Genomic DNA, 136,162 nt, shown 5'->3' on the forward strand with positions numbered 1-136,162 from the left:
AAACACTCCAACAAACCAAAAGCCAGTTCCTAACTTGTGTTTTGTTTACATTACAGGATCTGTCTTGTTTGTAAGAGGGGGTGGATGTCAATGCTGCTAACATCAAATGTTGCTTGACAAGAGATGAAGAAGTAGCCATTTCATATCTTAAACTTGTGTATTGCTTTAAGAACTTTAGTTTAAGGTTGGGAGGGGGGACGAGTAGGATTGCACCTTTCAAGGCCATCTCTAACTAGAGAAGACCTTGGTGGGTTTTCTAACGGAAGGGAAACTGATTCTTTAAATTAATTGGAGAATATGATTAATGACAAAATTAGAAAGGTGGAGAAATGTGTTTTAATATATTGTGCAAGGGGCGGAGATTTCAGATTCCAGCTCCCTTCGAGCAAGCATTTGCAGGTGTATTAGGCTAATAAAGGACTTTTAAGGTAAACAATGCCTCAGAGTCACTTGAAAAGCCCATACGTCGGAAACATGACACTATTATTTCCTCAAATGGAATGTCAATTACATATTGGCTTCTCCATGAGAAATAAAACATGAAATATTATTTATTTTGGTTTAGCATTCCACTTTGCAATCATATTCTGTGTAAAAAACAGATTACATAAATTCCCCTCTCATCCCATTTAATGTACCATAGCAGTCTAAAAAATGGAATTTGATACAAATAAGACATCCATTAAGTTTAAAGACTTTCAGCAATATTTATTTTGAGAACAAAATACTTTATTTGTCAATAAAACTATAGTTTACAGTAGAATATACTAAATAAATTATGTAATTTATCCTTTACAAGCAATATATCTAATCACAAATATTTCAAAGACAATATATGTACACAACATAAGGCTTTGTTATAAATAGCTTCTTTATTTCACTAATAAACAGTGAAAATTTCTTTATAGAAGATAGTTTCCATAAAGTTATGTGCAGACATACTAACTCTTGTATGAAATTAACAGATGAACAATCATAATTCTGGGGGAAGGGGAGAAAAGCAGAATTGATTTATAGAATAGTCACCACCGTGAAGATGGCTCTTTAAATAGGAAAGGTGGATTAGATATTTTTGTCCATGTTCACTGAATACATGCAAATGAAAATACCACCTTCAAGTCCTAAAAAGACAATAGGAAAGTAGAAGTAGAAGCTAAAAGGATGGAAGAGGCAAGGCTTCACAGTTGAGCAGGCAACAGCAGGCCATGATTAATTGTGGAATGTTTCCCATTTCATCTGCTGAGTCTAGGGTGAGATGTCTATAGTTCATGAGCCGTTTGATGATTTCTGTAGAGCTCTGATGATTAAGACTTTGTTTACCAGGCTTAACAAAAACTTTCCTCAAAATCTGGAGTGCAGAAAGTGCATTTATTAAAATATGCTCATTTTCTTTCATCTTCCGTTACTGTAAAAAAAAGAAAACATTTTACAAAAGAACAAATCCATTTTCTTACACGTGTAAGGCCTAAAATGTTTTGCTGCCTTTGTGCACTGTTTTTTTTGTCCTAAGATAGTTATAGATCAGCTTTTCTATAGTAACCACACCATGTTTTAATACTGTATATTTATTATACATTAATGACAGCTACCTGCTGCAATCTATTCTTCTTCTTCTAAAAACACAAAATGGTACACATTAGAAACTAATTTTTGAGTAATACTTTGGCAGTTAAAACTGACTCTCCACTGGCACAATAATGATATTTGGGATGTTTTTATGCTCTGTTCCCAATTATATGTATATTTGCCTTCCTTTTTTTTCCTTATTGCTCACTCTTTTTCAGTTGGCGTTCCAATTCTGTTACATGACCAAATCTGCAGTACATAAGGGGACACACACTGGAAAAAAAAGGCTTCCTATAATAAATGATCTTGCCCTATATTCAATCTTTAGAAACAAAAATGTATACTAATAATAAAATAAAAACATGCTGCCTATATGCCTGCTAAATATTTTTGGTAGAAAACAAAAATCACTCAATATCAAAATGATGAGATATCTCTCTTTCTTCATGTGATACTCTTTATTAGAAAAACATGTTTGTGTATTTCAGAAAGTAGTAGTATCTTTGAGTTGAAGGACAGTACTGCCTTACACCTGGGAGGACTGGTTGTGGGACCACAATATAGTATCACCTGTACCATCAAAATTAAAACCACTAGAAAGTCTGGCTTCCAAGGTGGTTCTTCTCCATTTTTAACAATATCAATGTTTCTCTTCTGCTTAGCCTTAGACAAAGCTTACTATATGACTTCACATTAATTTTGTCACATTGGTATGAACTATATTAACATATTCAGCTTTAAATTAAATTTTGCACAGACTTCTAGTATTTGTTAAAAAATTGTGATGCTATTTAAAATGTTATGTAAAAAAATAGCTTACAAACTAACACAAACAACAAAACAACACCTCCACCCAAAACCCCATCAAGCTATTTTTATAGCCTTCCACATTAACAGAAAAGTAAATGTTGGGAAGCATGTTAGAAATCTAATGCTGCTCAAAAAAAAAAGTACCCAGCAACTATAAATTGTACTCAATTACGGTATACTGAAAATGTCGGTAACCGTTCATGGTTCCTGGCATGAGTCATATAGTACATAATGTGCAGCATAATTAGATAATACATGAGATATTGATGATACTACTACATAACAGATTATTTACTAACTACACATGAATAGCAGTATTGTGATACTCAATACACTAGAAAAACCCTTCCCAGCCTGGCATCCTTCAGATATGTGGTAGTACAATTCACAGAAAATGCATCCCTAACACATGGGAGAGGTTAAAAATATTCTATTTATTTAAATAAATTTATATAGCTGCCCATCTTATGCTGAACTCTGGGTGGCTCCCAATCAACAATTAAAACTTCTAAAAACCAACACAATACATAAATCTATAAAAGCCACTTCATAAAGCCCCTAAAAATAGAGAACTGTGCTTAAGTTAATTATACACCCATTAGCAATGGAAGTACTGAATAGATTGGAGAAGCTATCAGTATCCTTCAAGTAATGCACAATACACTGTATTGCAAACTCAGATATTCAAAGTCAGGTATCAATATTTTAAATGTCTTTTAAAAAAATCAGTTCAGTATTATAGATATATCTAAAGAGCCTTTCTATCTTAGAGAGGCTGCTGAGATACATATCAGAAAATGCATCTCAATCTATATTTTTTATCTCAGCATTTCCTGGAGATTGTGAAGCTAAAGTGTATACATAAAGGAAAAAGGAATGAAACCTGGAAAGCCCTGAGTGAGAATGTATATATTAATGGGCAAGGAAAGGAATTAGACAAAGAGAGAATTTTCTTATTATATCCGAAAGGAAATGAAGCTGTTTTACTGTTCAAATCTAAGGCCTTATTAGTTAGATGTGCACTGTGCACAACTCAAAGGGTACTGATAGCTTCGCCAATCTATTCCCTTATTTATATTGCTGATGGCTATATAATTAACATTAATAGAATTCTACATTTTTAGGGGCACCTAGCTTTAATAGATTTATGTATTATGCTGTTGTTACTGAGGTTGTTTAGGGTTGGAGTTCTTACTTTTATATCACCTATTAATTATTTGAAGGCCAAGATAGCTGGAATTGTGTTAGTAGCTTATAAATCTAGCAGATCATGTTGGTAATTAATGCTTGAAAACTGGGAATTATATTTATAACCCATATTTTGCCCCGTTTAAATATAAAACAGGCAACTGTTTCATGTTTAAAAGATATAAAAAGATTTACGGAGAACAACCATGCACTTAAATACAGGTAGTCCTCGACTTACAACAGTTCATTCAGTGCCCATTCAAAGTTACAGCGGCACTGAAAAAGTGACTTACGACCGTTTTTCACATTTACGGCCGTTGTAGCTTCCCCTGATTTACATTCAGATGATTGAAAATTGACTCACATTTATGACGGTTGCAGTGTCCTGCGGTCATGTGATCAGTTTTTGCGACCTTCTGACAAGCAAAGACAATGGGGAATCCAGATTCACTTAACAACCATGTTATTTACGTAAAAATGCAATGATTCACTTAACGACTGGGGCAAGAAAAGTCGTAAAATGAGGCAAGCTCACTTAACAAATGTTTCACTTAACAACATAAATTTTGGGCTAAATTGTGGTCGTAACCTGAGGACTACCTGTAGTGCAGTTACATTTACAATTTAAAAATATTTTTTTAAAAAACTGAACTTATGAAACTGACCATTGGGATAAATAGCAGTACATTATTGCTTTGTCGGGAACTCCCCGGGCAAACAGTAAGTTAGACGTTTTGTACCTACCTGTACACGAATGACATGTCAAGTCAAATAAAAGATGCCTATGCTATTTTATCAACAATAGGTGGCAGCATTGTGTTTTGAAAGATAACATGAAACTTGTTTACTGTTTCTTTGAAGACCTAGAAGGTTCTAGTTTTGGCAACAGCATTATAATATTCACTTAACGAAATAGCTGCAATGCTAATTTTAATCTTGAAAAATAACTGATAAAGAGAATGATTGTTATAATTATAACTGAATTATTCTATACTTGCAATGAAATTGTTAGATTTAACACATGCATGAATTGACCTTATCCCACCAAGAACAAGCCAGGAATAAGCTCTATTCGAAAACTACTCATTATTTAGTTTATCAATATTTCCAGTAGTGATGCATATCACAGCCGAAGATGACAGAACTTGATAAAAAGGCCCTGAGTTTCTGTTTGGCCACACATATCTAATGGCATTGAATTTTTGACTTGTTTTCTCCAGCTTTTTTACTTCACGTTCTTTCTCTACTACTGTACGCCTTGAATTTATTGTGAGTTATTTTGTATTCATGCACTCAGATAGTCAAAATAAAAAGATACTAAATCATCTTAGGATAATGTTTTACTTTAAAATGAAAGCAGAGATTTCTAACAGAATCTTGGCTGCTCGGATCAAGCTTTTCATTCAGAGTAACTAGGGTGCCTGTGTATATGAATGCTAACACTGGGACAAAAGAGCAAAAACAAAGACTGCTTATTGGTGATTTCCAGTTTTTGTTGCTTTGCTACAAACTCTCACTCAAGAAGAGGCTGCTGTGTTTAGTCTCCAAAGTAAGAAACTCACACAAACTATTGAGTTTGCTTCTCAGGATGAAACAACGAAGTATCAACATAGGCCTTTCAGTGCATATCAACATAAAAATATACTATTACTTGGACCTTCTCTTTCTCATACAACAAACAAGAAATGCTTTTACTCAGTTTCGCGCGCGCGCGCGCGCACACACACACACAAGCACACACACACACAAAATAAGAGAAGTCCCGAACTAAAGCAGCTGATAGAATGGATTTGCAGCTAAGTAACAAACTGTATTTATTCTGAGTAGGGTAGCTACAATCAGTCAAAACTAGAACATTAAAGAAAACTTCCTGAGCAGAGGTCTGCATTATGCTATCTTTTTATAACTAGCAACAACAACTTTATTGATTAGCCCTTGGGCCATATCAAAGTACAAAGTTCCAGCAACAAACCGTCACCAAAACTTGATAAAAGCAATCCAAAATGGAATTTGATAAAATACAATTTAAAATGGAATTAAAATACAATTTAAGTTGAAATAGTAATAAAATACAAATTTAAGATATAGATAAAATATGATAACATTATATTTCGGAGTCGCCCTTACAATCTACCCCAATCAGTCCCACATATGCAGATCTTAACCGGATCATTTTGTTTAAATACTGTGCTACGTTGAATGTTATTTTCAAGTTCTGGCCGGACATAAGGCAAGTTATTTTGATATGGGGATCCCAATGGGTCATTCGTTTGGTATATAGACCAAGATACCTGTCTCTCACCCTCTTATACAGACAACAGTCAAATAGGATGTGAGCCAGGTCCTCTACCTCTGCCGCTCCGCAAATGCAGAGACGCTCATTGTATGGTATAGGCTATCTTTTTATAGTTCCCCTGCAGGAAACCGTTATGGTTAATAAAAATTAAAAATGGATTCAAGTGTCCTGACATCTGCCATGTTGAATATAGAGGCAGTGCTGACACAGGCAGTTGCCGGAAGCTACTCTGGCATTACAGTATTCCTAACAGGTTTCTCTTCCCTAAAATCTGTATTTCCCCCCCCCCCAAAAAGGTATATTTTATTTCTTAAAATACTGTATAATTATTAATGTCAAGAAAGACTTACTCTTGAGGTCGTAGTTTTCCCAAACATGATCTATTTTAATGAATATGCAAGTGGAAATGAAAGACTCTTGGAAATTAACAGAATAATCTGTAAGAATAACCAATCTGCTAGTTCCATCACACTACAAGAGATGAAAAGATTACCCCACCCCCCACCCCCACCGGTCACTTCCCAGATGGCCCATGGTCATCTTCATTAGTGAGATCCTTGAAATGCAAAGACTCAGAAGTGCTTGGGAGACAAGAATTGGGTAGTGGGATAAACTGAGAGTTCCCACTTGTGGAAAATGGATTCACCCATGGTTCTGCAAAACTCTAATGCTCTACTTGAAAACCATTTCCTGAACTAAAAATAAATCCACTATCAAACAAGGGTGTCAACATTATGTATGGAGGTCCTCAAAATTAGAGCATCCTACATTATCAATGCTGTAAAAATATAAAGAGATAGCTTGGCAAATACTTTACATTTTCTAGATTATGGGATGAAATAGGAATGAAATATTTACACCATACTATGAGCAGATTACAGCACATGACGATTCAGAGTTAAGTTGAAACATAAATTGCTAAGCACATTGATTTGTGCTTTAAATTGTAAGCCGCCCTGAGTCTTCGGAGAAGGGCGGGATATAAATGGGATTAAAATAAAAATAAATAAATAAAATAAATGCTTTAAAAATGTAATCAAAACACTACTAACATGATTGGACAACTTACTAAATATACATCCAGGACAGAGGCATTATCAGTCTCAGTTTCCACCGTGCTCTGTTCTGAAGTCAAGCAGATGGCACTGTCTTCTAAAGTGAATGTTGAACTTGAAGGCAACCCTTTACTGGATGAGAAAAGAAGATACGATGAACACTCATAAAATGAAGAACTGTTTTGGCCTTTCCTGGCCTACTAAAGAGCTTTCTACATATTTGTTCAAGCTCTGGTTAATGCTGGGTTGCCATGCAACTCTACCAAAATATTACTTAATCAAAGACCAAGCCCTTTGGCATCCAGTAACTTGCCAGGCCTCAAAGCTACAATACCCTGGCTGCTACTTGGAGGAGATGAAAAGTTATGAAGGGCATGAAGGAAAGATCATAAGAAGAAACCTCTACTTGCTATGGGATGACCCTAGGCCAGGGGTAGGCAACCTCGGCTCTTTTATGACTCGTGGACTTCAACTCCCAGAATTCCTGAGTCAGCTGACTCAGGAATTCTGGGAGTTGAAGTCCATGAGTCATAAAAGAGCCGAGGTTGCCTACCCCTGCCCTAGGCAGAAGAATGCTAGGAGATTAGCAATATACAATTGTGGCTATGAAGATTTCTATGAGTGCTGCTGACCTGTTCTCAAGCGCTTTCTCTAGAAACACAATCTTCTGAATTGTGATTTTGCTATATGTTCCTAGCATGCATTATATTAAAATAATTAACAGGAACAATAGAAATATTCCTTTGGACAATAAAAAACCTCCACTTAATTATATATCCTCATTATATTCTAATGCTACAAAAACAACTTCCCAACATTACATTAGGGAAAAACTGGTCATGTATACATTGTTGTTGGCAGTGTCATAAATAAATGTAATGTATTTATACACCATGATTTCCAGAAGTCATCAGCCTAAAGGTATTTCTACATTCTTCGTCTGTTTATACACACAACATCCACACACAACCTAGGAGCTGTTAATTTATTATGGTTATTTAGAAACAGGAAAAGCAAAACCTGATACACCCACAGAATGAGCCAGGTTCCAGAGTGAGTGATATGTTGTGGCTTTTCCTGTTTTATTCATCTCATGCTATAAATATATTATTACAGCTGTGACTAAATAATCTGTAACATTAAAGAGTTTATTCATGTGTTTTCGCACAGATTTTAGAACCATTAGTAATTCAAAGAAAGAAAAATAAACAGTAACATTTCCATAAATCCTAAAGGCTGTATAGTAGTTATCCTTCTATCAAAATAGGAAGGGAAGTAACGTAATATATACACACTTATGAATGAACACGAAGGCAGTTCAGGCAGTTCTATATCCACAAGACAAGTTTGACTTCACAGATAAATTATTGTGGCTTAAGCAAGATTCTTATTCATGTACACATCACTAGAGCAGACCAAAGCTTCAACCATGCCTTAAGAAAGTTAGGGTTCATAGGCTCAAATCCAATGATCCAGGGCATGGCTAAAGTTTTTTACTTTCCCAGGGGTAAAAGCTAACAACTGTGGCACAAGTGGGCTTTAGAAACCATTATCCAGATAGGCTTTGCTAGAGATATTGCTTGCCTTCCACCAGCCATGTTTCTGATTTGCCCTTGTTTGTTGAAGATTTAGCTTTTTCAGCTGCTCTCTGCTGGATGTCTTGTCTATAAATGTTGGCCTTTTAAGTTTATTGTGAATTATTGGTTTTAGGTACTTCAGATTATTTATTCATTAGCTTCCTAATACCCTAGACATGTCCTAAAAAGGGTTAGGGGAATGTAATCAGTCCCACCTTAATTATGGCATCATCATAAGCAGTTATATTCATTTCTTCTTATCCCACTTTTACCCCAAAGAAGCCACAGCTCTCTTTTCTCCACATTTTTCCATACAACAATTATTTGAAATAGGTTAGCCTAAAAGCTAAAGACTCATCCTAAGTTACTTAGGATCACTCAAAAAAATCCTCAGAGTGGGCCTTCACAGTTCTAATTCATTCTTAAAAACTACACAGTGCTGGACCTTTTAAAAAACTTTTATTTAACAATTATTATAATTTGTCCCAATCCCCAAAGGCTATGAGTGAATACTAAAACAAACAAAAAAGAAAAACATAATCTTGGCAATAAAACCCAAACCAAAGCTTATGATAGATATCTTCAATCAAAAAACGTAGTCAAAATCCATCGAAGTAAAGCCCCAATGGGGACTGCACATATTTCTTATCTTATCTACATCCACTTATCACAAGAAGGCGGGGAATTCTCAATAGACATTCTCTAGATCAGGGGTAGGCAACCTTGGCTCTTTTATGACTCGTGGACTTCAACTCTCAGAATTCCTGACCCAGCAGCTGGCTCAGGAATTCTGGGAGTTGAAGTCCACGAGTCATAAAAGTGCCAAGGTTGCCTACCCTTGCTCTAGATGATTAAACTGGATGGGCAGATTTGATGCTGTAGCTGGTTATATCCTATATTCTGCTATGTGTAGCTTTAAAGGTGATGATCAATCCAAATAGGAATTTCTATTTCAAGAATCCTAAAGTCATTTGTTACTTCCCACTACGGTGGGAAGGTAACAGCGTTCCGTGCACCTTTGGCGTCGTCATGTTGGTCACATGACCACGGAGATGTCCTCGGACAAGCGCTGGTTCTTTGGCTTTGAAACGGAGATGAGCACCGGCCCCTAGAGTTGGAAACGACTAGCACGCATGTGCAGGGGAATCTTTACCTTTAAAGTCATTTGTAAATTTCCTCCTAAAAAGCTCCATTAAGAAACTCAATATGTTATGAATAAATTAAATAGCCATCTCACCGTTAAGGGAGATATGAAGCTATTTTTAAAATGGCCCTATGGGTTGTATGTATCTTTCTCAATCTCGGGTGCTCTACCATAGGCTTGGGAGTTTGCGGGTTCAGCATCTTAGCTGTTCCTAGCACTTCCCTCTTCCGGGCAAAGAGCTCTGATGTTCCCTTTGGGATCTGTTGGAAGTCATTCTTCCAGCTTAGGAATCAGAGCTCCGAGTGTTCTACAACCACTGGGAACACTTTGGCCTTTACTTTCCACATCTCCTTTAATTTGTCCTTCAGACCCTGGTATTTCTCCAATTTCTCATACTGGTTGTTCCTGATGTTGCTGTCATTTGGCACGGTTACATCTATCACCATCGCTATCTTCTAGTCCTTGTCTAGTACCACAATGTCTGCTTGAGTTGCCAGTACCTGCCTATCTAGATTTGGAAGACTCACAGGATTTTAGCACTGCTATTCGCCATGACCTTCTGTCTATTCCAAGCATACATTGATCAAAATTAATTCTTAAAGTCAAGTGTATTTAGTTTATCACATGGACATAGTCAAAAGATATAAATGATAGATATTCTTAATTTGAATTGCAATTATTATTGGTTCCTTATTTTAAATAGTATGCTTAGTAAGTCTGGAAATACATTTCCAAGAGAAATTGGTTGTACTCCTTTGTAGGAGGAGGGAAGCACAGTGGCTCAGTGGTTAAAATGAGCTTGTTGGATGGAAAGCCAACCCCCCAGACTTGAGATCTGAGCGCCACGCAATGGGGTGAGCTCACGTCCTTGCCACAGCTCCTGCCCACCTAGCAATTCAAAAGCATGCAAATGTGAATAGATAAATAGGTACCACTTTTGTGGGGAGGTAATAGCGCTCCGTGATGTCATGCTGGCCACAAGACAGCGGAAATGTCTTCAGACAGCACTGGCTCAAAGGCCTTGAAATGGAGATGAGCACTGCACCCTATAGTTGGCAAGAACTAGCGGAGTAAAATATGCAGAGACTCCCTTTACTTTTTTTTTTTGGTAGGATTAGATAAGATCATGATGAAAGCCATGTGAGGTGAGAAAGTAAACTAATTTGAACTTAGGAGCCACTATGCTGTTTCTTTTGAGAACAAGTGAGATCAAAATACTGTAGATGAATTATAAGGATGCCAAATGAGATAAAAAAAAACCAATGGATAATATCTAGGCGTTATTATCTATAGCAGACATGTTCACAGAGTTCAATTACAGAATTTAAATTTGCATGGTAAATTAGTGTGAATTCCGTCCCATCATGTAAATATATATTCCATTACACCACACAAATAAATCTTGCACATTATGGCAAGACATAAATTACTATTGGTTCTTACATTTCTTATCAAATCCATCCAATTCAGTTCAGTTTAATTAACAAAATACCCATGTATATTTTCAGGACATGGCTGAGACAAGATACTAATTCTACACTAATGTCAATTGGCTCTTCCAAGGTTATTATTTTTATTTCAGAGAAATGCTTACTTTTCTTCCTGACAATAGCTTGCTAGTAATTGGTTTTCCCAGAAAACTTTGATGTTCTGCTGAAATGAAGGAAGTATAAAATCAGAGGGTTTGGGAAATATTTTTCTGCTGAAAGCACCTCCCTCTTCAAATGACTTTTTGGCACTCGTTTTAAAACCATCCACCTATCTTGATCTCACTCGTTCTCAAGGGCACCATTGTACTGGCACCTAGTTTCAAATTAGTGTCGCTTTCTTGCCTCATGTGGCTTTGATCATCTCCCATGCTGACTCTACAAAGAAACCGGATGCTATAATGATGAAGGAACAAAGAATAAACCATAAGAGTAGAAAGAAGGATGAAGAACACGGCCCTGAAAATAACCGCATGCTTCCTTGCAGAAAATAATTACTTGCTTTCCAATAAACTTAACACAGTTTTGTGGTATAGATGGTGCTCTTCAGTCAAAACCATTTTAGTAACATCTAAAATCTATCTATTCCCCTTAGAATAACTTCTTGTGTGCCTATCTTTTGCAAAAGTTACCTAAATTCAGGTACAATCTCTCTCCACAATCATATTTAGAAATCATGAAGATATATTTTGTTGCAATTATGGACTTTTAGAAGCATCTCAAACACACAGTTGCATATTGCACATAGAAAATACAACACACTATATTTCCCCCTTAAATTGATACCTAATAAAGATAAATGCACAAAACACTTATCTATCCTTCAGTGGTTTTAGTCTAATATGATGTAAATAACCTGGTGGAAGATTAACTGTTGCTAACACTGAGTCTTTAATACCCAATTTTGTAACAATTTTTTGTCCCAAGAATATTGAATCTTTGCTTAATAAAACCCTTCCTATGTAAGCATGATATATTGTCAGCTACAAAAAAGCCATACAAAAGTCCTATTAAGTTATTTATATACTTCAGCATGCAAGGAATATTGAGAAGTTGCTATGGTAAGTAAAACTGCGCTGCAACATCAATAAAAATGCGGGCTATTCATACAAATACTGTCTGCAGAATCCTGCATTATAAAATCATGGGTCTTCATATGGAGAATTCTACACACAAACATATAGTAACAAGGTTTCTTTTAACATTGGAACAGCCTATAGCTATGAATTTACATTTATGTTTCTATTATTCTTCTGCAGAGCATTGCAGTTTTATCAGAAGTAATATATTCTTCTCTACATTGGAACAAAATGGATTGCAATTAGAGGTTCTTTTGTGTTACCAAATGTAGGTTAGGGCAGAAGCATGTCTGCATTATTGATGTTTATTAGGGACACTAGATACTGACTACTCCAAGCAATACTAGCCTGAACTACAAAGGTGAGACTACTTCCCAAGTTCTATGTTGCTCATCATGACACATCACATGATGCGGCGAGCTTGACACCTGTGTTCTACATTGCTAGTTTGGCATTCCTCGTATCAAGAACTGGTCCAGAACAGTTAGCATAAGCATTCTCTTGATGCCCCGTTGACAAATTTGAGAATCTACACAAAACTATCTAGAATGAGCAACTGATTGCAGCAATTATCCTTTTATTCAAAGTATCTGAGCATTCATTATACATTTTTTCAAACTTAATAATTGTATATTTAACATTTCTAAAATTTTCTATTTAAAAAATTATGGTTTTAACTGAAAATGATAAAACATTGGTTAAGTTGCAAGAATTTCTATTGTTTATCAGTTAATAGTGGTATCAAACCTTTTTAAGCACTAAGAATACTGCAGAACCTTCCCACACTGTGAAAATCAATGTGGAGCCAGAGAAAAATAAATGCATCAGCATTTATCAAGTTCTTTGACTTTATAATCCCCTTAGGAGTGTGTAGGGGCAGGAGAAAATAATTCTGCATCCCCACTTTGGCTAGACAGACACACTTTGGGTGGAACTGTACAAGTTTGGGCTTGTTTGACTTTGGATCCAAGACATAGCTTTGCTTTTTCTACTTTTTGAATCTTCATGAATGTCTATGTGACAACTGATGGTAGTATGCACAGAACTGTTCAAGTTAGTCATAAAAGCTGGGAAATAAACTTGAGCCTCTAGAAATGTAGGGTGAAGGACAATTCTTCCCCTAACAAACATCATCAAAGATATTGCCTGTGGGAATAAGCAAATCCGGAATTTTCAGGAGGTAGCTTCTTTTTACCCCTCTCTCCAGATGACAGCAACACAAATCATTGTTATAGATCTGAAATTTTAGAAACTGCTCATTTGCTTTGCTTTTTCAAGATTCAATTGTCTGAGGCTTTGTGGTTTTATATTTGGATTTTGTTCAAATCGGATGCACATTCATACCTGTGCAGGTTTTGCATATTAAAATGGAATTTTTGCACCTTGAAAGTTAGAATTGCATTGAAGAATTCCTAATGTAATACACAGAGTTAACAAAGAGTATCACGGAGAAATGTTAAGAAGATTTGCTTCAGTAATTCCACAGAAAATACATATGCGGGATTTTATACCAAGTGTATTATAGAACTAAACTAATATAAAAAACAACTGTTGCATAATTCCTGGAGAAGGTAATTAAAATCTAACACCAACTTTTGTTCTTTTGTAATGAAAAAAATAACTTTACAAATCTTTAAGCTTGGCAACAAGAGTGCTAAAGTGGCGTTATGACTTATTCATAGATTCATTCCTTTTATATGCAGGAATTTCTGTAAGAACCCACAAAATAGCAAGATTCCAGAGCAACAAGCTTAGAAATAAGCTCAACTGGTATTTGGTTAGAACTTTTCGCTTTTTGGAATGCAAAATAATTATTCTTGTGATTACATGGAGGTTCCGAAGTTGTGATCTTGGCAATAGTATGGAAATACTGTTTTTATTTCCAATGTAGTCTGCAGACTGGGAATATCCTATGGGCTTCCTATTCCCATAATAAACAAGGCCAAGTATTTCAGTTTTCCAGATTAAATCAGCTCCCTTGGTTCTGTCACCTACGGTGATATTGAAGCAAGCCCCCAGTCGAAGGTGAAATGTTGCATCTAGCCCTCCCAAATGTGTGAATATCTTTTCTGAGCATTTTGCTTGGCTGTCATATCTCAGCTTGCTGTCAGCAATGAAACCCCCACAGTAGCTGTTATAGAGACCCTGTTCATGCTACGGGAAGTACAGTAATAATTGCAAGCCAAGATCTCCTGCCTTCTACTAATGAATTTACTTTCTAGTTTTCATAGTCAGAATAGCCATGGAGGTACAAAACAAAGGATTCTCTCTTTATATAGGTAAAAGGTAAAGGAGTCCTCTGCTAGTCTTAGCCAACTTCAGGGGGTGGTGCTCATCTCCGTGTCTAGGCCACTGAGCCAGCCCTGCCCAAAGATGTTTCCGTGGTCATGTGGCCAGCCTGACATCAGGCCACAACACTGTTATCTTCGCACCAAATCCACTCGCATTTGCAAGCTTTTGAACTGCTAGGTTGTCGGGAGCTGGGGCAAGTAACGGGAACTCACCTCACCATGTGGCGCTGACAAGCCCTACTGAGCCATTGCACCACTCTTCTCTCTTTATATGCCACTTCTGATTTCTACTTTTATTTAATTAAAAACGACAGCTTTAACTAACAGAGGCAACAGATGAGAATTATTATAATTATTCCACGTTTCTGCCTACCGTAGATGGCAGAATGTCACCACCATCTTTATACAAAAGAAAAGTATTTCTGATTGTGAAAACAACCAACCAAGATGTCCACTTTGAGAAAGGAAACAGAAGTTTGTATGATGTTTGTTGCCTTGAGTTGACCTCTTTTTCAGAAAAAATGGTAAGATAAGGCAAACAAGTTTCAGTTATGTAGATAAGATAAGATAAGTTTTTATTCCTTACCAAGCCTCTTCAGAACAGTTTAACTATATATAGTTTATTTTATGTTGGTAATATATTATGTAGTAGAAGACAGTTTCACTTTAAAGTCAACAATATAGTTTAATATCTAACATTTATTTGGACCACTTTTCCTTATCCAAAACTAACACTGTTGTTTCTTTTCAAAAGCAGCTTTCCAGAAATTCTCGCTGCATTTAGAAGAACAAGTTTAAATGAAAGCAGCTAAAGATTTGCACTGATGTTAACTCATCTCTCAATAGGGATACATAGCCGCTTACTAGGTTTCAAGTCACTGAAGATGACCCTGACGTGAGACACCAAAACTTTCTAATTACCTTCAGCTAAATTGAAAAGAGGGAAAAATGGATAACTGAGTCTTCAGTTACTTCAAGAAATACCAAAATGTTTAAACATTTCAACCAGTGGACCACACGATAGAACAGGAAAAGCATGAAGCAAAATGTTCTTGATTTCCAAGCAGAATTTACACAATCAAGTCTTTTTTTTTTTAAAAAAATTATTTTCTATTCTGAAAATAACAGCTAAATTTAAGTTTCAGTTTAGGGGATTTCTGAAGCCCTTTGCACAACAGCTAGATGGGGGAGGAAAAAAATGGGAACTCGATACTAACCAATACAGGGTGCAAAATAAAACATAGGCTGCAACGCTATGCACACTTATTTGGGAAAAAAATATCTTGAACTTGTGGGGCTTAGTTTAAATAATGTTCCAAATAGCCCAGAAAGGACCAACATCTGCACTGATTGAGGTGCTAGAGAGTTTAAAAAGCCGGTGTGAGAATAAAATCTAGCAGCTATTACCAAAACTATCAGCAGATACATATTCTACAACATTACCAAAACAGACATGCCTCATCTCATTTGCCCCTAGAATGCACAAAAAAAAACAACAAATCAGTTTTGCAGCAATAGATTGCTTAAAAATTTGTCATCTGAAAGAGTAGTGCTTGCTAGAATGTTTGACTTGTAACCTTAGACCTTTAATAAAAACTATTAATCAGATTCTGAGAGACCAATTCTTTGGATTAACTGTTTCCAGTCTAGTCTAGATTGTTAGGAGAGAAGTATGAGAGCTAGAGGTAGTTCTCGATTTAAGAACACAACTGAGCTCAAAATTTCTGTTGCTAAGTTGCTGAGTTTTGCCTTACTTTACAACCCCACAGTTGTTAAGTGAATCACTGCAGTTGTTATGATAGTAAAATGGTTGTTAAGGGAATTTGGCTTCCCCATTGTCTTTGCTGTTCAGAAGACAGCAAAGGGACACTGCAGCCGTCATAAATACATGCCAATTGCCAAGCAGTCAAATTTTGAACACGTGACCATGGGGATGCTGCAATGGTCATAAATGTGAAAAATAGTCATAGGTCACTTCAAATGGGCACTAAACCAATGGTTGTAAATCAAGGACTACCTGTAATTTGATTGGGATCCTGGCAAGGTGAGAAGAAACTTAACCATCCTTCCATAGTGTAGTAAAAACTGAATATTCAGGTTACCTGTTAGAATAAAACCTAGTTCCATCATGCTGATAAGGGTCATCTACGTAGAGAGAAGAGGAAGAAATTGTGGTTGCTAAAGAAGCGGCTTCAAACAGAGATGCAGTGCTTGGCACTAAATCTGGATGATGTCGGGAGGCTAATACTGTACATGAAAAAAGGGGAAAAAAGTCAAATTAGTGTATGTAAAAATCAAGGGCTTGCTTGCCGTGAAAACACACAAACGAGATACCGAAAGGCTGTGTTTGTGTGACCATCCACAGCTTCATTAAATAGGGGTTTATAAAGTTATGGATGAATATTGTGGCTGGGTGTGCCTTTCTTCTTTTAAATCCCTTATTGCATTCTGCCTTTGAACCAAAGATCTTGATTTTCAGTGCATTAAGATAATGCATATTAAGTTGGGGGGGGTTAGGTAATCTGCTATTATTATCTATTACCTTCAGAAAAGCTTAAAACATTTTTCCCATTTGTTTAAATGAGAAGTGTACAATTATTTCAGGTCAAGGATTGCATTTGAGTTTAATAGCAGGGGGCTCATTTGAGAGCACTGTGCAAGTCTAGCCTAAAAGCTGAATTTAATGTAATTTGATTAAATGCAAATATAATTAAATACAATTAATATTATTTTTCAGAAGTCTTAAAATCAATCTGACAGCTTTTGAAGGGAGTTTGGAGGTCCATATGCAGGGAATTAGGGAGTTTTGTTATTTACTATTCTTCTGGAATACCAGAATGCGCACCCCTGTTCTAAAACTATCACTTTTTCCTTTTGGCAAAGAATGCTAGCTTTGGAATCTAGAGCATCTTATTCTACTGAAAATTACCTTCTTCATCAAGGCTACAGTAACTTTGTCCTTCTGTGAGTAAATCATGCTTTTCATCTTTCCAGTCTTGGCTAACTACTGACACATATTCTTGTGATGTAGCTTTTAGAGCAGCAATAGAATTGCATCGTTTCTTGGAAGGAGATGACTTCAAAACTGGGGTTTTAGAAGGGAGATAATGAAAGTAATGTAAACATAGATTGTTTTTATATCCAACTTTCCATTATTATGCAAATACTTCCTTTCCCTGAATGTCCCAAAAGAGGCTTGAACTGATTACTCAAATAACTGCCTTTATCATAAATATGACACAATCATTTGTCTTCAGAAAAAATCCACAGTATGTGCCAGTATAAATCTGAGAAACAGCAGCTTTTAGTTATAGGTTAATAAAACTTGAACTCAGCTTTTAAATGGCAAGGAGTTACTAAGAGGCTAAGTATAAGTTATAACAATGAATAGCATTTGTTCAATTTTTGTATCTGGGACAAGAGAAACAACTTTATGGCAGTACAGACAAAAAAACTTTTTGCACATAATGTTGTAAGGGAAAAAAACAGATTCAAAGTATAATCCAAAGTAAAATTCAATCTTAGTTCACTTTTTGGGATAGCCAAAATGATTTAAGAACTTCAGTGTGTAATTTAATGTGAGTCACTACAATATTCTTTTCTATCATGAGATTTAAGGATTCATCTGTTCCTATTTCCTGTGTAAATAGGAAATGTTATCTGCATCTAAAGATCTGTACTAGTTGACAAGGTTGACCAGTGCAGCTTCTCTGGATAGAGTGGCCCAATGAATGTTAAGGTATATTTATTTTATTTATTTATTTAGTTATATTTATATACCGCCCTATTCCCTGAGGACTCAGGGCGGTTTACAGGGAATTAAAAATCCAAAATACAAAAATTAAGAACCAAATTAAAAAATATTAAATTAACCCTGTAGTCAGTTAAAAAGAACCCCAAATTAAAAATTCCTCCTCAGTCTGGGCCCGAGAGCTCGAAGAGCCAGGTCTTCAGGCCCCGGCGGAATGATCGAAGGTCGGGGGCAGTTCTCAGCTCCACCGGCAGCTGGTTCCAGAGGGCAGGCGCTCCCACCGAGAAGGCCCTATCCCTGGGTGTCACCCGCCGGCAGTCTCTTACCGGCGGGACCCTGAGCAGACCCTCCCTGTGGGAGCGCACTGGGCGAAGGGCATTTGATGCCGGCAGCAGGTGTTCCCTCAGATATCCCGGACCCAGGCCATGTAGGGCTTTATAGGTGATAACCAGCACCTTGAATTTCACCCGGAGGGCAACCGGAAGCCAATGCAGCTCACGGAGTAGAGGTGTTACATGGGAGTATCGGGAAACCCCCATTACAACTCGCGCGGCCGCATTCTGCACCAGTTGAAGCCTCCGAGTGGTCTTCAAGGGCAGCCCCATGTAGAGAGCGTTACAGTAGTCCAAGACATTGAGGCCAACCTCTACCCCAGGCAACCTTCATCTCCTGCTGAATGAAGAAAGGCTAAGTTCAAAAGCAATGTTCCTCCATTAAAGGGACTGGACAGAGATATGGCATGAACAAGATTATTTTCCGCATCAGTCTGACTAGAATAATATCTGCCCATATCATCACATAATCATCATGGAGTAACACAGGGATCTATTAGAATTTAAGGATAATTCTTATAGCGTCTTGTATGCAGTGCAGTGTGTAAACAACCTCAAAGGCAATCAAAAATGTTTTCCATATTTTATAATATCTCTTACATTGAATATTATAAGCATCTATATCTGTATCTATTATAAGCATCTATTTTTTGCAAGATTTGTAAATTGGTTTACAAGCTATTAATTGCTCTACCCATAAACTTTCAAAATGGTATAATCTGAATGCTACAGAAAATACAACTGCAAAATACTGCAATCAAGATATAAGGGACTGTGTGTAGTCCAACTACTTAAAATTATGTATCTTCAGTGACTTGGAGGAATTCTAGAGTTCCAGTGTGTTCCATCGGGTGAACTGACTTCCCCCAAAACATTTATACATATCATTCAGTTGATGACATCAGCTTGGATGCATGCTTCCTTTCATTCCAGTTTTCATCACCCAGTTTTGATCCACAGGTCTTTCAAAAAGGAAATTTTATTTGTAACCCATAAGCACCTCTGCTGAAGTGGCTGAGTTTTATTTTGATCTGTTCAGTAGCTGGGCAATTATTTGTTGAAACATCTCTGTTTACCTACTGTCCAGAAGACCAACTCTAATTAGCTCCTGGTTTTCTCCAAGTCTTGAAAATTCATGGAAGAATTTTCAGTGGTCCTGAACAGTTTAATAATCCAGAACTGCCCTCCTAAGGCTTACACAATTACAAATTTGAAATTATAAACTTGAGCAACAGAAAGCATCATCATCTGGAACTTAAGTATATAATTTAGGAACCTGTTAATCAGAACAAAGCTCCATCTAATCCAAGTCTGTTTTATCTTGCAACAAGCAAACAGGAGTTTCCAAGCCAACATCAGAGGCTTTTTGCCAACGGCCATAGCAGCAGTTTACTACATCGGCCTGTAGTACTTGTATTTTATTCTGTACTGACAGTCCAACCTCAGAGATTAAGTAATCACGCAAGTGGGGGCCCTCTAGAAAACAAGATAATGTTAAGAGTGGCTTTAGTTAATTCATAATATGATGGTACCTACTCTGATTTTTTTTGAATACTCTGGTACTCATAAACTTTAAAAACCTGTCAGCATAAAAACTTGGTCGGTGGACTGAAACTGTATCCTACAAAGAAACAAAAAAACCTTTGTCAGTATGAAAAGAGGAGAGGATTTATAATCTAAAGAACAACAGAACATGAAGCTAAAATTTAGTGTTTTCTTTTCACTGTTGACTTTTCACTGGCAAATTTTAGCATACTATTAATTTATTAAGTAGCATAATACTTACTGCAGCCATTTTTTAAAAAAAAATTACAAAAGCAATTTGAAGGATATTTTCTTCAATCATAAACAAACAAACAAACATTCAGTAAACCCTAGAAAGTTACTAAAGTGGCTTTTTTCCAGAAGTTGTGGGTGCTCCATTACTGGAGGTTTTTAAGAAGAGACTGGACAGCCATTTGTCTGAAATGGTATAGGGCAGACATGTCAAACACAAGGCCCGGGGGCCAGATCCGGCCCGCGAAGTGGTTTCATGTGGACCGCGAAGCCATCCTGGAAACAGTGAGGGAACGGCCCCCACTGCCTTGGCCCTGGCCCAGAGACCCTCCTCCTGCCAGAGACCCTCAGATCTGTCCCACTCCTGCCCAGGCCCCCATAGGCACCCTTGATGCGAACGATGTAGAGCTGGCCACGCCCACCCAGTAGGCCACACGCACTCTAGCCACGCCCACCCAGTAGGCCACGCCCACACCCACCCGGCCCCCTGAGCGCAACCGCAATGCTGATGCGGCCCTCAGTGAAATTGAGTTTGACACCCCTGGTATAGGGTCTCCTGCTTGAGCAGGGGGTTGGACTAGAAGACCTCAAAGGTCCCTTTCAACTTTATTGTTCTGTTTTCTCCTGTTATTTTCTGACACACCCAAAATAAAAAGACATTCTAGATATAGATGTTTAGAGATGGCAAAGCTCTATGCACAAAATAGATGCAGCTCTTATTGCTAAATAGAGGCAAAAAAAGGAGTTTTCCGCCTGAACAACTGACATAATTCTAAAAACCATTGAAATGACTTACCCCATCATAAACGAGGGCTTTCCAAGAATGCTCCAACTTCTTTATTAACCTGATGACGATATACCAACAAAAAGTTTAATAAACAATTATCCCACTCCTTGCAATAATACCACTTTAACTAAATCCTGGCATAGAAAGCAACGAATATTGTTTTAAATTTACCTGTAAGACTGCAAGATATCAATTATGCCCATAAATAGCAGCAGTTTTTCTCCTCTGTAGCTTTTAGCTGGAATGCCTCCCATTCTGACAGAAACAACAAAATAACAGCAAGTCATTGCAAGGCCTCTTTTCTAAAGTAACCATAGAAATATATTAACAGCTAAAAACGACCTTCTTAATATATGTAGTGAAAAAGCTTGCACCATACGGTAGGGGCTATACGATTGTCAAAAATGGATTTAAGCACGTCTCTTTTCGTCTTCAGTTTTATTACTTTCCTCCATGTCTGACAATTAAGATTATGCCTTCCCCTGGTGTATTCCTTTTTCAAACAGCTGTGCCACAGCTCTAATAATACTAGACATTTAAGGTTGTATTTCTGTGATTTTGTATACATAAAGTACATAGATAAATCAATCGCTTTGTAGCCCCCAACACTTTCATGGAGGGATGGAGTGGTGATGAACTAAGAGCCCATGGTCTAATTATCTGGGATCCTGACACTTTGCCAGCAATTATGTCAGAGGCTAAAGTGATCTGCTCTGTACTATACTTCTTAGCAGTACACGTGCAACATTTGTTTTTTTTTTTAAAAAAGTCCATTTGACTTTTATCTTTTATTGTTCGTCAACTGAAGGATGGTCTGACCCACTTTTAAGTGTAGTACACAGAACAGAAGAAAAATGTAAAATGTGAACGAACCTTTATTGTCAAAGTACAAAGATGTATGCATTGAGATTAGCTGAGCCTCCCTTCGTGCTCCCACCCCCCAACTCACAGTGAGAACAAACCTCCATCTTATTACACCATGTGAACTAATCGCACCCACACACCGGCCTCGCAAGTCAATTCTGCATAAAGTTTATAAAAATTATTTCCCATTCAAAAGTCTAACAGCCCACGGATAAAAGCTGTTTTTCAGCCTGTTGGTGCGGCTGGCTATACTCCTATATCTCCTACCTGATGGTAGGAGAGTAAAGAGGTACCAACCAGGGTGTGAGTCATCCCTGAGAATTTTCCTCACTCTTTTTTTTTAATCCCGAAGACTCAGGGCGGCTTAAAATCTAAGAAGCACAAATCAATGTGCTTAGCAATAGCCTTCATTCTATGTATATGCCTGCTTATTAGGGCTTTCGGGCCCCCCCAAGCAGCATTTTTACAAAGTCAGCTTATTGCCCCCAACAATCTGGGTCCTCATTTTACCTACCTTGGAAGGATGGAAGGCTGAGTCAACCTTGAGCCTGGTGGGATGTGAACTTGCACTAATTGCAGGCAGCTGGTGTTACTTAAGGAGGCATTAGCCCACTGCTCCACCAAGGCTCCTCCAAGGCAACGAACCCTGGCGATGTCATCCAGTGGTGTCAGGGGACAGCCCACAATGTCTTGTGCTGTACTCACCACCCTCTGTAATACTTTCCTATCCGCGGCTGTCAGACCAGCATACCAAACCACAATACCATACGAGAGGACGCTCTCTATAGTAGACCGGTAAAAGAGGGTCATTAGCTGTTGTTCTCCGCAAGACCCTGAGAAAGTGAAGCCTCTGTTGGGCCTTTTTAGCCACCTGGGTTGTATTAACATCCAGTAACTTTTTGTTTTCAAAGGGCTGGTTTTGAGAGACTTACGTATTGGTATTTTCTGTGATGACACAGTCCCCTGATTTTCCTGGACCTTGAATGGATTCCATAGCAGTTGAATAAAGAACTCTTTGTCCTCCCGGGCGCTTGGAATCAGAGGTGTTTTGAGAAAACTCCCCTTCTCTCTCTTTTGCTGAACTGTCCAAGATGTGGATGCCAAGCAACAAACTATAATCCATGATTTTAAAGCTTTCCAGCACCTAGGATCAGATGTTTTAGACTGAAATCTGTTATGTTGCAAAGGGCAGAAGAGTTTACAAGAAAGATAAATGAAACATATTGAATAGAGAGAGAATTAATTACTGTAATTTGATATCCCAAATAAAAATGATCATATCTAAATTTAAGTACTATTCTTTTTCCAGACTCAGAATAAATAGGATTTCTTCCATGTTTAAAAAAAACACCCCAGCTTTCTTGCTTTATATACCCTTAAGCACACAAGTTCTAAAAGTGAAGGTGGCAAAATGTGGGGTGCCTTACACTGCAATTAGAAAGATACACAGCTGACTGAACAAACACACAGTAGCTCTGTGTCAAACTGGAAGCAGGTGACTAGTGGAGTAAGTGGGGCTCCATTCTAAACTGTATGCTATTTAACATAAAATGATGAAATTTATAACCCTTTAAAATAAATAAATTCAATATAAAGCACACAATGCAGTAATAAATACAATTTTACTGTAAAATATATTACTTTAAGGCAGGGCTCTTCAAACTTGGCCCTTTTATGACTTGTGGACTTCAACTCCCAAAATTCTTCAGCCAGGCACGCTGGCTGAGGAATTTTGAGAGTTAAGTCCACAAGTCATAAAAGGGCCAAGTTTGAAGACCCATTTAAGGAGATCACAGATATTTCATGTTTCTGTCATGGAAGTGACAAAAATATATGCAATATTTTTCAGATAGTTATTTGCAATATGTTTTGAGCTCTCAGAATTTGTTTTTTAATCACCCCTAAATTTCAAAAGCAGAATACAGAAGTTCAAAAGTCTGAAAAAAATTGTTTTATAACACAGTATTTGGCTTGGATATTAACTGTAGTTTTTTGGAAAGGAACCATTATCTTATTTCTTTTTCAACATCTTTTGAGAGGTAGGGTTGGTATAATCAATTAAATCTACTATGAAACAAAAATCTGCATATTAAGTTTCCTGCTGATACAAAATTGCTTCAGGGTTTGAGACATAATTGCTTTTTCTCTTCCCTTTAATACTTAGAATATTAATGAAAAGAGAATTTGACCTCATTCTCCCATAGGGTGGGATCAAAAATGATATATAAGTGGAATGAAAGAGGTGACACATCAGAATAAAGGTAGTAGTTTTTGTGGTGTATGCATTTCCTATTATTAGAACCCAATTTAAAGTATAGAAAATGACCAAATATTGGAAGTCCTGGTTTAAAAAAATGTAGGCTGAAAAGGAATCTTTTACTTTTCTTTGTACTCCATATAATAATTACTTGATTGCTATTTACTAATAATTTGGAATAAATTATTATAAATTGGAATTTCATTCCTGTCTATCCTAATCTTTTGCCTATTTTTTCCCCAACTTGAAAACCAATTCTCCAGATAAAATCCGCATAATTTTGTATCTCAAGCACAAGACATAAATAAAATTCCAAAATTCTGAATGAGAGATGAATAAATTTGGAAACTTGATAGGAAGGGGGAGGGGGAAAATAATATGAGAGCTGGATCACACATTCACACATCTTCAGGCTTTATATACAGAGAAAGAGATTATCAATTACACCACAGAATGGTGAGCAACAGCAGAGAGAAAGTAATCTGTTCTTCTATTACTCATTTACAGACTGATATCCTTGTATCTCAAGAACTGTCAGTGGTTAGTGGAACAATAAAATATATAACATAACAATTAAAACACCCATAGTAAATCAATACAAAATTAGAAAATAGAAGTAAAATCACCCATACAATGGCAACATCCCAATTAATTCCCTAAAACCCATCAGACTGATTTAGTGTTAACTAGCTCCCAGAAAGTTATAACAGAGGAGCATAATCTAGCCTCAAAAGGAGGCTATTCCGAAACACTACAGGTAATCCTCAAGTTCCGACCATAATTGGGATGGGAATTTCTGTCACTAAGCAATGTGGTTGTAAAGTCATGTGTCCAACGTCACTCAGCCATCAACAGTCCCTATTGCCACTGCAATTGATGAATGGGTCACTAAGCAGGAAGCGAAGGGAGTCCCAGGTAAGGAGTGGAGGTGTTGCAAGGGAGCGCGGGAAGACCTGGGTGGTCTCTGGTACAGGCCACACGTAAGTTGTGGGGGGCGGGGGTTTCAGTGCACCACAAGCTAAGGAGATGAAGGAAAGAATGTGCAGAACGCATGGATGCAAGCACAGGGAAAGGCCAAGGAAAGAGTACAGTGTGGCCCAGGAGCTTTTTGGCGTACTGCCGCCCTGAAGCTGCGAGAAGCCCCTGAATCACAGTGCAATGTGAAGCCCAGTGCACGGCCAGGCTAGCGCCACAGCACGAAGGGGTTTACTGGAGAGTTGCAGCTCTGGAGTGTTGCAAGAAGCCCCTGAGCTACAGCTTAGTACAGAGTGCAGCCCCAGTCCAACCCAGCTTCTTGCTGTCCTGGGAAGTCACAAACACCCCGGTCCTAGACACAGTCACCCTCACCACCATGCACTCTGAGGCTCCTACCACATTGCACTCTACTGCGCCAGCAAACCTTCACCATCTTCTTGGTCCTGCTGCTGACGAGGTGTGCCTGACCCGGTCCTTTGCAAGAAAGCTGCAGATGATGTGAGGACATATTCTCTAAGGCTTGTGAGGAAATGGCTACACATAACCTGAGGAATAAAGCCTCTTGCAGCAGCAGCAGCTACTTTGCAAAGGGCCAGGCCAGGCACGCTTGGTCAGCAACAGGACAAAGGGGACAGCCAAGGCCAGGAGTGCAAGGGGCCCACAAAGGACATAGCTGAGAGGGAGAAAGGTGAGTGGAGGTAGCTGAAGCACTCCTGTGGTCTTAAGTGAGGCCAGACTACTAAGGCTCAAATTTTGATCACATGACTGTAGGGGCTGTAAAACGTCGTAATTATGGAGTTAAATAGTAAGTCCCTTCATTCTGTGACACTGTAACTTTGAATTGTCATGAACGAATGATTGTAAGTCAAGGACTACCTGTACAGTCATTACTGTTCCTACTAGAAAGCAATCTTATGAAACCATGGGCATCAACCAGAAGCTATTCTCACAAATATTGCATTAGATGAGTCAACTCTGGTTGGAGAAGACAGTCCTGAAGGCACTAGATGCCAAGTCTTAAAAAGCTTGTTAATCAAAGCCAGCAATTTGAAATTCATCAAGCCACCAATGCAGATCCTGCAACAGTAGTGTAATATTATTATGGCAACACAAGTCAATTCAGCAGTGGGCTGCTGTGTTCTAGGCCAATTGCCATTTCTAAGTGGTCTTCAACTTCAGTCCTAATTATTTTAAGAATGACACATCAATTAGAAATAAAAAGTTTGTAAGCTTGTAATTTTTATAGACTAATTTGTAAATCAGTTTTTGCATGGTGCTACATAACACCTTATTTCAAAGCATTCTCCACAGCCCTCTGAATGTCATTATGTAGTCCATTCTAACTGGGAAGATTTCCAACTGTCCAGAGATAATTTTCAAGACGATCATGGGGTTAGCGTTAGGACGAATAGGAAAATATCATTAAGAGAAAATATACAATGATATATGGCCAGGGTCATGTTATAAAAGTATTGGAAACACCAACAGCAGCAAATGTCATCCAAAATTAGAAAGACCTTTCACCAAACAACATGAATCTCTAATGATGATAACTAGTTTTGTCAAGATTCTCAGAGTTTGCAATTATTACCTTGTTAATAAAAGAGAATACTTCCTCTAAATCAGCGCCCCCCCCAAACTTTTGGGCACCAGGGATCGATTCTGTGAAGACAGGCTTTTCTGCAGCTCAGTGGGGGCATGGTTTCACATGCTGCCTGCATCCCACAGATGGGGCTTTGCTTGCGTGGCCCAGTTTCTGGCATGCGGTGGCCTAGTGCCAGTCCATGGACCGGGGATTGGGGACCCGTTTCTAAATTAAGGCAGCATCTCCAGAAATCCATCTATTGCTATTTAAATTCCAACATGGAACCTAAGAGCTCTATGGGATCACTATATAATGAAAAAGTGAATAAACAAGATATATTTTCTTTATATGTTACTAGTAGCACAATGATTTACACCCTACATTTTATTTATTTATTTATTTATTTTATTACATTTATATACCGCCCTTTCCCGGAGGACTCAGGGCGGTTTACAGGGTAATTAAAAACCAAAAATACAAAAGTTAAAAACCAAGTTTAAAAAAGATTTTAGGATACAATCCTGTCAAGTATTGTAAAATAGCATGGACATCTAAATTAACTCAATGCACTTAAATCCATTTATTTTATTATTATTTATTAAACCAATTTATATCTCACAAACAACCATCTTTAGGCAGCACACAAAAAAGCTAAAAGCAATTAATAAATACATTAAAACTATAAAACCCAAGCTAAAACAAAGAATAATAGAAAAAAGGGATGTTAAAAATAGCAGATCATTAGTTCCGCTGGCATAACCAAGTCTTAAAGGACTTCTAAAAGTCCAACAATGAGTGGGAACAACAGGGCAGAAAAGGCCCACTAAATGTAGCTTCCTAGGTGACAGAACTTATAATACCAGATCTGATCTGATCTCTGCTGGTACTGATAGGACAGGTAAATAAAATCGAGACGAGGCAGTCCCTCAAATAACCTGATTTCATGCCACGAAGGGCTTTAAAGATCAACACCAACACCCTGAATTGGATCAGGAAACAAACTGATAACTAGTGCAGCCCCCGAAGCAGAGGTGTAATGCATACGTGTCTTGCTCATGCCACTGTGTTTTGCACCAGCTGAAGTTTACACTCTTCAAAATCACTTACATACTAAAACACAACTCCCCTATTTGAAAACATTAGACTTGCTTGTCCTCCTAACATTTTAGGAATTAAAAGAAGAATGACTCAAAAATATCCAAATAGTGAAAACAGAAAATACATTTTGAATAAGTGTTCCATCATATAATTTATATCCTACTCCAGTTCAACAGGCACTGGGTGGCTCCCTTAAAATATATTTTTTCCAATATGCAACCTTTTAGGAATTTAATCCACATTTTACATCACTTAAAATAGTTTATTTTTAGTGTAAGGGACTTTTTAAACATTTTAAAAATTAAGCATAATTTTATACTGTAATTAACCTTTTGACCTTTATAAGAGAGTATTGATATATGTCTTCTCAGAATACACTCCTATGCATTCCACATAATCACTAATTGCCTGACTTCATGGAATATTCCTTTCCAGAAACTACAGTGACAAACAATGTCCTTTGTTAGGAAGAACATCTGATGAGCTTGCAGCTGATTATTAGATCATCAACTTCACGCTTGATTTCTGAACAAAAGGTGGCTTCATGCTCACTAATAAGACTTGACACAATACTACAGTGTGCTAATAAGCATGGGACTTTGCTAGAAGTGGTGCCTCTTTGCCTCTATAACTGCATTTCAAACACATTATTTTCTCAGACAGTTTTTAACCAATAGAACCATATTAAATTCTTTCAGCTCCAAGAGGCTGCCATCATGTTTTATTTTATCACAAATGCAAAACGTTTGCCATGGGCATTCAAGAGTGCAATCATCTTTGTGAACCATCATCACTTCCATAAATCACATTACTCAAGATTACTTTTAGGCATCTGAAGCATTCATAACTGAATCAAAAATCTAACACCCGTTACACACACATCCATATTTCTCTGAAGTACTAATGTTCATAAGCAAGTTTCTATTTTCAACACAACCACGAATACATGGGTACACACACATCCATAATTAATGTTGTGATGGGCTTCATGTTAATTCCAAGGAAAGTGTTTTCTTTGTAAAGAATGTAATATGTGAAGCTAAATTTGCTTTTTGTTTGGCAAGTCAGAGATACACTGTACCTAAGTATTTTTCAGACTTTTAAGGTTCTGTCTCTTCCATAGGAAAAAAATGTAAAGTGTAAGTAAATTTAATGCCCATTAATGTATTGATTAATCTAAATTTGTAAAAGCAAGAGTATTTAAGCATCTAGATTTTTTATGAAAAAACGCTGCCATTTTCTGTGAAAAGTTCAATAGAAAAATGTACAAAATAATTGTCTTCAGATTTTTTATTCATAGATCTTTATACAAACAATTTATTGTATATATAAAATTATGCCTGTATAACTTCCAAAAACAATTTAACAATATGTCAATAACTTTTTGCATATTCCCACCTCAGAATTAAGAAAAAAAATCTACTTTTAACTGTGGCTGGAGCTACACTGTACACCAATAGATTTGCTTCAATCTTTTTTTGCTAAGAAAAATAATTTCCCCTCAATTTTCTTAAATAACATGCATTTTATGTTTATTTATTCTATTTGTTAAGATCTTAAAGCATTTTATTTGAAATTACTCCCAATTTTTTAAATAGTTAAACCTATTAATAAGTATATACATCCATACATCTGCAAAACTTCAATACTATAGAATCCATAAAAGCTAATTTATAACAAGATTAGTACTTGTGTTTCAAGTACTAATGTAATTTTTGATTTTTCATTCTGTACTCAAAATTTAAAACAGAGAAATAATTTTGCTTATGAAAAAAAGAGGAATGCAGCAAAATGGAAATAAATGCCTTAAGGTACAAGAGAATATAACAGGACATTATGTATGGGGCAAAGTGTGGCAGGGTATGAGAAGGTTCAAAAGAAATAAGAAATTGACAGATGAAAGAAAAAGGACATTCCTACTGTAAAAACCTGGGATGGAAAGAAGATAAAAATGAAGACATACTATTTTTATGTCTTGACAAGACAGAGAAATGGTATTATAATTAATAACAATATGGAACACAACAAATAATGTCTGTAAAAACATCTGGTCTTAAAAGAGTAACCAAACAGCTAAGTAAAAAAGGCAACGGACCTTGAGTACACACATCTTAATCCATATCAAAAAACTAAGTAAATGTTGTGATTCAGGGTCAGCCTGTGGGTTCGGCAGTTGGGTCGGACGACTCAGAGGAGGAGGAGGAGGGGGGTGTTGAAGAGCTTGCTGAGGGGGTTGGACAGCTTGATGAGAGCCCTCAGCCAGGCCCCTCTCACCTGGTCACGACGCAGACCCAGCTGTGTGAGCCTGGCAGCGTGGATGAAGATGACCCACAGCTGGCCCTGTTCAAGGACGCCCGACGCAGGAGGCAGTCAATCAGGAGTAAACAGAGGAAGGCAATGGGGCTCCTCGGAAGGAGGCAGAGAGAAACCACGCCCTGAACTGTATATAAGGGGGAATGCGTAGGAGGGCTGGTTTGCTGAAGGCAACTGCTTGAAAAGCTCCTGTTTCTTGGTTCGTGTATTGTTCTATTTGTTTTTGTATTTGGCAGGTGTAATTCCAGCCTCTTGCCTTCTTGTAAAAGGGGTTGTCCCTGCCTTTTCTGCAGGGCCGGTAGCACATTTTTATCTATGTCTGCTCATAAATAACTGAATTTAATGGGATCTACTCTTCATTTGGTGTGACCTAATTTGCAGCACAAGACAAATGATATGTACAGGGAATAATAAAAAGCATCAATATAGGAATAAAATAAAATAAAAGTAAGTAAATTGTAGTTTAATTTGAAGGCCGCTCTAGGTGTATTCTACATTGAGGACACCAAAAAACTATTCAATAATGGCATAGGTTTTGTAAACCACAGGACAATCCATCTTCTTACAATGTTTGTACAATGTCTTGTTAACAAGAGAATTATGGCCTGATTATAGATATTGAACTCAAAACTTTTCACTTACTCGGCAATCCCTTTGTAGTGTTTTCATCAATGCGCTGTAGGTTTCGGAGTCAAAATATAATCCTTCATGCAAATCTTGCAAGAAATCCAGGTCTTTAAATGTGGGGTTAGACTTCTCTCGTTCTTTTCGGGATGCTCTTCTTTTGTACGTAGAGCCTTTCAAGTCATAGTTGTAATGCATTCTCAGTGCTCGAGGCAAAACATTGTTCATCACAACTATCCTTATATTAATACCCCCCGACTGAACACAATACAGGCCATAAAATTTGGGTAAGAGCGTCCTTGGGTTCTGGTTGAGATTCTTAAAAAGAAACACAAAATGTATCAATGAACGTTTGCAATACTATAACACAGCAGTGTCCATCCTTGGCAATTTTAAGACTTGAGGACCTCAACTCCCAGAATTCCTCCAGCCAGCCAATTATGGTAGCTGTATCCCACAGGTCTTAAAAGTTACCAAGATTGGACACTCCTGCTGTAAAGTATAACCAAGATCAGAGTTCTACACATAAGTAAATATAGATAGGCAAATCATTTCTATTTCAACAAATCATTTTTGCACCCACCACTAAAAAGCGTCCAAGTGCTAACTCAAACATTCTAAACTTTAGTCAGGTGGTTGAACTCTTCGGACTAAGGCAGATTTCTCAAACGCAATATCAGTTTGCAATACCAGGCGTACTAAAATTAAAAATTAAATTTATGCAACCTGTTCAAATAAAATTAAAGATTAATTTTATATAAGGGTTGGAGTAGAAATAAAGATACCATTTTAATAATTTAATTCTAATTTTTGTACCACTTCAAACAATAACAGATCCTTATAACTTTACAAGATGAAACCACTTCATTGGGACTAAGTTAAAAAATCTCCCTCAATAATGTTTAAAACCATTTTAGTGGTTATGATAGACTTGCCATTAATTCATAAAATCTGGGCTTCATTCTGAAAACAATCACTCTTATTCAATCAAAGTGGGGAGAAAAAAACCAGGAAGTTCCTTGCCCTAAATTAGCTTCTTTTAAATTGCTTTTTAAAATACTACAGCTTGCAAAACACTGAATGTAAATTGTTTCTGGCGCTCCTTCTGCAGGCAACCTCCTAAGATAATAATCACAGTTCATCTTCTTTTTCCCTTCCTGTCTAGTCCTACAAATCCATTTCCCCACTCATCATTTTCTTCTTATACCTCTCCTCCCTTCCTTTCTATATCTCTCTCTCTCCACAGAGTGAGCAGAGAAATCAGTTTTACATAGGAGTCTTCTGCCCTCAAGCACATCACTCCACCTTTGAATAAAAAAAAAGACTTCAAAGTTTTGTATCAAATTGGTAAGTTTGCCTGGAAAGGACCTGCAAGAAGAACAACATGCTTAAAGCTTGAGAAACTAACATCTGGAGTAAACAACATGTGTTTCCTCATCCTTCTTGGAATCTGCCCTGATGTAGACTGTTGGACTGTAGCTAAGTATTACTTGAACAGTGACATTAATTAGAATGAAAAATAATCGTATTTTCCTCTTATTAGCTTCAAAGGCAAATTCAGTTAACAAGAATGGAAAGTAATACAACACAGCTGTTTATGTTATGAGGGCAATTCGGAAATAAACCTTTGTTTGGTTATCAATGACAGACACTCAGATACAGAACTTTTATTATACGCATTAGAAAATTACAACATTACATTACTTTTTCACATAATCGCTACTCAAATTGAGGCACTTGTCATAGTGTCATACAAGGTTTGAAATTCCTTAGTAGTAGTCGTTTGGCGCCAACACCAACATCACACCGGAAGTGGTGCCATTGAAAATGCCACCAAATGTGAAGATGCCAAAGGAGTACTGCTAGTGGACGTTCAGAAGTCTACTGTGAAACGTTACAAAAATTCAGATGAGCCATCCATAACAAGCATTGGGGCATGCTGACTTCGGTGTGGTGTTGGTTCATGATAATGCTTGCCCACACACCGCTAGAGGCAGCCAAGAACTTTTGAAGCAGTTCCGTTGGGATGTTTTGATCACCTCAGATTTGGTGCCAAGTGACTACTACTAAGGAATTTCAAACCTTGTAAGATGTTATGACAAGTGCTTCAATTTGAATGATTATGTCGAAAAGCAATGTAATGTTGCAGTTTTCTAAAGTATATAATAAAAGGTCTGTATCTACAAGTGTCTCTCATTGATAATCAAATGGAGGTTTATTTCTGAATTGCCCTTCTATCTAAGACAGTCATTAAGCAAATTTTATATAGGTTCCCACAGACCAGTAACCAATCTGCAGTAAATACAACATTGCAATCAATTTTTGGCTTGTAAAAAGATTTTTCATACCTAAAAACTGAATAACCAAGGAAACTGTATTAAGCTTTGAAACAGAGAAAATAAAAATTATAATAAGCCAAACTTATAATTTGCTCCTTTAGAGGTAAATGATTTATCAATGAAACAAGATAAAATAGGGTATCTATCAGTATCATGATCAATTATTCCACTTATTAAAGAAAGTTTGTCTATTAACCTCAAATTTATTTTTTAATTTCTCCCATTTATTATATGCAATATAATAGGAACACAAACTTAAGAGAGAAAAGGCCATTTTTAACATTCATAAGAACACAAGCAAGAGTTGAACAAGGGAGTTAAACATATCCACATACACAAAGAGAAACCAAATTTAAAAAGAGCTTGAGTATCTTTACCATGTAGTAGCCAGGCAACAGTTTCTGAAGGAATTCTGCTTCTTTGTGTTGAACTGTTTTGATTATGAATTCATCATCACGAGTGACAAAGAACAAGGATCCACTGGCACCAGGATTCGACAATTCTATTAATGGTTCACTGCAAATTGAATACTGAATACACAAACAGACATTTAATGCCATTCTGCAGCATGGATATATAGAAATATGTTTTAAAGTATTTTATGAAAGGAAGTCAAGGAGACCTGTGTGTACCAAGGTCCTTGAAACTACCCAGACTACTCAACTGTGTAAGGTCTATTTTTTTAAAAAAGAAAAGAAACAGTGATAATGTTTTCTTCACGACATGGTATGCTATTTCTGATACAATTTTTAGAACACCAAGTGTTACTGGTGTTGACTGAAAAGGCTACTCAGGAGGCTTTTGTTTTTTGCATAATTTATTGAAATATACAAACAAAAGTTGCAAGAAGATATATGTTGTCTTACACAATTCCTCTTCTCTGCAATAGAATCCATGCAATGCTGACCTACTAAAAACTCTCCTGGTTAATCAAGTGAGTCAAAACCTAGAGACTTTGCCCTGAAAAAATCTAACAATATGACAAAGTAGAATTAACTAATATCTTTCGGGGCAAATATCTTTAGTTATGTTTTAAGTCCAGGTTTTTGAGGTTAATTTGTGGTTAAAAACAGATTTAATCCTCTGTGTCTGGTAGTGTAAAAACTCAGGTCAAAACACATCCTCGATTAGTCTTATTTTTTCTCATTAGCACTTTTTGTAAAAGACAAAGATAAATTTTACTTCAACAGAAATTAAAGCAATATAAATAACTGGGATGCATAACTTAAGAATAAGTTAACTTATCACAAAAGAATACAGGTTAATGTGAACAAATAAAATAAAAAATTAATGGTGTATCATGTTTAGAACACTCTTTGGACTGCCAATTTCCTTGATTTTAGCTGCTTTATATTTTTGGAATAATAAACAGTATTCCTAATTATGAATACTTTCTAACATATTTTAAAACATGTTCTCAGCAGCCAGAATGGCCACTGAAATATTCAGATGTGAAAACTTCACAATATCTCTTTTATCTGAGGAACTGATACGTTTGATAAACCTGAAAGGAAGAAATCAGCTTCTCACAAGATAATGTTTCTATACAAAATATTGGCTCTCTTTAATAAACTGCATATCCCCAGGTGTACACAATTTATGAAAAGTAAAGAACTCAAAGGGCAGATTAAAAAGAAAGCACAATTAGAAGTCAAAAGATGTCATCAAAAATTAAACTCTACAGTCAATATAAAAAAGGTGCACCTGGCATATTTTATGGTTTGGGAAAATCTCGACAAAAAAATTCCTGAGGCTCAGATATGGTAATAGCGGCCATCAATGTTGCTTAAGCACTGGTTTTTATCCCAGATTGAATAAATATTATTTTTTTTGCACTGTGCTTTAGCAAAAATGAGCACACACTGATATTGAAGGCTTGTCCAATGATTCCTGTGATACAACTAAAACCTCAGTTAAGGGGAATCTTATTTTGGCAGATTTCTAGCATCTTGTTAGCAACAATCATGATGAAATATAAATCACGAAGCACACTGAAGAAGTTGAGAAGAAAGTTTTATTACTGGCTGAAGAGTCTAGAATTTTTTTAAAACATGAAATTCTTCAGTTATATGTACTTACAAATTTGGCATATGGTACAGCTAAAAGTGAATTAAACTTTGTTCTTTCTATTGTTCTCATAGGAGAACAAAAGGGAAGAGAGGAATATGTAAGATCAGCACTTTAAAGCCTTTCCTGCTAGTCACATCCTATTAAATTATGTTTTAGCACTGCAAATAGATATGTTTGTTTTACCTATTAATGCACTTAACAAAGTATATTTATGTTACTTTATGATGCATTACATTTTTATTCTGTTGAAAACTATATAAAAAAGGTGAAATGACTTGGGAAAGATGAGAGTCAGAGGTTTTGCCAGCAGTAACTTACTGGCAAGAAAACATCTTTTTTATCATTTCGACAGGTTTTGAATTTTATGCTACACTATTTATTAAGTGCCACATTAAGTATAAAAGGGAAAAAGTTCCACCCTGCACCGAGCTGCAAGCACAGTGCAATACTGAAATATACTACAGCTCTTCTAACTATTTAGAATAATAAGCATTCAATAGGGATCTTATGGCAGCAGTTCTTTGATTTACTCTGTGTTACATTTTGCTCTGTGCATGTTTGAAAGGACATTCTAAAAGTTGCTTAATTTTCTATATAAAGGTTATGTTTCCCTAAGGAAGCATGCACTTATACACGTTGTTAGACAATTATAAGGAAATTAATGAATTATATCTCTTCACCAAAATTCAATCAGCAAAACCCACAGGGTATTTAAGTTCAATTATAGTATTTCTAGTAGAAATAATGACTTTGAGTACAGCCACACCTCAGTTGGTGAACTGTCAATTAATATATCAAATTTCAGGACCAGCAATTAAAAGGTGAAAATGGAAACAGTTAACTATCAACTAAATTTATGCACTTCAAAACATCTTGATAATGTAGGGATTTTTGCCTGACCCAATTTGAAAGTATTCCCATAGAGTATATTTAAAGCATTATTGCTACCCTTTCTCCATTAAAAATAATTACACAGATGAGTGGAAATTGGTGTTTGAATCAAAGCAAATAATACTAAACAATTCTCTACACTATAATGTCAGGTGCATTACTCAATCCAATCACAAATCAAAGTAATTGATGGGTACTGGTTCAGAAGCAGAAAGAGCTTTTAGGTTCCCTATACTCTGTGGGGGGGAAAAAAGGAATAACTCTTACCAAGTAGTCATCAGGCTTAATACCAAAAAGTTCTCTGAAGTAACGGAAAGCTAGAGGAGCATAGGTCTTAAATCTAAAGTCTGGATAATGATGAGCAGGAGTCAGATTGCTTCCTTCACTGAATTGAAAGAGAAATTTAAAATATTATGTCTGCACATGTGCATTTACAATACATACATCTTAACTTTAATTTTATTAAAAATAGGAGCCTTTTCAGACTCTTCTGTTGACTGAAGAATAAACTAACATAACAGAATATGAGGATATATCTATCAATCAAAAAAATCAATCAATCAATCAATGTTTGGGGCTCCTTTTCTTCTAATATTCTTCTTGAAGAAAACCAATGCCTTTAAAGATGTACAGGATTATACTGTGTTTCCGGCAACTAACATCTTCTTCAAATGTTAATTATTAACATCAGCCTCCAAATAACATTTCTCAGTAAAATACTTTATGTACTTCATTAAAATTGATACAGATTAGAAGTTTGAAGCACAAAAGAGGAATAGTCCTTGTCAATATACTATCAAAATGTCTTGAAAAGCATCAAATTGAATTTATTTTTCATTCTGTTTTTTTCATAATTTCTGTTTTTTACTCTTTCATTGCTTCTGAATGTTTTTAATCAATACATTATTTTATTTTAAAGCCTCTTTTCTCTTTTTCCTGAGAAGAACTGAACTACATAATAAGAATTCACAGCCTATAATCTGCAACACAACCTATGTCCTCTCAAGGCCAATAGTGTGGCTTCCAAAGCCTTCCCAAAAGTTGCCACCAAGTTATAATTAACTTTTCAAAATGGCAGCTTTGAAACTTCATACGCATTGTTCCTAAGCAAAGCAACGTAACTGAGCCATTGTTCGTGTAGCCAGCCGAAGTTCTGCTCTGCATTTAGTCTGTTTTAGTTATATTTTTTTCTGCATAAAACTATTTACTATTTCTAGCTTTTACTGACATTACAGAAGAAAATGTTAATGTAAACAATGATTGTCAATACAAATTTGTTTAAAGATTCAAAACTCAGAAAAACTTAACAATAAAATTAATTTAATCTGCATGATACAAATGTTGTAGGAAAACTCTGCAAAGAGTCATACATTATATACTATTAAAGCAGCCCAATCTATCTGTTGTGTTACATTACATTATGTTACCTGTGGCTTCTTGTTATGTTTCTTTTTTTACATCTGCAGGTGACTGATTTCAAAAATTACTACTTATCAAATTCTGCTTGGAAAAGGCCTTTCAAGAGGCGAACACTGTGATACCAGTTGTTGAACCTCTAGAACAGGGGTGTCAAACTCCCGGTGGAGACTGCACCCACCCCAGATCTGGCAATGCAAAAAACGTCACGCCACGTCATACAGCAAGTTTGACACCCGTGCTCTAGAGTGTAATTTCATCTTTTATTACAAAGATTCTATTTCTTCTATTGCTAGATTTTCCCTTATTTTCTTCAAACAGGAGATAAAACCAATTTCTGAATTAATCTGTGGCACTTCTCCATGAAGAAGAGCTATCACTTAAAAACATACTAACTGCGACCTAAGCAAGTATTCAGCCATACTCCTGTGTCATAATGACTACCAGTCAATATGTGCTAAATATCTATACTTATATATGCCATTTAGTTGAAACCTTCATTATATTTTCTTTGGAATTAAACAACAGTCTTTAAGATTAACATATTAACTGAAAAATCTAAATAATGTGAAATAATATGCTCTTCACAAACATGCACTGAGATAGTTTCCTTAAATACATGAAGAACTGACTGGAATTTTGGTTTTGTATAGATTTCCGAAAATTTTTGTTTTACTATCTTGTTAAGTAGATACTTCATACTAAAACACCCATCATTTCCCACAAATGCAATAAAACAGCATTCAAACTGTTCTGTTCTCATTTAATATTCCCCTTTACTCTTCTTATTCAAAACAAATTCTGACTATTTAGAGAAGCAAGGATGAAACTCTACATACATACATATAACATCAGTGCGATTACTTATGAAATAAAAAATCTCTTTATTTCTCAAAGTATATTTTAATTGTACATGACTTAAATTCTTTCTTTTATCTATTATTATAAATAAAACACTCATAAACCAGTCTTCTCTTTAATCCATAACATAATCAAAACAAGTGAGTGATACCTAAAAATACGATACAAAATTGTTCAAACGGACCATACAAAAATCTATATATGCCCAGAAAGATCAGGGGAATTTCAACCAAATCTGACAAATTTTCTTTTGATTGTTTTTAAAGTGAGGTGAGTCCAAGAAGGAAGACTGATTATCGCCAGAATTAATCAACAATACTGCTAAATAATATTCATGGAAATAAAAAATAATTAACTCATCCTTTACCTGGGAAGAAACACACTTTCAACTACATAGAAATCTTGCATAAGTACATCTCTGTCTGGTTTAGATGTAAGGTTGCCCACTGTGTATCCTATTCCCAATTGTATGGTACCTTTGATAGCTGATGATGCAGTCTGCAAAAACAAATACATATTATTTTTAAAATTGTCATCTTGCAATATATAGGTTTTTTTTTCTAACCTTATACATCTCTAAGAATATTTCAAAGTCCCAGCTTCCTCTGTCTAAAAAACAAGTTGATTCATCCAAGAGCATTTCTCAGATTTTGAGACAAACGATCTCAGTACTTCATACAAGTCTACCACAAAGATTAAAAAGCATTATTAGAAACTCATAGGTCACATACTGTATGAAAAGAAAGTTCATACCTCAAAAGCTGCCTAGTAGTGGAGGGGGAGGGGAAATGAGCATTCCTCTGCCTGCACTCGCCCTTTTCACAGCAGTTGGTCTACAACAAGAAAGGAAGAACTCTGGAAATCTTCTGAGTGCTCTGGAATTCTAACAGCTCCCATAAATCATTATATAATTTAAGCAGGAGAGAAAAAGGCAAAAAAAGGAAACCTCGTTTTTTTCCAATTAATAACGTCTTCCTCTACTTTCCTTTTTGTCCCCTTTCTCCCCTTCCTTGCACAACTGCAGGGAGCTCAGAGCCTCTAGTTTAGGAAGATGCTCACAGCCATAATATTATGCAGCAACAGAGGAATGGGCAAGGCAGAAGAACGTAACTCGAGTTTCTAATGGAAAGAATCAGCTGACAGGGCATCACTATCATCTGTGTAAGTCAATTATTACTACCACTATAGTGGCTGGATAAGGAAAGTAAATAGTTCCTGGGCTAAAATGCTACAGTGAAATTGTACGGAGGGTCCCAGTGAACATTGTAGGTAATGGGCCAGGCAAAGAATCACTTAGGAAAAAAGAAAAACAGCCAGTTATTGTGTTTCTGTGAATCAAGCAGGAAAATCAATATACAAAATTTATATTTAAAAGGCATCTTTTCATGTCTGGATGATTTTCAAAATGTGATGCTACTAAGAATGGATGATGATAATGATGATGATGACAGCTTTTGAAAAAGAGAATGAGAGAAGGCAGAAGCCTTCTGAAAAAAATCTCTATCCGCAGAAAGTACACAGATTACAAATATGTTATTTACTAGATGAATACATATGTTCTTCAGCAGCCTCAGTATTCAGACTAATATAGAATCAATCTGGTTTTGTTATAAATTTTTGAAGCTAATATGGCAAGCGTCTGGCAGTATCTTCTCCACCTACAGCCAACAAAATTAAAATTATACACTTAATTAATTAGATTGCAAAGGACTTCTGGCAGCCCAGAATCATAAAACTCTAGAAATACAAATTCAGAAACCCAAATGAAAGGACTAAGCATTTCTCTGTGTCTTTTGTTCATAGTCTAGTCTGATTTTATTGAACTTTTATAAGAAACAAAAGGAATAAATTTCAAGCCATCAACTGCTGCTTAAGGCTTCTATTACATTCTGGTCACAGAGACTTTAATTGGTGAGATTCAGTATTTTAAGTGGCAAAATAGATTTATTTTTTCTAAATACACTGTCTAATTTTAATTTATTTTAAACTGCAAAACAATATAATGACAGATGACTGTTTTGTTAATTAAAAGTAACCAATGTCATAAATCACACACCCTCAGCCTGTGAATGGCATGATTATATGAAATAGACAACACATTCTATTGCATTACACCCCTTCCATTTTGTTCAATCAACACACTTTGCTCCATTTGTGTCAGAACCACCAGTGTCTACTTAAACATGGTCTTATTTAATGGCTGTACTAAGTGGAAAAAAGGTCCACTCTTCATGAAATAAGCAGGTGCCTTTGCCTTCTTACAATAAATTATAAAGACCACCTTAAGTGAATTGTAGACTGTTTCATAAAATGGATAAGAGTTTTGTTCATCTACTGAGCAACAAAAAAGTAGTTATACTGTGGTAGTTTTTCTATGCAATTAGCCTTTTAAGTAGTCATTTATATATAAATATAAATAAATGACTACTGAATCTGAACGTGCAAACTATTTCTAAGAATATAGAAGCAAAACTGAAAATAAAGTAAGAAATAAATCCTCAAATGTATGCTTAAATATAATAAGTAACCACTGTGTGACCTTTGAAACAATATCAGTTAAAGACTTTCCTTGAAATTCTAGTCCAAGATGTGTCAGCGTTTTTTTTTATTGAAATTGGACATCACATAAAATCCAGACCAGCTTGGAGCCTAAGGCTTCTTTCTCTGAAACCAGTTACCAATCAAACAAAACAAAAGTCAAATAAGAGAAGCCAAAACAAATTGAAGTAATTAGACAAATTTCTTACATCTCTAATTTGGATAAAAATATGATACCATATGTGGTGGAAGTAAAAGGGTAGTAGATGATTCGCCTTGAAGATTTGTTTTATATAGACAGGCAGATGACACAATCTTACTTGCTTTTCTAAAGATGGGTAACATTTGTAATTTCATCCACCTGTGATAGAATGTGTAGGTACATTATGGTAACAATTTTATGCAAACCATTTAACATAATTAGATGTGACAGACCAAGGAAGTTAGTTTGGTTTGGAAATGCCATATTTACTCATGGATAAGCCAAGAATATTAGGTTCCAGCACCCTCAAATAATGCTTTCCAAAAGTTCCTGTATTTGCAGTATATGTTTGCATATAAGCCCATCCACAGACCCTCAAAAATTTAACCAAAATATCATGAAAAAAGTAGGTCAGCTTATCTGCAGGAGGCACGTTTTTTTCATGGTATTTTTGTTAAAAGATTATCTGTGGATGGGTTTATACGTCAGCAAATACAGAACATAGTGTCTCAATTATGAAATTGTAAACTAACAAGCTTCACAATGTGGTTATCAAGGATAGTAGGCTTTATTTATGAAAGAAAGTGATAAATATTGGTGGACATTTCATCATTCATAAGAATCCCAAGAAGACAAGGCAGGTTCTTCTTCACCAGAGGTCCCCAACCTTTTGAGCACCAGGGACTGGTGCCATGGAGACAGGTTTTTCTGTGGACTAGAGTGTGTGTGGTTTTGTGCGCTGCCTGCATCCCATGGATGGGGCTTTGTTTGAGCAGACCGGTTGCTTGCATGCTGTGGCCCGGTACTGGACCACGGACTGGGAGTTGGGGACCCCTGTTCTACACTGAGTTTATAATTCAGAAAGATCCTCCCCCTAAATATTTGGTAACATGCAGAGAGTACTGCATCTTATTAGACAAACATATTTCAAAGGATCTTGTCTTAAATCATTGAGCTAAATTTATTGGAATGTTTTGTTGTTGTGAGTTGCACAGTCGTGTCTGACCCATCACAACCCCATGGACGACGTTCCTCCAGGCCTTCCTGTCTTCTACCATCTTCTGGAGTCCATTTAGGCTCAAGCCTACTGCTTCAGTGACTCCATCCAGCCACCTCATTCTCTGTCGTCCCCTTCTTCTCTTGCCCTCAACCTTTCCCAGCATTAGGCTCTTCTCCAGTGAGTGTTTAACAATTTGGAATGTTTAACAATTGTTTATTGTTTCTGGATTTTGTTGTGTATAGATTTCTTTTATTCTGGATTGTAAGCCACCCAGAATTTGGTTTAAGATAGGCAGCTATACAAATATCTTAAATAAATAAATAAAATTTTAATTTAAAACTACCATCTTGCTCTTGATGGATTTAGATTTACTTCCCCAAATAAATGAACTGCATCTATTAACACAATGTGGTGGCTGTTGTTATTCCTAAGGTACAGTGCATGGAAAACGCTAATAGATCTTATGTGTTTTTGTATAATTATGCTTTATTTTATGGATAACTAAATGTCAAATCAAAAATTAAAAAGTACCATGAGTCCTTCCTAATTTCATACATGAAGTATACTCAAAATAGAACAAAGCCTCTGTAAATGATGCAACTGCTTGTATTACTACAGAATGAATAAAAAGAAATATTATATAAATCAAAAAGCATAACGCTAAAGCATAAGCAACCACTTAGAAAATGTTATAGCCTAGAAGAAAGATCATTTAAGAAAAAGAAATAATCTTAAAATAGATGTAAAAATATTCATTTTTATAAAGGAGGATTGAGGAATCCTAATCCTTTTTAATGCCTTTTATTTTGTGTATTGTAAGCAAGTAATTTATTGCAATTTAAAAGAAAAATAATTACAATAACATTAAACCGAGAAAAGAAAAAGTAACAGATTCACCTGTGCTCAAAATTTTGTGTGAACCAAACTGTTCTGTCTCTTAGGTTTGCATACCAATATTCTGAATATTCTCCAACTCACTTTAAAATGAATCAGCCATTTTTAAAGGTGCAAATTCAGATGCATATTTTACTTCAAAGTTTCGAAGCCTGACTATTTATTAATATGACTCTGGGGACAGAAGCCCAGAAAAATTAGGTCAAAAATTCTTTTTGAGGATTGAAAAAGAAAATCTGGGAAAATGAGCTAAAAACAATTTCTTTCCCAATTATTCAGAGGGTTTTTCCCTGCAGGTTTTCTAGAAAACAATCTACAAACTGGCTCAATACATTAGTTTTAGCTTACAGAACTAGAACATCCAAGTAATTACCGCTTCCTTCACCACCTTAAACTTTACAGAGTAAACACAGACTTGATTAAACAAATATTAGCTTCTATACAAGAGTGCACAACTACATCATATTTGCTGAACCGTGGGGTATGCTGCAACAGTGCAAGATTAGCAGTAATGAAAAGGAGCTCTTCTGAAGACTTCATCCTCTCAAGCCTAGAAATGGCTCTCAGGCCAAGCCATTAAATTAATAACATCAACAATATTCATCACTAGACATGAGCTGCTGCCTCAAGACTATGATAGAATTAGGAGAGCCAAATCATTCAAGAAGCGTAGAATGAACTTTAAATAGTTATTAATCTGGAACAAATGTGAACAAATCAATGGAAGAGAGCACGACTTTAGATTTGGAGTACAGAATGTTATAAATTATCTGAGTTCATAACAAAATAATCTTGAACAATTAAAAACTAAAAACAAATATCGGAATACTTGAAACAACGTGGGATGAAATAATTATTTCATCCCACGTTGTTTCGAATGTTCCAATATTCTGATATTTGTTTTCAAAAAAGTTATCCATGTCACAACGATACAGAGAATGTGTTTGCTAATATAATTAGAGAAACAGATTCCAACCCCACTGGTATTGGCTGGACTGAAATAATGAGATGAATGGGAATTATTGAGGACTACGTATTAGTTTGTTTCTGGGTTATGGTTACTGTCGTTTTAAACTCTTTGCTACGGAGAAGCTAAATTGAACAGGGGTTGCAAAATAATGTTGCCCCTTATGTGTTGTGTTTCCACATGCAGATTAAGTTGTTTTAATGCAAAATTATGCAATGTGTGCATCTTTAAATAGTTTTTTTAAAAATTCAGTTTTAGGTATATTCCATAAAATACAACTTTTTCTCATTTACAATGTCTAGATTACTGTTTACTGGAAATTGCCCATATGTCCCAACTAGAAATAGCTGTATCTGCTATGTTTTTTAAAAAATAAAGAGATCTGGATTGAAAAATATTCCTTCCTTAATTAAGGAGTTGCAGCATGCAAAAACATACCAGGAATCCTTTATTATTCCAAACTTGAAAATAATAACAAACAGACCCTGTATAAAAAGGTGACAAACTTGAAAATAACAACCAACAGAGCAGGTATAAAAATGTGACTTCTTTTAAGTCAAAGTTGAGTCTGATGATTCATGCTCAGTGATTTGTCACTGCCTTCTTCAACAATGCTTTTGAACATCCCAGTCTTGCATATAGTTTGGAGGGTCTCTTTCTCAGTCAAAAGCTAACCAGAGTTAGTTTTGCACAGCTTCTTATGCTAAGCATCAGATCCTACTTAGATACCTTAAATTACAGAATCAGTTTGACTACAATGTGTAATGTTAGTATCCCTTCTAGTACTAAAGAATAGCTTTAGTCTATTCTTTAAAAAAGGGATGTGGTGGCTCAGGACGCTGAGCTTGTCAATCAGAAGGTTGGCAGTTTGGCGGGTCGAATCCCGAGTGCCGCGTAACAGAGTGAGTGCTTGTTACTCGTCCCAGCTTCTGCCAACCTAGCAGTTCGAAAGCATGTAAAAATGCAAGTAGAAAAATAGGGACCACTACTGTACGGTGGGAAGGTAACAGCATTCCATGTGCCTTTGGCATCCAGTCATGCCGGCCACATGACCACGGAGTCGTCCTCCGACAAGTGCTGGCTCTTCGGCTTTGAAACGGAGATGAGCACCGGCCCCTAGAGTTGGAAACGACTAGTACGCGTGTGCGGGGGAAACTTTACCTTTACCTTTTATTCTTTAAAAAAATAACAGCAATTTATGAATGATTGCTAGAGTACATAAATTAGATATTCAAATATATAGAAAGACATGGACTGAGTTGAAATGTCTGAGAGAAAAATATCAACAATTATTTTGGCAGATAAAGGACTTATTTCTTGAAACTTAAAATTATAATTGGCAAAAATATTTTGTAATATACTGAACATAGATGTAAATTTTTGGATATGTATTAACCATGCAATACTGGTTGATATCATGTGGTCATATATTAAGGCAACTCTCATTTGGATTTAAATAATATATTAAATTTGTTTTGGAAGATTATAATTTTACAATATACTATACAGTAAATCCCCTTCATAGATTACTGCCTTGTTGTGGCGGGGCTTGTGTAACTCAATGAAGCTATAAGCTATGCCGTGCAGGGCCACCCAAGACGGACAGGTCATAGCAGAGAGTTCTGACAAAACGTGATCCACTGGAGAAGGAAATGGCAACCCACTCCAGTATCTTTGCCATGAAAACTCCATGGACAGTACCAAAAGGAAAAAAGATATGATGCTGGAAGATGAGCCCCTCAGGTCGGAAGGCGTCCAATATGCTACTGGGGAAGAGCAGAAGGCTAGTACTAGTAGCGCCAGAAAGAATGAAGCGACTGGGCCAAAGCCGAAAGAACGCTCAGCTGTGGATGTATCTGGTGGTGAAAGGAAAGTCCGATGCTGTAAAGATTTTTTCTCCATAGGAACCTGGAATGTAAGATCCATGAATCAAGGAAAACTGGACGTGGTCAAACAAGAGATGACAAGACTGAACATCGACATCTTAGTAATCAGTGAGCTAAAATGGACAGGAATGGGTGAATTTAATTCAGATAACCATCAGGTATACTACTGCGGGCAAGAATCCCTCAGAAGAAATGGAGTAGCCTTCATAGTCAATAAAAGAGTAGGAAAAGCAATACTGGGATACAATCCCCAGAATGACAGAATGATCTGTTCGAATCCAAGACAAACCATTGAATATCACAGTAGTCCAAGTCTATGCCGCAACCACCAGTGCTGAAGAGGATGAAATTGACCAGTTCTATGAAGCTCTACAGCACCTTATAGAACTAACACCAAAAATTGATGTCCTTATCATCATGGGGGATTGGAATGCTAAAGTAGGAAGCCAAAAGATAACCAGAATAACAGGCAAGTTTGGCCTTGGAGTACAAAATGAAGCAGGGTACAGGCTGATAGAATTTTGTCAAGAGAATATGATGGTCATAGCAAACACTCTTTTCCAACAACCCAAGAGACGGCTCTACACATGCACATCACCAGACGGTCAACACAGAAATCACATTGACTGTGTGCTCTGCAGCCAAAGATGGAGAAGCTCTATACAGTCAGTAAAAACAAGACCAGGAGCTGACTGTGGCTCAGACCATGAGCTTCTCGTTGCAAAGTTTAGGCTTAAACTGAAGAAAGTAGGGAAAAGCACTAGGCCACTCAGGTATGAATTAAATCATATCCCTGTTGAATATACAGTAGAGGTGACAAATAGATTTAAGGAATTAGATCTGATAGACAGAGTGCCTGAAGAACTATGGACAGAGGTTCACAACATTGTACAAGAGGTAGCAACTAAAACCATCCCAAAGAAAAAGAAATCCAAGAAAGCAAAATGGCTGTCTGAGGAAGCTTTGCAAGTAGCTGAGGAAAGGAGGGAAGCTAAAGGCAAGGGCGAAAAAAGAAAGATACACCCAATTGAATGCAGAATTCCAGAGAATAGCTAGAAGAGATAAGAATGCCTTCTTAAATGAACAGTGCAAAGAAATAGAAGAAAACATAGGATAGGGAGGACCAGAGATCTCTTCAAAAAAATTGGAGATGAAGGGAACGTTTCATGCAAAAATGGGCATGATAAAGGACCAAAATGGCAGGGACCTAACAGAGGCAGAAGAGATTAAGAAGAGGTGGCAAAATTACACAGAAGAACTATACAAGAATGAGCTTAACGTCTTTGATAACCACGATGAGGTAATCACTGACCTCGAGCCAGACATCCTAGAATGTGAAGTGAAGTGGGACTTAAAAAAACTGAGCAACAACAAAGCTAGTGGAGGTGACAGTATTCCAGCTGAGCTATTCAAAATCTTAAAAGACAATGCAGTAAAAGTGCTACGCTCAATTTGCCAGCAAATTTGGAAAACTCAACAGTGGCCACAGGATTGGAAAAGATCAGTTTACATTCCAATTCCAAAGAAAGGCAGTGCCAAAGAATGTTCAAACTATTGCATCATTGCACTCATTTCACATGCTAGTAAAGTTATGCTTAAAATCCTACAAGCTAGACTCCAGCAGTATGTCGATCGAGAACTGCCAGAAGTACAGGCAGGATTTCGAAGAGGCAGAGGAACTAGAGATCAAATTGCCAACATACGCTGGATCATGGAGAAAGCTAGAGAGTTCCAGAAAAACATCTACTTCTGCTTCATTGACTATGCTCAAGCCTTTGATTGTGTGGATCACAACAAACTGTGGCAGCTTCTTGAAGAGATGGGCGTACCAGACCATCTTATTTGTCTCTTGAGAAACCTATATGCGGGTCAAGAAGCAACAGTGAGAACTGGACACGGAACCACTGATTGGTTCAAAATTGGGAAAGGAGTCCGGCAAGGCTGTATACTGTCACCCTGCCTATTTAACATATGCAGAGCACATCATGAGAAAGGCAGGGCTAGATGAATCAAAAGTTGGAATTAAGATTGCCAGGAGAAATATCAACAACCTAAGATATGCAGATGATACCACTCTAATGGCAGAAAGTGAAGAAGAACTAAACAGCCTCTTGTTGCGGGTAAAGAAGGAGAGTGCAAAAGTTGGGTTGAAACTTAACATTATAAAAACCAAGATCATGGCATCCGGCCCTCTCAATTCCTGGCAAATAGATGGGGAAGAAATGGAGGTAGTGACAGATTTTATTTTCCTGGGCTCCAAGATCACAGCAGACGGGGACTGCAGCAAAGAAATTAAAAAGACGCTTGCTCCTGGAGAGGAAAGCCATGGCAAATCTAGACAACACACTGAAAAGCAGAGATATCACCCTATCAACAAAAGTGCATATAGTCAAGGCTATGGTCTTCCCAGTTGCTATGTATGGCAGTGAAAGCTGGACCATAAGAAAGGCTGAGCACCAAAGAATTGAGGCCTTTGTACTATGGTGCTGGAGAAGACTCCTGCGAGTCCCTTGGACTGCAAGGTGATCAAACCGGTCTGTCCTAGAGGAGATCAACCCTGACTGCTCTTTAGAAGGCCAGATCCTGAAGTTGAAACTCAAATACTTTGGCCACCTAATGAGAAGGAAGGACTCACTGGAGAAGAGCCTAATGCTGGGAAAAGTTGAGGGCAAGAGAAGAATGGGACGACAGAGAATGGAGTCGACAGAGATGGAGAATGGGACGACAGAGATGGAGTCACTGAAGCAGTAGGCGTGAGCCTAAATGGACTCCAGAAGATGGTAGAGGACAGGAAGGCCTGGAGGAACGTTGTCCATGGGGTCGCAATGGGTTGGACACGACTTCGCAGCTAAACAACAACAACAATACAGTAAATCTTGCAAGTGCTTGTATGCTGTTAAATTATATACCAGTGGCTACAAAACTAGCAGGATAACAATGGAAAGGATATTGCATTCTTTTATAGTTGCAAAATGAGCCTGATGCTACAAAAGCGATTGCTGGACCCCACAATACTGGACAATTCTCATCCACAACTTCATATAGTGAAATAGCAGCTTCAAAAGGCCTTGGAGGAAGCATATTATCTAGATACTTTCCAGCTGAGATTCAGACCCAGATATGGAGCGGTGGAGCAGAAACAGGACTGGCCATGCTTAAAGATGACCTAGATAGGGACAGTGTATCCATCCTTGCTGTATTTGACCTGTTGGCAGCTTTCAATACTATTGACCAAAACCAATATTGTGTTGGTTCACCTCCTTCCTTCCAAATCCATTCCAGTCACTAATGACTGGGGAGAAGTCCTGCACTCAGCTTAAGTGAGGTGCTGCAGGGTCTGGTGCTTTCTCCTTTCATCTACTTGAGGCTTCTGGGTCAGCTTATCCATCACCATGGGGTGAGGTATCATCAGAATTCTGATTGTACCCAGTTTTACATTTCTACCCTCGGCAAATTAATTAAAGCCATGACCATCTTATCCTGGTGGCTGGAGGCTGGAGTGTCTGGATAGGGAACAACGGGCTTCAGCTGAACCCTGCCAGGACTCAGTGGCTTCGGTTTCTCAAGCCTGCTGGCTCCAGGACTATGCCATTTTTGATGCTGGATATGGTTGCACTACCCCAGACTGTCCCAAAGGGGTTTTTACAGGTGGCAACTGGACTTTCTTGTTTTTCTTTGAAGATGTTTTGCTTCTCATCCAAGAAGCTTCTTCAGCTCTGACCAGATGGTGGAGAATGGAAGGATTTATATTCCTTGTTGACAGTTGGTGATTTGCATTCTTTTAGAGAGTCCTTGGGACCGTTTGGAGTCTTCACACACATTTGCACTACTCAGGTGACGCTGAGGACATAGAAAATGGTCCCAATGACTCTCTAAAAGAATGCAAAATCCTTTTATTCCCCACCATCCAGTCAGAGGTGAAGCAGCTTCTTGGATAAGAAGCAAAATGTCTTTAAAGAAAAACAAGAAAGCTCAGTTGCCTCCTATAAAAGCACTTTTGGGACAACCATGACCTGGATGACTGAGAATCTCCACTGACACTATCCTAGACAGACTCAGGTGCAATTCTGGGGTTCTCCTAGACTCATAGGAGATGAGTAGATGGCAGTCATGGCTAGGAGGGCCTTTGGGCAGCTTTGTCTTGTGTGCCAGGTCCACCTGTTTTTGAATAAGCACGTCCTGTTTACAAGTCACTCACACCATAATTACCTCCAAACTAGATTACTGCAATGCGCTCTACAAGGAGTTGCCCTTGAAGAATATCCAGAAATTCCAACTGATACAGAATGCAGTGACATGGGCAGTAATATGTGCTCCTGGAAGAGTGCATGTTACACCTTTATCCAAGAACTACACTGCCTGCCTGTTTGCTTTTGTGTCCAATTCAAGGTGCTGGTTTTAACCTTTAAAACCCTTCAGGGCGTGTGTCGAGGCTATCTGATGGGCCACCTTTCCCCACTTACATCAGCTTGCCCCATCAGATCTGGATAGAAGGCATGCCGTAGATCCCATCCATCAGGGATCTACACTTGGTAGATCCCAGAGAGAGGTGCCTTCTTTGCCATGGTGCCTGCCTTATGGAACAATTTTCCCTCTGAAATTAGATTGGCCAACTCCCTTCTGACATCCTAAAAGGCCCTCAAGACCTGGTTATGTGACTAGGCCTGGGGCTCCCATGGAACTAAACGCTTGGCAAGATTGTTGAGGGGCCATTTCTTATTTTCCCTCCACTCTGATTGTATTTTGAGTTTTTTAGTATATTTATTACCAGTATTTAAAATTTGTATATACTGTTTTTGTATTTTTAATTTATTATCATGCACCACCCACAGCTGCCTTGGTAAGATGGGCAGCTATATAAACCTGATTAATCAATCAATAACAAGAGTAGAATTCTTCATCAATTATATCATGTTACAGAAAGTTAATCTCTCTATATTTGAACAAGTACTTCAACATTGGGAGAGTTGTGAACCCCTATTTTGAGATTTAAACCACATGGACTGATTTATATGGTTAATTTCCCTTTTTTGTTCTTATAATAAAACGTATTTTACAATTGTAATTATATCACATGATATGACTATACCATTTAAGGCTATTTTTTTGTTTGGTTCCTAAGAGCCGTATGTTTTTCTAATGATGTTTTTAATTCATCTCTTTATACTTGTAATATATGACAACTATTTTTTATTTATTTATTTATTTTATTTTAATTCCATTTATATCCCGCCCTTCTCCGAAGACTCAGGGCGGCTTACAAGCTTGGCAGTTCTCTTTCTAATTAACATTATGTTGTTATTGTTATTTAGATCTAATGTAGTCATCCATTTAATATAGCCATAGTCTAGCGTTTTGTATTGTATTTCTTCCGCACTGCTCTAAACTAAAACTTTAATTACTATGTTATGATGTAGTACCTTGAATACTTTGGCTCTTGGTTACATATTGCTTTGTGAGAGTACAGTTGTAGAAAGTGGCTGAAATACTTCAAATAAATAGCACTGACATTCTAAGCAAAACATTTACAGTTTGGTCTCGTAGTTAAAGCACCAAGCTAGAAACCATGAGACCACGAGTTCTAGTCCTGCCTTAGCCATGAAAGCCAGCTGGGTTACTTTGGGCCAGTTACTCTCTCTCAGCCCAATTCACCTCAGAGGTTTATTTTTATGAAGAAATAGGAGGAAGGAGGAGTGTTAGATATGTTTATGCCTTGAGTTGTTGACAAAATAATAAAACTAAAATATAAAACAAACAATATTTTCACTAAATAGAATTTATACATAAATACAATTCTGCCTTGGTGATTTTTTTCTCCTTGTCCTTTCTCACAGGTTTGGCACTATTTTTTTTATTGCATTCAGGATCAGAAAAAGCCACCCCCCACAGCTACTGTCAGTAAGGTTGGCAGTACCCTTAATGTTTTCCAATAGGAAAGAGGCATAGCTTCAGAAGTGAGTTTGTGGTGATTAATTTTCTTCTTCAGAAAGCAAGAGGAAAGGCATTGATTTGAGGCTTGTGCCCCAGAAGGTTCTGTCTGTAGTGGCTAGCAAACTGCTGCCTATAACTGGATAGTAGCAATCTTCTATCTATCCAAACCTATTTTGTTGTGTTCAAAGAATCATAAAGCACAAACGAGAAGAGTGACCATTCTAGTACTCTATGCAAGGTGTAAAGCAATGTAATTATTTTGAATCATTCAAAATGAGATGAAATTTTACAAACCTTTTTATATGTTTTCTCCTCATTTTGTTTTTCAGAAGGGGGATCTCCATTTTCAGCTATAGTTTGCATCTGAAAAGATTTAAAAACACAAAAGCATTTTATTTCTAGTGTTCTAACTCACCTTTCCCAGAAAGGCAACAGTCAAATTAAATAAAACATAAAATATAACACATCAATGTACAAACAACTACTTTAAAATCAATATCTGGTGGTAGTGCAGCTAAGCTATGCCAGACAGTGAGTGGGTTTTACAGATTGACACTTATGGACTTTGTTATTATTTCCCCATTCTCTGGATAATTTGTGGAGTCCTTAATTTCTAAGCCACATTTTATCTCTGGATAATCACAGAATATTCTAAATGCTATTCAAAGGCACAGCAATAACAACAACTCTGGAAAGAGTTATTCTGATGCCTGAAAGATAGTAACTAAGAGAACAAGAAAGATGCCTGTAATAAAGACTTTAATTGCTGGGAGATTCATGTTGTAAAAGGTAATCCTTCAAACGTATTAGTCCCAGTCTTTTTAAGGTTTTAAACACTAAAATCAATCCTCAATCAGACTGGAAACAAATCAATAACAATGTACTTCTCTGAATACCAGGTTGATAATATGCTCAGGACAGCCAGTGCTAGTAAATAATGTGGTTCTTCTAATGGTGAATCAAACCAATACTTGTCCTAAAAGCAATGCATTCCTAATCTGATCAATACTGAAGCATGAGTAATAGCAGTCAAGCCGTGTCTCTCCAACAAAGGAGTTCAACAACAGAGCAACCAAAGCCACGTGGAATATAAGAGCTACCTTTAGCTCCTTATAGGAAAAAAATGTTTATAAGAATCTTACCCAAGACAAAGCAAAAATTTGGACTGAGAGATTTTTCATTAATAGTTCTATCTTACCTTAATAATCAGTGATGGCCATCATTTTTTATGATCACCATACTCACCCCTAATAGCCCCCTGGATTGCATGGATGAATTATAATCCTAACCTAATATGTCTACAATAGCTGGAGGCCTGTTCAGGTCTGTTGGCTTCGGAGTTTACAAAAGTATATATACCCTTGTATATTTTATCTGTTTCTATCTAATGTAGGACAACTATAGAATCATAGGCTATTTAGGCAAATCAGTCCATCAACTTTGTGCAGGAATCCAAATCAAAACGTCCCAGAAAGATGGGTGTCTAGCCTCTACTAGACATCTCAGGAGTTTTAACACATAAATTATAAACAACATTCCCAGTGATCCTTAAAATATCTCTGAATCATTCCCATTCTGTACCTGTAGAGGGATTTTCGGGGAGTTTCCCTGCTGAACAGCGTTGGCAAAAAAATCATGAGCACATCAGAGAATAATATATAACTAACAATAGATATTTAATGTAATTCTTATTTATGCGTAGAACATGCACAAATAGTGAAAAGAGCCAGATGACAGAGCAAAGGCAAAAAAAAATAGTAAACCCACCAAGATAAATAACAATTAGAAAGTTTTACAATTTTAGTGGCAAGCAAAGAGCCAAGAGGTCATAAAAACATGAGTAAGTATGGGATTCTGAACTGTGTCCCAACCAGCCATGTCTCAATCGTCATTAGACAAAGTGAAAAGCCTATCTAGGATATCTTGGTGAATAGATAAACTTGTAGAGAATATGATTGTATTTTCTTTATCCTGGACTCAAAATGTTCAGCTCTTAAAAAAAAAAGCATTCACCAAAATGCTGGAGTGGGTCTGCAAGCTGATATAGTTACTACATAACGGGCATAATGTCCTCTCATAGATAACATCTTAATTTAAGAAGGATCATTAAATAGCTCATCTGGCTTTACAAGCTGATTGCAAAGCAACATTCAGAAGATGGAGGTTCATAGTTCATGCTATAAATATTCCTTTACTAAACCCTTCTTTGAAATTAAAATGTGCTAGTTAACAGATTGATGCCTACATTAAACAGGTTATTAGTCAAAATGCATGTCCTTCTTATTTAGGTTGTTCTACTCTTTCGGTCACGCAAAGATCTATATTAAACTCTATGATCATAAAACATTTAGAAACTGCCCAGACTCTGCATATGTTAGCAACCACTCGTTTAATTGACTCTTCGAAATTACAATAGAGATGAATGCCAAAGTCTTATGACAGGTCCTTGAAGTTGTGGCCATTGCAGTGTCTCCACAGTCATGATTACAATTCGGACACTTGGCAATTGGCTTGCATGTACAACAGTTGGACAGCCTATGATCATATGACTGCCATTTGAGACCTTCCCTTCCAACTTCCCACAAGCAAAATTAATGGGGAAGCCAGCAGGGAAAGTCACAAGCCACTCCCACGTCACTCTTGCTGCTTTTTCTCCTTTAGAGCCCAAGTGGTAGGATGAGTGTGGGTCCCAGGCAGGCAAGTGCCTGCCCAGTTGTAGTCAGATGATGCCACAGGGCTCTCTCCCCGGCCTGCACATATTTCTGTAGCCCATCCCCCAACGGACACTACGTTGTAATACAAATTCTGGTTGTAATTATCATATTTAATCAAAGACTACCTGTAATCAAATATATTTTTCCATTCTTACTGTAAGCCTATTTACAGCAGCAAGTATTAGTAGCATACTGTTATCAATAATATTAGAATTTCATGTACCTTCCTTAGCTATGTTACAAACAGTCTGCAGTTGAGAGAGGGAGTCAGCCCTTTCATTGATGCAGTCAATTTTTCCAGGACACACTGTTAAAAAAAAAAGTACTTTTATTAACCAGGGTTATTTAAAAAATACTTTTAACACAGAATAACAAATAAACAAAAGCATGGCCCTACACACACACATATATAAAATATAATCATTTATGTGTTATTACATTCATACATTATTTATGATCATTCTAATTACATGGGGTGCTCGATTTACAACCTACCCGAAAAAGGAGACTGTACCCGTCCCCTTTCTTATCTGAAGTTCTGACAGCCAGTCCCTCCCCCATGGTTACATGACCCCACTTCAGGCACTCGGCAACATGGCCACATTTATGGCCGTTTTGCGGTGTCCTGCAGGCACATGGCTGCATCTTAAGAGTTTTGCTGAAAACTGACACAGGATCGTATTTATGATTGTGGCATTTGCTTAACGACCACAGCATTCGCACTTATGACTGCCACATTAGTTTAATGACCTCCGTGAAAAAGTCACACATGACCGACCGGTTTTATAACCATCACGACATACGACCATAATGGGTAGGTTCTATCATAGTTGTATCTCAACGACTACTCCATTTCACATTTATGAAAAGAAATAGATGCATGTTACATTGCAGACCATTACTAAAATATATTGAAGAATTTATTTCAGTAGACCTTTGTGAGGCTGCCTGAAAAATACATGAAAAGGAACTATAAGGCCAGTTACCACATTCATATAGAAGGCTCACTGTACCCACATACAAAATATTATTACAACAGCAAAACCACATAAGTTTTGAAAGAGAACCGATAGGATCATAATTAGTTTTAAAATCTTAGTTTACCTATCAAGCTTCTGAGACTTTGCTTCCAATAGAAAAATGGGCTGCATGCAAAAGTATATGTGAAAACCTGCCTTTAGTTTCTGAATAAACCCACCCCTCAATAAAAAGGAGGGGATGAAGACAATAGAAAATCTAATGACTGAGAACTGCATCTCAACCTTGTGAAAAGCAACTTTTGTAAAACTATGCTAATTACAGGGCTGCTTTAAAATAAATCCTTTTTCAATATTTTTCCCCTATACATATAAATATAATGACATTTTAAAAGGTTATCCCACATAATCATACAACCTTGTACCTGGACATTCTTGGTTATGGTAACATTTAATTTATGTAATCCTGGAATGCAATGCTGATAATTTATATTTAATTAATACTACAAACAACTTTGTGGTATCTTTAACCAATTAAGACATAATTTTTATACATTATAATATACTAGTTAGTCTTTATGGTGCCATAAGATCCTTTTTTATTTTTCACTGTAATAGATTAGAAATATATAACGAGCAATTAACTACTGAAAGTATACTTCAAGAAAATAAAGCTATTTTTACATGCAAAGCTAGCAAATAGTATGTTATGACCAAGCATTATATAAGATTGTTTGAAATTCTTTTTATATAACCATTTGCATTGGATACTAAATAAATCCTTAGCAAAAAAAGTCCCCCCCCACTAATGCCAAATATCAGTTTTTACACTGCCTTTATATTCTTCCACAGGAAATATTAGCATTAGTAAATTCCTAATATTTAGGAAATGCCTTATTTCTAAACCGCAATAGATGGGCACCTAGCGTAGAAGATTTCTTTCCATGCTGGATCTTAATAAATTCTACATACTATGATCATTTAAGGGTCTTTATATCCTCATCAAAGAATCATATTGTTTACACAACAAGCAGATTCTCTCATCTATCCTTGCACTCTGTCCACATAGAGGTGGATTTATATGCAGTTTTCCCCCCTTGGCCGTCAAAGCATATTTCTACGCATACCAACTTGAAAGGAAATCTTTTCAGAAAAATTAATTCAATGTTATCCTGAAATAACTAAACCAAATCAAGTACAATATAGCCTTGAACTTGGTATGCAACAGAGGCTTGCTTATTCCCAATTTATCTGGAGAAAAATCTTTTTTTTTAACATGGGAATTCATATTGCCCAAGTAAAAATGGCATTGATTTCTTTAGCAGAACTACTACACTTGCAAATTAAACTGAATTAAATAAATCTGGGGTCTTCAACCTTTTGGTCAAATAACACGTGTGTGTTCGCGTCTGTATGTGTGTATGCGTATTGGAGAAAAACAGCTTATGGCTTGAAAGAAAAATGATGCAGTCTGCCATAAAAACAATGCTTCCTAATTTAACACTTGTGTATTCATGTTTGCCCTTCCCATTATCATCTGAAGAATCACAGACCAAATAAGATCTATATATTAAATTTCGTGTGTTTGCTTGTTATCTTCAGTTGGGCAAAAATGGGCAAAAATGGAAGGTATAGGGCAGGGGTAGGCAACCTTGGCTCTTTTACGACTCGTGGACTTCAACTCCCAGAATTCCTGAGCCAGCATGGCTCAGCTTGGAAACCTCTCCCTTTCCCCTCAGCATGGCTGGCTCAGGAATTCTGGGAGTTGAAGTCCACCAGTCATAAAAGCGCCAAGTTCGAAGACCTCTGAGTTACTGGGTCTTTTTCTCGGTTAAGAGTTATCTGGAGAATTCTGGGAGTTGAAGTCCACCAGTCATAAAAGAGCGAAGGTTGCCTACCCCTGGTATAGGGCAACAATTATTGAACCAAGATAACTCAAATGGGATAATTTGCAGAATGCCAGGATCTATAACTCCTATGGAAACAAAATTTGGGAAAGTTGTGGCCACTTCACTTCAGTAGCACATCTTCCAAGTACACTTTTCAAAAACCCACAGGTTATGTGGCACAACCTGTGGCCTCTGCACCCAATCAACAGTGAGGAATGATTGGCTGCTCTGGAACAGAGGCTAGAATAGGAAATTATATACAGCAATGGATGGTGAGGAAAGAGTGAGGAAGCGGCTTGAATGCCTGCTTCCAAGGAAAGGCTGGCTGAGATTACCAACAGTCAATGGATGAGCTCTTTTACTTCCTGGAGAGAGGGGACCCTCAGGGACATGCTGGGATGGGGAGTGGTGGTGCAATTTTGTTGCGGTCTATGATTTCCTTTGTTCCCGTTCCTTTCTGCAAAGTAGGGAGGACAGCTAAGAAGGAGAAGTGATTTCTGGTGCTCCCTACCAGCTTCCCACAAGCAACATCAATGGGGAAGCCAGCAGGAAATTGGAAATTTCCATTGCTTTTTTGCCCATCCATGGTCATTTTATTTCTCTGTTTAGATGTGATGATGACCCAATGAGTCACAACTTATTTAATAGAATTTTCCTCTAGGAAGTATTCTCCTCCATAAGAAGGGATAATATTTGGCCAACCCTGCCTGAGGATTTCAAAACTAGGTGGAATTGGGCTTGATCAAAACCTGAATATAAGCAATGAGAAACACCATAGTGCAGCCTGAACTAGGTACTAGAGGGAGGAAACAGCAATGTATGTGCATGCTACTGCCAAGAAAACAGCATGGTTGTGTCCATATCATCAGAAATCAAGCTCCACTTAAAAATATTTTACTTCTGGGTGCGTCTAAGGAAAGGAGCCTAAAAGTTTCATTATCATTTAAGACAGATGAAATACCCTGGTTCTCAAATCAACAGAGGTCTGTATTTGTTAAGTGTACATTTTGTCTAAATATGATCCCTTAATTTCCCCTTCAGCACAGCGGGTCATTTTCCTTTTCATCTGCAGAATAGGGTTTTTTTTGTGGAATGCATGTCCACCAATTCTTGTCACTTCTTTGCAGTACCTCTTTGATTACAGCAAAAGGACATTCCTGGAGTGCCATAGTTTTTGAGCTGCCCAGCATGATACCAACCAGTCTTTTCATAAACTTCAGAATAAATAAACGAGAGAAATATATTATGGGGGCAATGCCAACAGGCCTGAGGACTCCGAGGAGGGGTGAACTAGTGGGGTAGTTCACTTATTGTTAACATTCCTCCGCCTATTAGTTTCTGCCTGTCTTAGTTTTGTTTTTATCATTTTAATAATGGTTACATAATGGTTTTAAACAATGACTGCTTTATATTTCTACTGTTTTGTTGGATTGTCACTCAGAATCTATGAGAAGGCGGCCATATAAATTTGATAAATAAATAAATAAGTACTAAAACCTAGAGGAATATGGCAAGCTACTTAAGGAAGATCTATTTGAGACATTATTCAGACAAGCATTTACTAAAAAGCAAGGAGCTATGGAAAAAGACTGTTTTGTTAGAAGTTCTGGATAAATCCTCTGCATTTTACAAATTGCAGGAATGAACCAGATTGCTCAGACACATACCCATTTAATAACATGTCAACTGAAATCCTATTAAATGCCATGCAACAAACAGAATAAAGCAATTCTTGGTTAAACACATGGAATTATTAAGAGCATTAAAAGCTTTTGTATTTAAAGAATCCATATGAATAATCAAACTCGTGTTTCAGCAGAAAGGAATGATACCTAAATATAGAAAGAATATTCTTGTTTCTTCATTTATTCATGACCAAGACCTTTTTTTTCCAGAGGAAGTCTTTATATAATTATGTGCAGTAGGAATAATTGGTGAGCGCAGCCAGCAAAAAATATTTAATGTGCAAATCTACATTTCTGAAGCAAACTATTTACAAATAAGAACTTACTTCTTCTTTAACAGCAGCAATTCACTTCAACTTTCTTAATATTATATGGCTTATTTAATAGCACTGGGTATCAGAATAAAAATACAATTTAAAGAATTATAAAAAATAAATCATTATCATGCCCAAAGCACGGAACACTAAAGCAATGTATTGCAATATTTTTGCCAGGAAGTGACCTACTGGTTGTAATTTCTATGATGGACGAAGATATTAAAAATGTAAGAGATATTTATACTTTATATACTGAAACTGAATGTTTCTCCAAGACTACAGGGCCAACAAAAAATGATAGAAAAAGTTATAACTGTGGCAACATCAACTTTGACATTACCAACTGCCTGATGATCATAAGCATGGAATGTTGCAGTACATGATTAAAGTTAGATTTTAGTTTCCATGTATAGGAAGAAAAGACTAAATAACAATGGCTTATTCAAAGGAGAACCAATTACTATCAACTGCAAATGTCTTTTTCCCCCACTGGATATTCATTCTAATGCTGTAGATATGATTCTGTTGTTTCCTGGGTTGGAATTGAACATGTAGTCAGCAATGTCCTCTATAAATATTCTTTCCACTCCATTGTTTTGCATAATATCATACCATAAATGCCAACTACGGATAAAATATACCATACTAGGAATGCCACCATCTCTTATCCTGAATATTATTATGTACTTAGGTGAACCTACTCCAATTTGTCTACACCCACTAGCATCCACTTTAGTGCACTTCATTTCTGCTAGGAGAGTTTCAAGTTTTCTTTGGCATATATTTTTTATATTCCAAGTTCCAATTGCATTTCTCCTTATAAAATGAGGAGCTCATTTTTCTATATTGTCACCTAGAACAGGGGTCCCCAATCCCTGGACCGATAACAGGCCGCAGCATGCCAGCAACCGGTCTGCACAAACAAGCAAAGCGCCCTCGGCTGGATGCTGGCAGCACACAAAACCACGCCCCCTCTGGTCTGCGGAAAAACCTCTCTCCACAGAACCGATCCCTGCTGCCCAAAAGGTTGGGGAGCTCTGACCTAGAATACCAGACTTCTTTGTAGTTTTGCCTGGCTACATTATCAGCTCCAGCTTTACTCATAAATGTTCAATTTTCCTCCTCCGGAACCAGTGAAGTGCTTTTTGATTTTCGGTAGTCTCATTAACTGACATTCAAACTGGTCTAAATGTTTTATCCATCTCCATGCAATTTGCTTGGCAACAATACAGAAGTGGTTTGTCATTGCCTTTTTTCTACTTTTGAGTTTCTAGGTAGATTTCTTCCCATGTGTTGCAAAACCCCTTCTGCCCTTACTTCCATCATGTGTTGTTCTCTGCTTAACTAGTCACTACCAGCAGCTTCTGGTCCTTCCAGCTTCCAGCGATTCTCAGGGTTATTGCACCTACCGAAATATCCCTCAATATCAAAAGGGCTCAATTACAGAAATAGATGACAGGCTATGGCTATTTCCTAAACAGAACATAGAAAAATATCTGTGCTCACAGAAAAAGTGGAGGAGCAAACTCCCATACTCCTAGCCCTTTTTGTAATGAAAATATTGTTTATGAAAGTCTACACAGCCCTTGAAATATGCCTGATTTTTTTTTTTTTGCTTAAATCAATTTACACCTTCTCAGCCTTGCAGCTTTAACTCAAAGAAAGCCCAATTAAAGCCATTTCAATCTTGCAGCCTTAATTCGGAAAAGCAAAACTTACCTGTCGTTTTGAATACAAACTCGACAATTCTCACAAAACATTCATTAGGTATTAATTTCCCTAGAGACGATTCTTATTTTCTATTGGTTAAATGAAAGGACTTTATCTCTGAGTAAAATATGTGTCATACATACGTACATCTGACATGCAGACCTTTTTGAGAAAAACACTGACTCTCCCAATATATTTACAAAAAAGTATGTGTGAGGAGGGAAGGATATTATAGGCTGAATGTCTTTATGAATAAAGCTGTGTAAGACTATGACATATATAAACACTGAATACAGATAGTATCCTTTCCTTATTGTATGCATTTTGTACATGAAATTAAACAGGCAAAATATACAATGGTATAGTCATGAGCTAAGGAATGACTCATATGTTTTCCATAAATCTAAATAAACAAGAAAACACAGAATGAATTAAAGCTGCTCTTGTGCTGAGAACAAGTCATGCTTTTAGGCCTTTAGGGCAAAATATACAGCCCAAATAGGTAAAATAGATAATGTATCATCTGCATGTAGCTTTTAAGTGCTGGTTCTTCGAGATGGAGAACTAGTAAGCATTTCCAAACCTTACCCTTATTTTGCAAATGGAGTTTCCATTAACTATCTTCCACTCAGAGAGCCTTTTAGATATAATTTTTTTTTTTCTCCCCGGCTCCAAAGATGGCGGAAGTACTGGGGAGAGCTCCGTAACCCCCAGTTGCAAGGCGTCCCCCCAGGAGCCCCCCAGGGATGTCAATAGACCCCTGGGGTGGGGTGAGAATTTGGGCAGCTGAGATGGGCAATGTGCCGTCCGCGGCCGCCCCGAATCAGCTGTAGGGGTGCCGGGACGTCTCCGCCCCACCGCCTGGGCCGTTGGCGGCCGTTTTAAATGGGGCCATCATCCTCGCTCAGCCTCAGCGGCCTGATCTACTCTGGGCGGCGGCGGCGTCTCCGAAGGATCAAAGGAGACGCCGCAGATCATCTGTGAGGCGGAGGCGGCGAAAGTGAAAGTGAGCACAGCAACAGTGGCGGTGTGAGCGCTCAAAGCCGGTCATCTTCCCCAGGGGGCTGGAAAAAGCGGTGGCGGTTGGCGGTAACATCTTCGGCCCACCCCCTGAGCTGCTGCGGCTGTATAGCCAGCTGATTTGAGGCCGACGCCTCCGCTCTACCTCGGCTCCCCCGGCCCGCTCCCGAGCAGCGGCGGCGTCTCCGAGGATCAGAGGAGGCGCCGCGGATCAGCTGGGCGGTGGAAGAGGCGGCAGCGAAAACGACGGCGGCCGGGACTGCTTCTCCAGGCCCAGTCGTTCGCCTCCCAGGGGCCTTGACAGCGGCGGTAGCACTGACGGCGTGGCATCTCCGGCCCGCCCCCTGTACCGCTACGGCCGTTGCAACAATCCTGAGCGGGGCCGGAGCTGCTGTTCTGCCTCGGCTGCCTAATCTGCTCCCGGATAGCGGCGGCGTCTCCGAGTGATCAAGGAGACGCCGCAGACCAGCTTTACGACGGTAACGGCAGCAACGAAGACGCGGGCGGTGAGACAGCTGCTCTGGGCCCCGGTCGACCGTCCTCCGAGGGGCCTTGACAGAGGCCCTGACAGAGACGCTAGCAACAGCGGTGCGGCGTCTCGACCACCGTGGGCTGCTCCTGGACGGTGGTGCCTCCGAAAGATTCACACCAAAGGAGACGCTGGGCAATGGAGGCGACGGCGGCGTGGGCCACAGCAGCAGCGAAAGCTTCTCCAGGCCCCGGCCGACCACCCTCACCAGGATCCCTCGACGCCGGCAAAAATGGACACGGCGTAGCGTCTCCGGCCTGCACTCTGAGCCGTTTCCAGCCGCCCCGAATGGGTGCCAACGACTCCTCTATGCCCTGTACGATGGAAGCGGCGGCAACGAAGGCGAGGACGGCGGTGACAGCCTCTCTGGGCCTTAGACCGTTTTTGCCCAGGGGCCTCTGACAGCGGCGGTAGCGGCGGCGGCGAGGCATCTGCGGCCTACACCCCGAGCCACCTCCTCGAGACACCTTGAACGGAGACGGCAACAGCAGGGACATGACACCAGGGACTCCCATACCTCTGGGAGGCCACGCTCCGGACGGTCCCCAACCAATAGGGGCCTATGGAGCTGCGGCCGGGAACAACGCCCAGAGGATCAGGGAGGGAACTGTTTGGGCGGCTGAACCACCAGAGCTGACGCCAATTAATGGATCCCTCCATCCTGCCTTCTGCCCACTCTCAACCATCCTTGCCCATTCTCTCCCCACAGGACATAACGGGCCTGGGTGCTAGCCACGGTGGCAGAGTGGCTTGGCCTTACACCTGCAACCCCATAGAGGTGAGAGCTCTATGGGGTATGCTTCACCCAGAGTACGTTCTGGACCACCTCCGGAAGCAGAGACACAACCCATCGTGAGAGGATGAGGAGTGGCCTGCTTCTGGGGGTTCGCCCGGCCAAGTGGCAGTGGCAGGGCGACGATCCAGAAACGCACCTACCCGACTCGACCCTCCTGCAAATTCACCATCCAGGGGACAGCCTTCCCGGAACCACCTGTGACTATGCTCGTTCAATACCCTAGCACAGTACTGCACGCCCTCAGGGGTTCCCCACTCTCCTGGGTGCGACCCGCCTGCATCACATCCAATCTTGATGACGGGCCCAACCACTGGGCCTCTGAGAGATGGCCGGGCAGGGTCAGGGGCCTCCAGCATAAGCCCAACAAGAGGCCCCTGATTAAGTTCTTAGTTAAGTTTTTTGTGGGGTTAGGGAGGGGGGAGGGAGAAGACTATGGTTGCGCAGGAAAGGCACGCCTTCCAGCCACCATAACGCATGCCAGGCCCACGACCGTTCGCGACGGCGTACAACGAGGACCAGTCGCCGATAACACCCAGTGGCGTACTGACAAACATCCCATCCCTAGGATGGTGGGGAATGGCAGAAGGTGCACAGACAGAGGGCCGTATCGTCACCGGGAGTGTCATCTCCGCTCTGTACAAGCGGTGAGACGCTCCGACCCTCTGTTCTCCCCCGGAGGACCCGGGAGCAAAGGTGCGCACCCTCCCATGCTAAGGCTGGTCTACCTGAATGCAAGGTCCGTAGCTAACAAAGCTCACCTCATTCGTGACCTAGTGGAGAGTGAGCATGCGGACCTGGCCTGCATCACGGAAACCTGGCTGGGCCCAGAGGGGGGTGTTCCTCTGGTTGACCTCTGCCCGCCAGGTTTCCAGGTGCTGCACCAGCCCCGGGCTCATGGGAGGGGCGGGGGAGTGGCAGTTATCATCAGGGAATCCCTTAGCCCGCGAGAGACCACCGTCCCTCAGATGGTCGGGTGTGTCTCTCCTACTGAGATACGGCCCAGGGGCGCAGTTGGGCCTGCTGCTGGCGTACCTACCACCTAATCGTGCAGCGGCGGCCCTGCCCGAGCTACTCGATGCCCTCTCAGGGTTGGTGGTTGAATTCCCAAGACTCATGGTCTTGGGCGACTTTAATCTACCGTCCCTGGGAGGATCGTCCGAACTGGCTCGGGAGTTCATGGCTTCCATGGCGGCCATGGACCTGTTGCAAATAATTTCTGGACCGACTCATGAGAGAGGCCACAACCCAGACTTGGTGTTCTTGTCTGGACGGTGGCGTGATGATATCGGTGGGGGTGCCACAACTGTGACGCCCCTGTCATGGACCGATCACCACCTCCTGCGGCTAGACTTCCCCCTTGCCACCCCCCACCGTGGGTGCACGGTGCCAGTCAGATGGTACCGCCCTAGGCGCCTAATGGACCCTGATAAGTTCCAGGCAGCGCTTAGGGACACGCATGCACCCCCTGCTCACAGCTCGGCGGATGCCTTAGTGGAAGCCTGGGAAAAGGCAGCCACGGAGGCTCTGGACCGAGTTGTACCCTTGCGGCCTCTGACCCGGCGCAGATCCCAGCGAGCCCCATGGTTCACCGAGGAGCTCCGGGAGATGAAGCGTCGGAGACGGGGCCTAGAGAGCCGTTGGAGATCCAGTCGATCCGAATCCGACCGATTGCGACTAAGAATCCTCACCAGGTCTTATCTCGCTGCGATAAGGGTGGCAAAATCCAACTATTTTTCCACCCTCATCGCGTCCGCAGATAATCGCCCGGCTGCCGTTCAGGGTGACTCGCTCCCTATTAAACCAAGAGGTGAGGGAGGAACCCTTGCAGGGTCGAGCCGAGGAATTTGGTCAATATCTGCTGGATAAAATTGCTCGGATTCGAACTGGCCTGGACTCCAACTGGGCTGAGATGGAAGAACAAGACATGGACAGTCTTGTCGACGTCATCTGGGAAGAATTTGATCCTGTAACTCCTAAGGAAGTGGACAGGATTATGAGAAGGTTGAGCTCCTCCACTTGCTTACTGGACCCGTGCCCTTCCTGGCTGGCCTATGCAGCTCGAGAAGGGACACGAGGCTGGTTCCTAGCGGTCATCTCTGCTTCTCTGAGTGAGGGTCACTTCCCCACCGCCTTGAAGGAGGCGGTGGTGAGACCTCTCCTCAAGAAGCCCACCTTGGACCCATCCTCTTTGAATAACTTTCGTCCAGTCTCCAATCTTCGCTTCCTTGCGAAGGTTGTTGAAAGCGTGGTGGCGCACCAACTTCCTCAGATCCTGGATGAAGCGGTTTATCTAGACCCGTACCAATCGGGTTTCAGGCCGGGCTACAGCACGGAGACGGCATTGGTCGCTCTGATGAATGATCTCTGGAGAGCCCGGGACAGGGGCCATTCCTCTGTCCTAGTCTTATTAGACCTCTCGGCGGCTTTCGATACCATCGACCATGGTATCTTGCTGCGACGCCTCAGGGGACTGGGAGTGGGAGGCACGGTTCTGCGTTGGTTCTCCTCCTTTCTCCAGGGTCGCTCGCAGTCGGTGCTGACAGGGGGACAGAGGTCGACCCCGAGGCCTCTCGCTTGCGGAGTCCCTCAGGGGTCGGTCCTCTCGCCTCTCCTGTTCAACATCTACATGAAACCGCTGGGTGAGATCATTCGCAGTTTTGGAGTAGGGTACCATCAGTATGCTGATGACACCCAGCTTTTTATCTCAACTCCAAACAATATCAGTGATGCCCTAGACGTGATGTCCCGCTGCCTGAAAGCGGTCCGGGAATGGATGGGGAGAAACAGGCTTCAACTGAACCCGGACAAGACTGAATGGCTGTACGTACCGGCAAGCCAGGATATTCAGAACGTCCCATTGCTTAACATTGGGGACAAGTTACTACCCCCTGTTGATAGGGCCCGCAACCTGGGTGTCCTCCTAGACTCGCAGCTCTCCCTGGAAGACCACATAGGAGCTGTGACCAAGGGGGCCTTCTCCCGGGTTCGACTAGTTCGCCAACTACGGCCTTATCTGGACCTGGATTCCTTACGTACAGTCACCCATGCCCTTGTGACCTCTCGCCTAGACTATTGTAACGCTCTCTACATGGGGCTGCCCTTGAGATCCACTCGGAAGCTTCAACTGGTGCAAAGTGCGGCGGCACGGACACTCTTGGGAGCCTCCCGATACTCCCATATCACACCTCTCCTCCGTGCGCTGCACTGGCTTCCGGTTGGCTTCCGGTTGCCTTCCGTGTGAAGTTCAAGGTGCTAACAATGACATACAAAGCCCTACATGGCATGGGTCCGGACTACTTACGGGAGCACCTTCTGCCAATGTCAGCACCCCACCGTCCTGTGCGCTCCCACAGAGAGGGCCTCCTCAGGGTGCCACCGCTCAAGGAATGTCGGCTGGTGGCCCCCAGGGGGACGGCATTCTCGGTGGGTGCGCCAGCCCTCTGGAACAGCTTACCAACCGAGATCCGGATGGCCCCCGACCTCCGTACCTTCCGACGCGACTTAAAAACTTTCCTGTTCCAGCAGTCCGGCCTGGCATGATAGCGTTAATTGGGGTCCCAGTTTGTTTTCACTATTGTTTCTTATTATTTTATTGTTCAATCTGTATACATTCCTTCCTCTGTACACCGCCCCGAGTCCCTCGGGAGAAGGGCGGTTTATAAAAACTAATAAATAAATAAATAAATAAAATAAATAATTTGATTCAGCAGTCAATGGAATTTCCCCCAAATCGTTGTACGTCCTTCTCTTGTCTTGCTATCTCATCCAGCACTTGTGACATCCACTTTTGTGACCACGTTTGTAAAACACTGCTTTTTTTCCTAATAAATTTCATAATCTCTCCTTTTATTTTTCTTATCAATTTCACAATCAGTTTAGAAAAGGGCACAATTCATTAAAATTGTATAATTTACAGGGGAATTATAAGATTGCCACCAGATCTTTTGTATTTGATTCAGAAGGAAATGCTGAGTTCTACAAAGTCTCTTCCTCTTTTGTAAATTCAGGATATGGAAAGGAACTACCGTAACTTTGCAGCACATTAAGTTGCACACACCTCTTTTTCTTAGAACAATATTTCATCCTATGCCAGAAATTCAGATTTCTCTGTCCATACCGGCTGAAATATAGCATGTTTATTCCACACATTTTCTTCCTACCTAAAGATGATTTTGAATTTAGAAAAAAATATTAAATGGAAAAATATAGGTTGTCAGTATTTGTTATTTGGAAGCACTCCTGATGACATAATCATATGGAATGGGTTGGATGCAAACTTTACTTTTACTTTTATCTGCCTGCACCAAATTCCACACATTCTTCCCTCCCGCCCAACACCTATTTTGAGAATTAACTTTGAGGAAAACAGAGACACTCAGGAAGAAAAAGTTTCTGAGACCCAATTCATTTTTCCCCTCCCCCAGAGTGATTCAATTTAGTTAAGGTTTCTTGTGGTATCCATCTTTAGTAATGTTATTGTTAAGACCAAACAAGATTTTACAGATTTCTCAAATGTTTCAAAGAACGTTTAACGCTTTTGACCAGGGCATGTAGATAGTACTTTTTAATCATGATAAGAGGAACTGTCATAAGAATTAGGAGAACCCATGGACATCAAAAGTGCTCAGATTGCTTTCCAATCTCTGTGGGTCCTATGCTTCAAAGAAATCTAATATAAATCTAAGGTTCAGGAGCAAAGGATTACCCTCTGTTAATAAAACGTGTATGCAATACGATCAGGGCAGGACACATAACTGAATGGCACTCAGTTGGTATAGTAGTTAAGGAATCAGGCTAGAAAACAGGAGACTGTGTGTCCTAGTCCAGGGCTTTTCAACCTTTTCACCCATGGCAACATCCGAGTACCACAAGTCTCCTAGCAAGGTGTCAAAAACTTGATGACCAAAAAAAAAAAAAAAAAAGAAAAAGTGATGAAGTACAGGTAGTCCTCGACTTACAACAGCTCGTTAGTGACTGTTTGAAGTTACAATGGCACTGAAAAAAGTGCTCCCCAAGCCACAGCCGAGCAAGACACCTGGCAGCGCTCTTCCTCCTGTCTGGGGTTTTCATTGTTGTGATCATTTCTGTTGAGGATTGACAGCGGGGGTGGGGTGGGGTGTGTTTGGTTTTTATTTCCCCCCCCCTCTGCTGGGTGGTTGCAGCAGGTTTTGGTCACTTCACATGACCCTGGGACACTGTGACTGTCATAAATATGAATCAGTTGCCAAACATCTGAATGTAAATCACAAGACCCTGGAGATGCTGCGACATTCCAGCTGATCGGCGCTTCTTCTGGGCTCAGCAGAAGCGCCAGGATCAGTGCCGAGCTCCAGCTGGAGCCTGGCGCTGATCCTGGGGCTTCTACTGAGCCCTGACAGCCCCAAAGAAGCACTGATCCTGGCGCTTCCGCTGAGCCCTGACAGCCCTGCAGCTCCAGCCGTCTTTCAGGCTTCTGCGGTGCTCATTCAGCTCATTCCCCTCCCCCGCTACCACATTTCTAGGATGGTCGCATACCACCTGCCAGGTGTCAATGTACCACTGGTTGAAAAGCCCTGTTCTAGTCAAATCTTAGGCACAAAGTCAGTTGGGTGACCTTGGGCTTTATTTCAGCCCTAGGAAAGAGGCAATGGCCAATCATTTCTGAAAAACCTTGCTAAGAAAACTACAGAGACCTGTCCAGGTAGTATCCAAAAGTTGGACATGATTGAATAGAAGGAAAAAAATCCCTAACTAACAGGCATCATGCAATTAAAACATCTGAAAAACTAAACTCCGGGAACAAGGAATTCATTCTGTTCTGGGCACAAGCTAACATTCTTTAAAAATATTATGTAGGTTCCTTGGTGGAGAGATACACATAGCTATGTATGTCCAATATAAACATTACAAAGGTTTCTCTATCAGAAGCTCTCTGAAACCATTCTTAACGTTAGTTAACATTTATAGTATCTCTTATATTGGTAAACCTTGTTTAACATCCACCAATTCAACGATCATTCAAAGTTATAACAATGCCATTGTGCAATGTCACCACAGTCATGTGATTGTAATTCAGGCACTAGGTTACCAGCATGCAGTTACAACACGATAGCAAACCAAGAAGCTAATGGAATCTTCTACAATGCCTCTGTGAATTTTTAAAATATATTGAAATAAACCACATTTCTTCCCTCCTACTCTAAATGTGAGAGCATTATAGCATCTTTTAAAAATGAATGTAAATGAGTAGATAGAAGACAATGCATGTGCTTCTTACAGAAGGAGCACCTTGAATAAAGCACAGGTACATATTGTAAAGTACAGTGCTCCACAAAGGTTAAATATCTACTGTTCTGCTCCTGGCAAAACAAAATTAAACTGACTCAACAACAGAATCATGACAAAAAACCTGATGGAAAATTTCTCCCTATTTAATCAGATATAGTTCAGTATGATACAATGTTGGGGAACATTTTTCTAATGTTTAATATTTATAATAAAGACAGGATGTATAAAATTAAAATGGATTTTGCAACATGAGTCTCAAATAAGAAGTCTCATAATACAGAAAAGTAAACACATGGAAACCCTTTTTAAAAACTTTTATCAAGTAATAAACAGTGGTTTCTTTCTTTAAGAATCAATTATCTTGGAAGATCTTTAACAAAATAATATTTTAAAAAACGTAATGACGTTAAAAAATGTTTGACAACCCCATGCAAAGTTTTCACAATTACAGTATATATAGGTAAGAATCAATAACAAGTTTTATCTGGACTGGGTAAACACTCATAAATATTTGATTTTTAAAAATATTATTTAAGCAGGTGTTGAGATACGTTGATAGCACTTTCTGAGAATTGCTAAATAGATGATATATTTATGAAATTATATTTCACACATTACTGCTGTGAAATTCCAGCAATTAAAAGCATATACTTAGAAAATTTCCTACATTTCACTACATACAGTACCTATCTTGATTACATTCTTTTATTTTATTGCTTCAAATTACTAAATTAGAATGCTATTTTTTCTACATGATATAACTTGCAGTAGCTGTCATGCGAAGAACTTAATAATCTTTCCTCTTTTCCAAATTTTTCAGCACTGCATTACAATATTTTATTATATTACCTATGTTTATGCTGCTATTTACATGCACTTCCCTGGGATCGTATTTCAAATAACATAATTTTAAAGAATTTCATCAAGTAATAAGAGAATCATTTGAGCTATATGTAAAGAAAGAATGTTTTTTCAAAAGATTCACTTCTTTATGTTAAAGATTAGTTCTGCTAATTACAATAGAATGGCAATGCATTGAGAGATTATCTAGCTTCTCTTTGACAAAAGGTGGGACTAAGAAACTTTTATCCTGGACCTATCCTTGTCACAGGAAAATAGACTGAGTTAGACAAAAGAGGAAGTAGGTGTTCCACTTATGATCTCTTCGCATGCAAGAGAAATTACAATAAGAAAATACAAAAGAAAGTTTGTTTCATGAAAGATATATTGCTTTACAACTGGGTTATATATTGAATTAACTGCAGATAAGAAACAATGCCATTATTATAAATGTAATCCTTTTAATTTTTCAATAAGGATAGCCATATGCAAACAAGCATAGAGCCCATAAAAGGTTTACTTTGACACAATGTTTTTCATAACTATTTGAAATGGTTCCTAGAAATAAAATTTTGCCTAAGATTAACCTTTTTGCCATAATTTCAAATATTAGAGAATTCACAAAACAGGTTAAACAATAAAATGAAGTGAACTAAACAATGTAGTGTTGAATTTATATCACACTGTGTTATCAGCAGAGTGCAAACATTTTCAGGCCAAGAGGCACAACTGGTCTTTGTGTGAGGTACAAGGAGAAAAGCCTTATTTAAATGTATTTAAGTATATTACATTAAAAATTAAATATGATTAATATTACCAGTATTTTCTTATACACTTTAATTTTCTTTTATCATTTGTCAACTCTTGATGGCTGCAAAGCCCCCATCTCATATTCACAGATAGCCAAACGTGCATCTGGATTTTAACTACCACATTCCCAAAGAAAAATGCTGCCTCTGCCACGTATAAATGGCAAATCTCCCAAGGTGTCCCTCAAATGGAGACACTGAATATTAGGTAAAGTACCTAGTACTTTAAGTAGAGGACAAAAGTAACATTGTCCTTACCTCTGGATTAAAGGCAACTATCCAGAACACTGGAAAATTCCAGGGAAGCCAGAAGACTTGTTCTAGTAATTCACTTGCTTCATTCAATACATAAACAACACTAGCCAATATTAACTTTTACATTTCTGTTCGAAATGCTTCTTAAGCTTTATTGTCTCTAGTATTTATGTTCACTGTATAAACTTTACAACTGAGTTTTACATAACTGACAATCATTTTACAGCAACGTCCTATATCAGTAGGGAATTAATATATTGAGATCTATTCAGAGACGTACATTTTCCTTTCCTTTATATATTTTTTCCTATGGAACTACTTGGGAATTTATTGAAATTGCAATTCTCCATTTTTATATCCTTTAGTGAATGTTTTATATTTGACTGGTTAAAGCTAAAATTTGATTTTTACTTTTTTTAACAAAAATTGTTTGATTTTATCTCTCTCATAAATTGAGCCCCTCTTCCAAAGGAAGAGAGAAAAAAAAAGAGTTAATTCTCCTAGCCCCACATCTCAAAGCTACAAGACCAGAAGATGATGCTATGGAATTTAGTTTTTCTTTTCCTTTTAATTTGCAAGAACAGCACAAGCTTTGGAAGTGTATTTCTCACACATGCCAGGGTTGTGATGAGAAGCTTTCCAGAAGCATCAAGAATTACTAAGATAAGAGGTGGAATTAAGGTGTGTAAATCCAGAGGACTTCTGTGACAGCGTGTTTCAGACCTTTAAACTTCACTTGATAGGCTAAACTCTACTGCTACACATTGTGCATTTCGCATTAGATAACATTGGTTATGATCATGTAAGAGATTAAATCATAAGCAAACAAGTTACAGTTGGCCTCGAGAAATACATTGTGCAGATAATTGGCACATCTATTGTTAAAATTTAATAATAAAGATCCGAAAAGGTTAAACAACCATACCAGACTCTGTTAATTCAACAGCAAGGAAAGATAGGAATACTAACATTGTGCTTTGGATACCCACATTTAAGATTTTACTGACACATTTTTTGTCAACCATCTTTGGAATAATTATGGACAGCTATTTGTATTCTACTAATATCAATAAGAGGGACGCGGTGGCTCAGTGGGTTAGGACGCTGAGCTTGTCGATCAGAAGGTCGGCAGTTTGGCAGGTCGAATCCCAAGTGCCACGTAACAGAGTGAGCGCCTGTAACTCGTCCCAGCTTCTGCCAACCTAGCAGTACGAAAGCACGTAAAAATGCAAGTAGAAAAATAGGAGCCACTCCGGTGGGAAGGTAACAGCGTTCTGTGCGCCTTTGGCGTCTAGTCATGCCGGCCACATGACCACGGAGACGTCCTCGGACAAGCGCTGGCTCTTTGGCTTTGAAACAGAGATGAGCACCGGCCCCTAGAGTCGGAAACGACTAGCACACATGTGTGGGGGAACCTTTACCTTTATATCAATAATAAATCTGCTCTACAATGAACCAAATGTATTGCCCATTTTTTACTTCAAAAGCAGACCAGCTCTGTTTACTGCATATTTGAAAACTGTGAGCATTCAAATGTTGGGGAGGAAAAGAAAAAACTAATTTCAGTGAACATAAAGCCATATTCAATCCATGTTGTTACTATTCAACTGTTAGTGCAATTCGACTGTTATTGCAGATAAAAGAAAATCAAAGCAATTACTACACATTTATGAGTTGCAATCGCATCTCATAAAATCACAAAGCAAGAAAATTTATATCTTTCACTGTGCTGGTATCTGCAACAGGATCTAGCAATGCTGGTTATAGCTTTGCCAGAAACACATTATAAAATAGTAACACAGAAAGCACATAAGAGATAACCAGTGGTGAGATTCAGCTGGTTTGCACCACTTCGGCAGAACTGGAAGCTAATTTTTTGTTGCCCAGGCCCAAAATGGACTTCCAGAAGCAGCATCCACACAGAGAACCGGTTGTTCACATATCTGAATCCCACCACTAGAGGTAACTATTTCCTGCACTGAACACCCAAGAAACACCCGAACAGAAAACTTAAGAAATCAGACTAGTGTAGAGGTGGTATTACACAAATTACACAATCTGATACTGGTAGTGATATGACTTGTTTAAAAATATAGACAATTTCATACAGTTAATACCATGAATAGCAAGTACTATTCTTATAGAAAGCCCCATGCACCCACCATACATACAATATAAAAATCTGAAATTTTATTTTGAAATAACGTGAATTTTGCATATACTCATGTGCTGTAAGCCTTATAAATATGAAATCACATACAGCATTGGAAATCATCTTGTGAAATTACAAAATAAATCTATTGTTACATAAGGTTTTCTTTAAATTTCCATTTAAGGTGTATTTCATAGACAGAACGTAATGAAAATAAAGTTATAACCAGGAATTTCCGAATCCAAATTACACATACTAAATCATTTAGAATTTTTAAGTATCCATAACAATAGCAAGGCTCTACCATTACGGAAAACATTAACAAAAATTCCAACAGGCTACCAGAGCAAATATAATTTTCTATTAAGTTCAGTTCAAAATCTTAAAATAAATATATCTATATATCCAGCAACATAGACCTCTCTGACACTGATATGAATACAAATTTATAACTTATAAATGAGAAACTGCACCCATTTCAGGGAGAAGCTTTAAGAGATAATGTTCCTGACAATCTTGAGGGAAATACGACACTACAGTAATGAGATATTAACTTTCCAGGAGCTCCTATTCGGGAAACTTCTTAAGAAGAAATAAAAAGATTTCAAGCATGTTTGAGATTCCTCAAATATTGATGCGTACAGGTAGTCCTCGACTTACAGCCACAATTGGGCCCAAAATATCTTTTGGTAAGTGAGAGAGTTGTTAAATGAATTTTGCCTCATTTTACGACCTTTCTTGCCACAGTTTTGTTAAGTGAATCCCTGCAGTTGTTAAGTTAGTAACATGATTGTTAAGTGAACCTGGATTCCGTGTTAACTTTGCTTGTCAGAAGGTTGCAGATGATGATCACGTGATTCTGAGACACTGCAACCATCATAAATATGAGCCAGTTGCCAAATGTCTGAATTTTGATCACGTGACCATGGGGATGCTGCAACAGTCATAAGTCACTTTTTTCAGTGCCATTGTAACTTTGAACACTCACTAAATTAACTGTTGTAAGTCGAGGACTACCTATATTGCCTTTTGCCTTGGATAGCAAATCCAGCTATGTTCAAAGATTAGTCTACAGCTGGCAACTAATGAAGCTGGGTTAGCAGCAAGCAGATTCACACAATAATCACAGACTCAGGTTTAATTCAGAACTGCACTTATTAACAATATATTACATGTTACATGTTCCTTTTCATAGGAAGAATTGTAGCAGTTGGGGTATCATAATGCGTTATTTCCTAGCTATATTTTTAATAAAAGTGTTAAAACCATTATTTTCCCTATTTCTTTCTCCCAGGACTGTTTTGTGGAAACAGAACTCATTCAGTTTGTTTGCTTTTTAAAAGTAAACTTTAACATAAGAAAAAAAGTTTAACCATGCCCCAAGGCTATTTCATATATAATGATTTCCTGTGTAAGATAATCTCCAGATGGAATAATAAATATCATCAGGAATAAGAACATACAGGTAATCTTTGACATATGACAGTAACTGAGCCACTAATTTACACTTGGTAATTGTAAAGTGGGTCACTATGTGACACTGCCTAATTTTACAACCTTTTTTGCTGTGGTCATTAAGTGAACCCATTGTTCACTATGGAGTGGGCTTTGCCAGAAAGCAGTTACTAGCAAAAATGTAAATCATGGTTACATGACCAAGGAACACTGGAAACAACATAAATGTGAACAGTTACCAAGCACCCAAAATGTGTGACTTCAGGGAGTGTCTATGTGAACAACAAAATTTCAATTCTGAGTTGCAAGTCCCATTTTCAGGGTCCATTATAACTTTGACGGTTGTTAAGCAATCGGTTTTAACTCAAGGACCTGTAAGCAGTGCTCTACTAGAATGAACTTCTGGTACAACTAATCAATAGAAATATAGTGCAAATATATGGACTCTTTCTACAGCTAGAAAATATTAAGAGTACTATTAACAAGGTTTAGATAAAGGTTTGTAACGGTGCTGTACTTAGCTTGAAGTACTAGTGGCAAAATCAAACAAACCACAATGTGAGACTGTATTTTAACACAAAATGGGAAGTGAGTCAATATGGGAAGTTAGGTTTACTAATATATTTATGATTTACATATTTTGTGTGTTTATTGATTTTCTCATGATTTTTAAAATATGACCATTATTTGTCATGGCTTTTTTAATGAAATGTGACTAATAAACAGCAATAATAAACCATTACCTACAGTGGCCATTTCTGGATCAGGGAGTCAAATATTGCTGATTGTTTTATCCATTACGATATCTTGGTTACTACATTAGGTGGCAAACAAAACCTATCATTTTTTTTGAAACTGTCATTTCTCTTTCAATAATCTTTCCATTTCTGCTAATTATATACTAGACATTTCACAACCATGATTTAACACAAATTTGATGTTAGAAGGGCTTTAGCTTTATGAAAGAGAAAGGCAATCTTTAAAGTTTCCACTTTTTCACTTTCATTTTTAAATATTTCTGCCTCCAAGGGTAGCAAGGCTCTTAGTTAGAGAAAAAAATGAGGTTGCAGCGTGGACAAGCTGACATTTTGGAGGTGGCAATAGTAGACAATGTGGAGAGTCAGAAGAAAAACAAGTGCATTAAATCTTGCTGCACGTTTGTCCCTTATTTTAGAAAGCACTGAGAAAAATCATGCTGTATCATTTTTTGCTGCTAAATGTTCCTGGCACATACTGCAAGTACTCAGGGCCCATGACTACAGGTTGCTCATCCTCCTGGTTTTAAAGCCAAAATTATACACCATTTCCTTAAATTCATCAGATCATGTACACTTTCACATCTTTGACATCTTTCTCACTGACATGCTTACTATTTCCTCTCTGCTTTGAAAAATGTAATTCTATTTCTGGAGGCTGGTCAGACAATGTGTCCTTTATTTATTAAAGAAAAAAACTGATATAGTAGCTGACTTAGAGTTAACAAGCAAGTTACCATTTTCCATTTCTTCTTAAATTTTTGCTTGCATAATTAGGTTTAATTTAGGATTCTAAGTTTGATTAGACTTCTATATTACTTAAGGCAGCACTTCCCAAACTTTTTCCTTATCTAAAACAGCTTATCTGAAAGTCCTTCTTACCCAATGTAGGTAAAACACCTTAAGTCAATTTAAATGTTTCCATTATGATTGACTAATGATTTCATGTTATTAATTAAAGAAAAACCACTTTTACCCAATTTTGAGTAATCTACCCAGGTTTGGAAAGTACTGACTTAAGGAGACAATATTCCCTGTTTTACTTGAATTTATTTTACTCTTGAAAAAATAAACTATAAGTCTTTTAAACAATATAACTCAAGCTGATCAGGTATATCTAGAGCAAATGCTAACAATGGAGAACTTAGGGCCCAAAAACTGATGTTGAGATCATGGTTCCACACCTTGGCAAACAATGTTATATGTGGGAACAAAATTAAGCAAAACTTAGAACCGAGATAGAGGAAAAAACATTCCTGTGAAATGCCACTCTTTTATGCAAAAGTGGTTAACTACCAATTAGTAACTATCAGCCACACAGGTAGCCCTTGAGTAATTGGGAATTTCTGTCACTAGGTGATGCAGATCTAAAGTGTGATGTCACATGACTACCTTACTTAGCAACAGCAAGTCCCGGTTCCATTGTTAACCAAATTCCACTGTTTGTTAGCAGAGGACTTATCTTGATCCAAACCACACTTGGCCCTTGTCCAAATTGTGTATGGCCTTGTCTGAATTGCAGGTGGTCCTCTTGTGAGATTTCTGGAAGCTTCAGAAGCCTTTCAAAGGTCATCTAGGCCAAGGCAGGCAGGCATGGTAGGGCCAAGGAGTGAGTGCAAGGCCTCCAAAGGGCAGAGATGAGGGGAGATAGGCAAGTGGGGGATGCAGAAGTGCTTCTGCAGTTGTAAGTGTAGGTGGTTGCCAAACACCTGAATTGTGATCACATGACCACAAGGGTGCTGCAATAGCTGTTAACACTGGAAAATTAGCTTGCAAATAAAACAAAATGTCAGAGTATATATTTTTCTTTAAAACCTCTAGAAATACCTATTTGGGATTCATGATGATAAAATGTCAATAAGTGTTATTTCATTATTCTGACTATTAGCCAGGGTGATATAAAAGCATAAATTGAAGAAAACTGAAAAAATATATACAAAAAAGGCAAAAGTCATATAAAACATATCATTTTTTTCTGAAACATTTGCAATTTAACAGATGAAAACAAAAACAGATTTTGTGTTTATCATCAAAGTTTTAGACTATCATTGCCCTTCAAAAGGTACCCTTAGTTTCAGAAGATGTTTTTTTTATGGATATTCCCTAACATTTATTTATTTTATTTATTTTAATCTCATTTATATCCCGCCCTTCTCCGAAGACTCAGGGCGGCTTACAATCTAAGCACAAATCAATGTGCTTAGCAATAGCCTTCATTCTATGTATATGCTTGCTTATTAGGGCTTTCGCCGCCCCCCCAAGCGGCATTATTACAAAGTCAGCTTATTGCCCCTAACAATCTGGGTCCTCATTTTACCTACCTCGGAAGGATGGAAGGCTGAGTCAACCTTGAGCCTGGTGGGAAAACATGAAACATGAAAGCTTAAATGACAAACTCCATCGATTAAAAAACTTGCAGGATATACAGGTAGTCCTTGACATATGACTGCAATCAAGCCCAAAATTTCTGTTGCTAAGTGAGAAATTTATTAAATGAGTTTTGCTCCATTTTACAACCTTTTCTGCCACAGTTATTAAGTGAATCACTGCACTTGTTAAATTAGTAACTCGACTCTTATGTGAATCTGGCTTCCCCATTGATTTTGCTTATCAGAAGGTCGTAAAAGATGATCAAGATGACCACAATACACTGCATCTGTCATAAATATGAGTCAGTTGCCGGAATCTGAATTTTGATCACATGACCATGGGAATGCTGAAATGGTCATAAGTATGAAAAACAGTGGCAAGTCACTTTTTTCAGTGCTGTTGTAACTTTGAACAGTCACTAAATGAATTGTTATAAGTCAAGGACTATCTGTACAGCAACTTTCAAACTAACGAAACAGAAAAGTTAGGTAAAGCGTTTGAGACTTTATCTACCCATTTGTCTGTCAAGCAGTATTATAACTGAACAGAGTACGACAAAATCTGGTACAATGGGAGACACTGCGAAAAGAAAATGTAGGTTTCAAAATAAACAAAATCTTGGTGGAAGCTACAGAGAAAAACTCCTGAAAAACTCTTGCAGCGCTCCTTCATTCTAAGCACTCCTTACTAGTCATATGACCCAAAATGGATTACTGTAGTACAGTATAGTAATCTGCTCTATGCTTCCCTGTATACACATAGATGTAATACAAAGGAAAAACAAAATACAGAGAAATTGAACACATTATTCATTATGCAGAATAAAATACAGTGCCTCCTATGGCCTTTGAAAGAGTTTGGAAACAAGTTCAGAATTCATTCTCTGCATACTTTCCCTATCTTGTTTTATAAGACGTAAATGATTTTACAGGGCTATTGACTGAAGGAAGTATTTTCTATACAGAAGTTTCATATGCATCACACAATAGATAATTGAAAGCATTTTTAGCAGATACAAAATGAGTATAATAGAAGAAATGTACCATTGTTTTTGGCAATGCCTGTATTTTCATAACATCTCCAGTGATCGTAGGAAAATAACTATAGGCGCTTAAGGGAACTTATTCCTGGGTAAACATGTAAAGGATTATACTGGAATGGATGAAAGAAATTTCTAAATCCATGGATGAATTGTAAATGGTAGAGAAATAAGTGCATTCTCAAATATTGACGAAAGAAAAAGAAGAAAGTAATGTATTGGGAAAGCTATTTTTGGTCCACATCTTTTAAGAGAGAGTACAAATAATTTATTACAGCTCTCTATTTATCATTTTGATTTTGTGAAAAGATTAAAAGATAGCTTCATTGACCTTTAATATTTTTGTTAAGTCACTATCCAAAGAAACCCAGGCACAGTTCTTTCTTCCAATTATGCAACGCAAAAAAAGAGGGAAGTCATACAAACCTCAGTACTGAACATTAATGGAAAAAAAGACTGCAAAGATTCCCAGACTTATGATGCATTCAAAAAGCTTATATTCCAATTTAGTAAACAAGCCTTGCAAGCATTAGAAAATACTAAGATCCTTATTGCAAATCAATATAAGAATCAAATGTAGATTTTATCTATTGCAACTGATTAGGACAGTGAGAACTGAAGTCCTAAACATCTAGGAGTATTTCTCCTCCAGCATAGTTCTTCAAAATAAAGATTGAGGAACTATCTTTCGTTTTGGTGTTGGTATTTGAGTTTTGTTTTCCACAACTTAAAAAAGTTATAGAAATTACAGAAAACCTATTGTATACCCATTAAGTAATTACTATAACTTTAAGCTAGTATTTTACATTATGAGAGTGAGTCTAGCCCCTTCCTAGGTTCATACATTTCCAGTCCTTGCTTTAAGTCTAGATGAATTGTTTTGCATAACCATGGGTTTACTTTAAGTCTAGATGAATTTTATCTTAACGTGTTATCTCTTACTATTTGTATACTATATTGTTTATTTCACTAGTATTGTTGACATTAATATGTTCTGACCAGGTTGAGACATGAAAAGGTACCAAGACTAAAACATAGTAAACCTAGGAAGTGAAAACTTCTGAATTACTAACAATTATGGATTGTGGGACTCCTGGGAAGGTTAAATGCATTTGTACGGGCTAACCTGTGGCTTACTATTATATCTTTGATAAAATCATTAAATCTCTCATCTCTGAATATTCTATACTTTAATATGAGATAACTAGAGTCAGTTGATGCTGGTAATCTAATCCAACAGCTAAAAAAAAGTTGGAGCAGTAAAAGAATGAATAGCATCCATCTTTGTTCCCATTTTTTTCACCTAAGTTGTTTCTGCTTAATGGAGAAATGTTATTACACAAAGGTATGTAGAGCAAATACACAAAGGTGTGTTTGCATATAGTGAAATAAAAAACTCACCTGCAATAGCTAGAAATCGGCACTAACTATTGGTTCCAGGAAGCAATGCTATTTTAGGTAAACAATCTTATGATAATGCAATACAATATTCATATTTTGAGCAAAAAACTTCCTTTAAGAACAGAACATTTGCATAATATCAAAGTATGTTTATATTATTACTTCATCATTTCAGTGCATATTTAAACCTAACCTGGTGAAATTGATATCCCTCCTTTAGTCCAGAAAAATCACCTGAATATTTCAATCCTAAATTCCTTTACACAGTAGAAAAAATTCTAATTCTCCTCCCAAACATCCATTTAAGATAACAGATTCAATTATATTTTATCTTATGAATTCCTGCAAAAGGTCTCGCAATTATTTTTATATATATTTATACCCTTTAGATTAAGGTGCCCTTTCAATTATAAGCAGTTGCGCCCCGCTCTCAATCAAATTTAACACCCAAACCCTGATCTTGATCCCTTCCTTAAAACTCAAAAAGGGATTTCCAAGCTAGCACATTCTACTACTGGAATAAAGCCCAAACACACGGGAGTACGGTAATTAATCCCTTTACAAGTTTTAGAAGAGATTCCTGACCTTCTTACAAGCTTGAAAAAAACAAAAAGAACCAACATCATGAATAGCAGGCACCGGCCTAGCCTTAACAGAAGTCTAACTGTTGCTTGCTCTTCTCCATAACAGGATGCTTAATTACCAGAAGGCAAAACTGGAAGGGTTGTGGGAAAGGACATTAAATGCTCCGAGATTCTTTCAGGCAGCCAACGCAGCTCGTGTCCTTCTCCCGTTTAAGGACACTTACAGAATCTGCGCGAAGTACTTTTTTTCTCGATTTCTTTTTTTTTGGGGGGGGGAGGGGTGCCGGAATACAAATCGTGGCGTGTGTATATGCCAGGCAATGACTGTTCCAGAACATTTCTTCGACTTTTTTTTTTTTTTGGTATATATAAAATCACCCATCGCAACAACTTCCCAGAGCCGTGGACTCGTCCACCCCTGGCAACAGCCGAACCAGTCGCCCCCCCCCCCGCTCCGAAACTGGCCACTTTGAAAAGCGCGGCCACCAGCCCCACATCCTGAGGTGCTGAATGAGAAGGACCTCGACCGTCGCCCCCTCCCCATTTCCTACCTCTCGTTGGTCGGTTGTTGCGTGGAGGGTGTGGGTATCAGTCGGCGCAGGCTGAGGCGCTGCGGATTAAAGACAACAACCTCCCCCTCCACCTGTTCGAAAAAAACCAGGGCTGGCGCTGGCGAAGGGCGCAAGAGCCCTTCCGACCGCCGCCGCGGCTGAAGCCATGTCTCCCTCTCGCCACGCCACCTCCACCTTCAACCAAAGAGCCTCCCCGTTTCTCCTTGGCGCCAACCCGGCACTCCCCCCCCTCTCCTTCTCACCACGCAGCTCCCCAGCAGGCCAGGCTCTGATTCCGTGGGCAGCTCGGAGAAAGGCCTCCTCCCGCCAGCCGAGTCTCCCGCACACCCACCTCCAGCAATCGAGAAACCGGGCTTGCCGCAGGCGACGAGGTTCCAGAAGACCGAGCCTGGACTCCAAGGCAATACGGCGCGGGAGGGACTAAGCTGCGGCGGCGGCGGCGGCAGGAGCCAATTGCCTGGCGCTCTCTAGCTTCGGCTCAGCCCGGGGCGTCCGCGCTTCTGCCCCAGTTGCGCCTCTGCGCCGCAGGGCAGCAGCGCCTCCCGACGGGCACGCGACCGGTTTGGTCGCCAGGTTGCACCACCCGCCCTTCCTCCTCCTCCTCCTCCTCCTCCTCCTCCTCCTCTTCTCGACGCCAAGTCCCGAGCTGGGCTTCCCTTTTTTCCTCCGGCCCTGTTAAGAGGAGAAATCTCCTCCTCGTAGAAACCAGAGCCGCCCGCCAGCCAGCCTCCTCGAAGCTCAGCGCAAAAGCCTCGGCGGGCCTCGCGCCCTTTTCCTCCTTCCAGCTACCAATCTGGACTGAAGGTCCAGAGGCGGGCGGGCGGGCGGGGGAAGGGAAGGGAAAAAAAAGGAAAAGCCAGAAGCCAGCGACCCAAAATTAAGCGTCCGTCTTAGGCCCCTCCCGTGGCCCGGCAGTCGCGCCAAGGCTCTTCCTCGTTGTCCCCCCCCCCCGCCCTCGTTCCACTTTCTTTGGCGTCTTCTTACAGCCGCCTTCGGTCCTCGTCCTTTGGGCTTCCCCGTCTTTCACGCGCCACGGGTTTACCTGGGAGGTCCCACCGGCTCCTCAGACCGTGGCCTGTCAGTTTGATCCGGCTTCGGGCTGAGGAAATTGTTGGGTCCAACTTGATTTCTGCTCTCCGCGCAGTCTCGGAGGTGGACTCTGCGCTCTCCGATAATTGCTTGCTTGTAAAATCCACAATGGTATCTTGAAGGCAAGCAAAATTTGTGATGCCTCAACCTTTAGTCCACTTCCTCCAGGGTATCTTTTCATATGTCTATTCTCTCTCCCTCTCCGTGTGTGTGTGTGTGTGTGTGTGTGTGTGTGTGTGTGTGTGTGTGTGTGTGTGTGAGAGAGAGAGAGAGAGAGAGAGAGAGAATCGTACTAAAGGGTTTGATCTACAGCCAAGTTTGGACTTTCCCAGCCATTTTTTTAACCTTTTGTTTTGAGGACCTGAACAGTTTAATTGACATAGTTGTTGATTGTTAAATCACACACACACACACACAAGTCTGCTTCTCCAAAGTTAGCACTCAAGAGGCTGACATTTTAGTATTCTGCATGGAAGTCATTGGTTTGCAGGATGCCATTTGTAGGCCTTCGCGTGAATTCTCAAAAGCTGTAAGCAACCTTGATCTGATAATGCGCCCCAGGGAAAAATGGTATTTTCTTCAGCCCCCACACTTCAGTTAGGATTTGGGGGAGGTGAACAGCATCAAATTTTGAAAATCTGGGATGAAGCAAAAATTAAAGAGCCATGCCCAATGCTTCAAAGATAAAAAATGTGGTCTTTTATGTAATATATTTTATCTGCCATATTTTTTCTTCAATGTTTTAGTAATGGCTTGCTCAAGACCTAAACATCTTATGAGCAATCTGGATTTTGGTACTGCAATGGAAGCTGAAGGTCATAGCTACTATAAAAACAGTAATGTACCTTCCGGGTGAGATTCAAGATACTGGTAATGACCTACAAAGGCCTACATGGCATGGGTCCGGAATACCTTAGGGAGCACCTGCGGCCGGCATCAACCTCCCTCCGCCCAGTGCGCTCCCACAGAGAGGGCTTCCTTAGGGTGCCACCAGTCGGAGAATGCCATCTGGTGGCTCCCAGGGGAAGGGCGTTCTCTGTGGGTGCGCCTGACCTTTGGAACCGTTTACCGGTTGAGCTCCGGATGGCTCCCGACCTTCGCTCCTTCCGACGTGATCTAAAAACCTATTTGTTTGAACAAGCCAGCCTGGTCTGATGGGTTTGGGTTTTAATTGTTTTAATATAATTTATTTTTACATTTGGGCACTAAGGTTTAATTTGTTTTTAATTTTGTATTTTGGTTATTTTGGTATTTATGGCCCTGTTCACCGCCCTGAGTCTTTCGGGAGAAGGGCGGTATACAAATTAAATTAAATATACAAATTAAATTAAATAATAAAGAAAGACACCACTAAAATCTAGCAAACAGGAATAACAGAACCTGAGAGCTATGAATTAAGTAGTGATTTGTACTAAATTAAGTATGCATGTTTGGATTTAAATGCCATATTTGCTCCTTGAGCTAACTCTTGAAGCAAGCTTGCATTAACATTGATTCCACAAGGGTATTTGTCGTTTAGTAATTATTTCTAGTGATCAGACTCTAGTGATTCTAATAAGCTTTACTCAATAGGTTTGTGCTTCTTATCATAATTGGACTTTGTTCTTGCTGTCATAGAGCTGAGGAAAAGATAAGTGCAAGGGGAAGTTCTAAATAAAATAAAAATTGTTCTTTTTAGTTTAGTTTCTTTTATGCATTCTGACACCAAGAGGCTCCTTGCCTTATATATATATATGGATTTATAGAAAATAATACATGGTTTTATAGACAAAACAGACAGTTGTAGAAGATAATTTCTCGTTTTGACACAGTTCTATACACTTTCATCGAATAGCCATTTATTACATTAGTCGTTAGGAAGAGAACCTTTTTTTGAAAGACTCAGACAAATGCCCTGCATCTTGCAAACATTTTCTTTAGTTCAATTGATTACAAAGCGCACTTCAAAATATAGCCTATAAAACTGGCACTTTGATCTATAATACTCTTTCTTTGAGGTACAATTACTTATTTTGATCAGAAAGCTTTGGAAAGAAACAATTTGTGGACTGGATCTAAAACACTGCAATATTCATCAAAGCAGTTCCTCTCATTAGACTTTCAGTTGGAAAGTTTTTGATGTCACTGAGATATACAGTAGATAGGGGAGCAGTGGCCATTTATATTTCTGTAAATAAAAATGTCTTGGAATGGATATGTTCAAAAATAATGTAGTGGCAATATTCTTAAATTGCCTTTTTGGTTAGAAATGTTTTACTAACTTGGCTAACCATGTGAGGTTAATAGAGTAGGCCAGGGGAAAAAATCATAATAGATTCTCTTTATAATATGCAGAACACATTAGCAGTCTTTCCTAATCTATGCTCCACCTGTGGTCCCAACACATCTTCACAGTGTCAGATTAAGAAAGCCAAAGCTGTTTAAAAAACCCAATGCAATCCTAGGCTGCATTAACAGGGGGCTATCAGACATGTCAAACTCACAACGTCACATGACATCATGTGACGTATCGGGACTGTTTTGCCATTGCTGGCAATGGGGTGGGTGCAGCTTCTGCGTGATACATCCAGCCCGTGGGCCAGCAGTTTGACACCCCTAGGATAGATGAAGACCACATTAAATGTTAGTACCACTTTATAATGCCTTAGTAAGACCACACCTGGAATACTGCATCCAGTTTTGGTCACCACAATATAAAAAAAGATGACTAGAAAGAATGCAGAGAACAACAAAGATGATTAGGGGATGAAGGCTAAAACGTGAAGAAATTGCAGGAATTGGGTAGTCTGGTTTAAGAAGGATTAGGAGTGACATGATAGCAGTCTTCCAATATCTAAATGGTTGCCGCAAAGAAGGAGTCAACTTTGTCTCCAAAGCACTGAAGGCAGCACAAGAAGCAATGGATGGGAACTAATCAAGGAGAGAACCAACCTAGAGCAAAGGAGAAATTTCCTGAGAAAACAATCAGTGGTAAAACTTGCCTCCAGAAGTTGTGGGTGCTCCATCACTGGAGATTTTTAAGAAGAGATTGGAAAACCATTTGGCTGAAATGGTACTATAGAGTTTCCTGCTTGAGCAGGAAGTTGGACTAGAAGACCTCCAAAATCCCTTCCAACTCTGTTGTTCTGTTATTTTATTTTTATGTAGAACAGGGATATGCAACCTTTGGCCTGCCTGGGCACCACTGAGTGAAGAAGAACTGTCTTAGACCGCATATAAAATATATAATATAGTTCATGTATATGAAAATCACATAATAATATTAAACATTTGTCATCCTGTGGGATCGTATTACCAAATGGCCCTGGACACGTCTGGTGTAGATAAACCATAATGCAGAGCTTACCCAATAGCTATATTCTATTTCTGGGCCTAATATTAACCAAATAATCACAGTTTAACTTCAACATTAGTTTAGAGTCTAGTATGTTATATAGAGTTGGAAAATTGGATTAATTGAGTGAGCCACCATTTGGTTAACTATAAAAAGGTAAAGGTTCCCCCGCACATGCTAGTCGTTTCCAACTCTAGGGGCCGGTGCTTATCTCCATTTCAAAGCCGAAGAGCCAGCATTTGTCTGAGGACGTCTCTGTGATCATGTGGCTGGCATGACTAGACACCAAAGGCGCACGGAATGCTGTTACCTTCCCACCGTAGTGGTCCCTATTTTTCTACTTGCATTTTTACGTGCTTTCGAACTGCTAGGTTGGCAGAAGCTGGGACTAGTAACAGGCGTTCACTCTGTTACGCGGCACTCGGGATTTGATCCACCAAACTGCTGACCATCTGATCGACAAGCTCAGCGTCCTAACTCACTGAGCCACCGCGTCCCTTTTTGGTTAACTATAGGTGAGTGTAATTTGTCAGCAGAGCCCCAGTGTGGAGCCAAATAATATTTCTAGTGAACATTTTAATGGTCCTATCAATGTGACTAAGTATGGCACAAAGAAAATGCTCATATCATCTTCTTCTTTCAAGCCAATATTAAATATTGCTGCTACAGTAAGAACTAATAAGTGCAGTTAATTTCTTGATAGCATAAAGACAAAAATAGAATGAGTAACATAAATTACAGAAACTATACACTTACAGCATGAAGGTGTAGCTGAATGATATGTTCCAAATTTGTTATAATCTTATCTTTATCTAAGGATTTTTTTTATTAAAGAGTTTTACAAAAACAAAATTTTACAATATATCCCCAAATCCCTCCCACCCCAAACCCCCCCACTTCCCCCCCACTTCCCAGAGCTAAATACAGGATTATAGTTACAATAATCATATTCTAAATAAAAATTATGCATAATATACAATTAACCAAATTCATAATGTGCTTTAACTCCCCTTTAACATAACTACAAACAAAGTACCAATAACAATATCCCACTAAAATCTACTCATAAGCTAAATGGAACTTTTTAGTCCCATATTTGTTCTGAATATAATTTATCCATCTCCTCCAAACTGAAATATATCTTTCCTGTGAATGATCTTTCAAATAAGCAGAAATCTTAGACATTTCTGCAAGATTCGAAACTTTAAACACCCATTCTTCTATAGTGGGCAAACTATCCTTCTTCCAATATTGTCCCACCAGTAACCGTGCTGCTGTTATCATGTTCAACATCAAGTTAGTTTCTTTAACATCACAATCTACCACAATACCCAATAAAAACAATTGCGGAGAAAACTTTATCTTTCTCTTAAAAATCTTTTGAATGTTCCACCAAATTTTGATCCAAAAAGCTTTTATATTTCTACAAGTCCACCACATGTGAAAATAGGTAGCTTCTAAACTACCACATCTCCAACATTTAGACTGTAAATTAGGATACATGTTGGACAACTTCTTGGGATCCAGATGCCATCTATAAAACATTTTATAAAAATTTTCTCTTAAGTTTTGAGCCTGAGTAAATTTAACATTTCTGACCCAAATTATCTCCCAGGTGACCAACGAAATTGGTTCCTGAATATTTTGTGCCCACTTTATCATACAGTCTTTAACCAGTTCCGTTTCTGAATCCAATTCAATTAAAGCATTATATATCCTCTTTATATGTGCACAATTTAAATCTCTAATTTGTTTTACTAAATTTTGATCTGTAATTGTGATGCCAACCTTTTGATCTGACTTCCACCTAGCTTTCAATTGGGTATATTGAAACCAAGAGTAACTTATGTTTTCTTGTCTTAACTCCTCTAATGATTTAAGTTGCCAATCATTCCCTTGCAATCTAAGTAGTTCCTTATAAGAAACCATATCCATACTCACTCCCATAGATACGCCCTCTATCGCGTGTCCAGGAATTCCCCAAATCGGTATTTTATAATTTAACTTATAATAATACTTATCTAAGGATTATAGGCAATAATATCTGGAGGACATTCTAGAATTCACACCTATAGAGGACCATTATATAAACATATCTGAGCCACTCAAGGTCACAGAGTGAAACACCAAGTGTCTATTAACTAGGACAAATGGAATTAAAATTTAAACCATGGACCTTTTGATACTTTTGTAAGTACCGTATTTTCCGGCGTATAAGACGACTGGGCGTATAAGACGACCCCCTACATTTCCTGTTAAATTATAGGGTTTGGGCTATACTCGCCGTATAAGACTACCCCTCTTCCAACAACACCAAATAAAAATTAAAAAACATCAGATTTGATTTTAATATGGTAATTTTAATTCAAATGCTTATGACATGCAGGTGCTTAGTAGGAAAACTGTCACTTATAAACATAAGGCTGTCATCAAACATGTAAACATAAAACAGTGCAAGTGGATTAAACTATAATAATAATAATAATAATAATAATAATAATAATAATAATAATAATAATAATAATAACAACAACAACAACAACAACAATAATAACAATAATAAGAAGAAAAAGAAGAAAAGAAGAAGTAGTAGTTGGAGGGGACCTTGGAGGTCATCTAGTCCAACCCCCTGCTAAGGCAGGAAACCCTATACCATTTCAGACAAATGGCTGTCCAGTCTCTTCTTAAAAACTTCCAGTGTTGGAGCATTCACCACTTCTGGAGGCAGGTTGTTCCACTGGTTAATTGTTCTAACTGTCAGGAAGTTTCTCCTTAGTTCTAGGTTGCTTCTCTCCTTGACTAGTTTCCATCCATTGCTTCTTGTCCTGCTTTCAGGTGCTTTGGAGAATAGCTTGGCTCCCTCTGCTTTGTGGCAGCCCCTGAGATATTGGGTCACTGCTATCATGTCACCCCTCACCCTTCTCTTTGTTAAACTACACATACCCAATTCCAGCAACCGTTCCCTATTTTCCTAATTCACTTTTTCACTTTTCCTAATTCACTCTAAAGCTTTCCCTGCGCAGAGCCTTACGTAAAACCAGCTGCCTGCAATTAGTGCAGGTTCGCATCCCACCAGGCTCAAGGTTGACTCAGCTTTCCATCCTTCCAAGGTAGGTAAAATGAGGACCCAGATTGTTGGGGGCAATAAGCTGACTTTGTAATAATGCTGCTTGGGGGGGGGGTGAAAGCCCTAATAAACAGGCATATACACAGAATGAAGGCTATTGCTAAGCACATTGATTTGTGCTTTAAATTGTAAGCTACCCTGAGTCTTCGGAGAAGGGCAGGATATAAATGGGATTTTTTTAAAAAAAAAGACCAAATGGGAGATCTGCTCCAGGTTTTCCAGCCAGCCCACCCAGTTCCTGAGTCAAATGTGTCCTTAGAGCTAAGCCGCTGCTCTGGCTGCTGCCTTTCCCACCTGCCTTTCAAGTTGGGATATACTACAGCTGCTCTTCAACTTTAGAAAGAAAGACGCCCAGACCCCAGCCTGTAAAAAATCACAGACTGCAGCTTCTTCTCCAATTGGTCCCGCTTTCTCTGCGCAGACTAAATGGGAGATCCGCTCCAGGTTTTCCAGCCAGCCCTGTCCCTAAATTTTCAGCACCCAGCCTATAAGACGACCCCTGACTTTTGAGAAGATTTTCATGGGCTAAAAAGTAGTCTTATACGCCGGAAACTACGGTATTCCAAATTCTTATGGTCAATTCAGATCTTTGTAGGGCATTCCACATGTTTAAGAAGTTGGTGCTAAACCTGAAAGGTTTCCTTGATGGCCAAGAGCATTTTGCTAGAGACTTCATCTTTCTTTGCAACTGAAAGGAGATTTCTGGAAAAAAAATAGCTGGAGAGGAGGCTCCCCTCAAGCTATGGAGAAGATTGTAAAAGCACAGCTTTCATGATAAAATCTGCATGCAATGGGGCAATAGGATCTAAATGGCAGAGGAGAGCTGAAGTAAATGCTGTTAAAGAAGGACTTTTAGCACTGGAATCCCACTTAAAAACTTTTTCCAATATTTGTTATCACTTGCATTCCTAGTACCAAGATTAAGCAGGTTTGACCATAATCACATAAACCAAACTATTTCTAACCCTGCAATCTTTCTCCAATCTCTATTTTACATTAAAAAAAACTTTGACATATGCCCTATCCTGTGATACCCCATGGGTCAGAAGTCTTTCCTTAACTGATCAAATCCAGGCTCAGCAAACGCAGGAATCATCCTTCCACAAAACTCAGAAGCTGGAGATCAGGTTTATTGGACCTTCCTTGTAATTGCACAGATCATCTTGTTGCCTTTTAACTGTAGCTTCTAACCACACTGCGGATACATCCAATTTTCTACAATTCTCTCCTGAAATGGTCCTCTTTGAGCATGTCTAGTCTCATCACTCCTACATCTCACTTAGAAGGAATGGGGAAGAAGTTGAAGCGTAATTCAGGTAGGAGAGAAAAGTCTGGAATGTTTATTTATTGGAAGGGGTGCCTGAACATTGCGTTTTCTTCGGAGGTGGTAGATGACATTGATGTACCTCATTTAGTTTGGCAACCCCAGTGGCAATGGAGTAACAGAAGCTTAAATCTGCCATGCAACCAGGCCTTGGCACTTGAAGGGGGCGTTTACATGACAAATGAAAAACATTCAACAATAAGATGGAGAGTTTGGTAATGGGGAAACTTCTTGAGAAAGATGTACAAGAGAGAGAAATATCTCCCTCTTTCTGCAGGGTCAAAAGGAGAACTAATTATGGGAATCTGAAACTTTAGAGATCTCACAAGTTTCAGATCAAGAAGTAATGGAAATCCATCTCCCTTCCTGCTGTGTAGAACAGGAAGGGAAGATCTCACCAACTCTATCTGACAAAGAAATGGAAATGAAGGGGCGCTTGCCTTCAGGCTCCCCAGAACCAGAAGGAGAAAGAAGAAGAAAACAAAAAAGAAAAAACACAAATGTCCAGTTTTGGCAGAAGCAGTTAAAATTAGAGAAGAATATTTTGTAAAAACTGAAATTGGCAAGGCAGCCAACAGTGATTTCCAGGCTAACACAACATGCCTCTGTAACATCACAATATGATGGAATGTGCACCTGCAGCAGCAGAGGGGGAGGAACTTGTCAACTCAGAGCTTTCCCGGAAGAGAAGAGATCCGGATCAAGAGAGTGCACATTCTCGAGATGGATGGGCGAGGAAGGGGGAAGAGATTCAGGGTAACCACACCCTAGAATTTCTCAGGGTATATTTAGTAGCTTAAAAAGTTACAGTTTTAGTTTGGGAAAATTCTATCTACTAGGTGTAAATAAATAAAGGATTGGACTCAATTGGATTTCACTGTCTCATCTCTGGGCTGGGCTTGACACATTTCTATAGTAGCTACACGGGATTCCACTAGGCTTCTGGATGCAATTCAAACTGCAGCTTCTCACCTTTAAAGCCCTCCATTGTATGAGGCCAGGTTACTTGCTGAATCATCTGTCCCCAATGGCTTCTACCTGTCTCATTTGATCAGGCAAAGATGCTCTGGTCCTCGTGGTGAAATAGGTCACTTGGCTTCAGAACTTTGCCTTCTCTGTTATGGTGCTTGCCTCATGGAACAGCTTGACTATTCTGGCTTTCAGGAAAGCACTGAAGACCTGACTTTTCCCTCAGGCACTGGGCCAAGATGTTGATGGAGTTCACACGGCGTGACAGATTTATGAATGAGAGTTTTAGTAGAGTCTGAACATTGTTTTTCATTTTAAATTATTTTTTTTAAAAAAACATAATTATATTATGTTTTCATTTTTGTCACCCAGAGCATTTTCTGATAGATGAGTGGCCACATAAATTTGTCAAAAAAAAAGAATAAGAAGAAAAACAAACACTAGAGTTTATGATCTGGAACATAGACCTATATAAAAGCTTTAACTTTACATCACTGCAGCTGGCAAATAATCTATGTGTAAGGCTTCATTTTTCTCTGAAATGAAGAGCCCAGTTAGTGGAGATGTGTTTGACAATCTTCTGCCAACTAAGCAAATTTTTGAAGGTATTAAATGTTTGGAAATTCTAGCTCGATTGCTGAGTTCTGGCATGAAATCTGACTGACATCAAACTGCTTAACCTTGATCTAGAATAGCAACTGTCCACTCAGGAGTATGAATTGGGCTTTTCTGGAATCGACTCTGTTGCCTTTGTAGATCATAGCTGTAGAAAGCAAAAGGAATGGTCTTGTGGGACAGGAGAAAGAGCTACTGCCGAGACAACGGTCAAATTAAAAAGAAATCCCAGTTCAGGGCAGACCTGTAACATATGCAAACATCTTAAACAAGCCTCTCCCTAGTTCACACAAAGATAAAGGGAAGGAGGGGCAAGGCACATTTAGATTTGCAAACTTCTGTTACTCTAACTTTACAATAAAAATAGTGCTGGACTACATGATTTTGGTTTACTGGTATGGTCTATTTTGGACTGACAACAGTACCCACTGTGGAAACTTCTTGGAGACAGATGATTAAATCAATTGTTATTTTTTATTTATTAAATATCTAGGTTGCCAAATCTGGAAGAACCATGGTGGCTTTCAACAACATAGAATACAATAGAATATCCTTGGTAAAACAACCTTATATAAAACAAATTCACTGAAGAAGATACTTCCAGCAGTTCAGTACTTCAAGAAGCACTAATTCACAGTGGTTCAGATAACTAAACAATAGGACATTGTGAGATGGGCAGAGGGAGGCTAATTGGGAAAGATCCTTACATCCTCCTCTCCAGAGGTTGGTTGCTATGCACCTCAAATCATTTCATCTAATAACAACCAAAGTTGAGATTGGCATCCATAGATCAAAACAAAAAAGGAGCATGTGTACTTTCAGCTGACTCCAAACTTTTTAGAAACATACATTTTTATAGTACAAAAGGGACACCTGCAAAACACTTCATGCCCAACTTTGAACAGCCAAGCAATGTTGAGTGAATGCACAGATCAAGTTGATACACAGCAAATTGGTCTGTTGAAGCTCTTATAGTTTATAATGTCCTGGATATAGGTGGTTAGTGAAAAATGAAACCTTAGCAGAATATTCAAAAAGTACAGTATACACAACTGCTTTGAAACTCATTGAATTTGGTACTCAATGCATTTTGATGTGAAGATTTTGTCCTGGTACTCATCGTTTGTTTGGTACTCAGTGCACAAGCTAGAACATGTTGGTGTCAGCTAACTTATGACTCACTATATTATTCCTTATGGGAAAAATTTTTTTGGTACTTATTGTTTTTGTTACTCATTGTGACTGCTGGAACCAATTAACGATGAGTACTGAGGTACCACTGTAATAGAAAATTGAGATATATAATACAAAGTGAACAATAAATAACCATAAAACAGCACAGTAACCCAGGAATAGCACATTCTCTTACATATCTATGTGGAAAACACTGAAACACAAAATACAAATTTGCCTCCCAATCAAATAAACACCAGCAATGTTTCCTTATTCTCAGTCAGCACAGCAGACAATTTAAGGATTACAGCATGGAGCTGTAGTCCTAAACATCTTGAAGGCATCCGTTTGCTTATTGGTACAATAATGTAACAACAATATACATTTGTTATAAAAGAAGAACAAATTAGCATTGACAATAATTGGGAAAAGATTATTCATATACAATTAAAAATTCATATCAAAACTAACAGCCAATAAAAATCTGTATATATTTACAGTCCTGAGGAATATTTATTTTAAAAGAAAGGGGTGACTTGAATAGCAGCACCTAGTTGATCTCAAAAAAATCAACCAGGATTGGTTCTAGTCGAGATCATCCAGATGAAATGGGGCAACATTATAGGCTTGGAAGTTAAAAACAAACCTGAAATTCCTGTAGGAAAACAGTAGGAAATCTCTTTCGCATGTTTCCAGGAAATCTACATGGGTATCCATTAAAACACCAGGAGCCAAGCTTGATTTGAAAAAAGAATTCACCTAGAGAGACATTACCATTTTTTTGAGAAAAAAATGCGGTCTTATCACCAATGCTGAAATAAAGTTCATGTAGCAATCCAACTGGTTTCTGTAATTCTCTCTGTGGGATAGTGTCACAAATAAGTTTTCCCTGCCCTGCCTGAGGGGAGCTGTTTTTGCATGTTACATTAAACTGCACAGGCAAGGTATGTTTAATGTTGTACAAACTCAGCCCTCAGAGTTTAATGCTGTATGAATTCAGAAAATGAGTTTAGGAAAGTAAATTACAGTTGTTTACTATAAATAAGTGTTTTGGCTGAATAAAATCAGTGTATAAATGAGTTAGGAATTCAAAAGAAAATTATAGTAAGAAAAGTTGAATACTGGGACAATTAACAATTTCTTCTCTAAACACAAACCTGGTTTACAAAGTCATTATTTGTTCAACTATAGTTTATTGAAGGAACTGTTGTTGTTGTTAGCTGCGAAGTGGTGTCCGACCCATTGCGACCCCATGGACAACGTTCCTCCAGGCCTTCTTGTCCTCTACCATCTTCTGGAGTCCATTTAAGCTCACGCCTACTGCTTCAGTGACTCCATCCAGCCACCTCATTCTCTGTCGTCCCCTTCTTCTCTTGCCCTCAACCTTTCCCAGCATTAGGCTCTTCTCCAGTGAGTCCTTCCTTCTCATTAGGTGGCCAGAGTATTTGAGTTTCAACTTCAGGATCTGGCCTTCTAAAGAGCAGTCAGGGTTGATCTCCTCTAGGACTGACCGGTTTGATTGCCTTGCAGTCCAAGGGACTCGCAGGAGTCTTCTCCAGCACCATAGTTCAAAGGCCTCAATTCTTTGGCGCTCAGCCTTTCTTATGGTCCAACTTTCACTGCCATACATTGCAACTGGGAAGACCATAGCCTTGACTATACGCACTTTTGTTGATAGGGTGATGTCTCTGCTTTTTAGTGTGCTGTCTAGATTTGCCATTGCTTTCCTCCCCAGGAGCAAGCGTCTTTTAATTTCTTGGCTGCAGTGATCTTGGAGCCCAGGAAAAAAAAATCTGTCACTATCTCCATTTTTTCTTCATCCTCTTGTTGCAGGTGAAGAAGGAGAGTGTTGAAACTTAACATTAAGAAAACCAAAATCATGGCATCCAGCCTTCTCAGTTCCTGGGAAATAGATGGGGAAGAAATTGAAGGAACTAGAACTGAGTAAATTCCTATAATGCACTCAGTACACTGGAGCAGGGAGGGAGGCAGGGAAGGAGGGAGGGGAACAGGAAGGAAGAGAAAGAAGGAAATGGGAATGAGAAGCAGGGAGGCAAGGAAGGAAGGAAGGTAGGGATGGATGGAGGGAGGGAGGGAGGGAGGAAGAAAGGAAATGGGAATGAGAAGCAGGGAGGCAGGGAAGGAAGGAAGGGAGGGAGGGAGGGAGGGAGGGAGGGAGGGAGGGAGGGAGGGAGGGAGGGAGGAAGGAGATTGGAATGAGAAAGAGGGAGGCAGGGAAGGAGGGAGGGTAGGGATGGAGGGATGGAGGGAGGGAGGAAGGAAAGGAAGGAAGGAAGGAGATTGGAATGAGAAAGAGGGAGGCAGGGAAGGAGGGAGGGAGGGAGGGAGGAAGGAAGGAAGGAAGGAAGGAAGGAAGGAAGGAAGGAAGGAGATTGGAATGAGAAAGGGAGACAGGGAAGGAGGCAGGGAGGGAGGAAGGAAGGAAGGAAGGAAAGAAGGAAGGAAGGAAGGAAGGAAGGAAGGAAGGAAGGAAGGAAGGAAGGAAGGAAGGAGATTGGAATGAGAGGGAGGGAGAGTCTGAGGGAAGTCCTGCCTTAGCACTTGGCCAATAGCAGCCCTTCTGCCTTTTCACCATCCCCTTGCCCCCTCCTCCTGGCTTATCCTGGTGGTCTCCCATCCTATTGCTAAGAATGATTTGGTTAGAAAGCTGGGTCTCTTCGCATGGAGAGGGAGTGGGCCTCCCTCTGACCCACTCACTTTGCCCTCCTGCACCCATCATGAGCAACCTGGCTAAGTAGAGTGAGCACAGCAACAGCAGCCTTGAGGAGGAGGTAAGCTCAGCCAGATGCCCCCTCGGGGAAGTGGGGCTGGACTCGGTTGGGCTGCAGGATCCTGGTGCCCTGGGACCTCAAGGGCTGGACTGGGCACTTGCCCTCCACTGCCCAGGGCTCTGGGAAGCCCACTCCACCATCCGGGAGTCCCCCGGATGGCCCAAGAGGGACTCCCAGAATTTCCACCTAGCAGGCTGATTGGAGAATTCTGGGAGTTGAGGTCCACACATTTGTTAAATGAGTTTTGTCCCATTTTATGACTTTTTTTGCCACATATGTTAAGTGAATCACTGCAGTTGTTAAATTAGTAACACGGTTGTTAAGTGAATCTGGTTTCCCCATTGCTTGTCAAAAGTTTGCAAACGAGCATCACATAACCCTGGGACACTGTGGCCATCATAAATATGAATCAGTTGTCAAGCATCCAAATGTAAATCACATGACCCTGGGGATGCTGCAGTGGTCATAAGTGTGAAAAACGGTCATAAGTAACTTTTTTCAGTGCCATTGTAACTTCAAATAGTCACTAAATGAATTGTTGTAAGTCGAGGACTACCTGTACTTTATTATTTTTTTCCTTCTTTTTTTTTGGTCATCAGGTTTTTGACACCTTGCTAGGTGACTGGTGGTACTCGAATACCGTATTTTCCGGCGTATAAGACGACCCGGCGTATAAGACGACCCCCTACTTTTCGTGTTAAATTATAGGGTTTGGGCTAATAACTCAATATTTCACTTCCTGGCACACAATCTGCATATTAACAACTCGTTTAGCGTTAGTACCCTTTTTTTAATAAGTGCCACGATGTTTCTCCACGGAGCACAAAATTCGCCCGAATTAAGGAAAGTGGGGAGCTAAAGAATCTGGGGCTACAGGGAATACCTCTGGCATGACAGGCAACCCTGGGAAACACAAGGACTGTAGCGGCATGCTCACTTTGCACAATCCGATCCAGAAAGCGCCCGGAGGCTCCTTCGTTACTTCTAACTGCAGAACGTCTCCACGTCCCACCCGCCTTGCCTTTTAAACCCCACCCCCTTTTCCCCTGTAACGTTTCTCTGCTCCGCCTGCTCTGTGATTTGCTCAGCTTTGCTCCTTCCCCGCCAAATGGGCGCCTCGCCTTCTTTTCTCTGAGCTCTCTCGCCTGGTGCACTGCTGCTCTCAGTTCCGCACTCCGTGACCGTGCAAGCAATTCTTCTGGTCGGCGCGAGTCAGGCAGTGCCTCGGCGGGAGCAAAGGTGCTCCCTTCCTACGGTCGAGCGGGGCGCCTCTGGGGACTGCCTGCCCCTCCTCTCATCGGGGACCTGACAGCCAGCATTGGAGGCGCTAGCATGGTCAGTCCTAGAGAGAGCAACGGCGGCAGCTGCAGTAGCCGCCCCAGAAGCTGACGAGAGTTTGCCCTCCATCACCCGTTCGCTGTCAGCCACTTTACCACGGGTCACCATGCCTACCTCCATTCACCCAGCGATCCCGCCGCCCAGCAGAAAAGAGAAAAGATCCGAGAGTTTTTCCGGCGTATAAGACGACTCGGCGTATAAGACGACCCCCCAACTTTTGAGGTGATTTTCATGGGTTAAAAAGTCGTCTTATACGCCGGAAAATACGGTATTGCCATATCCTAAAAGTAGTACAATCGGTGAAAAGGTTGAAAAGCCCTGCACTAGAGTTTATAAAACTACATGGGCTTGGTTGACATACTTCATGCTTAATCAAACAAAACCCTATTTCATCTGCATTTTTAAATTGCTCCCATTATGTCATCATCACCATCATTTAGCCATTCTCTATCTGCTGCAGGATGTGAAGGCTTCTTCCACGTGTTTCCAACCTATATGGTCTTTTTCCAGTTCGGCCGCAATATTTGCTGATGTTGTTGATCCATCTTGTTTTAGGTCTCTTTCGTGGATGCTTTTTATCAAGTGGGATCCATTCTGTCACCGCCTTGGTCCATCTGCCATGAGTTCTTCTTGCTATGCGACCAGCCCATTTCCATTTCCATTCTTTTACTCTCCTGATGATATTGTATGCTTTCATTTGTTCTCTAATATGCAGGTCTTTCTCTCTTGTCTTGTAATGTTGAGCATGTATTTTTCCATGGCTCTTTGCACCACTCATAGCTTTTGTATCGATTGTGAAGTTAGTGTCCATATTTCACTGGCATATGTTAGAGCAGGTAGCACACACTGATCGAAAATTTTTCTCTTCGGACATATGGGGTGGTTGTTCTTGAAAGTTATACTTAACTTGCCGACTGTCTGCCAACCACATTTAACACACCATTCAATTTCCTTCATTGTATTGGCTTCCACTGAGATCCATTGGCCAAGGTATATGTAGTTGTCTACTATGTCTAGTTCTTCTCCAAATATATTTTTTCTTTCTTTAGTGAATTTATCAAACATAACCTGGCCCTTTTTCAGGTTTATTTTTAAGCCAAATGGTTCTCCTGGTTCAGGCAGCTCTTGTATGTGTCTTTGCAGCTCTTCTGGGTCTTGTGAAAAGAGAAGAACATCATCTGCGAATCTTAAGTGATTTAAATAAGTGCTGTTGATTTGATTCCCATCTTTTGCCCAGTCTAGTTTGCGAAATACTTCTTTAAGGCAGGATGAGAAAAGCATAGATGATATTGTATCGCCTTGTCATACACCTCATTCGATGTTGATTTCCAATTTAAGATCATTGCCGTTGTTTTTTTTATATTGATTGTAGTAAGATAATATAAGTAGTGCCTACGCTTTGGTTGAGCAATGCTTTAATTATTGCTTGCTGGAATACTGACTTCGTTTAAAAAAAAATGTTTGGACTGAGACATTTTGGCAACTGTTAGCAAGATATTCAGTTTGACCTTCCACCCACCTGTCACTGGGCATTCCTCTCTCTCTCTTCGAGAAAAGAAACCTGCAACTGATTTAAAGACTGGCCTTAAAGGCAGTCTTCCACTTATGACTATAACTAGGACCAATATTTCCACTGCTAAGCAAGAGGATTGTTGAGTGAGTCATAATTGATTCTAGGATCTTTATTTCCACGATTGTTAAGCAAATCATTCCAACTCTTAAGTGAATCATGCAGCTGTCAAACAAATCTGTGTTCCAACAGTAACTATTTATTTTGAGAACTGGTCATTGTAAGTCACATTTTCAGTGCTGTTGTAACTTCAAACAGTTGTTGGTCTGTGGTTGTCAATACATACTTCTTTATGTGTGCATAGTACTCATACACACACAGAGACATATGTATACAAACATGAACACACAGACGTATGCATGCAGAGATATAAGGTTGTAACAAAAGTCATGTCCCATAGACATGTAATTATGTAAATTACATGTTTGAATTGGTTGCCATTTTCTTCTAAACTTTCATTTGATTATGACTTTCAAGCATTCTCAAATCCAGTAATATTTTCTCTGAAAAAATTAATTAAACATGATTGGCCTATGGGGCATGGCTTTTGATACATTCGTTTAGAAATGCATACAAAGTTTAATTTATATACACCAAATGGAAGCATAAGGGTGCACATACTTAAGGGCACAAAAATTCCTTCATTAGTAGCTTGTCTCTAATATCACTAGAGCTACCATTTCTTGGGGTGATATGCAGTAGTAGCATAATAATTATAACACTTAGTTTAAAGATTAAAAAAGCATTTGCTCAGTTTTGAATTTTTGAGTTGTTCTTTAAATTACTATATTTCTTTGCCTGACCTATTTATCTTACCTTGAGCTTTGGCTTGGTAATGGTTTTGTGATGGTTTTACTTCATAAATTCAAGTTTGTTGGTGTGTAGGTCAGAGAAAGAAAAGTAGGAATTAAAAAAAATATTCTCCTGGATTTCAAATGGGCAAACTTTTATTTACAAAGTAAATGTTATTCCTGACTCACTGAGAGTGAATTGGGCGGCCATATAAATTTTCTTAAATAAATAAATATTACTCTATTATAGCATTTCTGATCAAAAATAATTTTAGAAGATATTGCAGACCATAGTAACCAGTGACTTGCTTGAGGTAACACTGAGAGGATGTGATCTCTGAATTATTCAATGAATTCCTGGCATCTACTTATAAATGAAGAAACGCTTATTGGTCAAAATGGATAGTGGACCTTGAGGTAACACAAGGGGGCAAAGAGAATTTTAAAACATTACCAGGAAAATGCTTCTTTCAGTCACATGTCTTGATGGGAGCGAGGTTGATGCAGAGTAATATCATCTTTTACTACATTTCCAAAATGGTTGCTGGCCACTCCTGGTGATAGCACAGTAGAGTAGAGTGAATAAGCCCTTCATGCTATGTACAGCTAGTCCTCAACTTATGACCACAACTGAGCTTAGAATCTCTGTTGCTAAGCGAGACAGTTGTTAATTGAGTTTTGCCCCATTTTACCACCTTTCTTGCCACAGTGGTTAAATGAATCGCTGAAGTTGTTAAGCCAGTAACATGGTTGTTAAGTGAATCTGGCTTCCTCATTGACTTTGCTTGTCAGATGGTCACAAAAGATTTGATTTGATTTGATTTGATTAAATTTATATGTTGCTCTTCTCCCTGAGGACTCAGGGCAGCTCACAACCATAAAAATTAAAAAACATAAAGTAAATTTTTTTAAAAAGAATTAAACAATAGATGCAATAAATACAAGACAATTTAACCCAGTAAAAAGCCTAATTAAAAACCGTAGTCAGTCCAGGCCCGCTTGTTGGAACAACCAGGTCTTCAGGTCACGGCAGAAGGACCGAAGGTCAGGGCCCGTCCGCAGCTCCGGGGGTAGTTCATTCCAGAGGGTCGGCGTGCCCACAGAGAAGGCTCTCCCCCTGGGGGTTGCCAGCCGGCATTGCCTGGCCGACGGAACCCTGAGGAGGCCGACTCTGTGGGAGCGAACCGGGCGATGGGAGGTTGACAATGGCAGCAGGTGGTCTCGCAAGTACCCCGGGCCTAAGCCACGTAGGGCTTTAAAGGTTATTACCAGCACCTTGAATCGTACTCGGAGGGTAACCCGAAGCCACTGCAGCTCGCGCAGGAGTGGGAGTACCGAGATAAAAGATGGTCACGTAGCCTCAGGACATGGCAACCGTCATAAATATGAGTCAGTCGCCAAGCATCTGCATTTTGTTCACGTGACCATGGGGATGCTGAAACAGTTGTAAGCGTGAAAAATGGTTGTAAGTCACTTTTTTCAGTGTCATTGTAAGTACAAATGGTCACTAAATGAATGGTTGTAAGTCAAGGGCTATCTGTATTCCATGAACTGAAGAAAGCTCAGGCTGGTCATTAGTTATTAAGCTAAGCTTCTTCTCATGTCCAGGATATTTCTATAATTGTCTCTGTGGAAGAAGAACATTGGAAGTAGAATGGAACTTCATCTTTAGCACATCTCAACCAACTTCACAGGCTCTGGATCTGCAGGAGGACATTCACAGAATACCTTGTGTTCAATATATTCATATCTGACAGAAAATCCAATTGGTTTTCCTAATAGCTGACTTTTTCTTTCTCCTGTTTGATTATACATTAGACATTTTTGTTGAATAACTGTTTTCTTCTTCCAGAAATCCAGTTGAATAGAGATGCCATTTCCACAAAGAAATCCAGGCCTATAATTATCTTCTGTCATGTAGTAAATTTAATTATCTCTTTTGTTGACCCCAATGAGTCTAAGCCAGATTTCTCTGGAGAAAAAGAAGAATCTTCCTATCAAAATGGGGCCCTTAAAGAATACAAGATTTCTAGATTCTTACCATGAATGCATATCCAGGACACTTTTTTTAAATTTTCTTTTAGAATTATATGTTTATCTAATATCTAACTCTTAGGTCTAGCTCCAAAGAGCTGTCCCATTTATCATGTTCACCTTGCTACAGAGCATAATGACTAAATGTTCTCCTTAGAGTCATATTCTACATTAATGTTTAATATATACTATTGCTGCCTTTTTGAGTTTCTAAAGGCCAAAAGCCTTTAAAGCAGAATTATGCTTGACTAATATGCCTTTTATTTTTATTTATTTATTGAAGAAAGCAAATTGGAGATAATCTGTATTATTTGAAAAAATACCAAAATAGTAAAATGCTGCATGTAGGCAAATCTGTGTATTTGGAAGGCAAAGCCTTAAATGTGGTATGTGATAACCTAACATAGTAATGTTATTCATGACAACAAGGAAAAGAGTCTTAGTACAAGTATGTTTTGCTTTTGAGGCCAAATTAATGTTTTCCCCCCAATCTGTTATGCTTCTTGCTGTATAATTGATGATGGAGCATTCATTTAGTTATGTTAGATTATACAGTAGCACTTGAACCACTTAACATCAGGTTTATTCCCAGAAACAAGCTTGTACAGTTTGTGTCATAGACTGTGGTTTAACATCAGATGATCCTTTTCCCAGGGTTTTATCATTCTTTTGACAACTGCCTTTTGTTGCTTTTCTTGTTTCAATAGTTCAAAAGTTTGTGTCTATTTCATGTCACACGTGTCATTCTTACTTTTGTGAATTGTAAGATAACTGCTTGTAGATGAATAGAACAAAAATATTGCCATTGCAGCAAATATTAGGCCCATTTAGCCAATATATTGGTAGAGATGGAGAGTGTAGTATTGGCAGCAACAAATAATTGTTGCAGTGCATCCCTATTATTATTTTTCTTGTTGACACTGAAACACAGTAATGGCATTTGCTGCTAAAATAATAGTAAAATTAACCTAGTGGGACTCCCATATATAAAGAATTAAAAATAATAGAATCAATTATTATTATTATTTTTAAATGAATTTATTCATAGAATAGAATCCTGGGTTCACGTTTTACATATTATTTAAGATTAAAACTTGAGGAAAGCAACTAATTTTGTGTGTGTATGTATATAAATTATACATTCTAATATATATATTAAAAGCAGTTAGAGTGACATGTAACATCCAATAGACAGAAGAGGGACAGTATCTTTCATCTTTCAGATATGCTGATTCTATTCCTCATCTACTCCAAGCATTGACCTAAAAATATAACACATTAAGGAAATCAGGATAGGTGAGATTAAACTATCCAAATGGAAAAAGACAAAGTTACAATAGGAAAAAACTAGAAGGACAGATGGATTTGCTTTCACCATCTGTTTGAGAATTTCACCCACACAGCTTACACATTCAGAATTCTCCTTGGATTGAGTAGGAGTGACCTGCTTCATAGGGCTCTTGTCTTTAACCTGAAGGATGAACTACATTATTTCTGAAAGCTTTTATCAACTCTTTTGTTTAGAAATCTGAATTCAGGACTTCAGAACCAAAAGCTGTGCAGGAATAGGAAGAAGACCGAGGGAGAGAGTAAGAAATATATATATATATATAGTGCAAAATAGGAGATATAAATTCCGTAACAGACATAATTACTGGCATGTTCATACATACATTTCAAACATATAATTAAACAGTTCAAATTATGTTTGGAGCACAGCCACACCTATACATCCTGTGACAATGCATATTTATCTCTATTATCTTTACAAATTAAGTTCTGCTGTATGTTGGCTGTGCCGTGTTTAATGTTGTGTTTATGTGCTTTTTTAACAGAAAGAAATTTGCAGACTATTAGGAGCAAAAAAAAAACCCATGTTCCGCACATCATCTAAAACAAACTTCCTATCAAGTTTACAGTAAACTTACAACCTCCCCTTATGATGTGTTTGTAAATATTTAGGCACATCCCCATAATTAAAAACAAAAGATGTGCATAACTCTATGAAATATATGATGCACAGAACTCAAACTGATTATAGCTGCTAGGACTGTGCAGCATTGCAGGTTTGATCACTAAAAGGAGACTCTTCAAAATCTTTGGGTGTCCAACATAGCAAATATATAAAATCCAGGTCCCATGAAAATAGAAATAAAGGCCTGTTGGCTTTTGAAAGGCAGACACTGATAGGCATTCTATAACTAACTTTAATTATAGGTTTTAACAGTACACATTGTAATCATGATATTGACTGTTTGGTCTCTAACTGATGAGAGGTAATGAGCTGAAAGAAGTCATCTACACAGAGGTCAAAAGAATCAAAATGGTAGCCACAACCACAGGCTTGAAGCCCTGTCCCCTTTTTAAAGAATGTTGTTTGCTTCTGTTTGCCCCTCAGGACTCACATCTCGACTTCTTCTTTGTCTGCTAGAGTCATTCCTGGGCTGAAATAGAATTTGCTGCTATGAAAGCAGCCTCCCGTTTATTCAAATGAAGAGCTTTATCCAAAACACAAGGAAGAGAAAGAAAGCTAAGTAGTATAAAATGTTATTTTATTTTGGCTCCTAAGCTCAAACTTGGAAAAGGCTCTTCCAGTCTAGGACTCCAGCAAACACACAGCTGATTTGCTTACTTTCCTTTCCTCCAGATTTGAGTGGAGAGCAGCCTTCACTTTACCACAGAATTTTTCCAAATTCAGGGAGGGAAATTGTGTACTGTTCTGTACCAGCCTGCTATCGGCCCTGCAGAAAAGGCAGGGACAACCCCTTTTACAAGAAGGCAAGAGGCTGGAATTACGCCTGCCAAATTTATTGCTACAAAAACAAATAGAACAAGACACAAACCAAGAAACAGGAGCTTTTCAAGCGGTTGCCTTCAGCAAACATACAGTTCAGGGCGTGGCTTCTCTCTGCCTCCTTCCGAGGAGCCCCATTGCCTTCCTCTGTTTACTCCTGATTGACTGCCTCCTGCATCGGGCATCCTTGAACAGGGCCAGCTGTGGGTCATCTTCATCCACGCTGTCAGGCTCACACAGCTGGGTCTGCGTCGTGACCAGGTGAGAGGGGCCTGGCTGAGGGCTCTCATCAAGCTGTCCAACCCCCTCAGCAAGCTCTTCAACACCCCCCTCCTCCTCCTCCTCTGAGTCGTCCGACCCAACTGCCGAACCCACAGGCTGACCCTGAATCACAACATGTACCAGCTGCAAAACTTCTGTGACTCACCAGTGTACTTGCAAAAAGGATGCCTCGTATAGATCAAATGCGTCTCCAATATCTTGATTATCTTCACGGAGAATAAAAAGGAGCAAATGAGGGGAACCTTCACAAAAGCTCTGAACTGTGAACAAGTGCATTGGTTTACTCATACACGTAGTCATTAAAAGGTAGTTCTCCATCGGTTAACAATGATCAAAGTCAGGACAGACCTCCCCAGGGCTTCTTACAACTTAGATTCAAAATTCTGACAGTCACCCTACCCCCCACCTCCCACCTCCCACCCCACCCCGGCCATTGGCCTGCATTTATAGCTGTTTGCAGTGGTCCCACAATCATTTGTGTTAGTCTTTGGCCAGAAACTGGCATTTACTTTCCGTTTCCAATGGAAGGGGTCATGTGATCACCTTTGGCAAGCTTCTGACAAGCAAAGTCAGTGGGGAAACCAGATTCATTTAACAACCGTGCTGGTGATGACCTATAAAGACCTAAATGGCATGGGTCCGGATTACTTACGGGAGCACCTGCTGCCGGCATCAACTTCCCTTCGTCCAGTGCGCTCCCACAGTCAGAGAGTGTCAGCTGGCGACCCCCAGGGGGAGGGCGTTCTCTGTGGGCGCGCCAGGCCTTTGGAACCATTTACCGGTTGAGCTCCGGATGGCTCCTGACCTTCGCTCCTTCCGCCATGACCTGAAAACTTACTTATTTGAACAAGCCGGCCTGGTCTGATAGGTTTAGGGTATTTTAATATTAATTTTAATTAATTTTTATTGTAATTGGGCTTTATATTTAATTTTATCTTAACTTTTGTATAGTGTATTTTTATTGTATTCATTTCCCTGTACACCGCCCTGAGTCCTTCGGGAGAAGGGCGGTATAGAAATTAAATTATTATTATTATTACTAAGTCAACTACTGCAGTGTTTCACTTAACACCTGTGGCAAAAAAGTCATAAAACAGGACAAAACTCATTTAACAACCGTCTTGCTTAGCAAGAGAAGTTTTGTTCTGTGGGCTTCCCATCTGCAATAAAACCAATTTTAGCTCTCCAAACTTTGTCCATGCCTTATGCTGCCGGCTGTTGAGTTTTTAGAGAGAGTTTTAGTGCTGTCCCTGGGTTGTTCCCTGATAACAAAAGTAGAAGAAAAATCACATGTATGAAAAGTTGGCTGATAACTAAAGAGTTATGAGTGGGGATTATTCTGCTAAATCATACTGCCGTAAACCTTTCTTACAGCCATGAGGAATTATTATCCAAGGGTTGAGGCACAAGTTTGGAGTGAAACTCCTACTTTCATTACTGCACAGTTCTGGAAATGGAGGAAGTTTAGAAGAGTAGATTCAGTTAAAAAAACCACAACCCTACATAGCTGTCTTTATTCTAATGTGTCTACTAAGAAAACAAGGATTTATTTCCTCAGGGGATATTTTCTCATCAAGACAGATCATTGTGATAGACTAAACTTTAAGGACACAAATCACAGGGGAGCCCCTGAACAATTAGCCCTCCATCCATTTCCCCTTAATGTTTAGACATAGGAATGCAGGCAATGCCAATTGCATCCCTTGTCTTTCTCCATCATACAGCTGCAGCACTGGGCACCAGAAATAATCCCACATCAACATATTTGGCACAAATTTACAGAGTCTTTATGCCTTTTGTTTCAGTGGTGTCAGGAACAAAAAGAAGAGAATTTCTACAAATCAGTCTTTCTCAGCTTTGAGAACCTTTAAGATGTGCGAATTTTAACTCCCAGAATTTCCAGCTAGCAGGCTGTTTGGAAAATTCTGGGAGTTGAGGTCCACACACCTGAAAGTTGCTAAGGTTGAGAAGTACTGCTGTAGGTAATACATTTTAGCCTAATCAGCTGGATTCTACAGCTTTTTCCTCATCTTCACTTTTAAAATTACATTGGTATTTAAAACTTATCTGTTGCCCTATGGGATTCATTGAAGCACATTTTAATGCAGGAGTTGTATCCCAGTGATTTGAGTAGCATGGTGTGGTCAGCTGCAAACGCAACTTGCAAAACTTGAAATGCTTAAAAGATTGCCAACAGATTCCTGGTGTTTAGCAACACAAATGGAATGGTGGATACCCTAATTAACATCACTATTCCAAGCATGACTAAATCTTGGTAATGGGATAAAATAATCTCTCCATAGTGAGCAATCACATCCAGAACATCAGTGCATGCCATAATTCTTTACAGTCAACATGACTGCTAAATAATTAATGGAGCCCTGCCCACAGAATGTCCACAGCTCAGAGGCTAACATAATAATAATAAGAAGAAAAAAATACAAAAAACAAAAACAAGATTGACCTCAATGAATCAGAAGAAAGACATTTCCTGGCAGAGACCAAAGTTCATAGAAAAAGGAAAAGTGCCGTTATCTCTCAGAGGGAACAGTTTGGGGAAGGTTCTCCATTTTAAAGCCTATTCACATTTGCAACTGAAGCTGTTCCCGTGGCAGCTTGATTCTAAGCTGCTTGAAGGAAATTGCTTTGGTCTGGGACACTTTGGCAACAGCTAGCAAAGTATTAAATCTCCACAGCAGGCTGCCGTGTTCTCCTGCTGGACAATTCCTCTGCTGTTGTGTCCTTCCACCAGGAAAATAAATATTAATTGCTTCCCTTCCAGTGGGAGGATCTTCCTGGAAATATATTTTACATACGTATAAAATACATCTATATTAAACTAAATGTATATGTGTATGTGTGTGTATGTGTGTGTGTATAATTAAAGGACCAAAATACATATGCAGTGATATGCAAGAACTGCCTGAAATAAACATTTTATTGTCAACTCTTTTGCACTCTGATAATTTCTAAATCTTTTTTTTAATCTTAATGCTAAAATAGCACAATGACTAAGAGCTTTGACCTGTAGCTATGAGGTTGCCGGTTTATAACCCAGAAAAACATTTTTTTTCCTAAATTATTATTTTTCAACTACCTACTTTTCCTTGCATTTATTTTTCTCAAAAAAAGGTCCCCAATTAGCTGTGGAAAGATTGGTAGATAAAAGAAACAATAATTTAAAATATATTGTAGGAGGAGAACTATGGTAGTGAAAAAAAAAGCAGGAAATATCTGGCAAGACCTGGTTGAACTAATAAACTTTATTTATAGTTCGTGAAAGCTTTTGGTTTTTAATAATAAAATTTGTTACTCTGAAAAGATGCTACAGGTAGTTCTCGACTTACAATCACTAATTTAGTGATTGAAGTTACAACGGCACTGGAAAAAAGTGACTTATGACCCTTTTTTCACACTTTACGACCGTTGCAGCATCCCCACGGTCACTTGATCAAAATTCAGAGGCTTGCCAACTGGATATATTCTTATGACAATCTCAATGTCCCAAGGTCATGTGATCACCTTTTGCAACCTTCTGACAAACAAAGTCAAATTCTCTTAATGACCAAGTTACTCACTTAACGACTGCAGTGATTCACCTATGGGAACTATGGGAAGAAAGGTCATAAAAAGGGGCAAAATTTACTTGGCAAATGTCTTGTTTAGCAGTGGAAATTATGGGCTCAGTTGCAATTGTTCTTCAAGGATTGCCTGTACCAGATTTCATTTAAAGGGCACGCTCGTGCATGTGAGAAGGAAAATATAGGCAGGTCACTGAACAAAACAATGTTTTAGCCACTCTTTGATACGGAATATCTAAGGGAAATCTTGGAAATTCTTTCTGGGCTCAGCAAGTATTCCTCCCTCTGTGAAGTACAGGTAGTCCTTGACTTACAAAAGTTCATTTAGTGACCATTCAAAGTTACAACGGCACTGAAAAAGGTGACTTAGGACAGTTTTTCACACTTTACGACCGTTGCAGCGTCCCCATGGTCACGTGATCAAAATTCAGACACTCGGCAACCGACTCATATTTATGACGGTTGCCGTGCCCCAGAGTCATGTGATCAGCTTTTGTGACCTTCTGACAAGCAAAGTCAGTGGGGAAGCCAGCGTCACTTAACCTCCGTGTTACTAATTTAAGCAACTGCAGTGATTCAATTAACGACTGTGGCAAGGAAGGTCGTGAAATGGGCCAAAATTCACTTAACTGTCTCGCTTACCAACAGATGTTTTAGGCTCACCTATTCCTGGAATAGGCCGTAAAGAAGTGAAGGCCTCTTGCTGAAATGGACCAGAGCATTTGAAACAACTTAAGAGCGAAAGCCTACTTTCAAACCCACAGTGGGAAAATACGCTGGGGATCAAATCTGTGACGGAAGAGAGGGGAGTAAAAGCTGATGTCATCTGTTTTTGATGTGCAGAAATTATTGCTGTCCCATCCTGGGGGTGAGGCAATGACGTAGTAAAGATAATCCCTTAAGACTGTACATCCTAGAAGTTTTCGAACTCACAGACCGCCAAATCATGATGTGTTTTGGTTGTCAGTGGTTTGGTGCGACTCAAATTGAGGTTTTATAATCCATAGTCAGCCTTTTCCACCCTATCTAGAAGAGGAAAAGAAAGCTTTGAGCTGTAGGATTTATTTTTTTACACCACAGAGCAAGGGTGTCCAATCTTGGCAACTTTAAGATCTGGGGAGTTCAACTCCCAGATCTGGGCAATTCTGGGAGCTGAAATCCCCAAGTCTTAAAGTTGCCAGAGTTGAACACCTCTGGCCTAGGCCAGGAGTAGGCAACCTTGGCTCTTTTATGACATAGCTGGCTCAGGAATTCTGGGAGTTGAAGTCCACGAGTCATAAAAGAGCCAAGGTTACCTACCCCTGGCCTAGGCCAAGTGAAACATATTCCTCTTGCTTTCTCACCCCCTTGCCCACAATATTGCAAAACTCCCCCCCATACACACATTTAAGTAACATGTTGGGATGAAACTACAAAGTATCAGTAAATGGCACTTTGCCTCTGTGAAGCTGAGCCATCAGGTTTTCCTTACACTGCAGAGTTTCAGTGGAACACAGAAATGAAGGAACATCCTGTTCCCTTTGCTTTGATCATTGTAGTATCAGAGCAACAATGGCACAATAAGGGGAAAAAGAAAGGGCCTACATTTAATGTCGAAGGAGAGAATGTGTGAAGACAGTAACAGGTAGTCCTCGACATACGACCACAATTGAGGCAAAAATTTCCATTGCTAAGCAAGGCAGTTGTTAAGTGAGTGTCAGAACCCTCAATTATTAATTCCTTATATTCTCTGTGTTTAAGCTGTTCGGGTTCTACCATTCTCCTATGGGGGGAGGGGGGAGACCAGGGGGCTTTGTAGTGCATGTAGAACACTTCCTCTACCTGTTTTGATGTATCCTCTTTGGGAGGTGAAAGGAATGCCTTTCTGGCTTATCTCCGTGCGGAGGGAGGAAGCAGTGAGGACCTAACAACCTTGAGAGAGGCGCCTTTTCGGGTTGTTTCCCACAGCTCGATGTCACCTATGGATTGGCCTGTTTGAACCGCCTGGATGGACAGTTGTGGTGGGGTTATTATTTCGTGGGTTTTACCTATTGATTCGGGTGGGAAGCCCTCAGATCCTGCCTAGCTTCCCTGCTGTCTGTACCTGCCAATAAAAGTTCCTTTTGAAATGATGACAGTTTCAAGAGTTCTGCTTTCTTGGTAGAGAAACGCAGGCAGCTCCTTACATTAGGCAGGATCTGTGAAGTGGTCAACCCGGAGGACAATTCCTACTGTGGGGACCGTGCAAAATAATGTCTAATCATGGCGGTGAGAAGAGGGAAAGCGAGCACTTGGAGGTGGCCCCCTCTGAAGGCTTGCCCAAGTAGCAGCGGCTTGGATTCCGCAAGCTCGTCCGGTGAGGCAGACACCCGTGAGAAACCAAGATGGCCGATCGGAGTGGGGAAGAACGATGACTGAAACACGAAAGCCAGAAAAGTAACTCTCAAGCGTGGCAGCCATGAACCCGGCTGAAAGCGCGAGATGGAGAGACCTCTCAATATCAGTGGAGGGTGAGAGGCCAGCGCGCTCTGACCGTTTTCTTAAGCAAGGCATCGGCATGCTGGTGGAGGCATTCAAAAACCTCCAGGAACAAGAGGCCAATCCCTGCTGTGGCTCAGTAGCCATTGGGCAAGAAGAAGAAGAGATCTGGGAGAGCGAGCTCATGAACCCTGGCCCTCCTACGAACGCTTCAGAAGCCGCTGGAGCGGCAGCTGAGGCCGCCATCCCAGCCCGTGTCACCCCAGCTGGAAGAGTTCTGCTTTCTTGGTAGAGAAACGGAGGCAGGTCCTTACAGTGAGTTTTGCCCCATTTTACAGCCTTTTTTGCCACAGTTGTTAAGTAAATCACTGCAGTTGTTAAGTGAATCATGCAGCTGTTAAGCGAATCTGGCATCCGCCATTGACTTTGCTTGTCAGAAGTCGGCGGGGAAGATTACAAATTGTGATCACATGACTCTAGGACAGTACAACTGTCATAAGTGCATGCCAGTTGCCAAGTTCCCAAATTTTGATCACAGGACTATGGAGATCCTGGAACAGTCATGTCACTTTTTGCAGTGTCGTTGTAACGTCAAATGGTCACTAAACAAACATTTGTAAGTTGAGAACTACCTTTATGAATCTATCCCAATCATTTGGGAAAGCAAGGGAAAAGAATGGGAACTAGTGCACTCAGAAGGAACACTGAGAGACCTGGATAGGGCCCAGTCAGCAAGCCTTGCCTTGCCTTACCTGCATGGATGAGAAGGGCAAGGAATAGAGAATGACCAACCAGGGTCCAGACCAAAGCACTAATCCAACCCTGTTACAAACTGACTGCCATCTGAACTGAAATGTTTAGCTTTGGAATAGCTGGAAGCAGTGTAGGAGAGAATCAGCTTAGGTTGCTATGCATAATTGCCCTTGATTTATCTCAATTTCCCTTAATAGCCATAACCTTTTCTTCCAGAGCCACTGAAATCCTAAAATTTTCTGACTCTTAGTCAAGGTTGCTACAGCCCACTTTTAAAAGTTCCCAGAGTTTCTTGCTACATTTCCATGGAATCCTCCATTGGAAGATTCCAACAGCACGCTGTTAGAGCACCTGAGGATTACAACTCATTTACCTTGCGCTTCTTCAGAGTGCAACCAGCATCTGTTTTGAATGAAAAGGATCTTCATTTGGATCTCCTTGGTATGTCACGTGTGAATAAACACCTTTAGCTTCTGGGTGCTATTAAACAACAAGTATATTCTAGATGGGAAAGGTGCCTGAGACACCCGGGTTGCTTGAAAATCCACAGCTATGCTCAGAGAGAACTGACGGACAACCTTCTCACTTTATTGTGACATGATAGGGATACGGCTTGTTCTTTCAAAACCTTGCATATGGTAGTGAGATATCTTGAAAGAGTGCTAAGCCCATGATCAAAAGGTGGCAGCACCTTACAATCTACCAAAGAGAATAACAAAGTTGGAAAGGATCTTGGAAGTTTTCTTTCTAGTCCAACCTCTATTCCAACTGGCATGGTTGCGGTCAAGTTAACTTGACTTCTCAGTTTCACTTTCTCTTCTAAGTGTAGGAGATGAACAGATAAAATTTATAAACTTCAAGAAACTTTTGTTTTATTTTCTTCCTTACTAATTGATTTCATTTCCTTTTTGCGTGGATGGACTTTCTGCTCCAAGATGGAGAACAGCTTAGACAAGGTACTGGCTAAACAAGGGTTTTTTGGAACAAAGCATTGATTGTCCTCAGCTTTCAAAAACCGGAAGGAATAAAGCTCAATGGCTCTAACCAAAGCTGAGAATCAGAACTAGGGGGGGGTCCTTCTTCTTTTTTAGTTAATCTCCTTCTGTCCAAAGTTTTTTCACAATGCAAATCAATCAGATTTTTTTACATTACTATTATTAGTCACCTGAAGTAGGACAAATACATTTTAAAGTTAAAAAAAAAGTAATATATGAGCTCGGTTTGTCCATGACAATTAATACTGGTAGTTGTAAAAGAGATTGAAGAAATGTATTATTTGGAATGGTTGAATTATTTGGGTTCAGGTAGTCGTGAATCCAGAGAATAAACATCAAACTTTTGAAGTATTTGTTTTGTACATATTGCATTCACGGTACTTAAGGTTTCTCATGTAAATGCGTTGCATTTCTGAAGGTGATTCAAAACTAATTTCAGAGACTGTTCTCTATGTGGGTAGCATAAATTACCTTTGCATTTTGACCAGGTTTTTTTTATCTCATTGAATATTTCCCCACTTTTGATATAACTGTGCTCCTATGGACTGCATCGATAATAAAATATACCTACGGTAATAACTTTTTTATTGTGCTGGAATGGATCACTGTTCTTGCTGCTATTGATAAAGCAGTGCAATTTGTCTTCTTTTTAAATGCTGCTTAAGCAACTTAGAGGGCAATGGAAAATAAAGAGGAAGCAAAAAAAGCTATATTACAGAACAAAAGGAAATCGATCAATAATTGTAATAAGTATACTACAATGGTTTCAAGCATCACTGAGATTTTGTTGTATATTTCTATTTTTTAACAGGATAACAGAGTTGGATTGGATCTTGGAGGTCTCCTAGTCCAACCCCCCCCCCTCAGGCAGGAAGCCTTATACCATTTCAGACAAATGGCTGTCCAATCTCTGAAAGCCTTATCAGATAATCATTAATGTTGAAAAAATAGAGAAGGGAAGAGTTTGGTGAGCCTCTTATGGAAGAACATCTCAGGATCTGAATGCAAAAATGCTGAGTTTTCCACATCTTTTGAAAGACAACCCAAATGAGCTTTTACACCATTATTGCTCCATGTCTTGTATCAGATTAAAAACTTGTAGCAGAGATCAAAAAGCAACAAAAGCAAAGAGGATCGTGCTGAAACAGCTTATTCTTTTATTGCTCTGTTTGGATCCAAAGCCTACAATGGAGATTGCTATCCTGGCCTTTTGAATTGAGAGTTAATTTTAAAATTATCCCATTTCTCTAGGTAATATCTTGATATATTTGAAAAAAAAAACCTAATCTGGAAGCAATCTTTCAGCTTCACACATTTTATTAAAGGCATAACCTTTTGTGAGTGCAGTCCACTTCAATCAACCGTAGTGGAAGGTTTAATGCGATATAGGATTTAGATTGGGATGAGGTGGGGAGAAATAGCAAAATTGACCAATTAGATTACATGTGAAACTGATTACGAGTGTCTTATCAATTAACCATTTTAATGTCTGAAAAATCAATTGTGTTCCTAGTAACTTCAAACTGAGTTGGAGCACTTATTGCCTCAAAAGTGTGAAGATGCATCAAAATTCACATAGCTCATAACTGCCACTAGATGGTACTATTGCTGTATGGATACTGGTTACTGCAGAAAAGTCACAAGAAAAGGTTCAAAATCCTCACAGGGTAAGGTGTCTACACAGTTTATTTGTATTTATTTTAACAGTACTTCTCCACATCATTTAGTTTACATTTTTCTTGACAGCTTTCAACCTTTCTAGAGAATGAGGCGCTCAATAACTCCATATTACTTGTGAACTGCTATTCATCTGACATGGGAAGTTTGAAAATTTCAGACACAAAATTAGTAATGCAGCCCAAGAACTCCTTCCTTTTCATGACAAATTTCTCAGTGTAAGAAGCAGCATTTGGGCGTCTCGAGCAGTAATTTAAAATGAATTATGTATGCTTCCACATCTTGCCACTTTGCTATATAATGAGGTATATTTATCAATTCATTAGGCAAAAGTACTAAATATAGTAAAATCCCTCTGGCTAGCCTATTAAAAGAAATAAAATTTAGCCGATGCAGACGAGACTTAATTTACTGGAGTCTAAGTGAGCTCAGCTGTGCTCAGCTCCAAACCCAATACAGGTATTTCTCAACTTGCAACCACAATTGAGCCCCAAATTTTTGTTGCTAAATGACAGTTGTTAAGTGAGTTCTGTCCCATTTTATGACCTTTCTTGTCAGAGTTGTTAAGTGAATCTGGCGTCCCCATTGACTTTGCTTGTCAGAAGGTCACAAAAGGTGATCACATGACCCCAGGACACTGCAACTGTCATAAATAGGAGTCGGTTGCCAAGCATCTGAATTTTGATCATGTGACCATGGGGATGCTACGATAGTCATAAATGTGAAAAGCAGTCATAAGTCACTTTTTTCAGTGCCGTTGTAACTTGGAATGGTCACTAAATGAACTGTTGTAAATTGAGGACCACTTGAATCTGTAAATATCACTGGTTGTTTAACAGTGATTTATATATATGTATGTATGTGTGTGTGTGTGTGTGTGTATATATATATATATATATATATATATATATATATATATGTAATAAAAAAGAATTAACTAAGCATATATTTTTTTACCCCCCCGTGGATAGGGCTCGCAACTTGGGAGTCCTCCTAGATTCACGGCTTACTCTAGAAGATCACATAGTAGCCGTGACTAGGGGGGCTTTCGCTCAGGTTCGCCTGGTGCGTCAGTTGCGGCCCTATCTGGACCGGGATGCCCTGTGTACGGTCACTCATGCGCTCGTGACCTCTCGTCTGGACTACTGCAATGCTCTTTACATGGGGCTTCCCTTGAAGACCACTCGGAGGCTCCAACTGGTACAGAATGCGGCCGCGAGAGTTGTCTTGGGAGTTTCCCGGTACTCCCATGTTACACCTTTGCTCTGCGAGCTGCATTGGTTACCAGTTGTCTTCCGGGTGCGGTTCAAGGTCTTGGTGATGGTTTTTAAGTCCTTACATGGCATGGGTCCGGAATACCTCGAGGACCACCTGCTGCCGGCGTCGACTCCCCTCCGCCCTGTGCGTTCCCACAGAGAGGGCCTCCTCAGGGTGCCACCAGTCAGAGAATGTCGACTGGCGGCCCCCAGGGGGAGGGCCTTCTCTGTGGGCGCCCCGGCTTTATGGAACCAACTGCCGGTTGAGCTCCGGACGGCACCGGATCTTCGCTCCTTCCGGCACGGGTTAAAGACCCATTTATTCGAACAAGCTGGCCTGGCCTGATGGAGGAACCTTAGGTTTTAATGGGTTTTACATTTTGATTGTTTTAATTGGGCAATTATTTAATCTTTTTTAACTTTTGTATTTCTATTTATATGCCCTGTTCACCGCCCTGAGTCCTTCGGGAGAAGGGCGGTATAAAAATTCAATAAATAATAATAATAAATAATAATAATAATATATAAGCATCTTTTGCACACCATCCACAGCCATTAAATATTTAATCATAGTTTGTTTAATAAACCACAATTGGTTGGGTTCTAACAACATACCAGATCAAACCATTTCATAGCCTACTTAGCATGTGTAAACTCAGCCTCACTATTATTCCCAGTGATGTTGTCTGGACATGAAAAAGTTTTCAGTCCAACACATCTTGGTAAATATTGCATTGGATCTTCTTAAATCTTACCTTTGGAAAATTTAATCTTGCACTATTAAACTTAGAAGAGTCAATTTCTGGGTATGCACAGCACAATGCATTGTAAATTTAATTATTACTGATTTTATTTATGTGGCTGCCTAGTGACTCTAGGTGGCCAGTAAGTTAAAGACCTTTCCCCCCCACCCCCATTAATCATAAAAACATCCTTGTATAATCTTGAATTTTACAACATGCTAGGCTAACATTTGGCTGTTAAGGCATGGCTCTGTATGTCTTGTTAACACAGTAAACAGCTTCGATTTTCATTTGCCACATGGCAACTTTGATATGACAAAGGATTGTAATTGTTTGGCCATTTCACTGTTAATTACAATATCTTCCGAAGCTGAAAGTGTGACTGCTTTTCTATTTCAATTAATCAGCTGTGATCGCTGTTGATAACTGACCTGCGTGGGAAGAATGAAGATATACACTAGGCTAGTTTAATAGATGAACCAGTCTATAATATTTAACAAGAATTCCTGAACTTCTCAGAACATTTTTGTGCTATCTAGGTATGTCTGCCAACAGATACATAGGCTAAAATCCTGGCCAAAACTTCACACTAATTGAAACAGTACCTTATTTCCTTAACTGTTAAACAAGTAGGATCATGACTTTACAGTTGCTTCTTTGCTGGCCCTTATAGTTACAAGAACTCTGTGTATTGCTTTTCCGATGTTATAATGGACTGAGAATTAAAATATGTCCCAAACATAAAATTACTTTATCAAAACAGATAAGGTGGAAGTTGTTGATAGTTGTTTATAGTCTAATGTAATCTGGATTCTGATTCTGCAGGAAAGAGTCTTGAAAAGAGCCTTGGTGGAGCAGTGGGCTGATGCCTCCTTAAGTAACACCAGCTGCCTGCAATTAGTGCAGGTTCGAATCCCACCAGGCTCAAGGTTGACTCAGCCTTCCATCCTTCCGAGGTAGGTAAAATGAGGACCCAGATTGTTGGGGGCAATTAAGCTGACTTTGTAATAATGCCGCTTGGGGGGGGGGTGTGTGTGAAAGCCCTAATAAACAGGCATATACAAAGAATGAAGGCTACTGCTAAGCTTGTAAGCCGCCCTGAGTCTTCGGTGAAGGGCGGGATATAAATGGAATTTTAAAAAAAAGTGGTTTTAGGGAGTCTTTGGTGCTCTCTGAGCTTGGTTGTTTTCTTGCAGATGTTTCATTGCCCAGCTAGGTAACATTAGATCTAATCTAGCACTGATGATGTTAGCTAGTTGGGTAATAAAACATCTGCAGCTTGCAGAGCCCTAGTTTAATGTTGAGCTACAAATATTCTCTTCTAAGTGGTTTTATGTTGGGAAAATAGATTTTGGAGAGCAAGACAGGTGATTTAGAGAAGAGGTTCCCAACTTTTTGGGCACCAGGGACCGGCTCCATGGAGAGAGGTTTTTCAGTGGACTGGAGGGTGCGTGGTTTTGTGTGCTGCCTGCATCCCATGGATGGGCTTTGCTTGTTTGTGCGGACTGGTTGCTGGTATGTCATGGCCCGGTACTGGTCCACGGACTGGGGATTGGGGAACCCTGACTTAGAGTAGAGCAAGCATGCAATTCAATTATATCGGATTCAGAATTATGGCAATCTGTCATGCCCTGGTTGTCTGTAGAAGGAAAAGGGAATATCCCAAAAAATACTGCCCAAAGGAATATACATTTTTCTTCTATTAGAGGTAGAGCCTTTACCAATGGTAACAATCCTTGTTTATGCAGGGCTATCTACTGACAGGCCAACACTGATTACTTCTAAATGGACCCTTCCTTTTCTGTGTTTCAAAGTGCTTTCACCAAAGATATACAATATATCATTTGAGCAGGAGAACTTTTGTGGAAATGCCTGCCTGCAATCTTCTTAAAACTAATAGCATCTTCCATAGTTTGTAGAAGTTGCTGAACAGAAAAGATTTCTTCAAGGATTATGATAATGGCATCATTTTTCTGATTATGACATTGATGGGAAACAGTTACAAGTGAGATGGTAAAACCTAGGGTAAATGATAATAGGTAGGCTTTAATGGAATCTCCCATGCAGTTGTCAGGTTCTGAAACGATGCATCTCAGATAATGTACTTCAGCCATTTAGGGCAGCCAAAGAAAATCGTATCTTTACAAAATACAAGGTGCATTTCAACAGCATGTATTTTAAGGAATCACATCCTGGATTAAGAGGTATTAGTTCCAGACATGCTACAGATATAGTTTTAAAAATTAGGTTCTGGCAGATAGCTCCCTCCTTTGAAGTAAACAAGATTTTTTGTCTCAAAAGGATAAAACAGAACTTAAAGGGGTACCTCACACTCGTTGAACCTGGAACACGTCAGCAATTGCACAACGATTGTGAGCGTCATACCCATTGGAGTGGAACAACTTGTTGACTGTTCCAAGCTGGGTTTCTGAGAAAGAGTTGCTTCCTAGGGCAACTTTTACACAGTTGTATCTCCTTGGCAAGACCATTCTGCAGCAGTAATTCATTATTAATTAACCAATTTCCTCCCTATGATTCTCATTAAGGATAATTCTTTTCCTGGTTTTCAACATGAGAATGTATCCGGCTCACTCATGCTGAAAAATATCTTTGCAACCATGTGGTCTGAATGGCTGATGGTCAACAGTTCTAAGCAGAAGCCTATTCTTTTGTTGCATCTCTTCCGCTACAGCACAGCCCCTTTGATCATATACCAAATGGTTTGCTTAACCGTGTTTGTAGAATAAGCCACGGTTGGCTGGATTTACCTGTAGTGCTAAGCCATAAACTATGTTGTGCAAATTATTAATTTTATACAATGCATTAAGCCACAGTCAAACAAACCACATTCTGAATGGACACTGTATTGGACACTGTATTGGCGGCGCTGAGCCCCCCCCCCTCCGAACTAGCGGCCTGCTGATTTGAACTAGCGGCGCTTGAGAACTGCCGGCCTGCCGACCTGCCGAGCTCCGCTACAACGCCGAGCACTGCTACAGCGCCGTGAAGTCCGGGACGCCTTGCCCTGCCTTCCCTCTTCTGCCTGCTCGCCGTGGATACCCTCTGCTTGTCGGAGGGGCAGCGGCGACGATCCCACCGGTCGGAGATCTTTCTATGAACATCAGCTGGCTGGCGCCGTTTTTGGCGGCGCGGAGCCTTCTTCTCCTTCCGGATGGTGGTTGCGGACTGTGGGCCTGGTCATCGGCCTCGGCGGACATGTTGGCGAATTCCCAGACTCAATACAGCTGCTGGGACTGCCTCTTTCCGCCGCTGGAAGATCGTCTGGACTGGCGGACGGGCGTTGGGGAGAGAATGCTTCTGTCCTCCCCCCCCAGACTGGCGGCGTTGGCCGGTGATGCGAGGATCGACAGAGGCCCGGCCTGCCTGTTCTTTACTTTCTCTGTTGACAGGCAGGCATTATGGTTAGCTCCATGCCTGATGGGAATTAAGATCCCCCTATTGACAGTCCAGTGTGGCTGGGACCGGACCGTGGTGGGAGGACGGTTTTGGACTGGTCAGCGACCACCTCACTGGTGTGAGAGACCAGTTGGGGTGGGCCTGGCTCAGGACCCCCTTTTCTCTCTCTGCTCCAGATTGGACTCCTCAGCCGGAGTGAGAGGACGACTGAGGTTGTCCCTTGGATTACCATCTCAGGTGAGAGCTGAGATGGCCTTGCAGACTAAGAGATATGCCTACTGGACTTCTTTTTCCAGCTATACACCATCATTGAGCGATCTTTTGGACATATTTATAACATCTGCCCTAAGAGACTATCCTAGCGCTGTATGGTTTATCGTTACTCCGAAGCGGACTTATATGCCCTTAGGGGGGTTCCTGCCTCATGGGCGCGACCTGTCGCCTGTTTCCATACTCCCCTTAATGACGAGCCCAAGCTCTGGGACTCCGAGAGGTGGCTGGGCTTAGATAGGGGCCTCGAGTCAAGACGTGCTAAGAGGCCCCTGATAAAATTTTTAGCCGGTTATTTTAAAAGGTTAGGGAGGGGTAGGGAGGGGGGGGTAGGGAGGGAATCTTTAACTGGCACTCAGTCTGGTCCTGTTAGAGGTCCTGACGGGACGGGGTCGGGGGAGGTGGCTGCTGGTTCTGGGAATGTGGGGGTGGGGCTTCAAATCCCCACGGCGATAGGGAATGGCAGCAGGTGTTTGCGCGGAGGGCCATATCAACATCTGGGATCGCGCCCCCGCTATCTCCGAGCGGTGGCGCGCTCCGACCCTCCGGTTAGCACCCTCTTACCCGGGGATGAGGGTGATCAGGCCCCTGAGCTCAGGTTGGTCTATTTTAACGCTAGATCTGTAGTTAACAAAGCTCCCCTCATCCATGATCTGATCGAGGAGGAATGTGCGGATCTAGCGTGCATCACGGAAACTTGGTTGGGTTCGGAGGGACGGGTGCCTCTCACCGAGTTATGCCCGCCAGGTTTCCGGGTGCTGCACCAGCCACGGGCTCAGGGCAGGGGTGGTGGGGTGGCAGTGGTTATTCGGGAGACTTTGTGTCCCCGGGAGGCCACCATTGTCCAGATGGCCGGGAGTGAATCCCTCCTCTTGAGATGTGGTCCTCGGGTTCAGTTGGGTTTGTTGCTTACATACCTGGCGCCCAGCTGTGTGGCAACAGCCCTGCCTGAGCTGCTTGACACCCTCTCAGGGTTGGCGGTGGAGTTCCCCAGGCTTATAATCCTGGGTGACTTCAACCTGCCGTCACTGGGAGGGTCGTCGGAGTTAGCTCGGGAGTTCATGGCTTCCATGACAGCCATGGGCCTGACCCAGGTTATTGAGGGCCCGACTCATGTGGGGAATCATACTCTCGACCTGGTATTCCTGTCTGGACAGTGGTTGGATGATCTGGGAGGGGGTTCCCCGTCCATCACCCCTCTGTCATGGTCAGATCATCACCTCCTGAGGCTGGTTTTCCGTCATGCCACCCCCCGCCGCTGGGCGGCGGAACCGACCAGGTGGTTCCGCCCCAGGCGCCTAATGGACCCGGATCGGTTCCAGAGGGCGCTTGGGCCTATACCTATCACCTTTACCCACAGCCCAGTCGATGCTCTGGTGGAGGCCTGGGAAACGGCTGCCACCAGGGCACTTGACTGCGTTGTACCCATGCGACCTCTGACCCGGCGCAGATCCCGTTGGGCCCCATGGTTCTCTGTGGAGCTCCGGGAGATGAAGCGTCGGAGACGAGGTCTAGAGAGCGGTTGGAGATCCAGCCGATCCGAATCCGACCGATTGCAGTTAAGAACCTTTATAAGGTCTTATCTTGCGGCGATAAGGACGGCGAAGTCTAACTACTTTGCTGCCCTTATCGCGTCCGCAGATAATCGCCCGGCCGCCCTGTTTAGGGTGACTCGCTCCCTCCTTAACCAGGAGGTGAGAGAGGATCCCTTGCAGGGATGAGCCGAGGAGTTTAGTCATCATCTGGCGGACAAAATCGCTCGGATCTGGACCGGCCTGGACTCTGACTGGGCAGAGTCTGATGTGGAGGAATCAGGCGGTCTTGAGCACGTTATCTGGACTGAGTTCGACCCTGTTTCCCCTGATGATGTGGACAGGATCATGGGGAGACTGAGCACCACCACCTGTTTGTTGGATCCGTGCCCCTCCTGGCTAGCTTATGCGGCTCGGGAGGGAACATGAGGCTGGTTCCATGCAGTAATAACTGCTTCTTTGAAGGAGGGTGTCTTCCCTGCCGCCTTGAAGGAGGCGGTGGTGAGACCCCTTCTCAAGAAGCCTGCTTTGGACCCGGCTGCTTTAAACAACTATCGTCCAGTCTCCAACCTTCGCTTTCTGGCGAAGGTTGTTGAGAGTGTGGTGGCGCATCAGCTCCCTCTGTTCCTGGAGGAAACTGATTATCTGGACCCGTACCAATCGGGCTTCAGTCCCGGACACAGCACGGAGACGGCATTGGTCGCGCTGGTGAATGATCTCTGGAGGGCAAGGGACAGGGGTTGCTCCTCTGTCCTGGTCCTATTAGATCTCTCAGCGGCTTTCGATACCATCGACCATGGTATCCTGCTGCGGCGTCTCAGGGGGTTGGGAGTGGGAGGCACCGTTCTACGGTGGTTCTCCTCCTACCTCCAGGGCCGCTCGCAGTCGGTGTTGACAGGAGGGCAGAGATCCGCCCCGAGGCCTCTCATTTGTGGAGTTCCTCAGGGGTCAGTCCTCTCGCCTCTCCTGTTCAACATCTATATGAAGCCGCTGGGCAAGATCATTCGTGGTTTTGGGGTGGGGTATCACCAGTACGCTGATGATACCCAACTTTTTCTTTCCACCCCGAACCAACCCAGTGATGCCCTCTCCGTGATGTCCCGGTGCCTGGAGGCGGTTCAGGTCTGGATGGGAAGAAACAGGCTTCGTCTCAATCCCGCCAAGACTGAGTGGCTGTGCATATCGGCATCTCGGGTTAACCAAGTTATTCCACATCTAACGATGGGGGGTGAGGTGTTACCCCCCGTTGATAGGGCTCGCAACTTGGGCGTCCTCCTGGACTCACGGCTCAATTTTGAAGACCACATAGGAGCCGTGACCAGGGGGGCTTTTATTTTTATTTATTTTTATTGCATTTATATACCGCCCTTTCCCTGAGGACTCAGGGCGGTTTACAGGGAGTTAAAAATCAACCATACAAAAGTTAAAACCCAATTTAAAAAAAAATTAAATCAACCCTGTACTATTAAAAACCCCAATTAAAATGAATGTCTTCTCAGCCTGGGCCCGAGAGCTGAAAGAGCCAGGTCTTCAGGCCCCGGCGGAATGATCGGAGGTCAGGAGCAGTCCTCAGCTCCACCGGCAGCTGGTTCCAGAGGGCAGGCGCCCCCACTGAGAAGGCCCTATCCCTGGGTGTCACCCGCCGGCAATCTCTTACCGGCGGGACCCTGAGCAGACCCTCCCTGTGGGAGCGCACTGGGCGAAGGGCGTTTGATGCCGGCAGCAGGTGTTCCCTCAAATACCCCGGACCCAGGCCATGTAGGGCTTTATAGGTGATAACCAGCACCTTGAATTTCACCCGGAGGGCAACCGGAAGCCAATGCAGCTCGCGGAGTAGAGGTGTTACATGGGAGTATCGGGAAACCCCCATTACAACTCGCGCGGCCGCATTCTGCACCAGTTGAAGCCTCTGAGTGGTCTTCAAGGGCAGCCCCATGTAGAGAGCGTTACAGTAGTCCAAACGGGAGGTCACAAGCGCATGAGTAACTGTGCGTAGGGCGTCTCGGTCCAGATAGGGACGCAACTGGCGCACCAGGCGAACCTGTGCAAAAGCCCCCCTGGTCACGGCTCCTATGTGATCTTCAAAATTGAGCTGTGAATCCAGGAGGACGCCCAAGTTGCGAGCCCTATCAACGGGGGGTAACACCTCACCCCCCATCGTTAGATGTGGAATAACTTGGTTAACCCGAGATGCCGATATGCACAGCCACTCAGTCTTGGCGGGATTGAGACGAAGCCTGTTTCTCCCCATCCAGACCTGAACAGCCTCCAGGCACCGGGACATCACGGAGAGGGCATCACTGGGTTGGTTTGGGGTGGAAAGAAAAAGTTGGGTATCATCAGCGTACTGGTGATACCCCACCCCGAAGCCACGAATGATCTTGCCCAGCGGCTTCATATAGATGTTGAACAGGAGAGGCGAGAGAACCGACCCCTGAGGGACTCCACAAATGAGAGGCCTCGGGGCGGATCTCTGCCCTCCCGTCAACACCGACTGCGAGCAGCCCTGGAGGTAGGAGGAGAACCACCGTAAAACGGTGCCTCCCACTCCCAACCCCCTGAGACGCCGCAGCAGGATACCATGGTCGATGGTATCGAAAGCCGCTGAGAGATCTAATAGGACCAGGACAGAGGAGCAACCCCTGTCCCTTGCCCTCCAGAGATCATTCACCAGCGCGACCAATGCCGTCTCCGTGCTGTGTCCGGGCCTGAAACCCGATTGGTACGGGTCCAGATAATCAGTTTCCTCCAGGAACAGAGGGAGCTGATGCGCCACCACACTCTCAACAACCTTCGCCAGAAAGCGAAGGTTGGAGACTGGACGGTAGTTGTCTAAAGCAGCCGGGTCCAAAGCAGGCTTCTTGAGAAGGGGTCTCACCACCGCCTCCTTCAAGGCGGCAGGGAAGACACCCTCCTTCAAAGAAGCAGTTATTATTGCATGGAACCAGCCTCGTGTTCCCTCCCGAGCCGCATAAGCTAGCTAGGAGGGGCACGGATCCAACAAACAGGTGGTGGTGCTCAGTCTCCCCATGATCCTGTCCACATCATCAGGGGAAACAGGGTCGAACTCAGTCCAGATAACGTGCTCAAGACCGCCTGATTCCTCCACATCAGACTCTGCCCAGTCAGAGTCCAGGCCGGTCCGGATCCGAGAGATTTTGTCCGCCAGATGATGACTAAACTCCTCGGCTCGTCCCTGCAAGGGATCCTCTCCCACCTCCTGGTTAAGGAGGGAGCGAGTCACCCTAAACAGGGCGGCCGGGCGATTATCTGCGGACGCGATAAGGGCGGCAAAGTAGTTAGACTTCGCCGTCCTTATCGCCGCAAGATAAGACCTTATAAAGGTTCTTAACTGCAATCGGTCGGATTCGGATCGGCTGGATCTCCAACCGCTCTCTAGACCTCGTCTCCGACGCTTCATCTCCCGGAGCTCCACAGAGAACCATGGGGCCCAACGGGATCTGCGCCGGGTCAGAGGTCGCATGGGTACAACGCAGTCAAGTGCCCTGGTGGCAGCCGTTTCCCAGGCCTCCACCAGAGCATCGACTGGGCTGTGGGTAAGGGTGATAGGTATAGGCCCAAGCACCCTCTGGAACCGATCCGGGTCCATTAGGCGCCTGGGGCGGAACCACCTGGTCGGTTCCGCCGCCCAGCGGCGGGGGGTGGCATGATGGAAAACCAGCCTCAGGAGGTGATGATCTGACCATGACAGAGGGGTGATGGACGGGGAGCCCCCTGCCAGATCATCCAACTACTGTCCAGACAGGAATACCAGGTCGAGAGTATGATTCCCCACATGAGTCGGGCCCTCAATAACCTGGGTCAGGCCCATGGCTGTCATGGAAGCCATGAACTCCCGAGCTAACTCCGACGACCCTCCCAGTGACGGCAGGTTGAAGTCACCCAGGATTATAAGCCTGGGGAACTCCACCGCCAACCCTGAGAGGGTGTCGAGCAGCTCAGGCAGGGCTGTTGCCACACAGCTGGGCGCCAGGTATGTAAGCAACAAACCCAACTGAACCCGAGAACCACATCTCAAGAGGAGGGATTCACTCCCGGCCATCTGGACAATGGTGGCCTCCCGGGGACACAAAGTCTCCCGAATAACCACTGCCACCCCACCACCCCTGCCCTGAGCCCGTGGCTGGTGCAGCACCCAGAAACCTGGCGGGCATAACTCGGTGAGAGGCACCCCTCCCTCCGAACCCAACCAAGTTTCCGTGATGCACGCTAGATCCGCACCTTCCTCCTCGATCAGATCATGGATGAGGGGAGCTTTGTTAACTACGGATCTAGCGTTAAAATAGACCAACCTGAGCTCAGGGGCCTGATCACCCTCATCCCCAGGTAAGAGGGTGCTAACCGGAGGATCGGAGCGCGCCACCGCTCGGAGATAGCGGGGGCGCGATCCCAGGTGTTGATATGGCCCTCTGCGCAAACACCTGCTGCCATTCCCTATCGCACAGGTTCGCCTGGTGCGCCAGTTGCGTCCCTATCTGGACCGAGACGCCCTACGCACAGTTACTCATGCGCTTGTGACCTCCCGTTTGGACTACTGTAACGCTCTCTACATGGGGCTGCCCTTGAAGACCACTCGGAGGCTTCAACTGGTGCAGAATGCGGCCGCGCGAGTTGTAATGGGGGTCTCCCGATACTCCCATGTAACACCTCTACTCCGCGAGCTGCATTGGCTTCCGGTTGCCCTCCAGGTGAAATTCAAGGTGCTGGTTATTACCTATAAAGCCCTACATGGCCTGGGTCCGGGGTATTTGAGGGAACACCTGCTGCCGACATCAAACGCCCTTCGCCCAGTGCGCTCCCACAGGGAGGGTCTGCTCAGGGTTCCGCCGGTAAGAGATTGCCGGCGGGTGACACCCAGGGATAGGGCCTTCTCAGTGGGAGCGCCTGCCCTCTGGAACCAGCTGCCGGTGGAGCTGAGGACTGCCCCCGACCTCCGATCATTCCGCCGGGGCCTGAAGACCTGGCTCTTTGAGCTCTCGGGCCCAGGCTGAGGAGAAAATTATTTTAACTGGGGGTTTTAAGAGTACAGGGTTGATTTAATATTTTTTAACTTGGTTTTTAACTTTTGTATGTTTGATTTTTAACTCCCTGTAAACCGCCCTGAGTCCTCAGGGAAAGGGCGGTATATAAATGCAATAAAATAAATAAAAATAAATAAATAACTATAGTTAATGCTTCTAAGGCTTCAATCAAAAGCCAAGTAAATTATTCCTGATGAGTTGAATAAACTTCCAAGTATATGAGAAAGAAATTCCAAATAACGTCATACTGAGTCTGATTGATATAAGATGGGACAGAAAGAAATTTTGAGAACCTTCCAAGACTTTTATTATATCCTCCAGTAATAAACTAGTACAACTGCAATTCCTGTGGCATCTGTTTTCTGACCTGGCCTACCTTTAAGGGCTGACAATAGCAGATCTGTCACATATTTTTATCTGCCTTCCATTGGCCTGAATATTTTCCTATTGAGTTCTTTTTCAGAATGCTGTTTGCATTTTGAACACCTCTATATTTTTACTTCCTTTGCTACTGGCTGTTTTAGCTGAAAAATAATGTTTATATTCTCTATTTTTTTTCCTTTTTAATAACATTTGATTCTATGAATATCTTGGAAGATAGATCCACTGCCCTATCAAGGACAAAAGGAAGATACTGTGGAATCCTGGGCACTCTCTGAGCTTGATTGTTTGCTTGTTGACATTTCATTACCCAGTCAGATCAATCAATCAATCAATCAATCAATCAATCAATCAGTCAATCAATCAATCAGAATAGAGCTGGAAGGGACCTTGGAGGTCTTCTAGTCCAACCCCCTGCTCAAGAAGGAGACCCTATACTATTTCAGATAAGTGACTGTCCAGTCTCTTCTTAAAAACCTCCAGTGATGAAGCATACACAACTTTTCATGGCAAACTATTCCACTGGTTAATTGTCCTCTGTCAGGAAGTTTGTCCTTGCTTTTCTCCTTGATTAGTTTCCATTCATTGTTTCTTTTTTCTATATATAAAAGTTTTATTAATTTTTTAAAAAAATACAGTCTCTAGTGCTTAATAAACATGTTGTCTGGGTTCAAATATTTAACATTAACTTCTTCAATATAAATCTGTTCAATTCTACACAATCCAGTATCTTTCCCCTAATCCTCTTTTCTTCTCCATATTTTTTCCATTTTCCCCTCATTACACTATTACAATATTTGGTACTGTTAATGTATACGAAGTTGGATATAAGCATTTTACTAATATCATACAAATAACAATAATATCAATTTGTAAGTCAATAATGTCAATTTGTTAATCAATATTCTGTTTTTCGTGCTCTTGTTAAGGTTTGATTTCCTATCGGTATTTGAAATATCATTATTAGTTATGATTTTCTCAATATTAATTACATTTATATAGCTAAAGGTTTTATTCAAATCAATCCTCCTCTTATCTTCATATTTCCCATATCAAAAAAAGAGAAAAAAAATGCTATCTTAATTCTAAATCGTATCTTTCATTAGAAAGGTCTAATTATATCTAAGGATCATCCATTCTTTTAATCTTTTTTTGTATATATTTTATTGATTTTTTTTAAAAAAACTAACAGCCTTAGTGCTTTGTAAACAGCATGTTGTCTGGGTTCGCATTTCACAACAATCAATAATAGTCAATTTCTATCATATCGTACTCTACATAACATCTTTTCTTGATTTTCTCTTCTTCCCATATTGTTCTCTTTTGCAAACATTAGGTTAATACAGTTCTTAATATTTTAGTAACAAAGAGGTTAAATATAAACATTTTTCTAACATTTATCCACTTGGTAATAGCATCAATTTAGAACTTCTTTTCTAGTTAGTCCTCTTGGTTGTGTCATATGTCCTGTTTCAACATTCTCGTTTAGACTTTTTCCTCACAAAATTGAAATGATTTTTATCTGTTAAGATTTTCTCAAGATTGATTTACAGTTAAAAATCTTAGCTGCTTACCTCACAATAATCCTCCTGACAATTACATTTCTGATATCATAAAAAATACAATACTACTCAAAATAAGAAAAAGGAGAAAAAAGAAAAACATCTCTCTCAATCTAAAATTCATTTATATCCCCCATTTTTCATTTTTAACTATTCCATTTGATATTTACTAATTAAGTAATCCATATTATATTTTAACCATATTCAAACAGATAATTTTTAAAAATTGCATCTGATAAGACGGTTACATTTCTCATATCATAAAAAATATATCTTTTAACTCTATTCCATTCAATAGTTACTGGTTGAGTAGTCCATATTGTATTTTAACCATATTCAAACAAATGCTTAATCTTTAAAAATTGCTTCTGATAGGTCCAATCTTCTGATCCCTAGGATCTGATTTTAGTTTTTTTCTTTTGCCAAGCGGCTTTTCTCATCCATCTATTCCACTTAGTTAAAGAGTCTTGCCATTTTCTTGTGGATGATGTTAAGGATGGAAGAGGCAAATCAGGTAAGATGTTGATTTCTTTTTCTGTCCCTCGTCGTAGATTTTTTAGTATCTCTGTGATCCATTTTATCAGGCTTTTCTTCTTATCTTTGGCTTTGTTTTGTGGTTTTGAGGTGTGGACTATCTCTTCCAGTTCCAGTGCTTCAATCATGTCTTGTATGTTTTCCTCCATCTGCATTAAATCACAATCCCTTCCATTGGTAGATTCATTTTCTGAAAATTCTTATGTTGTGAGTCTCGTCGCAACGCAAACCGGAAGTCTTCCATTCATTGTTCCTTGCCCTGCCCTCTGCTCTTTGGAAAATAAGATCATCAGTGCAATCTGATGACCATCTCCCTTCTGTTTCATTAATCTTTGCTCAGGTGAGATTCCTGCTGCCAGGTACATTCTCACAAAAGCAGTATGCTTTGAACACGCCCCGTGTGTAACCTGTTATCAAAGCTATTCTATGGCTTTAGTTGTTTTCCAGAAAAGTGCTCCACCTGTATTCAGATATAGTCCACCTGACAACTCATAGGCTTGGGGAAAGGTTGTGAAGAGCATTGGGAAAGCTCCTTCTTGGTCCACCTCATAACCTTCCACAGCACATGCAATTGTCAGGGTGGTAACAAGCCTAGTAGAAGGACTGGGGGTGAAGTCCGAGAGAGCAATGGATAAGTGTTACAAGGGAATAGCAGTGCTGGCTATGAGTGGCAATGAGGAACAGCATTAAAGTAGTCCATAAAGTGGGCAAAATGGTGCCATCTCCTCAAAGTAATAAAAGCAAGCCAAAGTACAACTATGTGGCATCTCTTTTTGGTAGCAGCAGTGGAAAATCTATAATGCACTCATTTAGGACAGAACCAACCAATGCAACTGATGGAACATGGTTCTTTTATGGTTTTAATAACTCCACTCAGCCCACGACAAGCACTTTCCTAAGAGTCGCATTTCAAAACAGATTGCTCGTTCAGAAGTATGCTTAGTCTGTGTTTTAAAAATAGGCCTAGAATACTTTCGGAACCTGGTTTATACAGTGTTATAAGAAATCCACATAATGTGCAAGCAACACTTTCAAAAAAATTGGCCAGTCCTTCTATAAGCAAACACTTCTGCAGAAACTGAGTGAAAATAAAAACAAAATACAAACAGCCACAAGCACAAAGAGGACTACGGATCACAGCCATTTCAAAACATAATTTCAAGGCCAAAGTGCTAAAACAAGCAGATGTTTAATTAAACTCTAGAAAGAAAAAGGTTGGAGATAAAAGGAACCACAACCAAGAAATATGAAAGATTGTCAAATATTCAGAGAATCTTTAGTGGTAAACCTCAGAGAAGTGAGATACATTTCCACAGCAGGTATGCATACAGTAAATCATCAGTTAGTTTGATAAGGAAAATAGGAGGAAATCTGTTAAACTTTGAAGATTCCTCTCATGACCCAGGTTGCTTGCTTCAGAAAAGCATTTCCTCTTTTGGGGGTTTTCTTTGCACTTCCTTTCTGTAATTTGGAAAGAATATTATACAGCACTGATATTTTCCCCCTTTCATGTAAGCATTGTCTGAAACAAATCATTTTTCTTGGCAAAATAGCTGAGGCCTACCAGCTGTCCAAAAAGGGGAAAAAAAGCTAGAACATCTAACTGATTATCTTTCAGCAAAAGTTAGTACTTCATTTATTAAAACTTCCATAAAGGGAACTCATTTACTGGGCTTGTTCTGGAATTCAAACCAGATGTAAATGGGAGACTTGAAGGCACTGCTTTATCCTGGAGGGCTTACTACCTCAAATGTTAATAGCAGCTTTAATAATATTGATTATTAATGACAAATATGAACAAAGAAGATTGAAGCCTTCAAATGTTATAGGCTCAGGATCTGCTTTAATTCACCACACCCCGATATAATCTGGAACTGAGATTCATTTGTCAGGTTTGTTTTAAAGGTCTATTTTCTATGGAGTTAATCCTAGCCTCTAAATAGGCTGGGAACAAATCCACTGATTGAAGATCAATAGGGTTTTTCTGAGAAATGTATCAGCACATACACATTGTTTTGAGCTCCCTTGTGGAAAGATGGCATATAAACAATGTAGAAATAATGTTGGAAACTCAAAATATGGTTAGCATTGAGCATTTAAGGACTTTGATTTTTTGTAAAATAGCTTAATATGTCAACAAGTAGAAGGTACAGTAGATTCGCTTCACTAAGAATGGTCTGCCTATTAGATCAGAAGCTGAAAAGGTGCATTTATGGTCCTGCAGGCTACAGCTGTTAGTCTGTGCTTCTCAGGGAAAAAAACAACTGTGCCTTTTGCTTGCATGCAGAGTGGCCATGCAATCCCAGGAAAACATCCATTTGAGTCTTCCCAGTTGGAATGTATGGCTGTGAACGTTGGACCATAAGAAAAGCTGAGCACCAAAGAATTGAGGCCTTTGAACTATGGTGCTGGAGAAGACTCCTGGGAGTACCTTGGACTGCAAGGCGATCAAACTGGTCAGTCCTAGAGGAGATCAATCTTGGCTGCTCTTTAGAAGGCCAGATCCTGAAGTTGAAACTCAAATACTTTGGCCACCTAATGAGAAGGAAGGACTCACTGGAGAAGAGCCAAATGCTGGGAAAGATTGAGGGCAAGAGAAGAAGGCGACGACAGAGAATAAGGTAGCTGGATGGAGTCACTGAAGCAGTACGCATGAGCTTAAAGGGACTCCAGAAGATGGTAGAGGACAGGAAGGCCTGGAGGAAGGTTGTCCATGGGGTTGCGATGGGTCGGACATGACTTTGCAACTAAGAATAACAATTATTGAGAGCCATTTTGGTGTGGTGGTTTATTAATTTGGGGGATTTATATGGCGGTACATCTGGAACTGGGCAGCTGGTATTTAACAACCCCATTGTTTTATTGCTTCTATAAAAAATATTGTGCCTCTATTTGATTCTGATAGTAATTTAGGAATTTTCAATGCTGCTAATGTGCGCGGACTAAACTGTAATATCAAAAAATGTTTCAGTTGAACATCATATAAAACTCAAAAGGCTTAAAAACCTGATTGGCAATAAAATTGACATAACATGATCTAACTTTCATGATTTCATTCATAAATACTTCCATGCTGGGATTATCCTAGCATGCATGTTTATCATAAGAATAAGAATCAAATTTATGCATGCATCCTAAAGTCTTCCAAATGTGACAAGGGAATCACATAGTAACTTCCCAATTATACCCAAATATCTTGGTGCTCTCTGAGTTTGATTATTTGTAATTGTACATATAATTGTAACCTGACTAGGTAACATCATCAGTGCTAGTGAGTATGGGGTTTGCTTCTTGTTTATATACAATAACTTGCCCTACCAGTGTTGGGTGTGGTTTTATTCTTGTTACTTTTGTCATTAAGGTGGAGTTTGTTACCTGATTATTTGCCTAGTATTAATCCCTGGTTATCTGGATATTGATTGCTGGAGGGAAACCGTTCTGGCCTTTTTACTTCCTTCTTAGCTTTTTATTATTTCTTGAATGGTGCATAGATATGGTTTATCTCTTTATGTCTGTTGATGGCTTGAATGCCAAGCTTCTGGGAATTCTCTACTGTTGATAAATTTTAACAGAGTTTCCCAGTTAAAATTGGGTAACAGGGCACATCCATGAACATCAGCTAGCAGTCAGTAGACACAGTGAAACTCTTTATACCTAGTAAAGTAATGAAATATCTGCAAGCAAATAGCAAAGCATGGGGAACAGTGAGGACTCCATAACTGAGTGCAAAAGCACTCACCAATATAAATCTTCCCTGCCAATTTCTGCAATCTAATTTTATGTTCAATCAGAATATTCCAATATTATTTCGAAGTTTCTTAAATATAACCATAGAAGTCCCTGTTTCAGGAGGCAACTGGATTTTCTTGTTTTTCTTTGAAAACGTTTCGCTTCTCATCCAAGAAGCTTCTTCAGCTCTGACTGGATGGCGGGGAATGGATGGATTTATATTCCTTGCAGACAGCTGTTATTTGCATTCTTTTAGAGAGTCGTTGAGGCTATTTGGAAGTTTATCTGTATCTTCAGGCATTTAGCTATGCACTTTGAATGGTGTGGAAATATGAATGGTTTTCCAAAAAAACTTTGTAGACTTCAGCAACCATTTGCATTTCAGTTTGAGATGCAGACAACACAGACTCATCCCCAACAGCCTGTGCCTGTCTTCAACAGTGAAGGGATACAGAACAGAAAGCATCCTGCAGCCAAGAAGGCTCCACACACATTTGCACTACTCATGTGACCCTGAGGACACAGGTAAACCTCCAAATGGTCTCAATGGCTCTCTAAAAGAATGCAAATGACCAGCTGTCTGCAAAGAATAAATCGTTCCATTCTCCACCATCCAGTCAGAGCAATGTCTTCAAAGAAAAACAAGAAAGTCCATTTGCCTCCTGAAAAAGCACCTTTGGGACAACCATGACCTGGGTGACTGAGAATCTCCATAGACATATAACAATAGAAGTCACTGGAAAGGCGCCACGGAAGGAAAAGTTGTACTACAAGGCTAGGTTGCAGGCCAATCATATATGTTCAGTATGATCCAAGTCACAGTGTTGGGGAGACAATGGAGAGACTGTTGACCACCTTGAACCCTCTGAGAAAAGGGCTGACTAAAAATGGAATAAAATACTTAACGTCACTCTTTTAATGTCTAGCAACTAATTTGCATTTTAATTAGCATAATGACCAAACCTCTTGTTTGATTATGTCTGAGTTTTGAAAGTACTAGATTATGCTTTGATAGGACCAACTTCCTTCTATCACCATCCCTATCAAAATAGGGTCATAATAGGATGCTAGGTAGACATTTCCTACAAAACTATTAATATTATTCAATGCTGGCGAAATGATTTACTACAAGAAACAACCTTTCTTTCGAAGGACTGCCCCTTATCCTTCAAAGATCACAGGCCTATCACACTCCCATGGAGCTCAGGACGTTGCTAGGCAAACCTGGATGTCTCCTATGTCACCATGTTATAGTCCTATCTAATCACACAGCCCATTGGGCTGTCTTTTCTGCATGACCTAATGGCTGCAAATAAAATATGTCAGTAAGTACAATGGCAATATTTTCCCAAGTGTCAATGAGTGCAAGTTGTGCTCAGCACCTGCATAATTGCTGTAGGTTTTGTGTGTGGAGGTCGATAAACTCTGCAGATAATCTGGCCATAATCTTTATTGCAGTCATTTTGTTCAATTGAGGCCTCTGATGTCCACATTTACCCAGGGATCACTATCAGCAAATGTGAAGGCTGTAAAAGGCTGGGAAGGGCCAAATGAACAGGGGAAGACAAAATAAGGGAAAGGGAAAGTTGAAGATGGCGATATTTATTGCTCAACTGTAGGGAGAAACCAGCGTTTTTGAATTTGCTGTTTTGGATGGGCATGGACTGGAAGTACAGCCCTTATTTGCAAGAGGTAAAACTCCCAGTGGCACCAGTGTGGGATATCAGCTGGCATGGCCCCCTTGGGTGCGGCAGGCTTTATAAAATTCAGGAACAAAATTGTACAATTGCATTTTAAAGACATTAGTTTTTATAGAAAGGAACTCTGCAGGCAAGCTGTCTCAGCCTTTTTTATTCACTGCAAACTCTGAAAGCAATCTAGTCATTTAGATATGTATTTGTTGCCTCTGCCTCTCTCTCTCTGTCACTGTCTCTCTGTGTCTCACAGGCAGTACTCATGCCATCAGAAATTCTAGTTGCAAAAATGTCTAGTAGCATAGTATTTTGGAGAAGGGGTATAAGTGCACATGTAAAGCCATCCTTTTACAGGCAGAAATTAACTTATGCCAAATGGGGTTGCGTGCCTTTAGCAACTTTTTCACAACTGAATTGTATTCAGAATGGCAATTGCCTTGACTTTTAATGTCCACACATAAAATTCTTTGATTGCTGTTATTATACCCAGAACAAAGACCCCAATTTTCCTACAATGCTTAAATTCAGATAAAGTCAAATTCTTTATTTGGGTCTAAATGACTGTACACCTTCCAGCAATTATTTCATTTATGTCCATCTACCGTATTCAATTTATAAGTTTGAGACTTCCATATAGATGGCTTGCTGAAGCAACACAGCTGGTGTGATAAATGGATTGGAAGAAAGAAATGACTGAAATTCATGTTAAGAATCTTGTGAGGAGAAGTGGATTTGCCTGGAGTAAAAGAAATTATTGTTCTCTGTAGACAGGCCAACCGTTTCAAGGCCTGGGTGTAAGCTTCTTTCAGCCAGCCTTATAGGGTGGGCTGCTTTCATGAAAATTAGATATTCAATAGGGTTCAAAGCATTTTTTTGGATTCCTTTCTCAAGAATGTGTAACCCTACTGGTTACCACAGGCTTGTATTAATGCTGTGCTTCTCAATCTTGGCAGCTTTAAGACATAGGGGCTTCAGTTTCCAGAATTGGGAGTTAATGCCCATACATCTTTAAATTGCCAAGATTGAGAAACATTACATTCATGTATATTTAAAAAATCCAAAACAAGTGCCATCAGTATTAGTTTCAGCTGTTTAATACGGATACCGTTCAAAGTATCTCCATTGGTCAGGCAACACTCGTAAATATAATCTCCAAGTAATTTCATTACTTGATGGAAGAACAGCCAGTTCCTGGCAAAAGTTCAATGTCCTCATTAGGAAAATCAAATTCTCAATTAACTGCTGAACACATCCTTGGAGGAATTACTGCTGTTTTACTGCATATGGTAAAGCTGAAAGCAATGGTCATCCCTCCCTTGTT

General features: G+C 40.0%; 1 protein-coding gene across 5 annotated transcripts; it reads right to left on the minus strand.

The window, feature by feature from the left end:
* Positions 1 to 855: 855 nt before the first annotated feature.
* Positions 856 to 83,243, minus strand: PIP5K1B (phosphatidylinositol-4-phosphate 5-kinase type 1 beta). Of its 5 annotated transcripts, none has more exons than XM_081321214.1 (16): positions 83,029 to 83,243; positions 54,788 to 54,871; positions 52,145 to 52,213; positions 38,800 to 38,930; positions 36,423 to 36,540; positions 33,572 to 33,724; positions 30,874 to 31,173; positions 22,936 to 23,147; positions 21,311 to 21,394; positions 21,149 to 21,197; positions 20,113 to 20,197; positions 17,423 to 17,578; positions 16,596 to 16,740; positions 6,930 to 7,047; positions 3,929 to 3,980; positions 856 to 1,405 (listed from the first exon to the last, which is right to left on the minus strand). In XM_081321214.1, exons 3-16 carry the CDS (start codon positions 52,211 to 52,213, stop codon positions 1,383 to 1,385), a joined length of 1,695 nt encoding a protein of 564 aa, XP_081177340.1. In that variant the 5' UTR covers positions 54,788 to 54,871; positions 83,029 to 83,243; the 3' UTR covers positions 856 to 1,382. The 5 variants fall into 5 exon arrangements, with proteins under 5 accessions (XP_081177340.1, XP_081177338.1, XP_081177339.1 ...); XM_081321212.1 differs by lacking the exon at positions 83,029 to 83,243 and adding an exon at positions 82,318 to 82,551; XM_081321213.1 differs by lacking the exon at positions 83,029 to 83,243 and adding an exon at positions 82,229 to 82,309.
* Between the last annotated feature and the right edge of the window lie 52,919 nt (positions 83,244 to 136,162).

The sequence above is a fragment of the Vipera berus genome (assembly GCF_964194415.1).
Source record: "Vipera berus genome assembly, chromosome: 2".
Taxonomy (NCBI): domain Eukaryota; kingdom Metazoa; phylum Chordata; class Lepidosauria; order Squamata; family Viperidae; genus Vipera; species Vipera berus.

Excerpts from the sequence above, each read along its gene's own strand:
- PIP5K1B (XM_081321214.1), bottom strand. The coding sequence starts at position 52,213 with ATGCAAACTATAGCTGAAAATGGAGATCCCCCTTCTGAAAAACAAAAT. Across the intron at positions 17,579-20,112 it reads AGTATTCAAAAAAAATCAGA|TTTTGAAGTCATCTCCTTCC; the intron begins GTAGGTACCATC and ends CTAAAACCCCAG. Across the intron at positions 3,981-6,929 it reads CTGTCCTGGATGTATATTTA|AAGGTCGCAAAAACTGATCA; the intron begins GTAAGTTGTCCA and ends TTTGCTTGTCAG.